The sequence below is a fragment of the Mesocricetus auratus genome, unplaced genomic scaffold (genome assembly GCF_017639785.1).
Source record: "Mesocricetus auratus isolate SY011 unplaced genomic scaffold, BCM_Maur_2.0 Super-Scaffold_100025, whole genome shotgun sequence".
Taxonomy (NCBI): Eukaryota; Metazoa; Chordata; class Mammalia; order Rodentia; family Cricetidae; genus Mesocricetus; species Mesocricetus auratus.
The window spans coordinates 4,878,116-4,995,499 of NW_024429206.1; the positions used below are offsets into that span (position 1 = coordinate 4,878,116).

The 117,384-nt window shown below is 51.3% G+C and overlaps 1 protein-coding gene and 1 long non-coding RNA gene across 6 annotated transcripts; one reads left to right on the top strand and one right to left on the bottom strand.

Annotated features, from left to right (window-relative positions):
* The first annotated feature begins 33,561 nt into the window (after positions 1–33,561).
* Wscd2 (WSC domain containing 2) lies at positions 33,562–115,292 on the top strand. Of its 5 annotated transcripts, XM_040731257.1 has the most exons (10): positions 33,579–34,042; positions 49,402–49,529; positions 76,932–77,854; positions 86,048–86,162; positions 88,276–88,460; positions 96,748–96,869; positions 98,340–98,514; positions 101,730–101,894; positions 104,366–104,566; positions 113,429–115,292. In XM_040731257.1, exons 3-10 carry the CDS (start codon positions 77,455–77,457, stop codon positions 113,779–113,781), a joined length of 1,716 nt encoding a protein of 571 aa, XP_040587191.1. In that variant the 5' UTR covers positions 33,579–34,042; positions 49,402–49,529; positions 76,932–77,454; the 3' UTR covers positions 113,782–115,292. The 5 variants fall into 5 exon arrangements, with proteins under 5 accessions (XP_012975245.1, XP_040587191.1, XP_005078981.1 ...); XM_013119791.3 differs by lacking the exon at positions 49,402–49,529 and having other exon boundaries at positions 33,562–34,042; positions 113,343–113,572; XM_005078924.4 differs by lacking the exon at positions 49,402–49,529.
* On the bottom strand, positions 71,853–72,600 carry LOC121133948. The gene is made up of 2 exons (XR_005870956.1): positions 72,122–72,600; positions 71,853–71,946 (listed from the first exon to the last, which is right to left on the bottom strand). It is a non-coding gene; the product is annotated as an uncharacterized LOC121133948 (long non-coding RNA).
* Positions 115,293–117,384: the final 2,092 nt, after the last annotated feature.

A 117,384-nucleotide genomic window follows, 5' to 3' on the forward strand; every position in this document is an offset into this window, starting at 1 on the left:
GACAACACAGAGACTTGTTCAATGATGTAAAGAAAACTTTAAGCAGGCCCCAAAAAGGTTCAAGAAAAACTTCCTATGAAAAGCTCCCACAAGAGAAGCTTCTGCTCTCTCCTCTACCCTGGCTGGTTCTGCTCTGACACCAGAGGTGGATGTGTGTGGGTTTGAAGGTGCGGTTAGTCTTTGGACAAGGTCGAGGTCAGGGCAGTTTCCGTGGGAAGGCCTTTTCCAGGAACTTATTGCCCCGGACATTGTATCGTTTTTAGTAAACATGTTTTTACTAAACATTGTCTTACAGCTGCCTACTCCCAGGCAGAAGGGGAAGTGGGTCTCTGCTCAAGGTCTGGTGTTCCCACACATTCTCTTGCTTGTAGACATTTGGATTGTTTCCCCTACAAGTCTTTTTGTCTGAATGTGGTTTTATTTCTCTTGGGCAAATACTTCACAGACTTGCTGGGTAGATAGTCAGAATATCTGTGCTTCGTTAGAAGCCAGCAAAGAGATTCCTCAAATGTCTGTGCCATTGTGCTTGTGTCTTCAAGCCTCTTTTGTTCTGCTAAATAAAGACAATTTACAGAGGCCCCTGAGTGCCACTAGTGACTCAACCCTGACTGTTGTCCCCCTTGCTCGGCTCTTGGATTGGCTTCAGGTGTCTAACATCAAATCCAAGTCTCTAGTGAAACAGCCCAATGATTGCACACAGCTGTGTGTACCCTGTCTTTTTCAGATAGCTTCTGGGCTGTCTTTAACACCTAACTTGCAGTAGCAGCTACATAAAGAGTACATGGGCTTGGGTTTGCATCATTTTTTATTGTTCTCTTCCCTAAAGATTTTGAATTTGTGCTGGGGTGGATCTGAGGATTCAGAACCTATGAAGGAAGCCTGGCTCACTTCCTCTCCCAAGAGATTTGGGCCAGAGGAGGATGCTGATGGTGAGGAGGAGGGTTCAGTCCCAAGGGTGCTCTTGACAGGGACCATCCTCTGGGAGCTGACCTCCTCACAGGCTCCTGGGAACTCTTCCTCCCTGCTCTGAGAGGCCATTCAAGTAATCATCATTCTTGCTCACCTAAAGACCTGAGAGGGCTGAAGACCAAGGCCCCCATAAAATGCCCCTGTCCCCGCTTTGCAGTCCCAGGCTGGCTCATCCTCCTCCCTGCCCAGGCCAACTTGGCAGGGACGGATGTTCTAAATGGATTCTGTGCCTGCTCCTGCTGATGCTGCGATCTTCAGGATGCTGTAATTAAGATTCGGTCCACAGCCCAGATGGAAGCAACCGATTCCTGGGGACTGGACTGCGGCTGTGTGCGGCAAGGCTCAGCTTTGGAGCCCTGTGTGTGAGTCCAGAAGCCTGTGAAGGAGGAGGCTATGTGGGATTTGCAGGCTAGCAGAACTTCCCCTCCCCCTGCCTTCACAGAAGGCCCAGATTTTCACACACACACAGATCCTGGTTCTTCATCCTGCCCCATCTGAGTGACCTTTGACATGTCACCACCCCCATGAACCTCAGTTCTCTCATCTTAAAAGTGGGCTGGTTATGCATATTTGTGACATGATAACTGAGTCCACAGTTGCTCCCCCATGATTCCTAGACTCCCATTTTCCACTCCAACCTTGAATTAGATCATAGGCATTGCAGTAAAGACATTTCCCAGCCCTCCCCCATGCTGAAGATGTGTGTGTGATGGCACCTGGCCAGAGGAGGGTCAGACATGTACCCAGCAATTGCCTGGAAAGATGGCTTGCCTCTGTACCCATCACATCTACCTTGGTTTCCAAAGTAGCAATCCAGGTGGAGTTGGCCTTTAAGAGGCGGGGCCTCAGGGGAGGTCCTTAGGTCATGGCTCAGGGAGGAGGGAGGATACTGTTTGGTGATGCCTGATGTCTCTCACAGACTCCCGTGGGTGATGTGGTACCATCCACCCTCAGCCACACCACTCACAAGGTCAAACCCATGTGCTCATCTTTATCTGACCTTGGACTTCTAACTTAGAGAACAGTGAGTTAATTGAACCTCTTTTTAACATAAACTAAGCTGCCTTGGGTATTTCATTATAGCGGTGGAAACCTGACAGACCATAAAAGGAAAGAGCAGCTTTGCATCCCTTCCCCCTCCTGCTGCTGGGGATGTAGCAGCAGTGCAGGAGCTCCAGCAGCTCTAAGGGACTGTGAGGAGAAAGCCACGCGCTGTGGATGGTGGCAGCTCCTGGTCTCCAAAGCTCCTGACACACTGTCCTTGTTCCGTGTGCTCAGTGCTACCTGCTGTTGGGAGGATCGAGTCTATTCCAGCAATGACTAGAGTGGTCTGCCCGGCTCGTCTCTCCCTGTAGGCATTGATTATGTTAGAGGCAAGAAGGAGATGCTGAGCTGGGCTGTCTGTCTATCTCCTTCTGGTCTCCTTGATGGCAGGACTGAAGGAAATCCTGAAAAGCCTGACAAAGCTATGAGGTGTCCCCCAGAGGCTCTTGGTCCAGGGCTTTGTCCCCTGAGAAGTTAGCCCCGACATCCTGTAGGGATGGCTCCCCCCACCTTTCATCTCCATCCTAGTTTGGAGCCACAGTCTGGACGCCTTGGATTCTACTTTGTCACCTGCACAGACAGCGCATGCCAATGATCTGCCCAGACGGCCCTTTCTGACTTCTTTTATCCAGGAATTAAGGGGCAGCTGGAAGACAAGGAGCCTGCTGGCCAGCTCTGGCTCCTTCAGAAGAAGAGAATTGCTTTCTGTGCCCTGAGGTGCCACCAGCACAGGTGATGATGACAACAGTCTCACCATGGACTGGCTCTGCCTGGCCTTAGCAGACAGCACTCATTGGATCCTGGTGTGAGGGTCCATTTCAAGGTGTGTAAACGGTCTATGCAAAGGTCATACCCTGCTCAGGACCATAGGCGGCTCAGTCTCTCCTCCTCACAGACATCTGCATCCTCACCTTTCCCTCTGGAGCCCTGTGCCACACGCAGCACTTGGAGTGGGTACCAATGGCTACATCATCATTGCCCTAGGAAGCAAGCTCCTCTGCCACTGGCTCAGAAGCCCTGGCTTCTTATTCTTCAACCAGCATTTTCTGTCTGAACAGAAAAGCCCCACTGTTCCCTCTGAGTCTAAAAGTACTCCTCATCGTTCTAGAAGAGCAGTTGTTACACAAAAATTCTGAAAACAAGCCTCCACCTCGCCACAAGTGTGCAAAGAGCCATCCCTTGAGCTAGCCAGGCTGAGGGTGCTGCAGACACAGTGGGCTGACACTCCAGTTGCAGTGGCACCCAGTGAACTCCCCACTCATGCCTGTCTGGATCTTTTCTGTGTGCTAAGTCATATTACCCACCCACCCCCTCCCAGGGTTTGATATGTCAGAAGCAAACAATGTAGGGTTGGGACAACCCAAGTTAGGACTCTCCAGGGACCAGTCCCAAGCAAGCCACCTCACCTCTCCATGACAAACACTGTCCTCACCTGTACAGCAGCAGCATGGTGCTTGAGGGAAGGGGACAGAAAAGATGCAGAAGCCCTGCATGGTGCCTGTCTGCAGGAGTGCCTGAACGGTCCCGATCCTTCCTCTAGGGCCCCTTTATTCTCAAGCATAACCAAACCTGGCCTGAAGTCTTAGATTTTGTACCTGGGGTACTGAAGCTTGGGGTACCCCTGCTCCTTGCCTGTAATTTCTTCTGCAAATACCCTCTACATGTCATTCATTCATTCCCTCATTTGGGCATCCCTGTTAATACTTCATCTTGCTCCCCATTGGACTCGACAGAGTTTATATTCCTGTTCGCTCTTGGGGAATGTCTAGTGCGGTGGTTGTGTGTTTCCCTCCCAAGCTGGGCTGGGGGTCTTCACCTGGCCCATCTGTCCCCCGCTGTGACTTGACCTGCAAGCTGCCTGCCAGGACTACCGCTTAGCCTCCTTGCATTGCCTCCCCTGAGCTTTCAGCATCTTTGTGTTTGGGGACAGACACCCAGAGGGCCAGCCTGCTGCAGCACAGACAGCATGACAGTGTGCCTCAGACAGGAAGACCACTCCTCGAGTGGATAACCACAGGACACATCATCTTGGCCCTCCACTGTGGCCGCCCCAGGCTGTCCCCGGCTGCCTTCTCATCCAAGCTCTGAAATCATACAAAAGTTAACTCACATCTCCTGATCCACCTAGACTGGGTGACCCCTGTGTCAGCACACACCAAACCTTCTAGAGGTTCAACAGTTAGGTGGACCGATGACCCCACCACAGAAGTGCTATGCCAGCTCAGAGCCTCCTTGTCCTTATAATACAATGTGGGGGTTCAGGGGCAAAAAGAGTCTAAGTCTGGGTTCTAATCCCAGATCTTCCCTGCAGTTCTGTCATTGGAAACAAGCCCCTGCTTTCCCATCTCTATGATGAGTCCCAGGACCAAGGCCATGCATGTCAGAGGAAATAAGGAGACCATGACTGGACCCATGAACACCTCACTGCCAATACAAGCCTTTTTTCTTACTAATGTGTCAGTGAATATCGATGGTGGTTACCATAGCAACAGCCCAACACTAACAACTGCCGATGTCTGTTCATCACAGAGTGATGGTGGTGGTATGGTTGGTTGGTTGGTTGACTGGCTGACTTTTGAATTGATTGCTTTTATTTTTGTTTCTGTTCTTTGGTGTCCCATGCTTAGGAGAAATTAATGTATCGGGGTTCATAAAAAGGGATCAGAGTCACTGTATCCCCTTTAAGGGCGTGGCCCTGATGACCTCACTGCCTTCTACCAGTCTCCTCCTCCTTATGAATCCACACCTCCCAGTAGCAACATCATCTGGGTACCAAACCTTTCAACAAAGCAGTCTTTGGAGGCTTTTGACGTTCTAAACCATTGCAGGAAAATACAACCATTGCATTCTCCTTCTAATCTAAACAGCCCCATGTAGAAGGGAACCTAGTGCACATGCTGACTATGGTCAAATTATGCAGTCTTTTCAACCGCAAGTCAGACATTCATTTAAACTCAAGTAAAGAAGGGGCTTTATGGCCCTGTGTGTTATGTTAAACCATCTGAAACTGTCATTGCATCAAGTTCCATCTGCTACATTTGTTTCAACTTTGTAACTGACAAGTCCAAAGTCCTAGCTTCAGGCATGGATGGATCCAAGTGTTCAGATAATGTTGGAAACCTGTTTCTCCACATACTCCAGCTCTCCTTTAGTCTGTGGGTCTCTGCCTCAGATACTGTCTTTGTATAGGCTGGGGCAAGGATGACCTCCGTCTGTTCTTTTGTTTGTTTGTTTGGTTTTTTTTTGTTGTTTTTGTTTTTTTTGTTTTTTGAGACAGGGCTTCTCTGTATTGTTTTGGAGGCTATCGGTCCAGCCCAGCCTCGAACTCACAGAGATCCGCCTGCCTCTGCCTCCCGAGTGCTGGGATTAAAGGCGTGCGCCACCACCGCCCAGCTCCTCCGTCTGTTCTTAAGCACTGTAGGTTAGGGCAGGAAACAGAAGATGTTCTCCCAACCATCCCAGAGGGAGAGCTGAGAAGAGCTGTTCATTTTGAGACAGGGTCTGACCATGTGACTGGATCAACCTGGTGCTTTCCGTATAGCCTAGGCTGACACTCCTAGCTGTCTTATCCTACACTAGGAATACGTCCGGTTTTTATTGTCTGAGATCAGCTGTACACCATTCTGTAAGCCAAACATGGCTCAGCACTCTGACTGGCAGTTTCCACATGGCATACCACACCCCCAATCTCAGCCAAGGGACTAGAGCAAGCCCTCCCTGGTGAGTTGGGTAGAGACTAAGGGATTTCCCAGAACCCTCAGAGCAAAACTGCCAAGACCCCTTCTCTTGCTGTGGGCAACAGCGGGGTCCCCCTCTAGAGATTTCAAGGAGCTGTCACTTTCTTGTCTTTAGTCTGCTTGTATTTTGCCTTCCTACATTCTCTAAATTTCTAGAATAAACATGGATTGCTGGCAATGTTTTTAAATTATTAAAAGGAAACCCAAGGGTACTGAGGATAGGATTTGGACACAGATGCGCCCTGGCTTTAATCCAGGTTGCTAATGGCTTTCTGTGTCATCCCTTCCAGGTACAGTTTGCGCTTTAACCACAGTCAAAACACTGCGACTCTGAGGATCGTGTGATGATGGGATTCGAGGCTCCGAGCAATCCCTCGAGGTCCTGGCCTGTTGTGTGCCTCCTCGGGGCACTTGCTGTGAAATCGGACTCCCATGAGCCTCTCTCTGGATTAAAACAACAACCTCTAAAAGTGCACCCGAAGGCCAAGCTCTCACCTGGGAAATGGGGGCCCCATCTGTCTCCTTCAGAACTGCAGCGAGGTTCATGAGACCTTGCAGAGGTAAGCTCGGTCCTTAAAAGACCACACCACAGCTTTCCCACAGGGTCTCTGTCTTAGTCACCTTTCTATTGCTGTGGAGAGACACCGCAAGCATCCCACAGCACCATCCATGGAGGAGGGGAACTGTCAGAGCCACAGCAGGAGGGGAACCGCAGCGTGCACGCACTGGTCCACAAGGGAGGCTTCGTGCACACGTTAAACCTTTGCATTGCACACGCTCTGGACACTTTCCCTGCCAGGAATTTATTCTGAGAGAAAAGTCAATCAAATATGGCACACACACAGTGCTCAGCCCAAGGTCACTTGTGAAAATTTGAAAATAACCTAAATGTGTAACCAAGGAGATGATGGCACAAACTACACAGCAGTCCTCAGAAGAGTCTCGCCGCTATTCAAATGAGCAGAAAATGCCTTTGTAGTCAGAAAGATGGGGGGGGGGATCTTGATTTGAAAAGTGGAGCAGGGCCCGATGGGAGGCTTCTTGGCTTATTCTAGCCCCACCCTTTTGCCTTCAGGGTGTTTCTTCCTACTCAAGTTCCCAGAATCCCTAGTGGCTCCGAGCCCAACTGGAAACCCATGTCCTGTGCTAGGAACTCTCTCCTGTTGCCTGGTAGCAAAGAGAGCCCTGCTGGAGGCTGGCATCCCTCCCTTGGCTTCTTGCTTTCTGAGGGCTTGATCTGTCTCATCTACTTGAGTGAGTAGGGGCATGATGGGAGCCTGCTGACTTCTCTGAGAGATGGTTTTCCTCCAGGTACTGCAGCCTGTTTCCACACCAAAGAAGGTTCTCTTCAGCCCACATCTTTGACTGGAGGCAATTGTCACCCCAGGAGTGGTTTCCAGTTCTGGAAGCTGGGAGAGAAGTGTCCAGGTGCATTGCTCCAGTGAAATTCTTACATTCAGATTGGGGCGTCTCCTCCCAGGCCACACCTTGACCCCCAACATTCCACTATGCACCAGGGAACACTCCAAATGACCCCAGGGACCCAAAAGGACATCATGGTATCGCCAAAGGCCTTGTCTAAACTGGATGTGTCCAGGTTCTTCATGCTGTTATCAAAGAATTGGAAAGAAAACAGCAAAGAGCCTCTATTGCTTTAAGGATACAGTAAAGGAGGCTGGAGAGATGACTCCACCATTCAAAGCACCAACTACTCTTGCACAGAACTCTGGTTTGGTTCTGAGCACCCACATCAGGCAGCTCTAACCACTTGTAAATACAGCTCCAGGGGATCTGATGCCCTCTTCTGGACTCCAAAAGTAATGCTCTCTCCCTCTCCCCCTCCCTCTTCTTCTCCCTCTCCCTCTCCCTATCCCTCTCCCCTCTCTCTCCTTCCCCCTCTCCCTCCCTCTCCCCTTCCCCCTCCCTCTTCCCCTCTCCCCCTCTCACACACATATATACACACACATGCATGGAGGGAGGGAGGGGAGGGAGGAAGAGAGAGAGTGCTAGGTGATGTAGTGTAGTTCTCTGTTATGATTGACAGGCGTGGGGTAGATAGACCTTTCTTTATTATGAATGACTTTTCCCATGATTCCTGTGACTCTAATCATAGTCATACTCAAGTATGCCTAGGCACAAAGTCACTAATAAGATGTTTTCCCTCAAAGTTCATTTAGAGGACACAGTCTATCTTACTAAAAACTAGTCCAGGCTGGGTAAACCCATTGCCTGTAGTTCCCAGATATGTTCCAGGATGTATTTAGCCACACAAAGGAGCATGATCAAGGGTTGCTAAGGGAAGAGTGACTTACTGCATTGTTAGAAGGAGACTGGGTGCTACTGGAGGAAAGAGGGGTGTCTGTCTGATAAACTACCCTATGTTCGCCTGCCTCGTTGGGAACAGGAGAAGGTCTATCTATGGGCCAACATCTTGTGTGCCTTCCAGAACATTCAGCAATCTCTGTGGCCATGCGATCTCATCACCCCTATCTTGTGGGCGGTGAAACAAGTCCAGAGATGCTGTTGGTTTGAGCTGACCCAGCATGCAAAGATGAAGTCTGAAGTTGGAGCTGGTCAGTCACTAACCACATTCCAAAGATGCAAGAAGGAAGGAGTGTACAGGCCCCTGGGAAGGAAACCAGGCAGGCGGCTGGGGAAGCTCCCCACTGGGTGGCTGGTGGCTGAGGCTGGGCATGCAGGCTGATGGCGATGCAGGAATCAGACCTTTAAGAAACCAAGGATGGATCTGGAGAGTTGGAGAACCCATCTGACGCTTCCAGTTCCAGCCCGTAGACCTAGGAATCCAGTGCTCTGAAGGGACAAGGTCCCGGTCTACAGTTATTTACAGTATTTATAAGCTGAACTGCACCATTAAAAAATATTTTTCTGGTTTCTGGTTGTTTAGGGGTTTGAATTTCAGCCTGTGACTGAGGTCCAGGAATGACATGTTTACAGAGGCAGTAACGATGAGGATTGCAGAAGTAAAACATAGCACAAATCACTCCTAGCTACAAGGGCAGTGAGAAATTTTAACTCATTCTAAGCCTCTGTATCCAGGGGCCTTGGAGAAGAAAGGTGGACGATATCTGGAGGGAGAATGGCCCAGGACTTGAGATGTCTGGCAGAGAAGGAGCAGAGATAGCAACTAAGGAGCTCTAAGGACCATGGGAACACTAGAGGGACCCCCCAGGAAGCCTGGTAACCACTGAGGCCCTCAGCGAAACCACATGTTTCTGCCTTGTGGTAAGAACATTTACAGATCTGTCTTTTGAGCTGAGAATGTGGCTTAGGGGACAAAGTGCTTGCCCAGCATGCACCAGGCTGGGGGTTCCATCACCAGCACTGAAAAAAGGGGAAGGGACAGCTCCCTTCTTGTTGTATTGAAAGAGACAAAACATTATTATCAGTTAGAATCGCCTAGCTGAACAGTAGGTGATGGGCATCCAAGTTACAGATTCTGCCCTTTGCTGCAATATGTGTATATATGTGTATATGACTATGTGCATATATGTGTATATATGTATTCATGTGTGTATGCATGTGTGTGTGCATTTGGACATATGTGTGTATGTATTTGCATCCATCATATGCACACACGCATGTACATGTACACATGAGGCTTTTTTGATGACTAAGAAAAAACTCTATATTCTGACTTTCCTTGTATCCTGGGTGGAAACCTACAGGAGAGATTCCAGGTTTGCTCTAGAATGCAAAACCCCTACAGACTGGTGGTCACCAACCGGCTTCAGTCCTCTCTCACCCCTAGGCTGTTAGCCTGATACCGAGGCTGTGCTGGGTGACCCTGACGCCGTGGCTTCCAGGTCTCTAACATCAGGACCACTGAAGACATTTTTCCAGGAGTAAGAGATAAAGTGTAGGGTTCTAGCTAGAGGCCAGCATGGATATTCACCTGGGGTCTAAGGCAAGGCAGAGCCATGCTTCTCCCTCTTCCCCTTCCCTCTTCTCTCGTCTCCTTCCTTCGTTGAGCCCCTTTTCCAGCTTGCAGTACTGTTTATCTCAGCCACCACGTGTAGATGTTGCTTGCCTGGGTCATCAGCTCTTCCCCGTGAGTGTCTCTTCATGTAGCTGGGAGCTGAAAGCCAGGCATAGCCGGACCTCACAATACCGGCTGCCCTGAGCCTGGCTACAGAAGAAGCCTCTGGACTCACCTTGCCTAGGCAACCCTTGGCCTTCAGTGACTTCCTTCCTTAGCCTCCCACCTTCCACAACCAGCTGCTACACAGCCTCCATCCTTGCTCCTCTAGTGGCTGCAGAACGTGGCACCAAGCCACTCACTTGCATAACTGGCCCCTATTCCTGGACGTTAAGCAGTTGTTAGAATCTTGGCTTTGTATGTAAAGGTTTCCTTTCTAGCCAGCTCAGATGAGAGCATGCAACAGAGGTGTGGCAGTGGTGTGAGGATTTCTCCAATCGTCATCCTGTCCCTTTTCCTCCATGTCATAGCTGTTGACAGTCAGAACCCTGCCTCATATGCCTACCCCACTGTGCTAGACAGTTTAATGTCAACGTGACACAAGCTAGAGTCATCTGAGAGGAGGGAGCCTCAATTGAGAAAATGCCTCCATAAGATCCAGCTGTAGAACATTTTCTTAATTAGTGATTGATTGGGCAGGGCCCAGTCCATTGTGGGTGGGGCCATCCCTGGGCTGCTGGTCCTGGGTTCTATAAGAAAGCAGCCTGAGCAAGCCATGGAGAACAAATCAGTAAGCAGCTCCCCTCCATGGCCTCTGCATCAGCTCCTGCCTCCAGGTTCCTGCCCTGCTTGAGTTCCTGTCCTGACTTCCTTCAATAATGAACAGTGATATGGAAGTGTAAGCCAAATCAACCCTTTTCTCCCCAACTCGCTCTTTGGTCGTGGAGTTTCATTATAGCAACAGGAACCCTAACTAGGACATCACCCCTTTGTCCCAGCTCCATCTGTGCTGACTTAGAAACTCTTACCAAAGCACCATCTTGACCGCTTGACTACAGCCTTCTCTCGGCTCCTTTACCTCTGGGTCCTCAAGGCCTGGCACAGCAGAGCCCTGGTGATGTTCAGAAGGAGGGGCTAAAGTTGAGGGCTGCCTCTTACCCTGACCACCCACATTTACAGAACCTGGGGTGGCTTCTGGTCTCTGGTGTTGGAACACATTTATGCCACATTATTTATTAACCTGAACTTTGCAAATTATAACACACACACCCTAGGATTTGGCCACAAGCAGCAGCTCTGGCTGAAGCTATCCTGGTCCCAAATAAATATGCAGAGGAACAAAAAGCCTCATGAATCTTTTAAAGAGGTCATCCGAGTCTAGGAAAATGCTGGCTCTGAGAGAACTTCTGGCAGACCAGTGACCATCAGCCTTTACTGTCTTGAAGTTCTGTTGCTCCATTTGCCGTCCAGGATGAACTCAGACTCCCCCCCCCCCCACCCTAATTAGTCTCCCCCTCCTGCCCAGGATTATACCCATGTGTGGGTGTTCACCCTGCACCTCCCGCTGCAGCAGAGGGAGTGCAGCACCCAGCCGTAGCCATGGTTGAAGCCTGAAGCTCTGGGTGCTGTCCTATGCCTGCACACATCCAGGATGACATGGTGGCTGTTGGGCTCATAACTCAGAGGTGCACTTGGCCCCTAGAAAGAATCTCCACTGTGATAGATCCCTGAGCTTATCTGAGAGCTAGGCGCCTTGTAAGGTCTTGCAGAGAAATCCTGCACGCTACAGGCCAATTAGACAGCCAAGGATTTTCATTTTGAGTTTTCCTTCCCACCACCCAGGCACTCTGCAGAGCCACAACCATGCCAAGGCTGGCTTAGCACTTGATGTCATTTTATTGTCCCCGTGAGCCTGTAAAATGCAGGTGCTGTTGCAGTCGTAACACCAGAGGCTGAAGTTTGGAGAAAAGGACTCTGTACAAAGTCATACCTCAATGGTGAAGATGAGCTCTGTCTGTGTTCTGTGTCTCTGAACCCAGAGCCCCGGCTTTGATATGCATGTGTCAAGTCAAGAACGCCCCTCCCACACCTGCTCCAGACACCTCCGAACAAAGATTCCTAGAATTTTCGTAACTATGTTAAAGGAGTAAAATCCTGGATAGGATCATTGAACCATCCATCCATCTCTGATTCCTCCAGACAGAGGTCAGCAAGCCATGATCCAGATCCTCCAGGCCGTAAATAAAGCTTTACTGGAACATGGTTAGCCACACCCACTGTTTATGTATCCCAAGTTCTGTCTGCAAGTGAAAGACAAAGACCCTCACTTCATCACAAAGGCCCTGAGACTCAGAGTAAGCGAGGCAGTGCGTCCCATGACCTTACAAAGCCAGGTGTCAGCCTGGAATGACAGACATGCTGACTGGGCAGTTAAAACATCTTAAGGGGCCCCTCCTCCATTCCTCTGGCTGACACAGTGCTCTCCACTCTACAGTTTTCACACAGATTGTCTACCCCATGTCCGCCTGCATGCTGGACTGGAAGTAATATGAAAATGAACAAGGCATAGTCTCCAGGATTGGGAACTTAAGGGTTTATGGGAAAGTCAGAAAGTGAGGCAGGCTGTTATAGGAAACAAAGAACTTAGCACACACAAGTAATCCCAGTTTGGGAGGCTCAGGCAGGAGGATTACCTTGAGTTTACACAGCATGACCTCATCACAATAAGCAAAAGAAAGAGAGAAAGAAAAAAAGAGAGAGGGAGGGAGGGAGGGAGGGAAAGAGGGAGGGAAAAAGGAAGGAAGGAAGGAAGGAAGGAAGGAAGGAAGGAAGGAAGGAAGGAAAAAAGAGGTGGGGAGATGGGAAAAGGAAAAACACATAGAAAAGAGAGGCAGGAAAAGAAAGGGGGAGGAATAGACGCTCAGAGGGAGTTCCAGGCTGCTGAAGAGTTTCAAGAGCCAAGCGGCTCTAGTGATTCTCTGCCAAGGGGCATTTTAGAAGAGGCACCAACGTTCCAGCCTGGCCCTGATGGCAGAGCAGCAGTCTGAAGAGCTCTTATTCCTTGATCATTCTCACTGGATGGTCCCCGGTATAGGGGAGAGGTGAGCTTTGAAAACCATTCATACCCAGCTCTGCAGCTGGTTGGTTATAGAGGACCCACCCTAGGCTGCCTTCATGCCCCAAAGGTTAGCCCATCATCCCAGCCCCTACGCTACAGATAGAGAAACTGAGGCCCCTTTGCCACCACATGTCTCCAGCCACAGAGGGTCTCAGTGGTGGGGAAGCTGCCATGGTGATGTCGTCCATAGGAGTCCGTGCTGACAGCCCCTAGCATCAGGCCCATGGAGGTTGAGGCAGCCACACACCACCTTCCTCAGCACAGCTCCAAGGAGAAAGGAATTAACCGCACATCCCCCATGCTGGCAGTGCCCAGAAGTCATAGTGAACAGTAACCGGAGCCGCCCCTTTCCGTAGGTTTGGGCTGATGTTTCTGTCTGCCCCTCTGCCTAAACACACTGACAGCTTGCTCTGAGCATCTGCCATTATTATTAATAAATAAGGGTTCTAGGGTTCATCTCCAACCAAGAGCATTCTTTTATCGCATCAGCTCCAGGTACTAACAACAAAATTAAGTCACTCTAACCCAAGGGAGCTGGCCACCTGAACCCTGACCCAAAACTTTCCAAAGAGTTTGAATCATGTATTAATTTGTCCCAGCTCCACCATGGTTTACGGCTGCATTAGATCACTAAAGTCGGTGGAGTTGAGCCCTGGAGAAGGAATGGAGGGAGAGCCAACCCCCTCACCAGATGCTGACCGTCTTCAGAGAGTGGCCCAGGGGCCCCCAGTGTCCTAGATTCAAAGCTGAAAACAGCAGAGGTGCCTCTGGGCAGGACATTCCACGCACCTCCTTCAATGCATATCTTTCCCAAGTCTGCATGGCGTCCCATCAGCCACTGCCTTGCGGATGGCTGACTCAGCAATACTGCTTCCCTTGCCAGTGACTGGCTGAGAGTGAGCATGTGACCCAGTTCAGCTCTTTTGAGAGACTAGGTCCATGGGGCTGGGCCTGTACAAAAGCCCACACCCAGGGCTTGGGAGAAGGCTTGGTGAGTAGCAGCACATTATGCTCTCAAAGTAGGCCAGGTACACGTCCCAGCAACCATGCAGGGAAACCCACAGCTGCCAGTGACTCCAACACACGCGCGCACACACACACACACACACACACACACACACACACACACACACACACACACACACACACACACACACATGTATTCATGATTTAAAACCCTAGGAAGGAGGGACAGGCCTCTCCCTGCTTGGAGCTACAAGTGAATAAGATCCCATTGTGGGGAATCACATGGCCAGAAGGTGTGGGTAATGAGACAGACGGAGTGCAGCCTGTCAGGACGGAACCTGGCTTGTGCTGCGCCGGAAGGCTGCTCTGGTACAAGCTTCCTGCCTCGGGTGGCACGGCTTCTTTGACTTGAGCTCACAGCATCACGCTCAGGTCAGCTCTGTCACCGGAGACAGAGCGGCGGGCAGCCTACCCGGGTGATCACACAACGGAGTCCATTTGGCTTCTGTCATGACCCCAAGATTCTCTCCCGTTCCCTCCCCCAAAATGGACACGTAGCTGAGCCTTAAGAGTGAATATCCTGACAGTCATAGGCTTTGAGCAGCCATGACACACTGTACAGAATACTGAAGGAGCAGAGACCCAGTCCCTGCAGAAAGAAGGGAGGGAGGTGGTGACAGAACAAGGTGACAGGTGACAGGGATCATACAGGATGCCCGTCTTACCTCGGGACAGGGCGTCTGCACTTCCTGCCGTGAGGGGGGACCTATCTTGTCCCAGTCACCTTGTGCTATGTGAGTCACTGACAAGCACACACTTTGCCTGGTCCTCAGGAAGTGCTCCATGGAGGACTCTAGGAGTTCCTATCGACGATGAAAACCAGACAGCGTGGAGTCACACTGCAGGAGGGCTGACGCCAGTCACCACGAGCTGTGTGGCCTCCCCAGCCAGTTCCTGCCCTCCGTGGGCTATCCAGCCGTCCCTTCTGTGGAGTCAGGGGAGACCCTGTGATGAGATGTGAGGAAAGAGTGCTGCAACCCTCTGTCCCCAACTTCAGCCACCATGGTGCTTTGCTTCCCTAACATCTTCTTTGAAGAGGTTCCTGTTACGGAAAAGGAGGACAGGGAGGAGAAGAGGATGAGGAGGGGCAAGATGGGAGAGGAGGAGGAGGAGAAAGAGAGAAATGGGAAGGTGGAGGTAGGAGGACGAAGGGGAGCCGGGCAGGAGTTAAAAAGAGAAGGGGAAGATGGAGAGGAAAGGGATGGGGGTAGGAAGAAGAGGGGAAGGGGGGGGAAGGAGAAGGTTCAAAGAGGAGGGGTGGGGTAGACAGCGTCAGTTCAGAAGCCCCAGAGAAGGCTTTCGGTTATTCCCAGACTAAGGGCATTATCGTGGGAGCCCATCCCTTGTCTCTGAGGCAGGCGGACAACGTCCCACCAAACAGGAGCAGAAGCTTCACTCTGACCCTGGCCAGCAGGGGGCGCTGTAACCCCTTTCATTCTAATGACTTGTGACGAGGGGGCAAGTATTTCACTGGTAGCTTAATTCACTTTCCTAAGCCAGGAGAGAATTTGAGCATTTTTCCTTTGTTCCTTGACCACATGGGTTTCATCCACAAATTCCAATCTTCCCCTGTTTTCTCTTTCTTCCTTTTTGTTTTTTTCCCATGTTTTACTTTCTTGTACATGTGTGAGGTCTCTAACAGTGCAGCTATTATCCTAATGAAGCAAAGTAGTATGGATTCTTTTACTTTTAATTGAGAGAGCATCTCACGATGTAGTCCAAGCTGGGCTTGAACTTACAGAAATCCTCTTGCCTCAGCCTCCGAGAGTGCTGGGATTTCAGTTATGAGCTGCCATGCTATATTACAGTGTGGAGATATATATATATATATATATATATATATATATACATACATACACACATATATATATATATATTTAATCTTTCACCAGCTTTTGCTCTCTTTCTAATCTCATGATAAGGGCATGGACTGTACTGTCCAGAGAGGATTAAGCAGGTTAATGGGGAATTCCTGGTGTGTCATCGGATAGTTCTTTCTGTTACTGACAAGCTTTGGGTGTGGGATGTGGTTATTTGAATGCGTGTGCATCATTGGCGTTAGTTACAACCGTAAGAGCAGGCAAGCTGGTCTGAAAGAATTCCTGGTGAAGAGGCACTCAGCCTGGCCGCCGTGTGTCCTGTGCAATGGGCAGCTCACCTGTGTGACTGAGCGATGCTGGGCTCTGCGGCTCTGCAGCAGTGGAAGGTGCATCGAGGCCAAGGCCAGTGGGGATTCTCACTGGATGAGAGAAACCACGGTACCTGTGAGTCATCTCTGCTGGACAGTCCTCCTGGGGACGCCCCTTCCAGCAGAACCAGACCCCACCAAGCATGAGCTAGCATCAGGGTGTCTGGATGCCGGAATACACCAGCGTGAACCTGCACCAAGCTGTGTCTGTTACTCATTGCTATGAAGCTGCTGTGCAATGCACATCTCGAGGGACATCGAATGTAAGCGGTGAGTGACAGTGCGACTGTGTGGTCGGCCACTCCTCTTCGCTGATCTCAGATGAGCTTTTTAAACCTCTGGGCTCAACCAGTAAGCTGTGGGCTCTTCTCCACCCACCTGTCATCCTTGAACAAACACACTGGGCATGGTCTCATGGTGTGTACGAAGGCACCGGCACCATTTGAGCCTCTTCTTCCTAAAATCTCAGAGGCCAGCTCCAACCACACGGGGAAAAATAGGGCAGTTCACCTTTTGGGAACTGGATTTGCAGTCACCTAGGAGACACTGAGTGTGTCCCTGAGGATGTTTCCAGAGAGGAGGGAAGACCCACCCTAAATGTGGGCGTTACCATTCTCAGCTCTTGGGTCTCCAGCTAAATAAAAACATGATGAACTGAGTGAGCACTGGCAGTCACCCTTTCCTGTTTCCTAACTGCAGACACGCCGTGACCCACCAACTCAAGTTCCTGCCACCATGCCTACCTGCCATGGCAGACTGTACCCTCAGACTGTGAGTCCAGTTCAACCTTTACTTCCTGAAGATGCTTGTCAGGTGTATATAACAGCAACAGAGAAAGTAACTAATACACAGGGGAGGGAATATAGTCCCAAAGCCAAGGACAAGGGCCATAGACAGAAAAGTTACTGGGGTCTCTGCTACTGCAATTCAGCACACAGCTGTGAGCAAATGGGCTACAGAAATGGGCCTGGATTTTCTTTCTCAGCCTGGTCCCTCTGCCCTTTTGCTCCAAATAATCACATAAAGACATATTAATTATAAAACTGTTAGCCAATGGCTAGAGCTTCTTACTGGCTAGCTCTGTCTTAATTATTAACCCATTTCTATTAATCTATATATTTCCACGTGATCTTGACTTACTGGAGAATGGTCCAGACCAACAGATTCCTTTGTTGTCTACATGGTATCTCTCTCTGCCTACCTTTCCCAGAGTTCTCTTTGTCTCCTAGCCCTACCTATCTTCCTGCCTCTATTGGCCAAACTGTTTTATTCATAAACCAATAAGAGAAACATGTATACAGAAGGATATCCCCCATAATACTACTAAGGGTTTTTGTTTTGTTCTGCTTTCATTATTATTGACTGATTGGTTGGTTGGTTGGTTGATTGACTGACTGACTGATTTCTATATAAGTGTTCTGTCTGCATGTATACCTACATGCCAGAAGAGGACACTAGATCTCATTATAGATGGTTGTGAGCCACCATGTGGTTGCTGGGAATCAAACTCAGGACCTCTGAAGAGCAGCCAGTGCTCTTAGCTGCTGAGCCATCTCTCCAGCCCTGCTGCTGAGTTTCCATGTAGGACTCCCGCCCGAGCCCCAACCCCAGGCCACACCACAGCCATTCTGCTTTCTCTCAGCTCCTTGCCAAGGGCCAGAAATCTCTGCAGCGTTGTCCTCCGGCTGCCAGTGACCTTCCTGTCTCCCTCAAGAAGACCTCACTAGATTCTTCCAGTGAGCTGCTTAGTAGTCAGTGTTAGCCACACAGATGATGGTGACACAGCTCTGTCACCCCTCCCAGGGGGACTCCATGGCCAGTGTGATCGGCTGGGCCCTGCTGTGTCCAGGATCGCTATTCTCACTGTGAGCTCCAGCATAGCGTGGGCTGTTTCTATGCCAAGGCAGACAGTGACGAGTTCATCAGTGTTCATTAGGAAATAGGGAAACTCCCTGTGGATTCTTTCTAAAGGTCTGAGGGCTCAGGATCCCACATGGGACCCACACTGTCTGTACTTGGAGGGAGTACCTTACCTGGTGCTGATGAAAGGGAGATGCCCAAGAAAGGGTGTGGTTGAGTTAAAGGTCCCGGAGCCTATGAACACAGACTCTGTGAAGTCTCGTTACCTGTGCAGGACAGTCTTGCCCAGAAACAACAGGACGTATGTGCATTGACCACCAGCTTCTTTGGCATGGGTCCTTCAGAAATGAAGAAGCCACCAACCTTGGATAGAAACTCCCCAGCTCCAAGTCATTAGGCAAGTGACTGTGCCTCTCTGAGGCTTGATCAGCTTATCTGTAATGTAGATTCGGTGGCCAATATTGCTCATCAACATGACTGGATTAGAAATGCCCAGGGGTTCAGTAATCCTACTTCTGGGTGAGATTGTGTGCTTTTTCCAGAGACGTAAGATTGACAGTCGGACCCAGGTGATGGACCCATGACTCCACAGGGCCATAGGCTGCCCTGTCAGGAGGTGGGACTGGAGGTATTTTATCTCCGTCCTCTTCTTACACAGCCCCCTCCTACCCACCAAGAAGTGGGGCACAGGCTCTCCCAGGCTCTCCTCGTTCCTGCTGCCATGTTCTGCCCAAGTGCCTGGGGCCAAGCACCCCTCTGGAACTGGAAGGCATGAGCTGAAACCAGTCCTTTTCCCGTTAAGTTCTTTGTGTAAGCTGCTCTGTCAGAGCCACAAAGAGGAATTAACGAATGCAGGGGCCCAGCAGCCCAGCTGTGGGGAAGAGCTGCACGTTCACACACAGGAAGTGGGACTCAGGATCCAGTCTCCCACAAGCAGCAGCGCCTGCCCCCATCCTTTCAGATGCACAGAGTGGGGCTCTCTGGACAGTTTGGAGGGAAAGCTGTAGCCTTACTGGGTGTCTCCTTAAGTTGACTGAGGACAGTCAGGGCAAGCCAGGTTTCTGTATCCAAGACTGAAAGAAGAAGAAGGTCTGGCCCGCAGTTCTGAACTCTGCATTGTTGTCCCAGAGGTGACAAGAAAGGCTTTCTCTGCTGAGACTGATGGTAAGTGTGTGTGTGTGGGGGGGGGGTGCTTGTCAGAGCAGGCAGCTGTGGGAAGATGCTGGGAGAGAACTTCTGAGCTGCCTAGCGTGGGAACATTCCCTCACACCCCCAGGTCTCATGACCCCAGAGTCGTGTGTGACAGATGCAAAAAATGGCTGTAGTGTGCCGCCCCTCCCTGCTCGAATCCTCTCCCATCATGGCTCTCTCTGCCTCTCCTCCCACCAACAAATGGAACCCATTTCTCCAGAGTCCTTGGCACTGCTCTTGCCTTGTCACTCTATTTTTGGCCAATTGAAGATGGTGGAAGTGACTCTGACAGTCCCTCCCTCCAGCGGCTAGGGGACGGGAACACCAGTGCTTTGTCTGTCTTAACATTGGCCGGCCACAGAGAACTAGCCTAGGCTAACCTGGTAAAGGAGTCCAGCCAAGGCTGTCCTAGATCAGCTGATACACAGTCCATCCCAAAGCCAAAAAGAAAGAACCACCTCTGCGACCTCCAGCAATACCCAGACGCAGAAGGGGGTTCTACCTCGTACAGAAGAGTCGCCAGCCAACTCACAGATAGTGACTGAAAGGATTGAAGCTGCAGGTTTGGGGGTGGCTGTCATGCAGCAGTAGCTAACTGATACACTGTGTGTAACAAAAAGCTTGACCAACTACTTCATTACAAAGACTAAGGCCTTTACATCTCATCACCCCCCACCCCCAGCCCTCACCGAGACCTACAGAGGACATGGTTTTGGTTTTGTTTTTGGATTTTTTTTTTTTTTGGTTTTACGAGACAAGGTTTCTCTGTATTGTTTTGGAGGCTGTCGGTCCAGCCTGGCCTCGAACTCACAGAGATCCACCTGCCTCTGCCTCCCGAGTGCTGGGATTAAAGGCGTGCACCATCACAGCCCGGCCAGAGGACATGTTTGCTTGGTCAAGCTTATGCCAATTGTTCCAAGTAAGATGCATTCAGTGGAGAAGCCAGGATTGGAACTCAGGCCTTCCTGATACCAGAGCTGCTCCCTGAATCTGATTTACAGAGACCCATTCTAGAGTGAGGCCACCCTCTCCACCTGACCCCTGCTACTTTTGCCCCAGGCTATTCCCCTATCTTAGTTGACTCTAACCTCCTTCTTCAGAGCCCCAGGCCAGGAAATGACTCAGCAGACCCCATGAGATTAGAGGTGAGGAGTGTTTGTTACGAAGCTCTACTGTAGTCATTGCTGACTGAGACAAACACCCTTCTTGACTGTGCAGTTCTTTCCTGAATGTCCATCTCTGCAGTAATCTAGAAGGAGGTCCTGCTAAGTGCTCTGCTCAGGTGAATTCGTTGGTCCATCTTTACCTTGGCAGAACCTGGCACACAGCAAAGATGGAAACCAGGGATCTATTTCCCACTGAGTGTCCAGAGCCAGTGGTACTAACAGTAATGAGTTTCTAGGTACTCAGAATCAGGTGGGGTTTTTTCTCTTTTCTTGTTCATTTTCCAGTGTACAAAGTAATGGCTGCCTTATGAGATCTTCACACACACACACACACACACACACACACACACACACACACACACGTTGTTCTCCCTCCCGCGTGACTCCGTGTTAGTGGTCATTTCATAAGGACATCATTATTTTATTTATTATGAGGTGTGTGCGCGCACACCTGCACCATGGTTTGCATGTGGAGATCAGAAGACAACTTCCTGAAGTTGGTTTTCTCCTCCCATTAGCTGGTCAGCTGTGGCGCAAGCATCTTTACCCACTGAGCCATCTCGCCTGCCGGGGACATTGTTTGAGCCGTTGCCTCCTTCCAAGTATTGTCTCATGAGTTGAGGGTAAAGCTCAGACAGAAGCCCTGGCCTCAGGGGCTGGTCTCTCTAGGTAGGGGTAGCCAGCAAGCAGAACATGTGAGTGTGTAGCGCGGTACACTTGGCAGTAAGTATACTACAGAATGAATCAGGGAAGGGGCGTGGTGTTTGCTAGGGGGCAGTGAGGGAGGTCCAGCGGAGGGAACCCAGAGCACAAGGCTCCCTGTCTCTACCACCAAGACGGGTTAGCAGGGAGGGTTCAGAGCGGCTGCAACCTCAGTGGGTGTGGAGGCAGCTTGGTTATTCTTAGCAGTGTGTTAGATGAAGAAAAAGTCCTTTGGGCGGCCAGGGCTCCTGACAGCTCCTACAGACAGGGTCCAGACCACAGGGTCCCCTGCTGCCAAGTCTGGTTGGAAATTCTTTCCGCCTGAGGTGGTGGGGAATTTGAGGAATGTGGGGTGTGTCCTAGGGGCCCCTTCCCTGGAATTCCTGGGCACTCTTGCCAGGGTGGTGGTCAGGAGACTTGGGGGCCTGCTCAACCCCCAGGACCCCCAGGACTCCCAGGTCCCTCAGGCTGGCATCCTGAGGCCTGCTTGCATTTCTTTCCCCAAAGGAATGCTTGACTCCCTCCAGCTCTGAGAGTTGTTCAAATGGTCCTCAAAACCCAGCCTTGTTAGAAGATTCTAGAAGAACTGGACATAATTAATTCTAGGCCTTTGCCTAGAATTTCAGTTCTCGGGAAGGCAAACAGACTGACAGTTCAGGCTCGGGGGCTGGGGTCCTGCTTGGATGTGCCTCTAAAGAGCTGGGAAAGTTAACTCAGTTTCCCCAGCTGACCATAAGCCCCACACAGTGAGATCTCTGTTGACTGAATAAATCCATTTCTTAGGACAGACAGAAGACAGTGTTCAATAAACCGCAACCATGAGCCTTGCACAGTATTGGAGCCGAGAGAACCAGTTGACATCTTTCTGTGGGCCAGGCTCTTGAGGACATTACAGTGAAGCTGGGAGGATCCTACTTGATGTCTTCAATCTATCCATTATTACCCACCTGGCCAAGAACTCTGGCCTGTCACCTGTGGGATGGGAGACAGCACGGCCATCACTGCGTACAGCTATGCCTTGAAACAAACGTGAATGGTTGGGCTTGGTGCCTGGCGTGGGACACAGTTTTACGGTTGATTCACTGCTGTGCCTCAGGTCTGGGGCTGTTTACCTCAAAGGACTGATTCTAAGTACGCGTGGGTCCCCTCTGCAAAGGGGTTTCTGTTCCCAGAAGGGAAAAAGAAAGCTGAAATGGACCAGTTCACTGCACCTCCAGGGTCTAAGGTACCCATGCAGAGGAGGGGACCTGGTGCCTAAGATGTGTCCACCTCTCTGCCTGTTGGGAGGCTGAAATGGAGGGGGTGGGGCTACAGACACTGTCCATTGCTACACCGAGCTGTGGAAGGGAGCGTTTCCAGCCCCTGTGGATGAAGACAGAACAGTGTCGTTTGTAAACAATAGAAACTGGAAGATACATATCCAAGTGTGGGTGTCTCACGCCTGTGAGCTCTACACTTGGGAGGCAGAGGTAGGGTGATTGCTGTGAATTAGAGGCCAGCCTGGGTTATGCAGTGAGTTTCAAGCTAACTTGAGCTGCAGAGTGAGAATTTGTCTCAAAATAATCTTTAAAATGGGGCTGAAGAGATGGCTCAGTGGTTAAAAGCACTTCTTGCTCTTCTAGAAGACACAGGTTTGATTCCCAGCACCCACATGGAGACTCACACACATACACTCATGCACCCTTTCACACTCACAAACACTCACAAACTTACACACATGTGCACACACTCACACACTCTCACACACTCACACACAGACTTGCTCACACACTGACATACTCTCACACACGCACACACACACTGACACACGCACTGTGCCAAGAGGGCCGGACTCCCAGCTTCTGCATCTGCTTCAGACGAGTTGAGCACACACACCTTTGCATACACTTTCCTCATGAGGTTGGGGATTGTGGAACAAGATACTTAACTGTCATGGAAGGAAAAAAATAAGGAAGATAATTTGAAGGATTATTGAGTGCCAGAACCCAGAAAGATTGAACAGGATGTCTGAGAGGGTTTCAAGCAGAAAGGTCAAAATCTGCAATTTAAATGTGGATACAGGGCTCCTTTCCCTGGTTATGGTTCAGGTTCCAATTTGCTGACATGTGGTGTGAGACGAGGTATGTGTGTACGTTTGTATGTCTATATGTGTATATATGCGTGTATGTGTGTGTCTTTGTGTGTGTGTGTGTGCCTGTGTATGTGTGTGTGTGTGTGTGTCTGTGTATGTGTGTGTGTGTTTATCTATGCCTATGCTGTGTGTGTTTGGGTCTATTTGTGTGTCTGTATGTGTATGTCTGTGTATGTGTCTGTGTATGTCTATGTGTGTGGGTGTCTGTGTGTTTATCTGTGCATGTGTCTATGTGTGTGTGTGTACATCTGTGTGTGTATATGGAGGTCATCAAGCTCACTGCTGGCCCTCAGATTCTATCACCATTTTTGTTTTTCAGAGGGGGTCTCCCTGGGACCTGTGGCTATGAGTTAGGCAGTAGGCTGCCATTGAGCCCTAAGATTCTCCTATCTCCTGTTCCCCAGCATTGGAATTATAAACTCAGGGGACCACAACCAACTTCTTCACATGGGTGCTGGAGGTTCTCGTGTGAGCCATCTTCTCAACATGTATTTTGTTTTTATTTTATCATATTGTTTGAGACAGGGTCTCACCATGTAGCGATGGCTGGCCTGGATCATACTACATAAACATGTGTGCATGTATGTGCATGTGTGTGTGTGTGTGTGTGCTCAAATACAGTATGTACATATATAGGGCCTGAGATATACATGGGCTTTAACTGGCTTTAAAGTGATTTCCACGAGGGGCCAAGTTTCCCCTGGAAAAAGCAAGATCCAGTAAAAATACCCTGATGTTTTAAAGTCATGTGCTCTGTCTCTGTCAGTTTTTTGAGGTATTGTCAGCTATTAAAAGTGTGTAAATTAAAGTGTGCACCCTGGGGCTAGAGAGGTGGTTCAGCAGTTACAAGTGCTTACTACTTCCTCAGAGGACTAGGGTTCGGATCCCATGAATGCCTGCAAGTCCAGCTCCAGGTGTCACATATCAACCTCCTCTGTTTCTGTGGTGTGGGCTGGGGGGAGACTCAGTGTACACAAGGCCAGGATTCCATCTTTAGCCAAGAGGGTGACACAAGACAGTCATGACATTCAGGCCAGTCATAGCAATGAGCAAATGGCTCTATGGCAGTCTGGCCTAACACTTGGGCTGGGGAGATGGCCTGTAACACAAATGCAACAAGGACACGAATTCAGATCCCCAGAAGCTACATTAAAATAGATAAATGAAGCCAGTTATGGTGGCACACACCTATAATCCCAGCTGTGAGAAGGGCAGAGACAGGAGAATCCTTGGTGCCCTCAGGCCAATCAGCCTGGCAGGATCCCTGAGCCCCAGGTTCAGTGACAGGCCCTCCCTCAAAAACATAAGGCACATAAGGTGGAGAGTGGCTAAGGAAGAAGCCTGGTGTCAGTCTCTGGCTTCAAGTCACTCGTGCACGCAGACACACAGAGGAAAAGCTGAGCATCTAGCCCAGGAGCAGACACTTGCCTAACACATACAAAAGGAAGGAAGGGAGGGAGGGAGGGAGGAAGGAAGGTAGGGAAGAAAAGAAGAAAGGAAGGAAGAAAGAAAGCAGGCCCACCCAGCCAACTCGAAGCTCTGCACACAGTGGTTAACCACAGGCATCACACACGTGGAGTTATGCATTCCCAATAATGATGAACCTTTCTTCCCCTTAACCGCTCCCCTGTCTCTCTACCCAGCCTGGCCTGTCAGCTAGCTCTCTGCCTCCTTGAGTCATCCCTGTCATGATTCCTTTCCTTCATGATGTCCCGTGCCTAGCTGCCCTCACATAAGTCCTTCAGGTCCATCCATGTCAGCGCAGACCCATAGGGCTGCCTTCTTTCTAACAACTGAGCGATACTCCACTTCGAGTGTCTATCCCGTTTTCTTTATCTGCTCCCCGTCGGTGGGCACACTTAGGTTGAGTCTACACCTTGGTTCTCCTGACCGATGCTGTGATGACTGTGGAAGTGCAATATCCCTGCAAGAGGCTGATTGGATTTCCTGGAAGTGTGGTTGCCGGGCGCAGCTCTGTGTTCCATAACGGCTGTGTCATGCTTGTTCTCTCTGAGGTTCTCTGCTCTTCCAGTGCCTGATGCTTGCTTTTGATGGCACCATCCCAATGTGTGTGTGTGTGAGAGAGAGACAGAGACAGAGACAGAGAGACAGAGAGAGAGAGACTTCACTGTGGTATTTACTCTCACCCCCTACTGATTAATGGCCCCCACGCCTTCTCATACAAATTGGTTGTGTGAACATCTTTTTCAAAACTCCTCGCCTATTTCTAATTGAATGATTTGTTCTCTTGCTTCGGGTTTTAAAAGCCACTTAATTTTATTTTAAATAGCCGTGTGTGCCTAGTGGTTACTGTACCAGACAGCCCAGCTCCGGTCCAAGGGCTCCATGCTGGCAAAGGGTCATAAACATAGCTCCTAACGGTGTCTTTGTGGCTCAGCAGAGAGCCTGGTCCACACTGGGGCCTCAGTAAACATTTGGAGATGATACCGCAATGTGATATGATTGGAGGAGGACTTCAGCCACTGGAGAATTCTGTGGATAAACCACCAAATTCTACCCTGGCCTTGAACCTGCCGGACACCTGCCCATTGCCTCTTTTGGTCCAATTGCAGAAGGAGGGGAGACCATCATGAGCCCCTTGGGACCTTCAAACCTAGAGTCTGGGACCACCAGAAATGCACCTGCTTGCCACCAAGAGGAATTCCCCAACTGACACAACAATTTCAGGATGAGTGGCCCAATAGGGCCCGAGGGCATGGCTGTACACTCAGGGCTGGGAGTCTGGGGTTCACTACAGCCCGGCAGTCACTTTGTGTTGAGGTTATGCGATGACTGTTGAGATACTGGCAGGGAAGGAGATTCCGCTGAACATACTGGTTTCTTTTCATCTCCCGGGTTATCAGGAAGGTGGGACTGAAAAAAAATGGAAGCACCCCAATTCAGGGCAGCATCTGGAAGGGCAGGCTGAACAGGTGCATGTTGGGTAGGGAGGTGGAAGGAAGGCAAAGGGGTTCCAGGCAAATGCAAAGGCCAGGTGGTGACTGTGGTGGTAATGATAGAGTCTTGGGGGAGGGGCGTGGCAGAAGCAGAGTGGGAAGGAGACTTGAGGCCAGACACAGAAGTCCCTGTGTACCAGGGATGCATCTGGGCTCTCAGATATGGCGCCAAAAGGCGTCAGGGGGAGCTTCAACAGATACAAGATCTGGCCCCACCTATTTTCTTCAAAGATGGGGGACATCTTAAGCCATAGCAGAGTGCCAGTGTTGTACCCCCTCTCTGGTTTCAAGTTCTAGCCCTGTGACTGACATTAGGTAGGCATCCGAGCTTTCCCTGAGCTTCAGTTTTCCCATCTGGGAAGGGGGTGGGAACGTGTGCCTTGCCCAACAGTGGTAACATTGCAAGACAAAGTAGACATGATGGCTCCAATGGCTCCTGGTGGGTAGACATCAGACTTCCATGAAGCCAGAGCCCAGCAAATACTGCCTCTGTTAGCCAGCAGTGGTTCCCAAGTACATTTACAAGGAGGAGGGCTGACCAGTGAGAACAGGAGAGATGGCAGCAGCCCTGTAACTGGCCACACTGACTTGTCCAAATCCAAGGTAAAAACCCTGTAACCTGCAGCCCATCGTTCTCTTTCCTCCTAAGAGATTGGTGCATCCAAAGCTGGGTGTTGGTGGCGCACACCTTTAATCCCACACTTAGGAGGCAGAGGCAGGTGGATCTCTGTGAGTTCGAAGCCAGCCTGGTTTACAGAGCGAGTTCCAGGACAGCCTCCAAAACAATACAGAGAAACCCTGTCTTGAAAAACAGAGAGAGAGAGAGAGATTGGGGCATCCAAATTGGAAGATGCCAGAAGAGGAGGGCAGCCCGGTGTCTCTCTCTGGAAAGAATATGGACTTTGTTAAGGTGTCTCTGAGGTTGACCCACTAGCCTGGCCCATCAACCACAAGGACCTATGGAAAATTTCCATAAAGAATCAGGACATCCCAGGCCTGAGATCTTCACGTTCTATGGCTTTGGGGAAGTCACTTCACCCACAGGCCCTCCAGTGTCTGTCTCTATTAGCAAAGTGCAATTAAATCAACAGATACAAGGGTCACATGGTCACATGGCTATGGCTGAGGTTTGAGTTCCTAACAATGTGAAAATCTTCTGGAGAACACTAGCTGGGAAGAACAGTGGTGGACCCGTCTTCCAGCGCAGGCTGCCACAGGACGGCCCTTGAGGCTGGCCCTCTCTGCTTTCCGTAAGGGGTATTCAGATGCTTCACAGTGGTTATAACCTGTGTCATTTGCAGCAGACACGACTCTCCCATTTCTCTGTGGGCAAACTGAGTCCACAGTGCAAGACCACTCTCCTAAGACCGTATAGTGAAGCAGACTTGAGTCTAAAACTTGAACCCGGATCTGACATCTGAGCCCTCATTTGTAGCATTAAAATGTCCATCAATCCCACCACCTGGGATAGATGGACACCCTCAGGAAATGCCTGTCCACCAGCAGACGCAGGTTGGTCAGAGGCATCAGCTACCTGAGCATCTACTATAAGCCAGACTGCTCTGAGGACAAGACACCCCCTCCCTGGTGTAATTTAGAGGCCAGAGGGACAAACAACTAAGGAGGATAAGCAACAGGTGCCCAAGAGACGCTCCCCACACCCCCTCCCACCCAGCAAACTGAACAAGCTAACAACTCTGCTTACCCTCTGGAAACTGTCTGCTCTGGTGATGTGGGGGGCGGCTACTGTGAGCCACACCCCCTGACCCAAGACTCTGCCCACTGGGCAGTCTGCCCAGCGGCGGGGTCCGCCCCCTCCCTCCCTTCCTCCTCCCCTCCTTCCTTTGTTCCTTCTTCCCCCCCCTACATCACTCCTTTCCCCACCCCAGAATCTGACCAGATTGACAGTCTGAAGTCCCTCCTTGCTGTCTCTGGCTTCTTCCTTTAGCTTCCGCAGACACCTCCCGCAGATGGGCACAGGCCTGCTGAGGTCACACTCATAGTGGAACCTGAGAGGGAGGAGCCCGGATGGGAAATGGAAAAGTCCCTTCTGGAGGCAGAGGGCACAGTCGTGTGGAAGCCAGAACCAAATGGTGGGACTTCCTAAAGACCAGTCATTTGGGCACTGTGGGCCTCAGTTTCCCTCCTTGTTCTCCTAGGGCTGTGGAGTGTTAGGAGTAAATGAGAAGAAGCAAGCTCAGAGCTCTGAGCGGTGATCCCAGGTGTGCCCTTTGCCAGGGCATAAAGTGTCATTGCAGGGCGGGGCAGGGTGGGGCTGGTGGACCTTTGGGCCAAGCTAACCCTGTGTTCTGCGCTCTCACAGACTCCCATGACCCTCTTGCAGAAACCAGACCCTGGGTCTTGTTCTTCTTGCCCACAGTGTGGCCCTAGCCAAAAGGTCTCCCTTACAGATATTCTGGCTTTGCTGTGTGGTGTCAGGGTGGCCGGTGCCGTTATCTGGGTCATTTGATCCGGGGAATCTGCCAAATCAGATAATTTGGGTGGCCAGCCTGTCTCCCTGGATCACATGTCCCAGGCCCGGTCCTCGTCCCCACCTGCCCTGGTTCTCCAAACACAATCCCCCTCTCCGGTAGCTGGAAGCAAGCCTGCAGTGGGTGAGTTCAGGGCCAGTGCTGGGAGAGGGGGGGTCGTTTAGCCTGCCATGTGACCTCTCTGTCAATCGGACCATCCAGGGTGGTGATTAAGCCTCTGTAGCCAATAAAGGTTTAAATACCAGAACTTGCAAATTTAAATATTTTTTTAATTAATTCAGTAGAACAAGTCCAGGTCTTTCTCGAAAACCACACCTACAAAACCAGGAGTCACAGCCACCAAGTCCCTGCTTCACCCAGCAGTATTTGACAGCTTCCAACCCCTGCCCCCAACTCCTGAGCTTCTGAACTCCATAGAGAAATGGCAACAGGCCCGGCGGTGGTGGCGCCCACCTTTAATCCCAGCACTCGTTTGAGGCCAGCCTGGTCTACAGAGCTACACAGAGAAACCCTGTCCTGTCTTAAAAAAAAAGAAAGAAAGAAGGGAGGGAGGGAGGGAAGGAAGGAAGGAAGGAAGGAAGGAAGGAAGGAAGGAAGGAAGGAAGGAAGGAAGGAAGGAAGGAAGAGAAAAAGAAAGACCTGGGAACCATGGCGGGTCTGCCTCCTTTTGTTTGAAATTTTATCTGTGACGTTCATCTGTGTGCTCTCAACAGTTCATTCATTATCACAGTTGTACACTACTCCACCAAAGGAAGACAGTGCTGTGTGGCCATAGCGTTTCCTACTGCATCCATGTTTTAAGACATGACCATGTGTGTTAAACATAGGAATCCTTTTTCCCACTGCTAGACACCCGAGAAGCCGCCTTAGCGAGGGCTTACTTTGGCTCACAGGTTAGAAGGATGCTGTCCACCACTGTGGATAAGGCATGTCGGTAGGATCATGAGCCACAGGTTACAGAGCCAGGAAGCAAGGAGACCCGACAGGAAGTAAGGCCTCCAGACCCTCCAGACCCGTCTCCTTTAGTTCTGTCTCACCTGAAGGTCCCAGGCTAGCTGGGGACCGTGCGTCCAAACACGAGAGTGAGTGGGAGACATTTCATATCCAGTCTGTGTTAGTATCCGCTTTGGGGCCACTTAGAAATAGAAAAGATGGCTCTGGGGGTGGGATGTGGCTCAGTTGATGACACAGTGCTCACTGGGTGCTGCACTACAGGGACAAGGCTCTAGGTGTGATCCCCAGCAGCCTAGTGCGTTCTTGTAACTCCAGACCTCAAAAGCTGAAGGGTGGGGGGAGTCTAGAACTTCACGGATCACCTACATAGCTAGCTCTAGGCCAGCGTGGGACAACTGCAGCCAAAATAAAAGAGGGGCGTTTCATAATCTCTTTCACGATGGTTTCACTGTGCTCCAGACACCTGAAACCACCTAGAGTCAAGGCCAGGAGTCGTGAATCCTAGCACTGGGGAGGCTGACGCAGGAGGATCACAAGTTCAGGGCTAGCCTGGGCTACATAATGAGCCCTTGGGGTTTGTTTTGTTTTTGTTTTGTTTTGTTTTTGAGACAGGATTTCTCTGTGTTGCTTTGGAGGCTGTCCTGGAACTCGCTCTGTAAACCAGGCTGGCCTCAAACGCACAGAGATCTGCCTGCCTCTGTTTCCCGAGTGCCGACATAAAGTCGTGAGCCACCAACACCTGGCCATAATGAGACCTTGTAATAACAACAACAACAAATAATAATAATAATAATAATAATAATAATAATAATAATAATAAAATAAAGATGGCTCAGTGGATACCACACTTTCTGAGCCCCTGAGCCCACTTTCTAATCCCCAGAACTCACATAAACCCCAGCTCTGAGACTCCTGTCTGTAATGCCATTACTCCTACAAAGAGACGGGAGGAGGAGCCAGAATTCCCCAGCACACCTTGGCCAGCTAGCCCAGAGTACAGCCTAGCAAATGAGAGACCCTGTCTCAAACAAGGTGGGAGGTGAGGACTGGCTGAGGTTGTCCTCTGCCACACGAACCTGTGAGGACACACATGGCTCATGTGCCACACACACATCAGGCACATACAAAAAGATTTTTACATCTGAATAAACAAAAACAAAACATCCCTAACCAGTGCTCTGGGATATACCCCCCTGTTTGAATCTGCTGTTCCCCAGACTAGCCTCAAATTTTCCATCCTCCTGCCTCAGCCTCTGGGATGATATCACTGGGGTCACGGGTGCCCACTAAACCAACACTGCATTCTCTTTTTCATATGTAACAGTGACATGTGTGCCCCTTACTCCGCCCCTGCAACTAAATCTAAACAGAAACCTCTCCCTGGGAACCCTGAATGCGCTCACATTCCAGGGCCATTCTCTCACTTACCTGGGCTGTCAACTACCCCCCACCCCATGTCACACTGACCACAGGTCACAGTGTGCCTAATGCGTGCACAGTCAGCCAACTGGCAAGCGGTTCACAGACACCACTCAACCTGCACGCAGCCCTCCAGAGCTGAGGATTGTTATCTCTGTTTTTAAAACATGGAAGTCCAGAGAGGTTAATTAATTTCCCCAAGGCTGCCCAGCTGGCAGGTGGCAGGGTCTGAGCTTTGTCCTGGGTGTAGCTGACTCCATAGTCCTCTGTCACTAGGATAGTCTGAAGACAAGTTCTTTCCTTCCAATAGGACAATGCCATCAAAGGGAGTTACTCACTGCTGGACGTGGCCCTCTGCATTCTGGCACATTCTTTCCTTTTGCCTTGGCTACACCCAAAATTAGAGCAAATTCTATTTTTAGAGGCCTTGCTTCGAATGACAGTGACGCACGGGCTGGGACTCGTTCTATGAACGAAGCTCGGAGGTGTTGTCTGATCTTGCACTGAGAAACTCTCTGACATCACCTCTTGATCTTTCTGATCCGTTTCAGGCCGCTGTCTTGCTTGGGTCTTTACTCAAGTCTGAAGCAGCAAGCCCTGAGCTCTCGAAGAACCTGAGGGGAGGTTGGAGCTCCACTTAGGACCCCCATTCCCAGGTCACAGCAGGGACAAGCCTAGAGCACAGTTGGCCCTCAGCAATGGGGTTCAGAAGCCAGGCTCCACTCATTCCTGGGTGTGTGGTCTGTGAACTCCCGCAGCCACTGCTCACTCCGCATGTTGTCTCTTACCTGTGGAGACTAGCAATAGGGCTAGGCCCCCCACAGACACAAGTGCAGAGAGAACAAGAAGGGCATGAAAAGACCCATCAGCCTTAGGCAACTTTGTTGCCTTGCCAGGGCTATTGTCTGATGAAGCAACTGAGGCCAGAGAGGTTAAGGAACTTTACCCAAAGCATCCAGCCACTAACTCTGGAGTTAGAACCTGCCAGGGCTCATCTTCACTGTCTGCCTCACTGGACTTGGAGCCGGCTCGGATGCACACCTGGCTGTGTCTGTAAGGCTGCTTTCAGAGTGTTTTATCTGGGTGTCATAGCAACAGTCAGGGTTACTATTGCTGTGATGAGACACCTTGACCAAAAGCAACTTGGGGAGGAGAGGGTTTATTTGGCTTCCACTCCCGCATCACTGAGGGAAGTCAGGACAGGAACGCAAGCAGGGCAGGGACCTGGAGGCTGATGCTGATGTAGAGGCCATGGAGGGGTGCTGCTTACTGGCTTGCTCCCCATGGCTTGCTCAGGTTACTTTCTTATAGAATCCAGGGCCACCAGCCCAGGGATGGCCCCACCCACTATGGGCTGGGCCCTCCCCATCAATCACTGATTAAGAAAATGTCCTACAGGCTTGCCCACAGCCTGATCTTATGGAGGCATTTTCTCAATGGAGGTTCTCTCCTCTCTGATGACTCTAGCCTGTGCCAAGTTGACATAAAACTAGCCAGGTCACTTTGGGAGGGGAAACCTATCCTGAATGTTGTTGGTACCATTCCCCAGGCGGGAGTCCCAGACAGAAGTAAGAGAATAGCACACTGAGTACCTTCACTGGCCTCTGCTCCCTGACTGTGGGCTCTGTCACCCTGCTTCCTTGATGGACAGTGCCTTCGGTCCAGCAGCCAAAACAGACTCTTGCCTTTCAGATGCCTTAGTGGGGTGTTTTGTCAGAGCGACTAGATGTTAAGAATTAGCAAATGCCCAAGATGTTTGCATTCTAGGCAATAATGAGGGGGGAGGCTGTGAGGTTTCACATGGTGTTAATCCTGTAATCCTCACATTGCCAGTCTAATAGGTCTGAGCTGCTCCTGTCCAGGTGGGGAAACTGAGGCAACTTGGTCAGGGCCACACGGCCAGGAAACAGCTAAACACGGGCACTTGAACCCAGTTCTGTTTAGCTCCACAATTGGCATTTAAAAATGCAAAACCAGGTCTTGGGCTGGGGAGGAGGCCCCGTGGGTAAAGCACTTTCTGGGTAAGCATGAGGGCCTGAGATCAAATCTCCAGAACCATGTAAGCACTAGCTTACATCAGTAACCCTGCTAAGATACAAGGTTGAAGACGCAGTGGCCAAGTGGTAAGGCATCGGTCTTGGAAGAATCCCAGGAGAGGGTAGAAGCGAGGACTGACACCCAGGGTTATCCTCAGACCTCACACAGGCATCATGTCACACAAGTTTATACATCTGGGCCTGCGGAATGAATGAATGAATAAAATGCTTATTACACCCAAGCTCAGGACGCAGAGGCAAAAGCAGGCAGATCTCTATGAGTTCAAGGTCAGCCTGGTCTACATTATGAGTTCCAGGACAGCCAGGGCTACATAGAAAAACCCTGTCTCAAAAAAACCAAAGTAAGTAAATGAGTAAAATAAAATAAAAATATTTACACCTAGATTTTTCTAGTCACCCTTGGACCTAACCTGGAATCACGCTGCATCTGCAAACCGGGCTGTTGACATCCCAGGAGCCCCTGTGTTTCGATCTTTGATGACCCTGGGCCCCCTCAGAGACCTCAGCGGGTGTCATCCAGGAGCTGGGCCATCAGCCTAGGATCACACAAGCTCAGAGAGGGAGTTCGATAGCCCAGAGGCCACACAGGTAAAACTCCAGGCCGGTTAAAACAACACGCTGAACACCCATCAACAAAACTGCCCTTTGTTGGATTTCTTTAGCTGCCTGCCGGGCGGGCGCCGGGCCAGGGCTCTGAGCAGCAGCGGCCAGCGCGTACCATGCTCCCGCCAGGCCCCAGCCCTTCCCTGCTCCGTGCATTTGTCCGCAGCCCAGAAGCGGGGCTCAGCGCAATGCTCAACCTGGAGCCCAGGCCTGCGGCGGGCGCGGCGGGAGGCCGGGACGCAAGGAGTTAAGTGCGGGCGGCCGGGCCGGGCTGCGGGGAGGCGGCGGGAGCGGGAGCTCGGGCTGCAGACTGCTCCAGCAGGGCCGGGAGTGCGGGTGCCCGCACAGCCCCAGCCTCATGCCCCGGCCTCAGCCTAACTCAGCTCCAGCCCCGGCTCCGCCGCTCTTGTTCCGTGCTCCGTGTTCCGCGACCAGTGCTCTCTGCTCTGCGCTGCGCCTCACTGGGTACGGAGACATCGGCGCATCTCCAGGTAAGCAGTGGCCGCGGGTCCCCAGCGAGCCCCGCGCTGCGGAGAGGTGATGGAGGCTCCGGGGAGATGACAAACTTTCTCCGGCGGCGGACGCGCTTGGGGACATCCCTGGGCCGTGGGTCTGTTGGAACAGCGGGGGGCCTTAGATCAGACTCACGCAGCACTCCGCTGCCGGGCCAGCTCCCAGCCTGGGGAGAAGGAGCCAGCGCGGTACCTATGAGCCAGCCTTGGGGTGGCGCCCGCACTGGGGAACCAAGCGGTAGCCAGGGCCCCCCGCAGCGAGGGCTCTGGAAGCCCACTTTGCAGACTGGCTTCTGTGGGTCCTGAGGGGTGTGTGGAGAGAAAGCCACTTGTCCCTCTCCAAACCCGAGCAGGCCCAAGTACCCGCCCAGAAGCTCCTCGACTTCTGAGACCCCCAAGGGGCACACCCCATTCCTTGAGGATCCAGAAGGAGCTACTCCTTTAGAGAGAGAAAGAAAGGGGAAAAAACCAAACAAACAAAGATAGCTGCCATCACTCCTTAATGAGATGTTAAGAGGGGACCCGTGGCCGGGCTGCTGGCCACCTCCTTCCCAGCCCCTGACTGCCCAGTTCAGGTCCCTGAAGCTGTCCCAAACCAGATCACCGCTCTGAGTGTGGTCACACACCTTTCTCCCTAGGGAACACACACTTCCAAGAGGCCACCCCCTGTGTGCACATTCTGGACATCACTGTCCTCCGTTCCTGCCTGGGGCTGGGGTCACTGGCATACTGGTTGATCCTTGGCAGACTTGATGTCCCCTAGATACAGAGACTGGGTGCACTTCTGGCCAAGAGCTGTGTTTGGAAATGATCCCTTGGTGGTGGATCAGCCTCCTGCTGGGACTGGGTGCCTGTCTTTGTGGAATGGCATTGCCGGGAGTTCTTGGACAGCTCTTGAGGGGTTAGGTGAGATTTTAAGGATGTCCTGCCTTAGTTTAGGATTCTAATCTCAAGTTAGAAGCCACTTCCCCAGGCTGCCCAAATCCAGGCAAATCCTCCGGGGTGTCAGAGTCTGTGCCAGGGCTCTTCCGGGAGCCCCAGCCCTGATTCAGGAGGTAGCTTCAAACCTGCCTTTGACTTGCTGTGTGACTTAGGGCAAACTACCAGGCCTCTCTGAGCTCAGCTACCGTTTCCATAAGAATGAAGATATGCTACGTATCCTCAGAGATCCTCATTCGGGCCACTATGTGGCCCTCAGCAATGTGACAGGTGGGAATTTTTAAGATCTCAGGGTGTGTGTGTGTGTGTGTGTGTGTGTGTGTGGTAGAGGTTAGTATTTAGGAACCCAGGTCTCAAAGTAGATCTGAGTGGCCCCTGGCCACTCCTCCACTGTAAAGTAAGAGTTTATAGTTCCTACTTAGGAAGGTGCTGGGAGCACTGACTGGGATGATGCTGGGAGCACGCGTCACAGTCTGGCAGAGTAAGGGAGCAATGGGGATGCCCATTTGGAAGTCTCATGCGTGAATCCTGGGAACCATTCTCCCAGGGAGGCTTCCACAGAGCTCCAAGGATCCTTAGCTGGGGCCAGGGTCCTAGGTCTCTCCAATTGCAGGATACCTGCCCTCCCCACCCTTCTTGCTTCCTTTTAAAACCGCTGCTGGACCAGCTGCTCCCAGTGGGGAGCCCAGGGCAGTCTGGGAGGGCTGGATGCACCCAGCTGCTGCGTCGTCATGACAACAGGAGATGGAGGTAAGCTGTCTCCATGGCTTCAACTTTGCAGCTGTCTAGGGACCCAGGGCAGGGACATTCTGTCTGTTCCGGGTCAGGCATCCAGTCTGCCTCAGGGCTGGGCATGGCAGGCTGCTGTTCCTGGCAGGAACAACCAATGCTGGGAGAAACATGCTTTCTGGATTTGTGGTGGGGGTGGGGCAAAGTCAGAGACTGCAGGGAGAGGGGCAGTGGATGGTTTCATTCCTTTCTGACTGGCTGTAAAGCCTCCCAGGGGATGGCTTGGGTTCTTGCTGAGCCCGGGGAAGGAGGCGGGCAGTGTTTGTCTTGTGTGGACTGACAGTGGGCACAGATGGGCAGTTTATGTATGGATCTACTATGCACTGGTAGAGTTGGCACAGCTGACTTTCAGGACATTAAGGAATAAACAGTTGGCCCTCCTGGTGGACTGGGGTGCAGAGGGCATGTGTGTGCCGGAAGCCATGTGCAGTCACTGCAGCGTTTGCACATGTACTCATGAGTGCACCAACCATGTGTGTGTGCACGTGTCTGAATAGCCAGGCTGAACTTGACATCTAATGAGCATGTGTGTTCATGGATGTGCAGGCTGTGCCTGTGTGCCTCTGAGAGAACAGCCACCTGCACGTGTGCATGAGGAATGTGAGGTGAGTTCGTGCTGGGCAGCTGGGGACACACATATCTGTGTGGCTCTCAGTACATTTCAGACCTGTCTATCCATCCACACTGAGAGGTGCAGCTGACATGCCAGCTCAGCCTTCTCTGGGCATGTGTACATCCCTGCATTCCCATATCAGCAGGCCTCTGCATATGAATTTCGAAGCCTGTGAGTGTCATGTCTCTGCACATATGTGTGTTTCTATGGGTTTGTGCCTCTGTGTTGCCATGCACACTTGTGTGCGCACAGACATACACACAAGTGAGTGTATGTGTGGAACATTGCACGTTTAGTTGTATCATGCTGGTGCATGTGTGTTTCCTAGTGTGGGCATCTACAGTGTCCATTTGAGTGTGCCCGTGCCTAACTTTCACACACATCTCCTATGGGCGAGTGAACTGCTGGATGTATGTCCCCCGGTATCAGCTTGCAACATCTTGTATGTTACTGTAGTACATGCCTGTGTATGGCCATGTGGCTTCTACAGGTGCCTCACGTGTGTGGCTGGGTGGCTATGGAGGTGTGCACACGTGATGGGAACAGGGTGAACACGCAGCATCGGCCAGCCCGAGCTGCGGTACTTCCTTCGTGTGCTTTCAGCTGGGCACCCTGAGAACGCCAGTCTACCTGTGCCACCTCCAAGCTCATTGGGACGGTGTGTGTGGTCCCAGGCACTCCAGAGCACTGTGCATTCCCAGCCTACCTCACCGCCCACGCACACGCCCAAGTCTCTCTTGCCGGAAGCCCCACCCAGGACAGTTGCTGCACACACCCACAGATGCTGGGAGCACAGGTATGCATTCAGGCAGAATGTCTGAAAGCAGGTAGCTCTGATGTGCCGAGTGTCTCCACGGCGCTTCTAATTAGGAGCAACTTGTTTTCCTTAAATAAACAACTCAAGTGAGGGAAGAAATTGCCGGAGATTAATGGCTCCCCGGAGCAGGTCCAGATGTTTGGAAGGTGGGAACTGGGGTGATGCACGGGTTGGGTCTCTGGTCCCGGGGGCTGACAGGGCACCTGCTCAGGGTCCTCCTGGTACGGAGGTGGAGTGAAGGTGAGAGGCCAGTGAGGGGGGCACAAGCCCTTCCTTCCCCAGGCTTGCTGACGCAGGGCTGAGGGACACATGTGTTTCCGGCCCCTCCTCCTGTGTCCATAGCCTTGGCCCTGAGGCCTCATTTCACTGTTGTTTCACTCTAGAGGCAGGCAGGGTTTGCACTCTTGACCCATGGTTGGGTTCAGTCCTGTGACTGTCACTGCCCATTAGAAGAGGTGGGAGTGACAATGTGTGTGTGTGTGTGTGTGTGTGTGTGTGTGTGTGTGTGTGTGTGTGTGTGTGTGTGTGTGTGTGTGCCTGACTGACAGACAGGGCTCGTCTTGGGCTGCTGCTGCCTCCCAACCCTGGTGCTAGCCTCAGAGAGGAGCAGAGTTCAGCCTGGTCACAAACGGGTGAGCTAGGGAAGCCATGGGGGCCTGTTTAATATGCACCATCACTGTGGTCCTAGCTGAGGAACATGGTGGCCACTAAGTAGTTTGCCTTCCCGACTCTGTCCGACCCTGGTGTTCTACATAGAGCCACACAGTGTGCTGCTCATGGTGGCCACCCCAGGCCCACGAGCTCTCTGCTGGGCTCAAGCTGGGCTCAAGCACATGTCAGGTAGAGAGTGCGTACTTGACACTCATGTCACCTGTCACTCATGGGAGCCCTATGAGACAATCTCTATTACAGACTCAGAGAGGTCTGTTGAATTATCTGGGTCACACAGCCCAGAAAAAGGCCTTCCTGGGAATTCACAGAGGCCACCTGATGTCACAGAGTACATTTTAAATATGATATCATATTGCCTCCCCAGTGCCGGAAGGCAAGCCTGACATAATAGATATCAGAGCTCGTGAGACCTTTTCCAATGAGTTTGCCTGAAGGATACATCGATGGGAATGGGTCAACGCACAGAACAAGCCAGTGTCCGTGTGGATGTGGGGGAAATTCCCTAACCATCCATCATCAGTCAACGCATTCCCCTTCCCACCTACTAACCTATCCATCCATCCCTCCATGCATCTGTTGATGCAGCTGCCCATCTACCCATCCATCCATCCACCCATCTGTCTGCCTGTTTACCTGTCTGTCCATCCATAGACACATGTGCTCATCCAGCTACCCATCAATCTTTCACTCGTGTATTCATCCATCTATTTGGTGTCAGGATCTGCCAGTCCCAGTGTTTGCTGGGATTCCTCTGGGTGGCATGTTCTGTGCTGGTCACAGAAGCTCCAGTGGTGAGATTCCCAGCTCTGTCCTCAAGGAGCTCGCAGTCTGGAGAGGCAGAAGGGCCTAGGCTCTGGGGGCACCTGAGGTCCATGAGGCAGGACTTTTCAGCCCCTCACCCCTCCTGAGTGGAGCTCTGGTCCCACAACACTGGGAGTTTATGACGGAGATCATGTTCACCAAGCCCTCTGCAAGCTCCTGGCACACTTCATCTCACACTGAATGGCAGTCCTCCCCTCCCCTTTGTAGAGCAGACAGCCAAATGGCACAGAGAAAAACTGTCCTGGGAGGGTAACCCTTTGTCCTGCTCTGACTCAGTCTTCCTGGATCAGGACTTTCCATGCTAAGTCTGAAAAAGCCCCCTCACCTCAGGACACTCTCCTCAGCCCAGCCCCAGAGGAGGGGCCAGACTCTGCTCAAGCAGACCTAGAAGAACAGGGAACTGGTACATTGGGCTCATGACCTGTTTTTGTAAATAAAGTTTTATTAGCACGCAGATACATCCACTCATTTGCATGCCCTCTATGGAGGTTCTGAGCAGTGCCAGGCAGGGCTGGTAGTTGAGGCAGAGAGCATATGAGCTTCAAAGCCCATAATGTTTACTGTTTGGACCCTGCCAGAAAAAAATAATCACTGACACTCAAACGCCTCCAGGGCCCCAAGCTGTGGCCAGGGAGAGGAGATGAGGCTGGCATTAATGAACTTGGCTGGGTCACTGTGGATCAGGTACTGTGTGAGGTTCCTGCCCTGAAACTATGAGCTATGGGTTTATCAGTTACTGATGGGATCAGGCTTCTCAAGGCCACATGGACAGTGGGAGGCCGTGGCGTGTGCATGCGCGCGGGGGAGGGGGCAGGGTTGTTGATATAGAAATTACTTGGCCTGACTTGTGTCCCTATCACTGTCAGAAAAGCTGAAGACTGAGTGATCATGGGTGACCAGAAAGTACGCAGGGGCCCCAAGGACAGAAAAGAGCAGCAGCAAGGGCAGGGCTGGGGCCGGGCTGAGCACACCAGGCTCCTGCCTGGTGGGTTCATGAGAGGGGGCCTCAGCTGCAAGAGCTGTGCAATAAGACGTTCCAAGCCAGTGGGGTTCTGCAGCTGCCTCCCTGTGGCCTCCACGCTGCCAAAGTGGCCTCCGCGCCCCGTTCAGTGTAGCTTTTTGCAAGACAGCAACCTGGCTCTGTATTTCTGATGCGTGCCTTGAGGGACAAGTTAAAGTAATAATAATAATAATAATAATAATAATAATAATAATAATAAACAACGATAACAACAGCAGCAATAACAACTTTGCCAGCACCGTGTGGGAGCACAGCCTCCGTGTGCTGCTCCGTGTGGGAGCACAGCCTCCGTGTGCCAGCACCGTGTGGGAGCACAGCCTCGTGTGCTGCTCCGTGTCTGCTTACTTTCCTTGCCCACCATTTCTAATAAGCTTGGTGACCTGGTTCTCGAGGTGACCACAGCTAGAAGGAACCAATGAGGAGTGTGTGGGATGGTGGAGGAGGCACAGCTGGGCATGACAGCCGGCAGCCCTAGGACACGGGTGGGTGAGGACTCTGAAAAAAAAATAAGACACAGGAAAATGAGGCACAGGGCCAGAGAAGGCCTCAGGTGGGGAGCAATGAACCCTCCTCAGCAGCCATTTGTTCTGAGCTTGATATTACAGGACAGGGGTGGTGGCCCCGGTGGCAGCCCCAGACACAGTCACGCCCGGTTTAGCAGTCAGAGCAAAGGGCTAGGAATCTGCATGGATGGAGTTGCGCTACTGCGGGATTCTGACGCCTGGGAAGACATGTCATATGTGATGCTTTGCTGCCCACCACGTTAGCTCAGTGACATCTGCCTGCTTGTACCCAGAAGAGGAGGGGCTCACAGCCCAGCCTCAGGACACCAGCATCCTGGGGCATCAGACATAGCCAGGCTTGGATCTCAGCCCCAACAGAGCAACAAGCAGGTGGCTGTCCAGGCTTCGTGCCCTTCTCTGGACGCTGAGTGCACTTCAGGGCTGGGCCTGGGGCTCAGTGGTGAAGCTCTTGCCTAACACGTGCAAAAACCCTGGGTTCCGTCTCAATCGTGAAAAGAAACAGCGGGGAGGGGGAGGGGAGAGAGAAGAGGAAGGAAGAGAAGAGCATATTTACTGGCATAGCGATGCTGGCCTCTAATCCCACCTGCTCAGGAGACTAAGGCGGGAGAAATCGCTTCGAGTTCAAGGCCAGCCTGGGCTATAGAGAGCAACAGCAAATAAGCCACAGCTCAAGCCCTGCCGTGTTGTGACAAACGTGCAGGGAGCAATGCACCATGGGACAGAGGCAGGTGAGCCACTAGCCAGGGAGACCTTGAAGAAAGATGGCAATGTCTCCATGCATGTCCAGCAGCTCAGTGATGAGCACTCGGTGCCCACAGCCCCACCCAGCTCTGATCGATTTCAAGGCTGGAGACCGACTGCCAGGATTCACTATCAACAGGCTGGAGGTCCCGTCTCAGTCCTGCACAGAGGCCAGTGACCTGGACAAGGCGGGATTAACTGGGGGTGGCTAACACTGGAGGAACAGTAGCCCGTGGCATCTGCAGATGTTCTGCTCATTTCTCTTTCTAGTTTTTGTTCCTGGATACCTGAAGCAGGTCTGGAGCCTGCACACAGATACAGTCATCCCCACCCAGCTAGGAGTGAGAATGAAGTCCTCTCCAGAGTGAGGGAAAGGGGAGTGTGGAGCACACAGCCCTGCAGAGAGGGAAATGTAGCCTGTTGCACAGCCTGACCATCTCTCGCTAGCTGGCCAGTATCTGAACCCTGTAACTCAGTCCTGTCTCCTGTAAGTGGGGTGTGCCTTCTCCTGAGGCTGCAGGGACACTTAGTCAGTTCTCACAGAACCCCAGCACAGTGCTTGGTTCGGATCAAAAGCCCACGTAAAGTTTCCAGACGCTCAAACCAGACATAGTGGGTTTAAAATAGCAGAGATTCGTGCTGATCATGGAGAGTAGAAACTTAGGTAGCCAGGAAAAAGCTGTGGAGGACACCAGGCTCGGGGTGAGATGACAGCTCATCAACTGACCATGACCTGGGACCTGGTTCAGCCCGTTGCCATGTTACAGAGAGAGAGAGATAATGAGATGTACTTCTCCAAGTGCTCATCACCTCCACCTAGTGTCACAGCAGAGGCAAAGATGGGCCACACAGCCTAAGCTCAAACTCATTCATGAAGCGGAAGAGAACCTTTGACGACAATGACAGTCACTATGAACACCATGATCACATTCCACATCTTAGTTTCCCCATCTGTGAAATGGAGATGAGTTTGTGTTGCTAGGTAATCTCCCCTCTGGGTTGGAAGATGTCCAGCTCAGAGTGCAAGGGCAGGAGAGGGCAGCTTCCCAGCACCCAGCCCTGACTCTCTGGTGCCTGTGAGTGACTGTGACGAAGCTAGTTTCCTCTCTTGTGAAACAGAGATGATAGTGATCAAATCTGCCCAGACGGATGGGTGAGAGTTCAGTGTTGAGAGCAGATCTCCAGCTGTGCCCCTAGAGCTCAGGAAGTGTGCCCCTGTCACCAGGCCCTAATATTTCTGCCCATTCCCACAGCAGCAGAGGGTACAGAGGGCAGGAGAGGGAGGGACTAGGGACTCTTGGTTTGGGGTCTGCTCGTAGTCGCTGCCTCCAGAGGCTGAGAAGGACTTTGGTTTGTCCTGTGTGTCCCTGTCTTTCATGTCAGTTCTGCCTAACCCCTGGTTTAGGGACCTGGTTCAAGTCCAAGCAGTGGCTTCCTTCTGAATGCCCTGGGAGTAACCAACTGCCCGGCCAGCCCTCAGTACCCACCTGCAGGGTCTGCTCTTCAATGCACCTTGAGTTTGAACTTGAGGAGAGTAGGGGAAAAGGGACCTGAGGGCTTCCAGGTCTCGCAGAAGGGGCCGCTCAACCCTGCAATCCCAAAGCATGGGGACACTGGGACATGGAAATGCCTGTGGCCTTGCAGAGTTGATGATGGGACTGGCACCAGAGCCTGGGCCTTCCACAACCTGATCCGCAAGGGCTCCTCCAACTTTACACGAGCATGTTTTTCTTCCAACTTCGACATGAGCGTATGTTTTTCCTGGAGCTTTGCAGCAGTGACCTCAGGTGCACAGGCTTACGCAATACTGATTTAGTCTCGTGGCCTACAGGCAAAAGTTACAAACAAGTCAGGAGGCTGTCGCCCTTCTAGAGGCTCCAAAGCAGCGTCCACTTGCCCTGTCCACATGCCCTTCTTCTCTAGTATGTGGAAACCACCCACATCCCAAGTCTCACGGTTCCACTTCGTTTTCCGTCTTCATCTGAATTCCATGCCTCCTCCATGTGAGGATCCCTGTGAGGACAGTGCCCGCCTGTGTGACCTAAGCTAAGCTTGCTACCATGCTCCTCAGAGTCCAGTTTCAGAACCCCTGACACTGTGGACACTGGATGCATCAGTTCCACACGACGCCCCTGGGGACTCCTCATCTGCCTTCCGTTGTAACCAAGGAAGGTGCCCCCCCCCGGGTGGCCTCCTCGGGCACACGCTTGCTTACTGTGCACAGCGCATGTTAATTCTCCATTCTGTCTGCGACTGATGGTGAAGCAGGGAACGTGCCACTCCTGTGTCCTAGGGAAGGCTCTGAGCTCAGGGCCTACCCAGAAGCACCCAACAGGGCAGTGACTGAGTGACAACTGGCAGCTGCCAGCCTGGGCCCCTCTCCTTCAGGGCCTTTTCTGGATCCTGAGAACTCCACCATCCTGTCCTGTTCGGCCAAGACAGGGTGAGCAACTCCCCTACTGTGGGTGGTCCAGGCAGAGTCAGCACTCAAAGCAACTGGCTCACAGTATCTGTGGGTGACAGAAAGGCTAAGTCTGTGGGATTGTTGACAAGATCACACACGCACGTGCGTGTGTGCGCACATGCATACACACATACACATGTACACTGTCAAATACATGTATGCACTCATGATGAAATTTTTGACACAGCCAACAAGATACCATGGGTATGCATTCAACATCCCCGAAACACTCTGAGACTCCACGATGATGACACCTTACTTGGTTTTGTCAGTGGTTACTATTGGCTTTTCTGTAGCTTCTCTGAGAGGGGCCCAAGGCCTCATGCCTGCTGGTCAGGTGGCCTGCCTCCCAGCCACACTCCAGCCCCCTGGGTATCCATCACAAACAAACTCTAGAGACCAAGGGATGGCCGGAAGGCCAAGGGCCCAGAGGCAGAGCTGGCACTCCAACCTCATCCACCCTGTGTTGTGTTCTAACGCGATAAAATCTCACACAAACCTACAGGGAAAAGCATCTCCAGGAGGTCTGCAGTGGGGACCAGGGGCTTGGGCAGAGCCCATGGAGAGCCCACAAATCTGTGTTGCGGCGTGCCAGGCCCTGTAGAGACCTGGAAGGAAAAACAAGACTGAGCCTTTCGTATTATTGTAACTTAAAAGGAGTCTGGGAACGCACACTCCAAGGCGGAAAGTGTGCTCAGCTGGGAGTATGTGATGGGGCGGCCGGCTTTACAGAGAGACGGGAGGTGGGGAAACCGAGGCTGGTGGCCAGGGAGTGGAAGCAGATGTGCAAAGGCCCCGAGGTCCCCGTGACTGGCCCACAGACGCAGGCTATAGAGCTGTGAGTTGGGGGTCAGCTGATACCCCAGCAGAGTCCTCAGGGGCCCTTGGGGAAGAATGGGGGCTCTGCTCTTTGTCATCTGGCAGAGGGACAGATCCTGGAGGGTTTGATTAAAGGGGATGAGATGAGCTCCTGATACTGGCCAGAGCAGCCATAAGCAAGCTTAGCTGCCCTGCGTGAGGGGAGACCACAGAGATCCCCCAGGGTGCCAGGGTACAGTGGCGGCTTCTGCTCATGCTGTGGCCTTGGCCTTGGGGTGGGGGCAGAAGGAGAAAGAGTCCAAGCAGCTTCCTAAGCTACTGTCAGTCCCCTGAGCACCTGCCCGCCATCATCCCCTTGCCAGCCGGTGGCCTGTGTGCTGTTTTAACTTCTATTAACGAGATTTTCTTTTTATGAAAGGAGAGCCCCACCCTCCCAAAAGGCAACCCCCAGCTGTGTTTTGATGGAATTAAAAACAGCAGTGGGGGAAGTGCCACTGAGAGCTTTGATTCTTCATGGAAACGGATTCAAATAATAACCACGAATCTCATTTCCCAGCAGCCCCCTTTCCGCCCACCCTCGCACAGCGCAAGGCCCACTGTTCCCTGAACACACACAGATCTTAAGGGCACCATGCCTCTGCTCCCGGAGGCAGGGGACAGCCCCCCCAGAAGCTACAGGTTTCTAACCTAGCTGCCTCTGAGGGAAGTGGGGGAGAACAGGATCTGCTCTGCAAGTCAGCTCCCAGCTGGGTGGTAGCCTACCTCAGCCCCTCCCGTGCAGTATGGAAATAACTGCAGTGTTCACCAGCGATGCACTTTTGGGGTCCTAAGAGATACAAATCTCAACTTCAATATTAGTGCATTCTTTGACTCTCAGGCAGAAAGGGAACTGTGTCAGCTCAGGCTTGGCTGGATCCAGGAGCTTGAGAGCACCGCCCCCTCACCCCCACCCCCCCAGTCCCCCACCCCCCACCCCCCACCCCCACCCCCATCGGCTTCCTCAGCTCTCACAGTTCACTTGTCCTTTGGCTCGTGTTTTCTTTGATGGACTTTCTTCTCAGCCCAGCTCTTCCTTCTGGCTCTGAGTCCCGTCAGCATACCCGTAACCACATCACTGAACCACTTTTAGTAATTCTCAAATTACAGCCAAATTCTTGATCACCAAATCCCTAGGGGACTGAGCGGGGAGGGGGGTGGGGGATTGGTGGCAGGGGATCACCAGTACGGGAGTCACCCTCTGTGGTTTCCTAAGCCACAGGCACTGGCAGATGGGGAGAGTCAAGGCCTCCTCAGCACTGGTCATATTGAAGTGACAGGCAGGCAAGCTGAGAGCTTTACAGATAAAAGGAGGCCCGGCACACACAGGCTTCCCCTGCCTCGGGCATAAGGCAGCTTCAGGCGCAGGGCCTGTCACTGGCAGGGTGTCACACAGGCCAGACAGGCAGGCTCTCAGCAAGGACTCAAGAGCAGGGAGAAGAGCTCTCAATCTGGGAGCTCAGCCTGGACTTCACAGTTACCCCATGGCGCCCTGGACTAGTCCTGCCCCTCCACTGTCTGCGTACTATTACATTGTGTGTGTGTGCACGTGTGTGTGCATTAACATGAGTGTGTGTGCATGTGTGTGCACAAGTGTATGTGTGCACACATATGTGCACCCTGGTGCTGAACACTGGCCTCCACATTAGGAAGTCGGCTGCACCTCCTCTTGCTAAGAAGGATCTTGCCAGTGTGGTGACAGGGAGCCCCCCCACCCGTGCTGTGAAGGGCCCCAGAATCTCCACACTTTCTGAGAGCAGAATCAGACAGTGGTTTCAGACACCTTTGGAAGCAGCCAGCGTCCACTCAGCCGAGAAGAAGCAGTTTGTTTTGCTGTCTGAGATTATTAATGCTCTCCCTGATTTCCCAGGATAAAACAGCAGAGACCAAGAAGGACGTTGGGCTGCCAAGTGCCCAGGAAAGGGAGGACTCCCTCCTGCTCCACTTCAAGCTACATGCCCAGTGGGGTCTCGGGTCTCTCCCCACAGCATGGGGGTGCCAGAAAATAGTAGGTACTCAATAAAACAGGTCCTTGCACAGTCCCAGGAGCCTGAGAGAAAAACGTCAGGCCCTTCCTAGCCACCCCCCATGTGTGTCTCTTGTCCTTTCTCCCCCACCTTTTACCTCTCCCCCTCTCCCCTCCCCTCCTCTACCCCTTCTCCTTCTGGCTCTTGCTCTCCCTCTGCCCCCCCCCCCAGGCCCTGAAGTCAGAATTAGCACTTGCAGAACTAACTCCAGCCCCCTGAACAGAGAGGCCCTCCCTCTTGTGAGGAGACCCGTGTCCACCTGTGCCCACTCTCTGTGCTGTGATTGCCAGAAACAATGTCAGAATTTATTGACTAACAAATCTGCAAGGTTTAGTGTCTCGATGATCACAATTTGTCATGTAATCTGCCTGGCTTGGTGGGCTGGCCTGAGCCAATGCAGGCTCTTTCATTGCAATCTTAATCACTAATATTAGCTCTTACCGCACAAGGTAAATGTGTGTGTGCATGTGTACATATATGAATGCATGTGTGTGTGTGTGTGAATGTGTGTGTGTGTGCATGCATCTGTGAACACATGTGTGGTGTGTATGTATGTATATGTATGCTCATATGTCTACATGTATGTGTGAATGCATGTGGGTATATTGTATGGGCTTGTGTGTGTGAACACGTGTGGTGTGTATGTGTGCACATATATGTGTGTGAATGCATGTATGGGAAGGGATGCAAGTTGCAGAGGCTGCTGCAGAGGTTGCAAGGCTCAGAAAGCTGAGGGAATCTGTACAGCTGAGATAATGAGCCAAGGGAGCTACACAACCATGAAGTAAAAAGTCAAGTGTCACTGGAAACAGTGGGACGGGTCCAGGTCCTGATGGACAGACAGGTGGATGGACGGGCAGACGGCAGCCTGCATCAACATTGAGGGACCGAGCTGGGGAGTCCTGGGCCCTTGCCACACACAGCAAGCATCAGGTGACAGATTCCCGTGAGCCATGCCATCACAGGGACAGGCATCCATCACTTTATGGGGTCCAGGTGAGGGACTGACACCTTTTGCTTGGTGCCCTATAAGTTCTGGGTCCTGTTTCCCTGGTAAGATTTTAACACACCCAAGTGTCCCCACAGCCTCAGCTTTCCCCAATAAACTGAGAGGCAGCCCCCTTGCTACCCCCAGGAACAAGTCATTTATCAGCTTTGTTGGCTGGGTGGAGACTGACAGATGTGTGGTTTCTGGCTCTACCCAGGGGCTGGAGTCATCCTCCTCCCTCAGAATGGAGTCAAACCTGCTTGTAAAACGGAGTCTCCTAGGCCGCAGGCAGCCTGGGAGACTGTTAGACAATATGGGCTGAATGGGAGTAGGTACAACCTGACGTTAGCATTGTCATCTCTACTCTCCCAGGTACAGCCTGCTGCTAGCATTGTCATCTCCACTCTCCCGACCGTTTGCTGAGCTTTCTAACTCAGGCTGCCCTGCCCCAGGACCCTTACACATGCTTTGACATCATGGGCTTTCATTTTGCCCAGTTAGCTGTGGTTCCCCCTTCCAGGGTGAAGGGCTCCTTCCAGGCAGTCCCGGGCCCTCCCTGGATCTGGTCATACCTCCTTGGAGATGTCAGTACCTTAGGGTTCATGTTCATGAGAGCAGTGACTGACTTGTGACCTGGGTCACCTCTCCGGACTGTCTGCCCAGTTCTAAGAACTGGCTGCCACTGTGTGCAGTTGCTTCCAGGCTCACACTGGTGCACATAGCTCAATAGAATGGAAGTTGACAGATAAAGCTGAATGGAGGCCTCAGGACACCCACGTGCTGGGGAGTGTGAATCCGAGCGCCTGTGTGAGCAAATGGCAGCATTGACTAACTCAACTCAGTCATCTCTACTCTACTGTATCAAGATACACAGTGGACAGGGATGGAATCCTCACCCGTAATGACAACGACAGTGGAACAGACACCAGTTAAACATCTACGACCCCAGAATGCAAAGGAACACAGGACTTGAACTAACCAGGGAATAGTATGCAGTCGCAACAAAGGGCAGACTCCAGCTACACACCACAATCAGATGCCTTGTGCTAAAACAATACCAGCCAGAAAAAGCCCAGTTAGCAAAAAGCACACACTGCAAAATTCTGAGTGTAAAAAGCTCAGAATGGAAGTTAAACTACAGTCCTGGGGATGCGTGTGTGCTCAGGTGGAAAGACTATCAATCAAAGAGTCAGGAAGGGTGGACATTCACTGGGAAGAAGAGGAATTGGGCTGGGTATAGAAGGGTGTTACTTGGCAACACTGTCCAAGCTGGGCTGGTGCCTGCACGGATGTGTGTTCACAATGCTTGGCAGGTTGTCCATGCCGGTTTTCTGCTGCATGTGAATTTAGGTAGCGTTTCCCATAGAGATGCCCCCGTATTCCCAGATAATTCTCTCTGGGTCCAGGCACAGACCCTTGACTCCTGGTTGCTGTGCTGCTGGGGGTGGGGGAGAGGGGTTGTATTTTCTGAAAAGGTCTCAATAGGTAGTCTGTTTTGGCCTTGGTCTAGCTATTCTCCTGCCTCAACCTCCCCAGAGCTGGAGTGACAGAGGTATAGACACAGATGCCACACCCAGTTCTGTGCCCTGTTCCAGACCAAGTCATTGTCTGTTGTAGAAAAGTCCCAAGGGTCTGCAACCTGCATGCTCTGTGAGCATCCTGCCTTGGCTCAAAAGCCACTAGTCAGCCCTCCTGCCTAGCCCAGTCCCTTTCCCAAAGTGTGATAAGGCTGGGGGGAGGGGCTGCCCCAGAAAGAAAGATTACAAGAGAAAGAGAAAAAAAATAAAACACAAAAACCTCCCTAGCTTTGGAGGACACCAACACGGGCAAGGAAATAAGTACCCCCGTGTGGTTCAGGTGACAGCCCCCTCACAGGCGGGGTGCAGAGAAAGTACTCCAGGGTGACATGGCAGAGGCCAGCCCAGAGTGAGGGACGCAAGCAAACAGATGCCATCCAAGCTCAGGGCAGGCAGTCAAATCTCTGCAGTCACTGCTCATCTGGGGACCCATTCCTTCTGACCAGGTGGGGGAGTGTAGTACCACACACCTATAATCTCTGTACTCAGGAAACCAAGGCAGGAAGATGCCATGAGTTCCATGCCAGCCTGGAACAGGAAGCAGTGCCAGAGTCCAGCCCTCAGTATCCTGGGAAGAAACAGAGCAGATGGCCAGCTCCATGGCATATGTGGCAGAGGTGGGTGAGCTGAGAACATCTGGAACACCCCCCCATGTACCCCATCATTTTACAATTGGGGAAACTGAGACCAAGAGAGAAGAGGATTCATCCAAGGTGCAAAGCCAATTGGGATCCAAGTCAGGTGCAGGTGTAGCTTGCCCCTGCCCATGCTGCCTCCTCCCTGAAGCCCTCCCAAGACACCTTGTATACCACAGAGCCACTAAAGCATTGACTGAGCACACAGTCTCAGCGGGTTGGCTCCCTGTAAGTGCTCTCCTCTCTCTCTCTCTCTCTCTCTCTCTCTCTCTCTCTCTCTCTCTCTCTCTCTCTCTCTCTCTCTCTCTCTCTCTCTCTCTGAGACCTTTTAGACAAGAAAAACTCCTCCACAGGGGAATGGCCAATTAATTGTTCTCTTTGGCGAGATAACACTCCTCTTTTTCGAGACTGTGTTTGCCTCCCCTGAGGTCCAACCAGTTCTTTCCAGCAAATCCCTGCCCTCTCTCCTCCCTCCCTCCCTCACCCGGGCCAAAGGAAAACCATGCTTGATAAGAGGGCCATGGATCCCTGGGCGACATCACTGCCCTCCTACGGGGCCTGTCTCGAGGCGGCAGGGCTGCTTCAGTTCCTCACAATGAGGGCATTTAGCACAGCTCTCCTCCCCTGGGACCGGGAAGGAAACTGAGGAAGAGGAGAAAGAAGAAACAGAAACCAGACCCAACAAGCCTCCCCTTTCAAGCAGGACAGGCTGGCAACCCAGACCCAGGCAGCTCCAGTTTCAGAGCATTTCAAGCAAATGTCCCCCGTGACTCGGTTTCCCCATGGGCAGCAGATAGGAACGTGGCCAAGAAATGGCAAAGTTGGAGCCCTGTCCGACTCCAGGCAAGGCTCCAGCCTGAGTGGGGCAGGGTGGAGAGGCAGGAGAACAAGAGCCTGGAGTGCTCCTGGCACAGGGACACCAGCACCCGAGTGCCAAGCTCCGCAGGCTCCAGCCAGGCTCCAGGAGTCAGCAGAAAGCCACCGCGTGGCCAGAGCCTGAAGCCTGGCAGCCACCAATGCTACAGAATGCGCCTGGACAGATCGTGTGCAGGACAGGCTAACAATCAAGAGTGGCATGCCCTGTGGCTGATGGAGTCTGCCCCAGGGCAAAGAGAACACCAAAGAATTCAGGCTCACCATGGAAACCCAACCAGGGGGACCTGAGTTTCCTTTGCCGGACAGGGAAAGGCTGCAACCCTGAATGGCCCTGGGAACAGCTGCGGTGTAAGACAGGAGCATCTGGTGGTGTAAGCTGAGGGGCACCGGCATCTGTGTAAAGGGGGCTCCTACAGACCTTGACAGTGTCACAGCCTGCACCACTTTCAAGCTTGCAGTGAGACCCCAGTAGTGAGTGCCTCTGACAAGCGACTTACTTCCCACACCTCAGTTTCCCCCTACTGTAAAGGGAATCTATGTCAGTGCTCACCCCGGGGGATAACCCTGAGGGGCAGAAACCAGTGCACAGCAACACTCCCAGAGCAGAACTGACTCCACTACGGTTCAAGAGAAGCAAGAGAGGGGGGTGTTCTACGTCTGTGTTGAAAAGCTCAGTCTCTGAATGGATCAGCAAGGCATTCAGGTGGAAAGCCTGAGCTATGCCCTGGGTGGCTGCAGCCCACCGGTCCCTGGGCACCTCTAGCTGAGCATTCCAGGAGAAACTGAGGCAGCAATGGCTCTGCCCCTTCATGCTCTTGATCTTGCACAAGTGACTGAGTGTTAATGTGGTCTCCATGGGTCACCCTGGGGAAGACAGCAGGGCAGAGGACAAGAAAGAGTCCAGGGAGACTGGCCACAGTTGGGTCTGAGAAAGTGTGAGTTTCCCTCTCGGTAGCATTCACGTATTCTGATTTAAAACTTGGGAGGGTCCTGAACGGTGGAGACACCTTTTTGACTTCTTCAACTGCTCAGCAGACTCTGCTAAGGCTCATTCTTTTCCAGGCCTCAGTTTCCCCATTTGCATGATGAGGGCAGCTCTAGCATCCTCACTAGCACAGGTGCGATATAGCTTATTAGTGTGTCAGTCACAGGGTGCCGGGTCCTGCCTGGGGTGGTGATAACAGCCTTGGAAGAGAGTCAACATGCACGGTACACCTCACCCCAAACCACACAGAGATCCTGGCTCTTAGGAGGAAACTGGTTGTGTGTGTGTGTGTGTGTGTGTGTGTGTGTGTGTGTGTGTGTGTGTTTTATTCAACACTGTAGCCACATGCCAACTTTATAGCAAGGATTCAGTTATGATCTGCTTGTTGAATGACTGATGACTGACCAAAGAAAGGGCAGTCTGATTCCCATGACAGTCTAAGAGATCGATGTTCAGCAATAGCTCCAGCTCTCTTCATACTGGATATCCCAGAAGACTTTAGTGAACATGCTGGTTCTGTGAGCCCGACAGAACTGGATTTGAATCTCAGCCCTACCCATTTTTGAGCTGTGTGATCTTGAGTGGGTTACCTCACCTCTCTGAGCCTCCGTTTTCTTACTGCACAATGGAGATTTTTTTAAAAAACTGAATAGGAGTGTGTGATTTTTGCCTTAAAGAGTTGAGGTATGCAAAGTCCAGGGTCTGATATGAAGCTGCACAGACATTCATAGTTAGAGGCACTTTTACTGTTGATACCGGCCCACCACCCCCGTTGGCTGAAAAGGCCATTCTGGAGGTGTGAGGAGCTATCAGGGACGCCTGTATGAAGTGCTCTCCACACACATGCTCCATTCTGTCCCAAGAGAATTTCTGTAGCAGCTCTACTGCTCAGATGCCCTGCGTTCAAAGTGTTTTCCCCAATGCTTGCCAGAACTAAAAATTTCATGTGAGCAAAAAATAGTCTTTTTTAATTTGGTTTTGTGTCGTGTGGTAGAGTCAGATGGGAGAAAATGAAGCCAGGCATGTTGGTTTGTCACAGAGAGGAGGGGGCTGGGAAGTCGGGGTGATACCTCCCCCTCCCACACTTCTTAACCACAGGCCACTGCGAAGCAGCCCCTCTGAGGGGTCCCCTGCGTGACAGCAAAGGCCCAGCCTGGCCAAAGGTGTCAGTCCAGCAGCTGGGAAGCGGGTATCCAGCCAAGAACAGCTGCCAGTGATTCTGTGGAAGCCTGGGAAATCAGGGATTCGGTCCCATCCTCAATCTGGTAACTGCCCTGTGAGCTGAACCCTGTGCTTTCAGGAATGGCGAGTGTGGCAGGATTTAAAAAGAGGAACCTTTTGAAGAATGGGTTGGAATCTGGCCCAGTCTCTGTATGAGGGAGCCAGCATTCCGAAGAATAGGGTTAGGCAGGCTGAGGGATTGCCCAGAAGCAGACGGGCGTGGTTGTGCTCGGTGTGTGGAATCCATCTCAACCTCCAGATGCAGCTGTCCCAGAGACCCCAGATTTCCTGAACCCACTTGAGTCAAACCTAACATGGAATCCCCACAAAATGCTAGGCACTCCATTCTCCCCCCTACAGGCACCGAGAGGCATCCATAGGGACATACCTGTCCTCGGGGTACTCAGCAGCCCCCCCTTTTCCATTGCAGCACAACTCCCATCTCTGCTGTCTCTACACCAAGCTTGGGACAGGGGACCTTTTGCATAGCTGGTGTTTGGTGGGGGCACCAAGTATCTGATGTCCCTTCAGGCACTGTAGGGTTTGTTTGAAAACCCATGCCTCCTCCTTGTCTCTCCCACCCCGACCCCCTTACATCTGACCTCATCCTAGGGATACCACGCCCCAGAAGCCCACCATAGAGTTCTGAGCAGGGTTAACAAAAGGAGAAGAGGTAGATGTCCTGGTCGTTTTGTGTCAATATGACACAAACTGGGGTCATCTGGGAAGAGACACATCAATAAGAGAAACGCCCCCATCAGATTGGCTCTGTAGGGAAGTCTGTGGGCATATCATTGACTGATGATTGACAGCTAATGGAGGAGAGTCCAGCCCATTGTGGGTGGGGCCATCCCTGGGCTGGTGGTCCTGGGTGCTATCAGGAAGCAGGCTGAGCAAGCCATGGGGAGCAAGCTGGTATGCAACTCCTGTCCATGGCCTCTGTGCCAGCTCCTGCCTCCAGGCTCCCGCCCTGTCTGAGTTCCTGTCCTTCCCTTGATGATGGAGTATGATTGTGATTTGGGACACTAAGCCAAACAAGCCCTTTGGCCCCCAACTTGCTTTTGGTCGTGGTGTTTATCACAGCGATAGACTGAGTGAAGCCACATGGTGGACAGCTCCCTTCTGTTCACTGTGGGTATTTGCTTTCTGATGCTGGGCTGGACTTGAGTTAGGGGGAGGTTTTGAGCAGGAGGCGGAGCTCCTGCTGGCCTCTAGGTCCTGCCATCATCCTATCACAATATTCCTGTTACTCAGGTCCGTGGCTTGGCCGAGGGCTCCCTCTTCTCGTACAGTCTGCAATGGTGACAACTGTTTAGTGACTCTCCGCTGGGATACCATGCAGAACTAACTCTGCTGGCCAGGCTCTATGCCTCTGTTATTCATTCTCTGAGATTTCTCCCGCCTACATGGTGTATCGTTTCTGAATTTTAGACAGTCAATTAACTGGGTATATGACTATAATGTCCTCAGTCCAAAAACAGACACAGGAGGATTGAAAGTTTGAGGCCAGACTGGGCTACCTAGCAATACACTATCTCAAAAAGATTTTTAAAAATTAAAGTAAATTTAGTTTCTAAGATTTAAAAGCTGAGCCATGTCATGAACAAATCCAGAGGCGTGGCCCAGAGGACCCTGGGGTGGGACTATCCGCCCCCAACCCCCCAGGTAGGGTGGTGGCTCTCCCTCTTTCTGCCTATCTGAGATTTGTCCACGTTCCCAGCAGGCTTCTTTTGAAGGTCATTCATGTTCCTACCCAAATGTCAGAAAGTCTGGCCACCTGCCTGACATCATGAGGAGTAACAGATACAGGGACATGGTAGGAATGAGTACCCTGGAATTCGGGGGTGGCGCAACTGAGACCAATCAACCACATAGGCATGGGGCTGTCCTGGGCTCCCTGGTTGTGCTCTGGCTTCCTAGGGGCGTGCCCCACAAAACCCTCCAGAGGCTGCCTGCTGCACTCTGGGTCAATAATTTATGCTAACACTGCAACTCACCCCACTGACCCCCTCCCTGGAGTGAGGCAGAGAACCAGACACCCAGAGATTAAATTGCAGGACTTAGGGAGTTAGTGCCACAGGGGAGTGAGTGGAAGGTTCAGGTTCAGAGTACAAAGGTGGTGGCTGTTCTACTGCCTCTCAGTCACTGGACACAGGTATTTTCTCTCTCTTGTTCAGCAACCCACACAGTCACCGAATATCTATGAGCCAAGTGTTGGAGCCACCAGAAGGAAGGAGACTGGAGCCACCCTGCCTGTGGGGCGTCAGGAGTCATTCCTTCCTTGTGTTTTTTGTGTCTTAGATGCCTGGGCTCTTACCCACAAGCTGCCCTGGCCCAGCTGCCTCTGCTTGCTGCCGGGATCCGCTGCACCAGGCTGCAGCCATTGCCCTCTCGGCTGTTTCTGGGGCAGATGGAGCCCTTCTGATTGGGTGTGGTCCTCGCCCTTGCACCGTCCATGGTGCTTTGCCCACTGAGCTCCTCCGATGGGTCGGTCCCCCGAGAACTTTTACACTTGCTCCTCCATGTCCCTGGCTCTGTGCTGAGAGCCTGGGTCATATTAGCTCATTTGGTCTTCACACCCCTGTTGAGGAAAAACACCTATCTGTCTCCATTCTATAGGTGGGTATGGCTAAGCTCAAACTGCCCAGACCTGTGCAGCCCCATGGGGGGGCTACCTGTTATAGGTCTCTGTGTTCCCAGCCCACAGAGGAGGAAGCACTCAGCAAACACTAAGTCACAAGACTGCCCTTCTCAGATCATGTGAGCAGGAGGGGTTGGTCCTGCACAGGGAGGTCTCCATCTCCAGGCCTGGAGGGCCCCTGGAGCATCTTTGCCAGGAAGGCAGCTGTGGGAGCAGGGCTGTTGATGGTGCTGGCTTTTCTCCCTGGTGACATTTTCCAGCATAAAATTGCTCAGGGCTAGAAACCCAGTCCCCGAGGGCTGGGCGTCACTGGGCGTGTTACTGGCAGGAAGTCCTCCTGGGCTCAGATAAAGGCATTTGCCTAGGCAGGCACAGCTGTGTGAGAGCTGAGCCCCTTCCTTACAGCTTCACCATTAACATAGGAGTTTGGCTGGTCTGGGTTACACGCTTGGCCTTTGGAGGCTTTCGTTTGGGGGCCTCTGAGTGTGAGCTGCTTCTGGGACCCAAAATGAAAGTGAGTCATGATGGTGTGCATTGTGGAGGTGGGAGCAGGTCGCTGGGCTGGGCTGGCTCCAGGACAGCAGACCCCAGTGGCTAGATGGACAGAGATACTGCTGAATCCCTGCCCTCCGGGGTTATGTATGGCATGATATAAGACATACATGCGGTGCACAATGACTGACATGTAGCATGATATGACAGGTGTGATGTGCTTTGACTGGTGTCGCATGGCACAGTGTGATGTGACACGAATGTGATAAATGATTTGGTCTATCATACAAGGGAGTTCTAACAGTCCTCGGCTTATGATGGGGCCACATCCCAATTAACCTGGGCATGCGCCAAAATCACGGCCGTGGCAACACTTTGAATGCCTAGCTTAACAGGACACCCCAGCTCAGATGCATCCTCCTGTGTAGCCTGCGGGTCCCCTCTCAGCATCATGGGGCATGCTGGAGTTACATCTCGCTGCCACTACCCAATAGCAGGCGAGAAGCCTGTACCACATAGCCACATCAAGGATGCATGGTTTCTGTGGAATACATGTAGGTCCTGTCACACCTTCTTAAATCTGCACATTGCAAGTCAAACCACCAGGGAGCCACAGCCCGCCATGGGCTACTGTCTGATTCTTCCCGTCACGGTGTACAGTAGCAGCTGGTTTCTCTGGTGCAGACTGGGAGACCTGGGAGATGGCTTAGAGGCCATCCGTAGGAGAATCCGGGATGTTCCTCAGCTCAGCCTCAGCAGCTGTGTGGCCTCAGCAGCACGTCCCTTCTCTGAGCTTCATTTTCCCCATTCATAAAGTGGGAAGAGTAACTCGGGAAGGCGGGGACTGTGCATACGGGGGCAGGCGGTTAGATGGAGCGAAGAATCAAGAAGCCTGACAGCGGGCCTTGGTGCAATGGTGATGCACTCTGTGTCTGCTGCTTTGGATGAGGTCTCCCCCTCCCTGACCCTCAGTTTATTCACCTGCTAAACAGCTCAAATGCCAACCCGCTTTCCAGGGCCACCATAAAGAAAATGTCACAGTGCATTTAGGGCTTGTGACAGCTTGGATCTGTAGTGTTCCTGTCCCTGAAAACTTACAAGCTCCAAGACTGAAGGAACACAGGACAAGGCATAAGGGCCAGAGTTTGGGAGATGTGCACTAAAGTGTGTCTCTTGGGCATGATAGAGACTTTTGCTCACAAACTCACTGCAGTTGTAGTTTCTGCAGAATACCTGCCTGTGTGGACATTTCATCATGGATGGGAGGTGCCATAAGGCCTGTCTTAGAGTTTCCATTTACTGGGACAAAACACCATGACCAAAAATCAAGTTGGGGAGGAAAGGGTTTATTTGGCTCACATTTCCACATCGTAGTCCATCGTTAGAGGAAGTCAAGACAGGAACTCAAGCAGGGCAGGAACCTGGAGGCAGAAACTGATGCAGAGGCCGTAGAGGATGCTGCTCACTGACTTGCTCCTCATGGCTTGCTCAGCCTGCTTTCTTATAGAACCCAGAACTCCAAGTCCAGAGATGACCCCACCCACAGTGGGGCTGGGCCCTCCCCAATGATCACTAATTGAGAAAATCTGGATCTCATGGAGACATATCCTCAACTGAGTCTCCTTCCTCTCTGAAGACTCTAGCTCATGTCACGTTGACACAAAACCAGCCCAGTACACAAGATCCCACCCCTTCCTGGGGGACTATTGATATTTCACGGTTACTGGGGGAGAAGTGTGGTCATTGGTAAGTTTCCTGACTCTGGTAAAATGACCTCTACCCATACCTATGTCACCCAAAAAGAAGGCACAGGAAATGGGATAGACATGTTGGGGGGAAAGGGTCCATGGGAGAAGGGGTGGGATGAGAGGGAATGGGGCATGGGAATGACTAAGGTTATTATATACATATATGAAACGTCAATTAAAAATTAATTTAAGATGATGGGCAAACAGACCCAGGAGACCAGCATGCATAGATGAGGGCAGGCATGAGGGGAGAGGAAAGGCTACCAGTTTTATGATAACACTTGCAAAGTCAGGTCAAGCCTGGCACAGACCCTGCCTCCTGCCTCAGAGGGAACCAACCCCACTGACAGAGCTCAGCGATAATAGATTGTTTGTGGTGGTCTGTTGTCAGCCATAGCGAACAGGCACAGTTTGGGCCTTAACATGGAGCCTGGGATAGAGTGAGGGAGAAAGGGACAGTCTTCCTGCCACACCGACTCTATCATCTCTGTGTTGGACCCTTCATTGGTGAGTTGATGAGACGATAGTTTGGGGTTCTGCTGGGCATGGGATGGGGGTACAGCTTCCCCAGATGAAAGCCGTGAGCACACCACCTTCACACTTCCTCCCACGGTTGCCTATTTCTCTTTCCACTGATTTTCATTTTTTAACCAAACAGATTATTTATTTGAGAGTTAACTTGCCTGAAAATATGAAGCCAATACGCCTTTCCCTAAAGAGGCCAATCATCATATATATTCAAAGGCAGCAGAGTGCATCGGCTCCAGCACACTTTGTGGGTTGGGGCTCTGAGCCTGAGGCTGGGGGGTGTTAAAGATCTGTAGGCAATAAGTTATGGCTCTCCTAATTAATGGAGGAGATGCAAAGGGAATAGTTCCCTTGCTTTGTGAACGGAGGTTTATTCACACTGGGATCAGCCCTGACATGGTGACGTCTGTACCTTTCTATTGCCCTCTTGAAATGTTTGGCTCTGTGCAGGGTCTGTACTGGAATGCTTGCCTAGCATTCATCTCTAGATTTACCTCTCTGAACCTTGACCCCATGTTCATACAACAGGGTCTTCCTGGCACCTGCCTCAAAGACATCCAAGGAGTGGCTCTGCCTTGACATACTTGCGAGACGCCGTCTCTCATGAGTCTGGTGTCAGGGGTGGATGCAGGAGGGGGGTTGGACTCTTGAGCAGGCAGTGTAGCTGTGGTCCTGTCTGTAAAGGCTCTTCTTGGGGGAGCCTCGGCCAAAGCCATTCCCAGGAGTGTTTACTGCCCTTGAGATCCTGCCAAGGTTAGATGCAAGACCGGTGCTGGTGACATTCACACACCTTGTAACCTGCTTGCAGACAGGGCTGTTAAACCTGTGGTAACTGGTAAAACATGATGGCCAGGTAGGTAAAAGCCAAGAAGAGTTGCTGTAATAGTCCTCCCTTGAGGAAACCACAAGTTGACATAATGCCCTGCAGAGCTGGTGTCACCTCTTGGGTGTGTGACCATCCTAAATCTTTGTCTCAGAAGGCTCAGAATCAGTCCTCAAACTCCATTCACTCCCATGTCCTGGGTGCTACCCACAACCCAGACCCAGAGTGCTGAGAAGCCTGGGAGGCCTTCTCCAGCACCCCTCACTCAGGCAGGATTCTATGTACTGAAAGCAGTCTGAGAACAGCTTTCTGAAAAGCAAATCATTTATTTTGACTCATAGACACCAAAATCTACCCAGATCTTGCTTCAGTTGTGACTTGATCCAGGCTCAAATGAAGTTCATCAAGTCTCAGTCTCTCACATTGCATCCCTACTTCTCCTAGGTTCTGGCTGCCTGTGGGGAGCCCAGGTGCCTAAATCCACAAGAAGTTGGGCCCCCCCCCCAGTCTCCCAGCCCAAGTCTCTAATGGCCATGGTGGGCAGGGGGATGGGCCGTGCTGATTGGCTCAGGCCAGGCAGGGCTCTTTCCCTTGACCCAAGTGTAAAGTCAAGTCTGCTTCAACTCCACTGCCTGGAGATGTTGGGAAGTGAAGAGGGGCAAGGGATGTTGGGCAGGGGCTCCAATCTGAGGTTCTTGCAAAAACCCTGCAAAACACACACACATACACACACACACACACACACACACACTCCCATACAGACATACCGAACACAGAAACATACATACACCACACACACGGATATACTCACACTCACCCACAATGCATCATGCACACTCACATATACAGACACACACACACACACACACACACACACACACACACACACACAGAGAGAGAGAGAGAGAGAGAGAGAGACTCCTCATCCCCAGTGCCGTGTTGCCCTGAAAATAACAAGATAGAAGTCAGAGTGATGAATGGGGCAGTGTTCTGTGCTAATTTCACCAGGAAGCTGTAACTATTTTTGGGTTCTGGCAGAGCCCTGGTTCAGCTCAACTGGTTACAGTGTGCCAGGCTCCTGAGGTAAAGGAATCAGGGATGAGGGATGAGCAGAGGGATGAGGGACATGGACCTGGAGGCAGCTGAGAATTCACTCCATGCTACTGAGCTAGAGACCAATGACATGAAAGTCCCCTTCATAGTCACACCTCTGCATGGGTTCCCACTCAGTCTTGTCCTGCTCCATGCCTGCCAGATGTCTCTGAGCATCTCTCAGGTCCCAGCATCCCATGCTGGCCAGGAACTCCCTCTATGTGATTCCACATCCTCAGACTCAGGACCCATCTGCCTTTCCCATGGGCTCCTTGAGCAACTCTGAACCTCTCCTTCCTTGTCTATCCAATGGGATAACAGGACTAGAATCCATCTTGGGTGGTCTGTGTCAGATAATCATGTAATTGATTGACATGGGGCTGTGCTCAGCACAGAAAGAAACCCAGGCAGCTTAACAAACAGCGAGGCCAGACATCACTGTGTGGGAAAGATGGGCTGCCGGCGTGATGGTGAATGCCAGTAATCCCTAAGCCTGGGAGGATGAGGCAAGAGGATTGCTGGATTACAGAGTAAAACCCCCGTATCAAAAGAAATAACAACAACAAAGACTTGGGGCTAGGGTTTGACTCACTCTATCCTTCAGCTCAGTGCCCAGCCTATGCCTGCCCTGCAGCTTCATACTAGTTGAATAAGGCAACACCAGCTCCACACGCGCTAGTGTCCCCAGAGCTGCTGGGCATAGACCCGAACAATCTAGTTGTCCATGGGTCTCAGCAGAAAGGTCAAGTTTAGTAGACCAGTGTGAACTGGGAGGGAGCAGCTCCCTGGAATGTTGATTCCAGTGTCACTCAGATTACTCCCTTCTGTGAAAGCCAGTTCTCCCAGCCCAAAACATTGGGGTGCAGGTAGATCACACACACACACACACACACACACACACACACACACACACACACACCTCTGCTCATGAACTGTTGCTGGCTCCTGTTGTTGGCTTAAGGAGCTTTATCATGTAAAGGAACAGGACTGAGGGGCTGAGGCTGTCATGGAGAGGGAAGACAGGACAGGAAGCCAGAGAGCACACCTGCGGCTCTGCCCAGCTCTTAATGCTTCACAGACAATGGCACTTGCTATTGGGATGGCTAGGGTGCCACAAACAAGATGCCTCTGTGGGGGCCCATTCCACACTCAAGAGAGGTTAGAAACTTCTCCAAAGGGAGGCCAAGAAGCTAAGGACACACCACCCCTGTGACGGGAAGGGAAAACTTAGCTTCACAGAGCTTGTGGGACAGCGTGTTTCCTCGTACCCAGGGTATTCTCTGCGCTGTGTACCAACTGTCCTTTTCCATCCGATGAAAACACGCTGGGTGGAGGTGTGAGGGTGTCTGTGTGACTTCTACACAAGAACCCCCTTTCTACCTGGCCTCCATTCCATGTGTGTCAGTGGTTGGGTCAGACACAATGTTTTACTTAGTGCTGACAAGCAGCCCTGTGTTCACGACACACAGGGAGGCAGAAGATGATGGAGATGACAAGGACATTAGACAGGATGAGGGGTGATGTAAACGTCAGCATCAGTGTTGACAATGACAAGGACAGTGATGGTATATTAACCATGATAATGGTGACAGTTGACAATGGCTATGATGGCATAGACAACATGGTGATGGTGTCGACGGTGACAATAATATTGACAGTGAAAACAATGGTAGTAGTGATTATGTTGACATTGATGATGGTGTTGGCAATGACTATGATGATGTAGATAATGATGGTGTTGACAGTGGTGATGATAGTGACTGTTGACGGTGATTATGGTGGCATTGACAATAATGGTGATTGTGTTGACAGAGGTGATGATGTTGCCAGTGATGACAGTGACAGTGATGATGATGGTGACAATGACTAGAATGGTGTTTACACTGATGGTGATGTTGACAGTGACACTGATGATGATGTCAACAGTGACGGTGACAGTGATGGTCAATGAGGATGACACATGATGAGATGATGGTGATGCTGACAATGAAAATGATGTTGACAGTGGTGACAATGATGATAGTGGTGATGACATCAATAATGGTGATGATGATAATGGCAACTATGGTGGCAGTTGTGATCATGTCAACAATGATGATGGTGGTGGTTGACAGTGGTGACAGTACAAAGATGCTGACAGTGGTGGGGAGAAAAAACTACTGCCCCTAATTGCTCTAAATGTTTTGAACAAGGTCTGTGGTCACTGAATCCATCACTTGCTACTTGCAAGATATTGGATGAGTAGTTTTGCTTCCCAGAGCCTCAGTGTCCCTGTCTATGAAATGGAAATAAAACAGCAGCTCTGGGCTGCACATTTTGTGAGCGTCTGACTGTGCAGGTGTTCAGGAAGACACACTGGCTCTTACAGACTCTGTGTTGATATTCCTGTTCACCCATGAAAAGGGAGCCTTCATGATTTCATGCCCAGGAGACCAGTCCCAAGCTGGGCATAGCTAAGCTGTACCTCACCACCATAGTGTCTCTAGAGAGCTGTTCCTGACCCACAGGACTCTCTGAACCAAGGCTGGGCTCACAGCTTCACACAAGCCCAGAAGGTTTAGTCAGCCCAGCCCAGCCCTCAGCCAGGGCAGCTGGAACCACCACAGGGAGACCAGGTAAAGGATGGGTGGTGGGGATTTGTGCTGGATGTCACCCAGGTCCTGTGCTAGTCTGGCAGCAGACACAAGTAGAAGCCAATGGTTAGTACACAAGTAGAAGCCAATGGTTAGTACACAAGTAGAAGCCAATGGTTAGTACCCACAGTGCTTCTAGACTTCTCCCACTCCGCAGAAGCATCCATGTCTCACGAAGCAGAGAGAGATGGATGCTGGTACTCAGTTGGCTTTCTTCTTTTTATGTGTCCCAGGACCCCACAGGGTGGTTCCACTGTGGCACAGGCCTCCCCCCATCATCAAACACAATCAGATTGATGCCCAGTTGGCTTCATCCAAGGGATTCAGATCCTGCCCACTCACAACCGAGATTAACCATCATGCACAGCTGCTTGCATGTGCATCCTGGCATCCAGTCCAGCTGATGGCTGTCCTAGGGTGGAGGGGGCACTGAAACCGAGCTGAGCTCACAGGAGCCTTCATGGTGAGAGTCATGAGTGATTCATAATGGGACACCCCCATGGGAAAGACGAGACTCTGGGCCCTCCTGACTAGGAGTGGGAGAGGCTCCACAAAGGCATCGGGCAAGCAGCTTGCTGAACATCCTACAAGCAAGGTGTAGGACATGCCAACCCCTCCCTCTCAATGCCTGTGCGTGCACACACCACGCATAAGCACACCAGCTCTTGTTCCCTCTATATAGAAGCCCAGGGTCCCTAAACTTCCACTAAGAGCTCACCTGGGCTGCCCCACTCCAGCAGCCTTCTCCCCTCAGCTGCTTCCAGCTGGATAATCAGGCTGCCCCAGGCTTCATAGGATCCTGGCTGCTGAGGCGAACGGTAAAAACAAAACCCTGTGCAAATGTGTTTTCATGTAAACACGGCAGGGGGTAGAGGCTGCCTGCCGAGAAAACAGCTCAGTGACTGGTGCCTTTCGCAGCAAAATAACCCTGAGCATTGCAGCTCTGGGAGAAGGGAAGGTAGGAGCTGGGGTCACATGGGAATCCAGGTGCTCCCTGAAGCATCCCAGCCCTCCAGATGAGGCTCTCAGGGGCCCAGATAAGTGAGAAGGCAGATGTTAACCCTGCTTCCTTAGGGAGGCAGCTGGCCAAGTGGGAAACACTCACTGTGGCTTGTTATTGCATTAGGGTTTTTATCAAGTATAATTTGCCTTACAGTAACATCCACCTGGTTTAGTTTGCATTTCTGTGAGCTTTGGCAAATTCCCGTAACTCAGCACACTGAGCCAGAATCAAGAAACACAAGAGTTCAGTCCCCTCTGACACTCCACACATTGGCAATCCCCAAACCTCACCTTTTCCAGAAATGTCACAGAAACGGGACCCTACAGCCCTCAGACTCCAGTTTCTTTCGTTTTGGGTCATGTTAGCCTGTATGACTCACCAGGGTTGGCAGCTGCTCTGTGTAGCCACAGTTTCTTCAAGGGCTGAGTTGTGCTCCCCTGAGGCGTGGACTCACCACCTTGCCTGTGGTGAGGGGGCCGGGGGGGGGGGGTTCTTACTGCTCTCTGTGTCTGAACTCGGGTTTTGCTGTAAGCATGGCTATCCCTTCTGTCAGGTTAGCAACCACGGAGGGAGATAGATACAGTAAGTGAGCATGTCTGACATCGTAAGGAGAAAGCTTGCTGTGTTCCAGAGGACCTCTGTTTCCTTCTTTGTCTCCGCCATCATGATTGGGAGACCCACCCACCCCACAGCCTCCCCTCACTGACTTTACTGTGTGTTTCAGCCACCCTAGTGTTCTCTCATCGTGACTCTAATTAAAAAGCTGACTGCTGCATCCTGCCACCCTGGCATTACTCAGGGAGCCTGCTGAGGACAGTAGTCAAGGGCACGTGCCCTGCAGCAGCTGGGCTCCATCTCAGCCCCAGTCCTGGGTGGTCTCAGGCTTTGACCGCATGCCTCATGTCAAACGGCTCCCGTGGGGATGTACTGCTGGGCACGCAGTGTGGGATCTGCAGTGGCCTCTCTCTCTCTCTCTCTCTCTCTCTCTCTCTCTCTCTCTCTCTCTCTCTCTCTCTCTCTCTCTCTCTCTCTCTCTCTCTGTGGCATCCCAGAGGCTTGAGAGCCCCCATTCTGCACCTCCCTGAAGAGTCTACAGGAACTTCATTGGGTTGATTCAAAAGACTAAGTTAGAGCCAGGTGAGGTGACACACCCTGTGACCCCTGAACTTGGAGGCCTAGGCTGCAGGATGAAGAGTTCAAGGCCAACTCCAGTTATATAGAGAGACTCTGTCTCAAAATAAATAAATAAATAAAAGGAAGGAAGGAAATCACTAAGTAAGCTCACAAATGGAACCCAGCACTTAACTGAGACATCCTCCTCTGACAGGGGGTTTAGGGATCACCTTGCTGGGTAGGCTTCTGCTTGGGGACTAGAACTGACACCAGGCTTCCTTCAGGAGATGGTATGTTCACACAGCCCACCAGGATTCCCTAGAGATGTGGCTTCAGGAGTGGAGCCCATGCCCCCAGACCCAAGGGGGAGACTTACCTCTGAAGTGTCATTCCTATGGAAATGGGGAGACGGGGTGCTAGGTGACAGAGAAGGTTACATACATGCACACACATACACCTCATACAATACACACACACACACTCACTCATACAACACACACATCGTATGCACACACATAAAACATACACACACAACATATACAGAACACACACCCCCCACATATGCCACACACACAATACACATCATGTGCACACACACAACACATACACAACACATCATATGCACACACTTACACACAACACATACACAACACACACATCATATGCACACACACACAACATGTACACAACATACACACAAAGGCCCAGGCTGAAGTCTTGGCTCTGCACTGATAAGCTGCATGACCTTGAACAAGTCCCTTGACCTTTGGGAGCCTCAGTTTCTCATGCATGAGATGGGGGCAGTACCTGCATTACAGATACATCTGAGTGTTGGAAGTTGTGTGTTTTGAGGCTCTGAAAGCTGAACCATGGTGAGACTAAACCAACACCCACCCTAAGTCTGAAACTACAAAGCCACCAGCTTCCTGGAGCCAGAGGTCGCACCCTCTTGAGTTCTGGGTACACAACCTGATGGGCAGCAGGCCCTCAGTCAGTGCTGAGAGTGCAAGCCAGGGCATGCTATTACTGACCCAGAGTCGGGCAGGAAGGATGTGGGTCTCTGAGTGGACCAAAAACTCCCCAGAAGTGAACCAGGTATTTGGTCCGTGAAACAATACATGATGAACCCTCCCTGCTGGTAAATCCTCCAGTTCAGGCTGGTACCCTAGGCAAACTTTGACCCGCTTGCAAGACTGGTACTGAAGGATGTCTGTTGACTGAATGAACCAGAGAGCTGTTGTGTGACTATTGGAGGGGAACAGTGGGTAAGAACAGGAAAAAAAAAATATATATATATAGTAGGTTTTTGTTGTTTGCTAAGAAGGACCTAGAAGAGGAGAGAAGCCAGTCTTCCTGGTCAAGGCCACACAGCCATAGAATGACCTTGAAGTGGGGACAGAAAGAGAAAGGTAGAGGAGGCTACAGCTTGAGGTCCTGCCTGCCCTGAACAGAACCTCCAGCCGCCCTTAGCACCATTTGTGGGCAGCTGGTATTTCGCAGGAGGCGGTGTGAGTTGACAATACCCATTCCTTCTTGTAATAAGCATTACAAGAAGCAGAAACAGGGAGCCGAACCCAGGCAAGGCTTTTCTGGGTGTGAGCCAGGTGACTGCAGGTCATGGGCAAGCCTATAGATGTATGTCTGAGACCACTTCCTTTGTAGACAGGAAGTAACTCAAAGATGCAAGCAGCTTCTGCAGCCGGAAATCAGTTCTGCCCACTAGCCTTGGCCCATTGGTCTTCCCTTCCATTGGCCCAGCCCTGCAGGGCAGACTCCCCGTCCAGTGCTCCTGGAAGGGACCTTTAGTGCCACCACCAAAGACCGAGAGGCACTTCCCTGTCCCCAGGTGCCTCCCGCACACTCCGGTTCTCCCTATTCCCTCACCCCCTGGGATGTAACAGACATCTCCCCTTCACCGGGTAGATTTATTCTTGGGGGTGTGTGGGTGGTGAGCGTTTATGTGGGGGGATGTTTTTCTAAATTTAAATTTAAAATGTGTTCAGCAGCGGCCTATTAATGCTGGGACTGGAAATGGATTTTTTTTTTAATTCAAATAAACTGAGAGATAAGTAGAAGTCACCTCCAGCTTTCACTTCTAACCCACCCCACCTCTCTCTGTGCCCACAGGCTATCTGGCCATGGGCTATGTCAAGCTTGGAAAATGGAGGCTCGGAGAGACAAGAGTTCTTGCTGCTGTCTTGCCTTTCTGCTGTCTAGGCTACTTCCTGCATAGTACTCAAGTACCCGCCACCTTAATGTGCCTGGCCCCTGCTAAGCATTTTGCACCCGTTCTCGGACACAGGCCGCGCAGCAGACGTGACACTAACTCTCTCAATGACCAGGCTGGTGGGGTGGGACCAGTATTCTCATTCCATATTACACACATGAGACCCTGCAGCCCTAATTCCTTAAACAACCCCCATGTTCTTTGTGCTGCCGAATGTCAGAGCCAAGATTCAAACTCCGTTCTAACTGGCAGCAAAGCTCACACTCAACCCTGAAGACCCGACTTTGATCCCCAGAACCCACATGATGGAAGAGGAGGACCGACTCCCTCGAGGTGTCCTTGGACCTCCACATCTGTGTGCGCTGTGACACATACATATACACTAAGTAAATAAATTATACCAAACCATTTTTTGAAGAACCGCTCTCACACAGTTCCCCTCCCTGTGATTTTCAAAGCACAACTTGGTGTGGAAAAGAAAAACACACCCACAAATTCACTCCTAACCCAGGCGAGCTGGTGAGGTTCCCTTCTGTCCAGCTGCATCTCAACCCTCAGGGAGGCTCCTGCTCCCTGTGGCTTCTTGTGGTGTTCTGTAATTGCTGAGCAATTTGGAGATGGCTGGAAATATATAATTCATGGGTGTGTCTTTCTCCCCAGTCCCTGGAAGGCACTGAGGTGTGACCGTCTCCCGGGGAGCTTTGCCCTCCACACACAAGGAGCCAGAATCTGAAAGTCCCAATCAGAGAGCCTACTGCCAGTCGGTAGACCCTGGTCACCTTAGTACAAGGTCCCACAAATAGGGACCCTAGCATCGAACCCCAAGATAGAGTCAGTGATCGCAGGCTGCATAAAACCCGAGGTGAAATCTGAGCTACAAGCTGTGTGCATTGAACCCAGGCTGGTTCTCCAGGTCAGGTCACTGTGCCTGGGGAGCGAAACAATGCTGCTTGGTGCCGGCCAGGGTGTGGATGACACCCTCTGGTGCTCAGAACAGCTCAGGTCTGCACCAGCTGCCTCAGAAGAGCAGGAACCTGGCCTGGGGGCTTCAGGCTGCAGCTGGCGTTTTGCTTTCAGCTCCCAAGAGCAATCTAGTTTGAGGCTTCCAGCACAAACCAGGTTTCTGGGGCAAATGGCAGCAGCCGCGGCTCCTCGTATGTGAAATGGGGTTTAGGACCCCCTGTCTGTGCTGGCAATGAGGAGGTGACAATCCAGTTTAGAGTGGTGTAGTTCTGTGCTGGGTTGGGTGAAGGGCAGGCATGGAGTGTACCATGTGTCTAAGGTGATTGACAGAGGAGCCCTTGGATGTTCTCTTTCTGCCTGGGGTTGTCATGGGGAGGGGGGAGATGCTGAAGGAGACACCTTTCCCCTAGGAATCCCAGAGCCCTTCCAGCCACTGAAGGTTATGATGAAGATGTCCACGGGCCTCTATACCTTCTGGGAAGTCCTCATTCCCTTCATGGGCTCTTAATGCATGACGGAGAAAGGCCCCGAGTCTGAGGCACCACGCTCCTCCCTCAGACTGGAGGCCCCGGGTCAGCACTGGGCAGAAGGTTCTGGAGAAGGGCAAACCTGGGTGTGAGAGGCAGCTTGCTGCTTACTGGCTCCGCCTCCATCAAGTAGACTAGCGTTGTCATCTATCAAGGGAGCATAAAACCACCATGGAGACCCCTGAGAGGCCATGATTGGAGAGATGAAGGTCCAAACTGCAGAAGAGCTGCTGTGGGCACGGTTTGCTATACTTCCTTCCTGGGGGTGCAAGGCTTAAGGCCAACAAGAGGCCTTAGAGGACATACTGTGTGACCACAGATGCCCTCCCCTCCCCCTCCTGGCCTCAGTTTCCCCCACTGACCTGGGGAATCAGGGCCCTCTCTCTAGTGCAGGTGGGCTGGGATTTTGTCCCTGAGTCTTGCTCTGAGCTGGTGCTGCTGAGGAAGAGAACCTGGCCTTGAGGAGCTACTGGGGGATCAGAAATGCCTTTCCCGGTACACACTCCCTGGTGGGGACACAAGACTGGTCCAGAATGATCCTGAGTGGAAAATTCCTCTCCGGGGAAGGGTTTCTAATGGAAGTAGCCACTGTTCCCAAATTAGAGTCTAACGGGGTGTGGCAACAAGTGGCACTTTGCTGGTGGTTGTGGCTAGAAGGAGCTGACCAAGAGCTGTGTTTTCACAGGGTGGCAGTTTCTGGAGTTAGCTTGGGACTGGCCTGGCTATGTGACTGTGGGTCACTCTGTTAGGTTCTCTGAGTCCTCCAACCATCCTGCCCATCCTAGCTGGAACCTAAGAGTACCCTGCCCTCTGGGACAGCGATGACAAGAGATGACATCATTGAACACTTGTCCTGTCCCAGCCTGTGTCAGCCATCTCAAAGGAAGGGACAGAGGTTGTTTAGTTCTTGATTCCCTAAGCCTTGGGTTCCCCTTCTGTTAGAGAACGCCACTTTGCTGAGTGATCCAGCTCCGTGTTCCTTACTCCAGAGAAGCTGCCGCTAACTAGAGGGTGGTGTGATCTCTGCAAGCAAAGTGATGTTCCTCGATGGCCCTTAGACCCCTCTTCAGAGTATCCCGGCCAGCTGTCTTTACTGACATGGGTCAATGGAGGTATTCTTCAAAAGGCCACACTGAATGTCCCAGGCTTTGTGGTCACAGATCTGAGCCCTACCAAGAAGGGAATATGCATCCTGGCTCCATGCAGGGCAGCTAAGGCTTGGCATAATCCTGCCCCTGAAGGGACCTTAGACCTTTCTCCTCCACCCTGTGTGGCCTACCTTAGGAAGCATGGGCAGAGTTGTCCACAAGTTCGGGGACAGTTTGAGGTGCAGCCCCTGCAGAAGGGACCCACACTTGTTCGAGTATCCACTCAGTACTTGCTGTATGCTGTCTGCCTGCTGGGGACCTTCTCTGGAGGTCTCAGCCTACAGACCTCCCCAAGGGTCCTTCTGAGCCCATGTGGCTTTCCCCAGGGCACTGGAAGCACACTTGAGCACAGGGACACTCAGACTCCAGCAAGCAGAGCTGACTCCATCCTTCCCTTCCTGCTGTCTCTGGCCTCCAGGTCCCCTCCTTTCCCTTTCTCCCTGCTCTGCCACCCCCCATGGGTCTGTCCCCTGGATAAACATTCTGCCCATGAACAGAACCATCCATTATTCCCCTGACAATTAGCAGCCTATTAAGGATGTCTATGCAAATGAGGACTAATTGACCCGAGACACAGCAGCGCCTACAGGGGAGCGATGACTCCAGATGGCTTAATGATAGGGCCCAGGGCCCTGCTTTATAAGTCTCTCTCTTGGGGAAGAGAATGATCTGGGCCGCAGAAGGCAGCCAGCTGCCTGGTAGAGAGGACCACAGATGGGGACGGGGCCTCAGCCGGGTCACCAGAACCACCGGACAGGATACAGCTTCCTGCCTTGTTCTCCCCATTCCTCCCTTCCTTCGGCTTCCCTTACTTTCCCAGCACAGAGTTGGCAAGCATGTGACCACCCTTTCCTGGAAACAAACACATAAGCCATCACAAACACCTTTTACTGCAGCTAAGATAATGGTGTGTGTTACAGGACACAAGGTGATGTTTCAGTCCGTGTGTGAGATGTGTGATGAGATGATTGGAGGGGCCAGCCCATCTATCTCTTGGGACATGTGTCACTTCCTTGTGTTAGAACATTGGAACCTGCTCTCCTAGCTATTTGAAATGTGTAGTGAATTACTGCCAACCATGGTTAGCTTAATGGGCAGATGATCCGATTTGCTGAAGCAGTAGTTAGCCGGAAGGCACAGTACCCGCTGCCCATGCTGTCAGCACCAGTGGGGTTCAGACCCCCGTACCCCCTGCCCACACTGTCAACACCAGTGGGGCTCAAGCCTGTGGCCCTCTGCATATGCTACCTTCACAGGCTCAGAGGCCACTCTGAATGTCACAGGCTTCATGGCTATGCTCAGTGTTGTATGTTCTATGGTTCTGGACATAGCGTGACATGTAGGTGCCATTACAGTATCAACAGTATCGGCAGGATTGAGTCATTGCCCCAGAAATCCTGAGCTGCACCAGCTCATTCCCCTCTGCCCCAAGCTGCAGGCAACACCCTTCCTATTGCTGTCTTTTCCAGAATAGCTCATGTTGGAATTGTTCGGTGTGCGTTCTTCTCTGATTGGCTCCTTCGCTGGATAGCATAGGGCACTTACACCTCATCATTGCTAGACAGCACTTTTGTCTGGAGGTGCATCGGATTTTGGCTCCTGTGGGCCAGTCCTGAGGATCACAGTGTCAGGTAGTTAGCACGCTGGGAGGCCCCACGGACTCTGAGCCGTAGCGGGGAGAAACAATTATCCCCTAATGATGTCATGTACTTCTCTGTCCCAGAAGGCCCTCCTGCAGTAGGGATGCTTGCAGATGCAAGGCTTCTACCCCGTGGCACCCTAACTCAGAAAAGTGAGACTTCTTGTTTTCCCTTTCTACCTTTCGGCTACTGGCCAAGAGCCCCGGCCTTCGTTCCTGGACATGCTGGGCTTTCTCTTTCTCTGAAGCTGTACCCACCTCTCTTCTGCTATGTGATGTCTGTGCTCCATTACTGGGCCTGCTGGCTCTCTTGGGCCCTAACTTAACAGGATGGGGCTCTCTCTCCCTTCCTCTTTCCCATCCCCTCCTCCAGGCAGCTGCCAAAATTGACAGCTTGCCTCCCCTGCTGCTTTTCTCTCAGACACTACTACAACTGTCCTTGGGCTTCCTTTTGAGTCTGTTTTAAAATTATTTCATTAGCAAGACTAAGAATCCGAGAGGGCCTGGTTTCCCTGGTAACACATGGCCCAGGGACTCCCTAGTTTCCCCAGTAACGGTGGTTGGATCAGATGGAGGAGAATGTTAGATTTAGGCTGCTGCCTCAGTTTCCCTGGTTTCTAAAGCAACTGTGAAACAGAAACTGGCGAAGGGAAACTTATTTATTTGAAGTTTTGGGTAAACGATGAAGAAAATCAAGATTCTCAGTTTCTCTGCACTTCTATCTCAGTGTTACACGGTTCCTAGGAAAGACGGGAGAAAGCTGAGCGTGATGGGGCACACCTGTAATCCAGCACCCAGGAAAGGAAGCAGGAAGATCAGGGGTCCAATGCATTGAAGGGGGTGGGGGGAGCATGAGAGCCCGCCCTCAGTGAGAGCCAACCCCAGCCCCATGCACTCTCTCTGTGACTGACTCACCTTCCAGAGAGAGAAATGCAGCCCAGGGAGATTTAGACACTGTAACTGCCAAAGGGGGACGTTGGTGTGGTGCGGTAGGGCGATTGGAGATGAAGGAGGGCAGGGCTTGCTGGAGGCAATGCAGGGCCTGTGGACGCACAGTCTGTGAGCTTGGGAGCCTCCAAGGCTGTGGAGAGAGAGGAATACTCGGGGCCTGTTTGTGAGGCCTTTGACAGCACCTGGAATAAAGTAGGTGATCAGCCCGTGAAGGCTAGCTAATTTTCCTGTCTGCTTTGGAGGGGGATTTCTGTCTGTGTGAGGGAGGAAGAGGGAATGAGAGTGGGGGAGGACTGGCAGTTCCAGGAGGCGGAAATATTTAGGTTCCTCTGAGGACGGGGTGCTGTGACTCAGACTGGCTTCTCTACCTAGACTCACCCAGTGACAAATAACACTGCTCCCTCAGAGACCCAAATTCACACACACACATACACACCACACACACAACATACACACACATATACACACATACACACACATCACAAACACACACACACCACACACACATACACCACACATGCCGCACACACAGCTATTACCTGAGCACATCAGCCTTTCATACGAAGCCCTGGGGTGAACAGCAGTCCCTTCTTGTCTTCACCCCCCAACACCCACGGCTGTTCCTGGGGTCTACTGTACATCCGGCACAGGGGCAAAGGCGTGGTGTGTGGGGCTCAGACTCCAGGGTGCTCTCCCTCCTAGTGCTGGCAAGAGGGTGTGGGTAGGAAGGTCACATTTGCACCTTCCTGCTGAAGGTGGGGTGGCACAGCCCCTGCTCTCTGTCCCTCTTCCTTCGGTCCCCTGCCCTCACCATGCCTGTCTCTTTCTGCCTCCTGCCAGCTGCTAATGAGCTCAATGTCCCCAAACGCCCACTTGGCAACCACTTAGAGGAAAGATGTGTGGTAATATAAAGGACACCGAGGGAACAACCAAGGAGCCAGCCTTAGAAACAGCATGTCCCTCACTGATGTGGGAAATGGCTTCCCTGTTGCTCACATGAGCCTGGGGAAGGCGGATGAGTGGGGCAGCCTTCAGCATTTCCATTGCCTTCCTACGGTTTCATTCAGTCCTCCAACAGTGTGAGCAGGGGATGGAGAGTTGGGTAACCCACGGCTGGTGCAAACGGCTTCTCTCCAGTCAGTATGAATCCAGGTGGTCAGCGGTCCAGGGCCCACACTAAAGATCCATGATCCACAGAGCTGAGCGGTACCTCAAAGTACCAGGGTGACTCCTGACTCCCTCTCTCCATGACACGGGAGTGTGAAGTTTGTGGGCTCCCACAAGGCCCTGGCTTCAAGATGGCATTCCTAAAGTGTGCCGTGAGCTCAGGACACAGCTTGGCTGAGGCAGGCAGCCCTGGGTTCAGTTACCTCACCATCAGTCCTTAAACCAGGTGTGTGGCGCACACCTACAGCCCCGGCACTTGAGAGGGGAAGGCAGGAAGATCGGGAGTTCAAGGTCATGTTTGGCTGCATGGTGAGTTTGGGGCAATCTGGGTTACATGGAGACACTGCCTCAAAAATTTTAAAAAGAAATTAAAAGGCTAAAATGTATTGATCATGAAACCTCAGTGAGTTCTGTGCTGTCAGCAGGGCTGTGGCACTCAGGATCCTTGAGGTCTGGCTCTGTCTGTTTTTCTGCCTCCTGGCTTGGCTCTTCCTCAGCTGTGTAGAAGGCTGCTCCTGGGGAAGCACTCTTTGATCTCTCTCCCCACAAAGCCCCACGGCTACAGCTTCCCAGAGTCCAGAGTCAGCGGGGTCCCCAGATCTCTGACATTTTAAGCCCAAATCTAATACCTCAGTGCAAGGGCTTTCTCTGCCCATGTGCTTGGACTCCTCATGCCAAAGCAAGAGGCTGTTCCTGAAGTCCTAGGGTCCTCATAGCCCATCTTCCATTTACCAGCCGTGTGTCTCAGAATGAGTTAATTAACCTCTCTGATACTCAGTTCTCAGCTCCATAAGATGACACAGAACTTAAGGAAATCGTCGTGAGAATTAAATCGGAGTGTATGAGTGTGAATGTAAGCGTGCATGTGTGCATTATTTGAGTGTGCATGTGGGTGTGTGTGCGTGCATGTCTGTGCTTGTATGTGAGTGTGCATGTGAGTGTGTGTGCATGTCTGTGCTTGTATGTGAGTGTGCATGTGAGTGTGTGTGCATGTCTGTGCTTGTATGTGAGTGTGCATGTGTGTGAGAGTGCATTGTGTGTGAATATGTATATGAGTGTGCATGTATGTGCATGTGTGAGTGTGCATGTGTGGAGTGGCACATATAAACGCTTATTGAACACGGTTAATATCATGTTCTGTATCATGAGATACTTATCCTTCCTCTGTGGAATTGCTTGTTTTCTTCCTTGACTGATTAAATTTTTCCTGAAAACAGGGAAATAATAAATTATTTATTCTTGTATTCTTATCACAAACAGACAGGATGAACATATTTTAAATGTTTGAAATCACATTTATTTAGTGTGTGTGTGTTTGTGTGTGTGCTTGTGTGTGCATAAGTGTAGGATCATGACACAGCATGCATGTGGAGGTCAGTGGACAGCTTTCAGGAGTCCATCCTCTCTTTCCATCATGTGGGTTCCTGGGGATTGAACTTGAGTTGTCAGGTTTGGTGGCAATCGCCGTTACCCATTGAGCCATCTCCCGGGCCTGTTTTATGTGAATGGAAGAAGAGGAAGAGCTGGCTGAGTGGATGGAAGGATGGAAGGATGGAAGGATGGGTGCAGGGATGAAAGGGTGGGTGGGCTGAAGGAAGATAACAGACTGACAGATGAATGCAAAGATGGATGGGTGGGTGGATAAATTAACGGGTGGGTAGATGGTTGAGGGTGATGGATGGACAGACGGATGAATGTTTGGTGCCACAAGTGCGTGGATTTTTGCATTTTGCATGCCTAGGAGGTGGTCGGTGCAGTAAGTGCTGAGTTTCTGAATGAGTGGGGTGGCAGATGCCACCAGAAACCTCAGTGAAATACTGTGTGACCTGAGGAGCTATCCCAGAACCTCACTCCCACTGGTGAGGGATGGTTGTATCCCCCTCGCAATGGCTGAGAGCATACTGTCACCCCCTGCTGGTGTTAATATGAAATAGCACTCCCCAGCACTTCCTCTGTGTCCTGTTTTTCCTTTGTCAGGAATGAGGTTCTCAATTTTGTGTGCCCATGATCACTTTCTTGGGCCACCTGTGACAACAGAGATGATAGTTAGAAAGTCAGAAATTTTCACCAGCTCCCAGAGCTCATCATACCCTCCTAGGAGAAGCCCTGGCCAGCGGAAGTCACTGCAGTAGCTGGCCCTTGCTATGTGGCTATCTCTGAATTTCCAGTCAGTGTCCAGAATATGTGGGAAGAGACAGAGTCCAAAAGGTTACAAGCTGTGGTTTAGCCAAGCAAGACGGCACTTACCTGTAATCCCAGCACTTGGGAGGTAGAAGCAGAAAGAATAAGGAGTTCAGGGCTAGCCCCAGCTACAGAGCAAGTTTGAGTCTAGCCTGGGCTACATGAGACCCTGTCTAAAACAAACAAGCAAAAAAAAGGCATGGTTTCAAATTTCAATGCTACCCCACTCATCCTTGAAGCCCCCACTTCCCTCGCCTGGAAGAGAGGAGGGAAAAGATGAGACAATCTACGAAGGACACTCGGCAGGGCTGGCCTCCTGGAGGCCCCCTCAGGCAGAGGACAGCCTATAGGTCTGATTTCTGCTTTAGAGCTCAGGCCCTCGAGAGGTGTGCTTATCTCTGCATCTCAGCTGTAGCTGGGACACAGTTGGTCTCCTTAAATCTTCATTGGGGGAGCAATAGGAATGAGTTTGGGCTCAGAAAGTCTCTGAGGTTTTCTTTGAACTTCAGGGAACCCATGAATCCATGCTTGTTTGACAAATATATACAAAGCTTGTTTAGAAAGGGAGGGCCTGCCCTGTTGGCAGCTTCTACAGACAGATTCAACCAGCCATGGGTAGGAAGCAAGTAAGAGGGGGTTATCTAGGGCTGGAGAGATGGCTCCGGTTGGCAAAGAATTGGCCACATAAACATAGGGACCTGAATTCAGAGCCTCGGCACTGGAAGGGGCAGGGGCAGAGATAGGAAGATACTGGGAGCACATTTGGCCAGGTGGTGGAGGTAGGTGTTGACAGATTAGCTTTCAGTATTGAAAAAAAAAACCCTGTCTCAAAACACAAGGGGGGATGGGATCTCACTGGAGGAGCTACTCAACATCAACCTCTCCACACACACAAACACTACACACTCATAACACACACACACAGGGCCCATACTGAATGTAGAGAAGATCCCGCCTTTGCCCTTATGTTAAGAACTCTATAACAACTCTTGAGCACTGACATTTGAGTTAGGTGTTCTAGGACGTGTGAGATGATTTGAAACCCACAACATAGTGTAACAGAGCCTATGCAAACCCCACCTTTGTGCCCAAGATGCTTGATCCTCTCTGGGACTAACACATTGTAGATTCTGAGGGGGCAGATGCATACAAGTAATGCATAAGAACTTGTGGTTGACCTAGGTCAAGATTGTCTCCAGGCTTCAATTCCCATTAAGATTGAAGCACCCCACTTCCCATGTGTCAGAGAGTAGAGCAAGACTCTGGAACTCTGGAGCCCATGCAGCCATCTCTCAAGGTGCTTCCTTCTGTTGTAGCTGACTTCCGGCCTTCTTGGGTCTCTGCACAGCCCCTTGAGGTTGCCAGAACCTCTTTACACTCCGGGTTTTGGGGGCCCCTCATGCCCATGTCCACTGCTGTTTTGCAGGAGGTAACCTGGTATCCTGAAGCTTGAGCCGATGGAGACCTTCCAGCACGAGTGCCCAGAAGGTGGCACACAGCTCGGTTGCTCATTGGAGCTGGAGGAGAGGCCAGCGTCAACGCCCACGGGGAACTAACCAGGTTCATCAGCCCAAAGGGGGCTGAGAAGGGGCCAGAGTGACTGCAGCTGCTGGACTCCCTCCCACATCCTTGTCACCAGAGTTCTTTAGCCACGCTCTGGGGTGGGATGTGGGGAAAGGAGCCAGCATCTTGTATGACCCCTTTCTTGGCCCCAGGCAGCTCGGCTTGACCTTTGGGCTCCAGAACCTCTGCCCTCATTTCCTCTGACCTCAGCTCAGCCTGGTCTTGCTTTCTGGCTAGTGTCTCCTCTGCGAGGGATTTGGGTACCACCCCCTTGGAATTGCATCCCTAAAGTGTCCCGGGAAGCCACGCCCTCCAAGCCCCTTCCCAGTCGTCAAGCCCAGCCATCCAACCCAGCCAGCCCTGAGCCTGTCCGGAATGATCCGGCTATGGCCAAGCTCTGGTTCAAGTTCCAGCGGTGTTTCCGGTATTTCCGCAGGAAGCCGGTGCGCTTCTTTACCCTCCTGGCTCTCTACCTGACCGCTGGGAGCTTAGTCTTCTTGCACTCGGGCTTTGTGGGCCAGCCCGCTGTGCCCCAGAGCCAGGCCAGCCCTGCAGCGGGGAGCCCGGCAGAAGGAGCCGAGCTGCCTTTCCTGGGTGACTTGCACCTGGGACGAAGCTTCCGAGACACGGGGGAGGCCTCCAGCATCGCACGCAGGTACGGACCCTCATTCAAGAGCAAGGAGACCAGCGAGAGAGCCAAGCTGGGCGACTACGGAGGAGCCTGGAGCCGAGCCCTCAAGGGGAGAGTTGTCCGGGAGAAGGAGAAGGAAAAGGAAGAGGAGAGAGGTAAGAGCCTGGAGGGACTGAAGGGAGAGGGAAAATATAGGATACAGAACACAAACGCAGAAATAACAGCCAGCAACTGGTTAAGGAGCTCAAGACACACGTAGGTAAATCGGCACTACCATGCGTAATGAGCCGGTCACTAGCCCCTCAAGGCAAGTTCCATCCGAGCCCTATGCTTGCCTAAGTTTAGAATCCCTGTTCCCTTTATCACTGTTGTCCTGGGATCTGCGGCGAGTGCTTAGCACACGTGCAGAGTCATCACCAGGGTACCCTGCCTGTTTTAAAGACAGGGAGACTGCTGGGCAGGGTGGTAAATACCTTCATCTCTGCCCTGGGGAGGCTGAGGAGGGAGGAGTCGGAGGCCAGCCTGGGTTATATACTGAGACTCTGTCTCAAAAGGAAAAAAGGGGCAGCAGGAGCTCAGGACTGATGCCAGCAGCTACGTAGCAAAGTGAAGCCTGTGGCCATGCCAGAGTCCTCCATCTGCTGGGCTCTGTCCTGGGGATGGAGCTCCCGCCACTAACACTGCCCTGGGTAAATTCCGTTACCTTGTTGCATTTCCTCAGCCTTTTACAGCCAAAAGGATTTTGGTTACTGGTACATTTCACAGGCTTGGACAGAGTGCAGATGAGTTTGTGCCTGTTTAACAGATGTGGAAGGCTGGGGGTGTAGCTCAGTTAATAGAGCGTTTCCCCCAACATGTACCATCCCCAGGGGGTCTATCCACAGGCAGGGTAGTGCACACCTGTAATACCAGCACTAGGGAAGCAGGAGACTTGGGCATTCAAGGTATCTCTTAGCTACATAGAGAATTGGAGGCCAGACTAGGCTAGAGACCCTGTCTCACGAACAAATGTGACTGGAGAGAGGGCCTGGTTTCCATTCCCAGCACCCATGCTGGGTGCCTCACACCTACCTACACCTCCAGCTCCTCTGGCACGGAGCCACCACCTCACATACTAAGAACACATAAATTTAAAACAAACAAGAGCCAGATGTGGACACCGAGGTTTGAAAGGTAAAGATGCCGGCTCAGGGATGCACAGCTTCTTTTAGTATAACCTGGATTCTAAGCACCATCTGCCCAGATCCTTGGCTTTCTCTGAAGGTATTCCCACTCCACTGGCAGCTACCATAGGAATCCCCCACTCCACCGGCAGATACCGTGTAAGCAGCAGGCTAGGGAAACCTGCCATAGCCACAGCTCTTGAGATTAATATGGGAGGATGCACAGGACCCAGTGAGGATGTGGAGAGAGGATTGGTACCACAATCCTTTGTGTGCCACTTTAGAAAGCCCTTCTCTATGCCTGGAAGGCACGGCATTCGCAAAGGGACCCATCCTAAGCACAGGTGCCCCAGCCCCAGTCCCAGCCTGAACCTGGCTCTGGAGTTCTCTGGGAGACTCTAGTGAGAGAGCCCAGAGCTCACGGAGTGGTGAGGAGACAGAATAGACTGAGGGGGGAGGGAGCTTGGCCTAGGATTCCAACCCCACCTTAGGCACCTGTGTGGCCTGGGCAATGGCTTGACCTTCCAAGCCTCAGTTTCCATGCCTGTCACATGGACCTAACAATGGCTCCCTTCCAGGCAGTCCTGAGAATCCAGTGGGACATGGGTCAGGCTAGGGCAACACAGCCAGGACAGAACTGGACATTAGCAATCAATGTTCAGAAAGTGCCCCTGGGATCTACTCTGGGAGCAGCCATGTCTTAGCATGGCAAGACATGAGAGACTTGTCTGTTAGGGAAATTGCTCCTCTTTCCATATTCTCCATTCGAGCTCTGCCTCGGGCCACTCCCAACACCACCCGATGCTTTGAAAGCCCCCATGTCTCGACAGTCAGCTCATCCTCGCCAGTCTACTCTTTAAGCTCTCAGGTTTCCTCCCACACTCTACCCCATTGTCCTTCTTGCTGTTCATTGAGCACCATGCTCTCTTTGCCGCAGGATCTCTGCCCTTTCAGCCTATAGACTCTGCCTACATGTCTGCATAGCTCCCTTCCTGGTAGTCGCCACTCAGCCCCTACCCCCCACAGCCGCTTCCCAGAGTGTCCTAACCATTTCTACTCCATGCCTGGTCACAGTCACACTCCCTAGCTTTACTCTGCTGTCAGGTGCATCACCATCCAATGGTGTTTTGCTTGTACAACTTGGTCTTTGCATTCTGCTCCCAAGTCCAGTCTTGGCCTGCTGAACCAGTCAGCACCTGGGACAGCGCCAGGTGTGCAGCTGTGGCTCCTGACTGCACCCAGTGACCCAGTGAGTTACCAAATGGGCAAAGGGATGTGTGGCTCTCCCTTTGCCAGGGAACCTCTGAGTTCCAGCTTTTTTCACCTCTGGAATGCTGTCCCTTCTGCTTGGTGTGATGCAGAAGCTCCTGTGACAGTGGATCTGTGTGATGATGTCCCTGTGGGTTGTGTTAGTGAAATGCAGTCAGTTCTCCATGGCTGAGGGTTCATACCACAAACAAAAAACACCCAAGGAAAATGCATTTGTAAGGAATATATGCAGAATTCTCCCCATGCATTCCCAGTGCTCACACTGCCTCAGAGCCTAAAGTCATTTAGAAATAACTACAGAGCACATGAGGGAGTTCATCCATGTGTTGGGTCACAAGGGATGCTGGAACCCCACCACTGTGGGTTACCGAGAGACCAACAGATGGCCGCTATGACTGTAGCTATGCCATTTATTGAGCACCTGAGCCATGCTCAATGGTGTTTCCTGCTCATGGCTTAGAACGGGGCGATCTATGTGCATGCCTGACACACCCTCTGGTTTGTGACGGCATATCACTTAGTAGCTGCCCTGTGGACTGGACAGTGTTGTGTTGATTCATTGCTTTATTTATCTAGCACCAGTCCATGAATTAGAGGTCATTTTGGTCAATTTTGCACACGGTAAGACTGATTTCAGAGAGCCATGGCTTCCCCTAGTTACAGGTTGTTTGCAGGATAACTGAAGTTTGAAACAATGTCGATTGACTTCCAAAGCATTCGCGCCTTCTTCTGAATGCTGGGCACAGCCCAGCACATTGAGCTTATACATATTTTATGAAATGCAAAGAGAGAAGGAAAGGGTTTAGAAAGGTAGCCCTAAGCTCTGGGCTCTCGGCAGGCGGTGTCATTAGGAAAACACAGATGAAGCCCATCTCTTGATGGATTTATTTGGAGTTCAGCACCTTAGATCTGCACCACCAAAATTGAAATGCTTCTCAGCCTAACACTGAAGCCTTGTTCCCTCCCAAGCTGTCAGGGTCCTGCTGGATGTGGGCATGCAGAACAACTGTTCAGGAATAGCAGGGAAGCCTGCTCCCCTTCTCCTCTGGTGGAAGACACAGACAGTGTCAACCCAAGTTCCTGGGATTATGCATCACTTCATGTAGAAATTATTGAGTCCCATTTTACAGAGGATCAGAGAAGTTAGACTACTTTCCCAATGTCACACAGCAGCTAAAAGGTAGAACAGACTGCATCCCAATTCTCTGAATCCAAAGCCTTTATTGCTAACCATAGAATGACAGTATCTCTTCTTTTCTTTTCTTTTCTTTTCTTTTTTGAAACAGAATTTCTCTGTGTAGCAGCTTAGCTGTTCCGGAAATTGCTCTGTAATCCAAGCTGGCTTCAAACTCACAGAGATCTGCCTGCCTCTGCCTCCCGAGTGCTAGAATTAAAGACGTGCACCACCACCCCCAGCCAGCTCTTCCTTAAGCTGTATAACCCAGCTGGGGGCCCCATTAGTAAACTGCATACAAGCATGAGAACCCAAAGTTCATGGAAGAAAAGCTGGGCTTGCAGTGCACACTTGCAATTCCAGCACTGGGATCCCTGGAACTCACTGGCTAGCCTACTACTAGGTGAGTTCCTGGCCAGTGAAGGACCCTGCCTCAAAAAGCAAGGTGGATGACACCTGATGAGTAACACCTGAAGCTAGCTACAATGTGCACATGCATATGGCAGTGTTCACCCCTACACATGTGCACACATACACACACACACACACATACACACACGTGCGCGCGTAACATGGGGTTCTTTGTCCCGGCTGGTTCCACTGCCCTTCTCAGCCCAAAATAAGCACCCGGATACTATAGTAATTATAACGCTGTTAGCTGGTGACTAGGGTTTCTTATTGGCTAGCTCTGTCTTAATTATTAACCTATAACTACTAATCTATATATTTCCATGTGGTCTTGGCTTACCAGAGAATGCCTGACCTGTAACTGCATCTCTGCAGAGAAGATCGATTTCTTGTTTGTCCCTGCTTATATCCTGTTTCTGCCCGGCAACGTCACTTCCTACCTGTCTGTACGGACCTCCAGACCTCTATGGCTAGCTAGTGGCAAGCTCCATTCTTGGGACCCCCAGGCAGGCTTTAGTTGTACAAGAAAGATATCACCACCCACATACATGAATGTTCACCCTACACACAAATATACACACATGTGCACATATCTCTGAACATACACACAGTCAAGCAGTATGTATTGTTTATGTAACTACATATGCACATATCTCCACTCATTTATTCCATTCACAGGTGCCACACACCCTGTCCAGTGTCCTCTTGTCATCAGCTCTGTTGGTTTGGGACCACCCCCCTCCAATTGACCTCCTTACCTAATTCAGGGGCAGTGTGACCATCTGTCACAAGGCAATATTCTGAGGTGTTGGGCTTGAAAATCTGGTGCCTCTCTTCTTGGGCAGGGGCTGTGTGTAAGACACAGGTCACCTCAAGGTACTCCAGGCAGAATTTCTGATCCCACTTGTCAAGTGGGGAAATGATGTCCTCTGGGAGCCCAACTCTGTGGCTAGGCGCCACAAATCCAGATCTGGCTGACTCTGGCACAGCAGGATACCTCCGAAGCCTGTTCCTAACAGTACAGAAAAAAAGTGTGCCAACCTGCGTGTGCTCAGCCACCCTCTTAGCAGATGGCCTGCATCAGAGAGAGGAGAATCCCATGAAAAGATTAATGAGAGCAGAAGAGAAAGTGTGAAGAGAGAAGAGAGTTCAGTGTGACGGGGGGGGGGTCCTCACCTGCTGGAATCTGGGCTGGATTCTACCAGCCAGGCCCTTCAGGTATCTCAAGGGTCTCTGGAGATTCTGATGGATTGTGTGGACTTTGCCTTTAGTCCCCTTCATGTGGTCTGTGACCCTGTTTCACATGTCTGAAATCCCCTGCCTCTGGGGAATGCTGCCACCATGGCAGAATTTGAACACAAGCCCCAGGAAAGGCTGAGGAGGGTTCTGGAGTTGTCAGTCACAAGTTATGAGCTCAGACTTAGTAGTGCTGTGATGTTCCAGAGATTAGGACCATATAGGCTGGGGAGAGAAGCCACAGGATCCTGCCCAGTAGAGGCAAGAAAGTAATTCAATTGTGTATCCTGACACTGACTGGGTAATGGTATGTGGCAGGCCTGTGTTCAAAGCACAGAGGACCTGGTGTCTCCCTTCTGTTGACAGATAAGGAAACAGGCATTCGAGTGTTCCCCTTCAACAGATACGGGACATCTCAGTTTAATGCTAGTCTGGGGAGGGCCGGGTAGAGTCAATAGTCCAGATAGACCTCTCCCTGGGTTCCCAAAGCCCTGGGTTCCATCCCCTGCACCATAATGAGCATACCCTTTCAAACTAAAAGTCCTGATCTGGGGGAGGAGGACATGTGCTCCAACCCTGACTGTCTGGCCCTCTACCTGGTGTATGAGGGTGGGGAAATCTCCGGGATCCAGCCTCAGGGCAGTAGACCAGAAGTGGCAGCTTTGGAGGAGACAAGCCTGGGCTGGGCTTTGGTGTGAGACCTTCCTTGTGGGTGGCTTCAGCAAGTTAATGAGCTTCAGCATCAGGGTTCTGGGAGTGTCTGTATGTCCTGCCATGCCACTGGGCAGAATGATCTGACACCTGGGCTTCAACACTTAATTCTCTCCTTCCTCATTCTCTCTCCTTCCTCCCCACCCCCATTGCTCCCCTCCCTGCATTACCCTCTCCCAGCCCCCATTGTCCTCCCCCTCCATTTATCGTCCCCCTGCACAGACTGAACTTGGTATCAGCCGTTGTCATCTCTAGTCTTACTCAATGCCAGTGTCATGAGCCAGGGAAGGCAGGTGCAGCACTGCTGGCTTTAATCTGTAGGAATTCAGGGCGTGGGCCCCATGCCATCTTGAGGCTGGTGGGTGGGCAGTGCTACCGACCCTAATTGGGTCAGGGAACCCCTGTAGGGAGGCAGGAGATACCAATCTGTCTGCAATTCCAGCACTCAGGAGGCAGAGGCAAGAGAGTGTTAGTGTCCTGATGATGGACTTCTCTGTCTATAAAATGGATCCCAGAGGGGTTGGAGAGATGGCTCAGCAATTAAGAGCATATAATGCCCTTGCATAGGGCATGAGTATCGGTCCCAGCACCTGCACCAGGCAGCTCACAACCTCCTGTAACTCCAGGGCATTCAAACCCTCCTCTGGCTATGCAGGCATCTGCGCACGCCCCCCCCACACACACACTTTTTTAAAAAATGGGTTCCCAAGAAGCTTGTGAAATTTGAATTTCAAAAAGCCAAGAAGTCTGAGAGCGTGGCTCCAAGGAAGAGTTCTGGCCAAGTATGTGTGAGGCCCAGGGTTTTACCTGAAACAGAAATAAACAAGCGAAGGCCCATAATGAAACCTGTGGGCATCCCTGCCCTGTGCCCACAGTGCCCTATCAGCCGAGATCCTGTCTGAGATGGGAGACGTTTAGGATGTCCAGAAAGAACAAAGGCAGGACCCTCCGGAGTTGTCACTAGTGATGGGCTCGGGGGACGGGGGCCCTGGGGCAGCAGCACTCCCTTTGAAGCTAGACTGTCCTCAGCAGAGCCCATCACTCTGTGCTTTGAAGGAGGTCCAAGGTGCCAGGATGGAGACTGGTGTGTTCAGCAGAGCTGGCAACAATCTCATGTGGTGGAGGACTGTCCTCCTGCTAGCCCTGCCCCCATACAAGGACAGGCAGAGGATCCCTTCCCGTTTAATGTGGGCAGCCTCCTAGGCAGAGAGATCTCAAATGGCATTGAGGTTTTCCTGGTCACTCCCTGGACCCCGGCTGGGCCCTTCTTTCCCAAGGGAGGGGGCAGGAAAAGCCAGTGTGGGTCCTGTAGACCTGCATGCGAATTTTCATCCAGCTCTGAGCTCTGAGTCTCTGCTCTCCAGGCCTCCATCAGGACGAGAGGACACTAGGTCTTTCCAGTGTGCAGGCACATCCCAACCATCCAGAAGAGGGATCTGGAGCCAGGCTGTGCGTGTCCAACTCTAGCTTCCTCTATACCCTGAGCAGATGACAACCTCTCTGGACCACAGAATAGAGATAATGTTCTCAGAGCCTTGGTGAGGATTCAGTAAGTTGTGCGTATAAAGCACTTACTGTAGCCTGTACCCAGGTGTTGGGAAAAGCGAGAAGAGGTTTTGCACAAACTGTAAAGTGCTGTCTTTGCGTGTGAGTTCCTGGTTGACATAAAGAAAGGTGATGTGTTCACAGTGTTAACAACTGGGTGGTTCTCGGATATCGTTTGAAGTGACTCTGGGATGGAAGTGTTCACCCAAGACCTCCAGTTATAAACTGTAAAGTGTTGTACTCTGACCAGTGAGTAGCTGGTTTCTTTGCACCTAGCACATGCAGGACAATACAATAGGACCATTCATGAGTCGTTCCGCTCCAGCTGACTGATTGGTGGCTTCATTCCCCAGGACAAGGAAACAAGGCCTTGGGGAGGTCAACCCACCTAAGCTCCATAGACCAGAGCTTGGAAGTAACAGAGTGAAGTGAGACCTGAGCCTTGAACCATCCAAGTGCAGTGAGATGCTGGAGGCAGCCAGTGGAAGCAGGGGAGGGTTCCAGAACTTCCATGCCACTGAAACAGGCCTTATCCCAGGTGAAGTGAGGTTCCTTCTGGGCTAGAGGTGTGGCCCCAGGAACCAGTGTCACCAGTGAACTTGTTTGTGGCTCAGGGAGGGCAGTCCCTCCTGTGCCCTGCCGTCTTCAGGGTCTGTATCCTCACCCGTTAGTACCCACTGCCCTGATCAACCACAGACCAGCATTTCCCTTCTCTCGTTTGTGCCCTGAGGAGGAAATCAGGTATTACATACACACTTGGCAAAGCCACACAGGCCGGGCACACAGTAGCCGCCTCCTGCAGCCCCTCTGGTTTCATCCACACTCTTCCTCTTCCCCCACAGCCAAGTACATCGGCTGCTACCTGGACGACACCCAGAGCCGGGCCCTTCGAGGTGTGTCCTTTTTCGACTACAAAAAGATGACAGTCTTCCGTTGCCAGGACAACTGTGCTGAACGGTAGTGACCCCTACCCCGCCACCTCTCCCAAGTCCCCAGATATGTCCCTTCTAGCCCTTTTCACCCAGGGTTCCTTCCATGGTGTCCTTTGCCTTGCTGTGGAGAAAATGTCAGAGCACAGTGAACAAGGAACTATAGAAACTAGAAACAAAGGATTGTAATTATGATTGATGTGTGTGTGTGCATGTGTGTTTGTGTATGTGCATGTGTGTGCACATAGGCATGTGTGTACACACTTCTATAAATGCATATATACATGCTTGTGCACATGTATGTACATACATGCACACATACATGTGTATGCACAAAGATATATATATATATATATATATATATATATATATATATATATATGAATGTGGTCTGTGGGAGTATGACTGCAACTGTGTGGAATGTGCTGAGGAGCAGGCTTGTAAGGTATGGAATGCATGGCCAGCTGGTTACCTTGGTGAGCACAGTTCTGACACTTGGCCGTCTCTAAGAAACGGTGTTTGTGTCATCTCAAGTCTTTTCAATCTTCTTGCCTCGGGCTCTGGAGTCACTGGGATTGCAGGCCTGTGCTATCATGCCTGGTTTTAAACTCCACCACTTTAAGAGAGCAGTTTGCAAACACCTTGTGAACTTCCAGCTCTCCCAAGTCAGGGGATCAGCTGGCATATAAGCCCCTTCCCCAGCTGGCATATAAGCCCTCTCTAGAACAATGCCCTCCTCCTTAGACTTCATCCCTTCTGGCTCTGAGTTACAGGCTGTCTCTGAAATAAGAGACAGCCTATGATGTTGATTCTGTCAGTGGGCTCCACTATAGGAGAGGGGCCCAGGGGATGTCTGAGAAGCAGGCTCAGAGGGACAGGGACATGGAGGCGAGTGAGGTTCCACGATGCTCAGTCATGCCAGCTGGTCTTGCCTCTCAGAAAGAGCAGGTGGACAGGCTAATGCCACCAAGTCACCGGGGCATGTGCAGGCACAAATCCGGGCGGTTCTGCCCTTCTGCTCAGTGCTGAATAGGGTTCCAGGAGACAGTCCTTGTCACCGACAGCTCCTCTGGGGACATGTTTTTGCAGGCTGCCCTCTGAGGAGCCCCATGCCTCTGGAGACTGTCTCTGGGAGCACAGTGGTCAGGGGGCTGGCAGGACTCCCCCTTCCTCCTTCCCCGAATCCTCAGCCACAGCCTCCTTCCATGTGTTTAGACTGGTATCCACTGACTGTCCTTTTTAGGGAAGAATTCCACAGCTAGGAAAAAAACCAGCATAACCTCAGAGCTCCTGGAATTTTGTTTTGCTTTGTTTTCAGGGAAGAAATTCTTTTCTTGGCTGGGTATGTGAGCCTGGTTTTATAATTTGGCAAAGGGATAGAAGTGCCCTGCCTCCTCCCCTTGCCCAGAGCTCTTCAGGGGACCTGGCAATGAGGTGTCTCCTTGGGTGATGTTTCCTAGAAGGCAGAGGTTGGGTTCTGTAGTGGTGAGAGAGGACCAGGGGAGGGGCAAGGTGGTGATGTGTGTGTGTGTGAGTGTGTGTGTGTGTGTGTGCGCGCGCGCATACGCACATAGTGAATGTGTATGTGTGAATATGTGTATGAATGTGTGATTGAGTTTGTATGAGCATCTGTGAATGTATGAATATGAGTGTGTTTAAGCGACTGTGTGTGTGAAAGTACATGTGTGTGTGTACAGAGTGAACGTGTGTGCTATACATGAGTGTGAGTGTTAATATGGACATGGGGAGTAGTGTGGGGATACAACTCATCAGGCAGCAAGGAGGGCTGGTGGGTGTCCTCAGAATGTTTTCCGTGTTCCCAGAGGTCTCTCCCCACCCCACCCCCAGTGCCTCGGGACCTCTGACTCCCCACCTCTGTGACCCCCAGCAGGTTGTCCTGCCCTTTGGAGTAGTTCTGACCTATGTGTTTCTCCTCCAAGCTCCCTGCCCCCCAACCCCTTGGTCCCCTTTCTGAAGTCTCCTGTGCTCTCACTCCTGGGCCTCCAGGCCTCCTGGAGACTCTGTCTATCTCCTGTACCCCAAAGTCTCCCAGGTCCTGTGGCCTGGGGTTTCTCCCACTCAGTCTCCTTTCCCCTGGGTCTCACTGTCAGCTGTCCCTGCCTGACACCAGCCTCCCCCAGGGGCTACCTGTATGCTGGGCTGGAGTTCGGTGCCGAGTGCTACTGTGGCCACAAGATCCAGGCGGCCAACGTGAGCGAAGCCGAGTGTGACATGGACTGCAAGGGAGAGCGAGGCAGCGTGTGTGGTGGTGTCAACCGCCTCTCTGTCTACCGACTACAGCTGGCCCAGGAGTCTGCCCGCAGGTGTACGTGAGTTCGCCCCACCCCTCTGCTGTGGCACACTAGCCCTCCACCGCCCACTCCCCCAGGGGCCCTGATGGTCTCACCCCCAGTGTCTGCCCTGCACCTTCTATGAGGTCCCATCACCCCAAAGTCACCATAGGCTTCACCTCCCATCCCAGCCTTCACGCCAGTCACTCACCATTCCTGTGTCCCTGTTCTCCTCTGCCCCCAAGTCTGAACCTGAACTTGGCCTGTCTCTTTTGAGACAATTGTCCTGACAATGTAGTAGCCAAGACTGTAAGAGCACGCAGCCTTTGTCCTTGTCTAAGCACTTTGTGTGGACTAGCTCATGTCTCCACAGTGACCTCAGAAATAGGCACAAGGAAAGCCTGACCTATGGGGAGGCTGGTGGGGGATGATGTCAAGTCTAGGACAGCCTGGGTACAGAGGAAGTTTGAGGCCAGCCTGGACAACATAGTGAGAACCAGTCTCAAAACAAGTCTAAGGGGTGGGAGGGTGTTAGGGCTGTAGCTCAGTGGTAGAGCATTTGCCTGTCATGCACAAGTCCCTGGGTTCAATCCCCAGGACAAGAAAATAAAACAGAAGAAGGAAAGAAGGAGGGAGGGAGGGAGGGAGGGAGGGAGGGAGGGAGGGAAAGCGAGCATGAGGTACTGCTTTTACTTGCCTCCATCTGAGGCCAGAAACCCATCTCAGTGTCCCAGCTCTGAGCAGGGGGGAGGCTTTCTCCAGCTCAGCAGACTTCTGAGAGCCCCCCCCAGCTTGCTAGCGTTCCCAGCTTGAGTCTTGCTGGAAAACCCTGCAGTTTGCAAACCAAGGAGAGAAGGTAGTAGGAGAGGCAGGAGACATCTCTGCCTCGGCCATTGCCCCTCTGCCCCTTCCTGAGCAGGGAGTGTTGGGTTTCGGTTATTAGCTGTTTGTCAAGAGTCTGCTGGTAACCAGGTGCTAAGCTCAGGTCAGCCCTGATGTATCATGTCTCCTCTCCACAGCCTTTCCCAGGAGTTGCCGCTGGCAACCATCACTGTCTACAGCAAGGGAATGGAGGGTTAATGCATTGAAGTAATTTTGCCAAGGCCCACACAGGCAGGGGGGGAAACCCGCAAGGGCTTCATCTCAGTCAGGGTTTCTATTGCTATGATAAATGCCATGACAAAAAAAAGTGAGTTGGGGAGGAAAGGGTTAATTACACTCCCACTTCCACGTCACAGTCCATCATCCAGAAACGTCAGGACTGTTCTCAAGACAGGAACTGAAGCAGAAGCCATGGCTTACTGACTTGGTCCTCATGGCTTGATCAACATCTTCTTACAGCACCCAGAATCATCAGCCCAGGGTGAGGCCCCTCCCACATCAGCTATCAGTCAACAAAAGTGCAACACAGGCTTGCTCGCAGGCCAATGTGGTGGGGACATTTTCTCAACTCAAGTTTCACCTGTGACAATTGGACCTAAAAGTAGCCAGCCACAGGCTTCTGGGGCTCTTCAGCCAGGCTCCATGTCAGCATGCCTGATATCCCTGGAGACCTTGTTAAACTGAATAATTCTTGTACGAGTTACTTTTCCCTTGCTGTGGTAAAACACTATGACCGAGGCAGGATATAGAAGGAAGGGTTTATTTGGGTTTGTGGTTCCGGGAAGAGAAGAGCCATCATGACACGGAGCCAGGATCAGAAGACTGAGTGATCACACCTCAGTCACAAGCATGAAGCAGGGAGCAAGCAGGAGGCTTTGACTTCTCAAAGTCCAGGGCTGGGTGTGGTAGTTCACATCTTTAATCCCAGCACTGGGGAGGCAGAGGCAGGCAGATCTCTGAGTTCAGCTGGTGAGTTCCAGAACAGCCAGGACTTCAGACTGAGACCCTATCTCAAGAAATAAGCAAACAAACACCAACAAAAATGCTCTCAAAGTCCACCCCCAGTGACACACTTCCTCAAGCATGGCTGTACCTCCCCAGAGCCTCCCCACACAGCACCACCTGGGCAGCCAAGTGTTAGATGACTGAGATGATGGAGAAGTTTTTTCAAACTACTGTGACTTTGTCTGGTTTTGGTTTTGGCTTTTACAGTGCCAGGGGATGGAACCCGGAATCTCAAACATGCTTAGGTAACTGCTCTCTACACCCCCTACCTTCAGCCTTAAACTCAGTCTGTAGCCTAGGCAGTCTTGAACTGGTGAAGCCACTGTCTCAGCCTCAGATACCTCAGCTAGGATGATAGGTCTAAGCTACTAGGCCCAGCTGGGTTCTACATCCCTAAGGTACCCATAGGCTATTCCAGTCTGTTAACCCATAGCCCCATCCTTGGTACAGAAAGGCAAAAATGCACAGATATGTCCAGTTGTCTGTGGAGACAGGGTGTCTTCTCTGTGGCTATCTCTTTAACAATCCATCACTTGATACTATCTATAGGGCTTGAGAACCTGAACTTTGGTGGCCTCATGCAAGTTCTGCCCTGCAGCTACCAGGGTTGAGCATGCCTCTGGTTTACAAATGTACTGGGTGTGCCATCCACCTCAGTCACCTCAGTTCATGTCTGAAGACCCAGCGGTCAAAGCACAGAGGTGAGAAATCTTAACTGAAGAAAACCTGTGCAGTGGACTTGGGTCTGACCATTGGTGCAACAAGGTTCTAAGTGGCAGATCCCCCAATCTCACAATTGATTTCATATACTCTGATACCAAGTCATTAAAATGGCGACACATTGACATCTGGAGATGGCCTCAAAGTGTTGTGGTCCCTTAGAGAGGCTGCTGCCACTTGCAGATGCACCTGGGATGGGTGGAAAAGATTTAGGTTGTGGTCTTGCTAACTAGATAATCTGGGACATCCCGCCCCCCAGTCTCTAGTGTGACAATTAAACCAAATGCTTCTCAATTGGATGAGATGTATAACACACAGAGATGGTGAGCATCTTCTGTGAAGTGGTCCTTGCACATGTAGGGAGGACTAGCTGGCAGGGATGTGTCCTCCCCACTCAGCCTGCCCATCTCTGTGATAGTAAAAGTGGCCTGTGTGGGGCACCATACTGCCTGAGAAAAGCATCTTTGTGTTGTGTCGTGTCCAAAGAGAGATGTGGCCATTTCTCTGTATCCTCTGGCCACCAAAGTGTGGTATTCAAGGTGTGAAGCCTTCCACTGGAGAACTAAAGGAAAGCCCGTGCCTCAAGGCTGCTTTCCTTGAGACTAGAATGGAAGGGTTGTAGGTAAGAAGACAGGCGGTTGACCAGATGTCCAGCCGGATGCCTACTAGGCTCCCACTCAGCAGCCAGCAAAATGGCATATGGAGAAGCTGAAGCAGGGCACTGTGCACTTTTATGTAGATGCAGTGTGGGAGGTGTAGCCTCTCTTCCAAGGAAGCCACAATCCTGGGGTGACAGTTGGATGCCAATTGGGTTGGTTCAGCCATGGGATTAAGCACAGCAGACTGCAGAGGCTGCCTGAAAGAACCAAAGGGACACTAGTGCAATACTCTTCTCAAGAGAGTCTAGATTAGCCAGAAGCCAGTGTTCAGCCAGGAGCCACAATCCAGATTCAGTGAGTGTCCTCTTGGAATAATCTTCCTCATCTGTCTCCATCACATACTTGTAGAAACTGATGCATAGACAGCAGAAATAGCTCAATGGAAGACACTCTCGAAGGGAGCACAATTGGTGGGGGGCCTCAAACAATGGGTATAACTTTCTCTGGTAGAGAAGGAAAAAGCACCAAGATTCGAAACACACTGTCAAGGAACCTGGGAAAAATCTAGGCAAAGAGAACTAGACCTGAGACGGTCTGGATGTACATCAGGAGGTGTGACAGGCACATCTTTCTGATGTCACGGTGCCTTCTGTGGACTGATAATGACTGGAAACAGGTTTCTGACTCCCCTTTGGAGAATCACTTCTACAAGGACTCAGTTTCGACTAACTCCTTCCTCCCCTGACCCCTGACCCCTGACACATTTCCTATCTCCTGGCTCTAAAATTCATGACATCTCTGCTGCCTTTGCCCTGACTCCAAAGCACCTTTGACTCCCATACCTGGGATCTGCTTTAGCCACAAACAACTCAGAAAGGTGTGTCGTCCAGGTCACTGGCTCATGGCCAACTTAGCATGGGTGATACAGGTGAAGAAGTGAGTGACCTTTTCAGGAAATGGAGAGGGCAGAAACAAGACTCTATTTGAAGAGTCTCTTGAGAAAACATACAGAAGGCTTCGAGTCAGAAGATCCTAAGGGAGCATTTAATTCCTGAGCACCACACAGGTGGGCCTGTGAGGGGGTCGCTTGTTCCTGAAGCAAACAGTGAAGACATTCAGAGGTGGTCAGGACCCATCTCTGCAGGTGCCCGCCGTTCTGCCTTAACACAGACCCTGGGACACACAGATTCATTTTTGGTGCAAAAGAACTAAGAAATGATCTACTTTCTTGGTGAGACTGCATTTGTCACACCAGTTTGCTAAGTGTGCCATCTAGTTAGCTTTCTCCCCAAGGGACAGACCAGCTGGTGATTGGAGAACATTATGATTTTATAGTAGGTCACAAGAGAATGTGCCTGCCTGGAAGATGCTTGCAGGATTTTGGGTGAAAATCCTGAGAGCTGGGATGTGCTTCCAGGAGTTCCCAGGGTGCCTTGTGTGGCTGTCCATGGTGCTGACTGCCCTCTGGTGCGATTCAGGTCCTGTGACTGCCACACAGCTTTCCCTGGGCTCAGTCAGCCCTTTCCTCTCTCCTTGTCTCCCTCTCGCCTCTCCTTCTCCACCCAACTCTGGTTCCTACTCTCACCTTTGCCCTCTCTCCTACCTCGATGAGACGTTATGAAATTCGCAGTAACACTGAAGAATCCAGCGACTCCCTAGTAGCTTTGGGTAGTGCATTCCGTCCATGATTGATCGTCAGCTCTGGAGATTCCCATCTTCAAGGGTTGGAAGGAGAACTCTGTGAGGTTTGCGCTTTCTGCTCACTATGTTTCCTCCCTGCCACTCCTGCCTCCGGCTTGTCCAGGAAACTTGTGTCTCTTTGGATGGACCTTGACAGCCACTTCTCTGCCAGACTCAAACATATGGTACTGGAAACTCTGAGACTCACGGGAGACTTTGCTGGTCATAACAGGTGGGCTCGGCTGGAGCTTCTCTATGCAAAATTCTCAAAGGGAATCGGGCAGGCAGACATAGGGAGTGACGTGGATTTTCCACCCCAGTTTTTCTTTGTTACACTGACTCTGACCAGCCTACAGATCCATTCTGAGTCTCGAAGCATTGTCTATAAATTAGGGACAATTGGGGCCACAAAGTGAGAGTCTAGACAGCATCAGCATGGTGCGCATTGCTCCTAACAGATTCCCCAACTTTGCTCTGAGAACTTCCCGGTTCAAGCTACTTGGATTCCAACACCTACAGGACCTTCTGGTGATGTATAAAAATAGCTGTCTTGAACCCCCATTGGACAGGAAGGTTCTTTGTGTAATTCAGTGTCTCTCTGACTATGGGTAGCTCATTGGCTGAGACCAGCTTCCAGCTAGTAGCATCCCTAGCCAGCATCTTCAATGCAGTGGAACTTGGCCTAATTACCCAGGGGGTGGTGGCCTCTTTCTGACCAAGAAGGAGTCCTCCATGTCTGCCTCTGTGCTGGCACCCGGTGACATTCACCTCATTTTTTTTGTGACATGCCAGAACAATGAAGTGGCAAGACTTCAGAGACTCTTGCACCTGCCCCCAGCAAAGAATGTCAATGTGCCATTGCTCCTCTCAACTCTTTCTAGTAAAAAGTTCAAGCTACTGAGGTCATGCTTGTCCCTGATAGACTGCCAACAAGGGCTGACATTGTCAAAATGTGGGGCACAGGCTTCTGCAGCCGCCTCAGGAGCCTGAGAAGAATTCTGGGAAATAAGCGTGGCTGGCATGGGGTCTCTGGAGCCCCGCCCTAGCACTGGGCATAGCTCATGTGGAAAAGCAGACGTGGGAAACGCACCATTGGTGTGCAAAAAGACTGGGACAAAAGCCAGCTCTGCTCCCCGATGACTGTGGGACCTGGAGACAGGGTCCTGCTAAGTCCTGGGCTGTCTGTAGAGCAAGCTAATGGAACTGATAACATCACAGTCCATTGTGAAGACAAATGAGACGCTGCCTGAAATATGCCTGACACCATGGTGCACACGGGAAGCCGCCATTACAATCACCATGGCTGCTCTTTGGCAAGGGCTGTGGTGGAACGTGACTAGGAGGTGTCACTCGATCTGTGGCCAGTGAAAGGGTGTGACCCTGGTCTCTGGAAGGGATACTTCCTTAAGAGTTCTTACAGTATTTTTAGATACCAGGCGACTGGAGGCTGGTGCCACGGTGCCTCTGCTGGAGTAGCAAGACTGGAAGCAGCCAGTGGAGTCTTTTATGGATCCAGCCACTTATGAAGGCTTCCCCTTGGCTCTCAGGAACTCTCCAGAACATGGCACTAGATAAGCTTCAGAGGTGACCTGCCCAAGGAACAGAAAGCTGGAGTATTTATTCCCTGACTCTTACCCATGTCCAGCTGAGAGTGGCTCCTGGAGAAGTTACCCTGTCTGGTCACTCTCATCCTGTCCCCGGATGGGCATGCATATCAAAAGACACTGACAGTAGCTACTGCTTAGTCCCAAGCCCCTATACGCAGATGAGGAAAACTGAGGCGCAGTGAAAGGTGAATATGCCCATATAAATCCACTAGCCCAGATAAGTCAAGTGACTGCATCCGGACCATCTGGGTGATCCCCTTTGCACTGAACTCCAGAGATTTTTTTCCCAACATGAAAACATCATCTTAGTCCTATGGAAATCCAAATATTTATTATGTCACAGAGAAGCCAAAGGGAGCGGCTAACTACCAGTTTTATTTTCAAATCTAAAAGACGCTAGGCAGACAGCATTGTGACCCATACAAAAGATGGGAAAAGAAAGGCAGTGGGAAGACCCAGGTCCCAACCACCTTTAGGATGCTTAGTATCCAGTTGACCATGTTGTAGTGGACAGCCACTTAAAGACAGAAGTGGCCTCCATTGGGCTCTCTGGACTCCTGAGAGTCAGCTGGATGTTTTCTTGCTGACTTAGAACCTTCTTCCACAGGGCTCTGTAGTCTTCCCCAGGAGCTCAACAGGAACATCCTATATCCAGGAGACTGGCTGACTCTCAGCCTGCTGCCCTCTGTGCCTGTTCCTGCAGCTGCTGTCTCTGTCCCTTTGAGACTCTGCAGTCCTCGCCTTATCTGAAATCACAGCTTCCTGTTCAACCCTCCTGCCTGGGCTCCAGACATGAGCAGCTGCTTACAGGACAAAGTAGACTCCTTTCAGCAGCACTGAGCTACAAAGTTCTCACTCTCTCCCTGTCCTTTGCAGTCTGGACTCCTGATGTCCAGGCTGGGATTCCATATCTCTGTCTCCTTGTTTTCAGTCTTCAGGGCAGCAGGCAAGGAGGCAGACCTGGCTGCTCAAAGGACTGTTGGGAAATGCTGGGGCCCCAGTGTATTCTGTGGGTCAGCCCAGCATGGCAGATTAACTTAGGTTCAGCCTTGTCCTGAGCTAGGCGGAGGGAGCCCTGCCATTGCTAACTGGTAGGCAATCCAGAGAAAACCCTGCATGCCATATGTCTGTTCCTTGAATGGGGCAGTCCCATTTTGAGGCACAGAGATGCCAAGAAAGAGAAGGGTGGCCCACAGAGTACCCATCCCAGTCACCTGTTGGCACAAATGTCAAGGCAGAGGCACATCCCCCGCAATACTGACTTCCTTCGCTGGGAACAGGCCCATTCTTTCCCTCTCTGCTTTGGCTTGCTGTGCAACCTCAGGAGGATCTGCCTTCTCTGGGCAGTCTTCTAGATCTTCCTTCCAGAAGGGGATTTACTGGAGGGACTTACAGAGGCTATGTAGTCTGAGTTGTCCAACAATTGCTGTCTTCTAGCAGAAAGGCTAAGGGTATGTTAACTGTTCAGTTCATAAGACTTGGTGCCAGCAGTCCCAGTCCAGCTTGTGACCTCCAGGTTTTCAGTCAACATTGGGATCCTGAAGAAACTGGTTCCAATAACAGCAAGGAAATGCCTCAGTGACAGGATAGGTGACCTTGCCGTGAGAGTGAGGCAAGCAGGCAAAAGGCAAAGGCTTCCTTCTTCCGTGTCCTTTCATGGGGGCTGCCCCCAAAGGTGTGGTTCAGATTTAGGGTGGATCTTCCCACCTCACGTGATCCAATCAGGAAAATACCTCGCAAGCTTGCCCAGCTACTCAGGCTTTATTGGTTCCAGACACTGTCCGAAGATTAGCCATCCCTAGGTCTGACAGCTCTGTCTACTTCTTCAGATGGAAGTGCGGTGTTCAGGGGCTGCTTCCGCCGACCCAACAACCTCTCCCTGGCCTTGCCTGTGACAGCCGCCATGCCAAACATGTCGGTGGACAAGTGCGTGGACCTCTGCACAGAGAAGGTAAGCTGGGGCTGTTTGCAGCACTCAGGGTGCAGGGACAGAGTGGCGTGAAGCCTAAGGAACAGGGTGTGGGGCTGGAGAAGTAGCAGTCACTCGGAGTGGATGGGGTCACCGATCGTGACCTGTGACAAAGCAGAGGAATGCGTTAGTTCATGGATTCAAGGCAGGGGAGCCACACAGGGTGACAGGAGTTGCCTGCCTGTGTCTAACAGTGAGGGAGTGTGAGATTGAGGATGCCTGAGGAAGCATAGTAAACACTCCTAGTTAGGTAATGTCATCAGCGGTGGCCCAGTGGGACCCAGGTGCATGCTACCTTTCTCTCTGCTGCTAAGCAGTTCCTATCAAATATCTTAGAAAGAAGCAAGAACTGTGGGAGCGGAGCTCACTGGATGTGATGTGTGGTTTTCACTCCTGAGTCTTCCTGGACCTATGACCAGAGGGAAAACTGGGCTGTGTTTGGTTTAGGAGCCAATCAGAAAGAGATAAATTGGCAAGCAGGGAGCAAAGGAGACAACCCAAGGCTTCTTTGGGTGTGCACACTTACATCCTTTTGGCTTAAAAGCACAGATTTGGGCCAACAAGATGCATCAAGGGTAAAGGCTTGCCACCAAGAATGAAGACCCGAGTTTGCTTCCCAAGACTCACATGGTGGAAGGAGAGACCTGGTTTCTCCACACGCTCACAGGACATGCACACAGACACACAGTCAATTGATAATTTATAGCACAGATTTAGACACAATCCCAAGATGTGGATTGTGTGGCACTGTCACACAAAAGACACGTGCAAGCTCGAAAGAGGCATGCCCCCTTGAGTCTCTCACAGGCTCCAGGGGAAAGTGTCAATACAGTGCTGACCCTCAACAAATCCCTTTTGCCAGAAAAGATGGCACCGACCCCAGGTTCACTCTCAGCAAGGGAAAGGAGCCAGGCAGAATTTACTACCAACACTAGCCATTCAGTGTCCCAGGGGCTGAGGCCCAGCACGCCCTGCATATACCTGGGTCCTAGGACACTCTAGGGTCTTTTTGAGCTGGCAAGGCTCTGCAGATGCCCTGCACATCCTCAGCTGTAGGTGACTTCTAATTCCTAGCTTGGTACTAATGCTGTGTAAGGTGTTGCTATGGTGACCACCGAGTGAAAGGAAAGGGTCCAGGTGTTCAATGCCTAGATAGTACTTTTCTGGAATGTCTTTACCTCATTGTGGAGCCAACAGATGGAGAGGGCTGGTGCATTGTATGGGTCTCCTCCCTTTGCTGCGTGGGAAAGTGTGGGAGTCCACTTCCCCACTGATCTTCCTGGTTATGGATACGGAGTTTATCCTTATTCCAAAGGAGTCAGATAAACAGTTAATCAGCACAAATACTGGAATGGAGGCAATCTGCCAGGGGGAATAGCTGCTGATGTCTGGGAAGGAGGATGGTTGGGCTGGACAAGGACCAGGTGACTCTTCCTCTCCTCTCATGCCTAGGAGTACCCCCTGGCAGCTCTCGCTGGCACCGCCTGCCACTGTGGGTTCCCCACTACCCGATTCCCCCTTCATGACCGGGAGGATGAGCAACTGTGTGCGCAGAAGTGCAGTGCTGAAGAGTTTGAGAGCTGCGGGACCCCCAGCTACTTCATCGTGTACCAGACGCAGGTCCAAGGTAAGCCAGGCTGTCCTTCCCAGATGTGCCCTAGCCAGACAGTTCCCTAAAGCCTGCAGTGAGGAAAGAGAATCGGTGAGAGGGCAGAGGGCTGGGCTGGTAAAGTTGCCTAGGCTTAGGCCTCCCAGGTGCAAGATAGAGGAAGTGTCTGAGGGGAGGTTCTAATGACCCTGTGTCTGTCCTCACCACTGGGGGCCCTTGGTGGCTCTTTATTGATGATGATGGTGATGACAGTCATGACGCAGTGTTGATATTGGTGATGACAGTCATGATGCAGTGATGATGATGATGATGACAGTCATGATGCAGTGTTGATGATGATGGTGATGACAGTCATGATGCAGTGTTGATGATGATGATGACAGTCATGATGCAGTGTTGATGATGATGATGACAGTCATGATGCAGTGTTGATGGTGATGGTTATGTGATATATTGATGGTAATGGTGTGGGTCATGATGGTGATAATGACTACATTTATGCTTGTTAGTTTCTGTCAACTTGACACAACCCTAGGTATGTCTGGGAAGAGGGGATCTCAGCTGAGGAATTCTCATCATCAGATTATATATAGGCAAGTCTGTGGGATGTTCCTTTTCTTATTAACTGGGGTGAGAGGCTCTAGCCCACTGTGGGTGGTACCACACCTGGGCAGATGACCATGGATTGTATAGGAAAGCCAACTGAGCAAGCCATGGAAAGCTAGTCATTAAATAGCTTTCCTCCATGGTTCCTGCCACTTCCCCTGTTTGAGTGCCTGCCTTAACTTCCCTCGGTGATCGGCTCTACTGGAACTTGAAAGCCAAATAAACCTTTCTTTGGTCAGTGTTTTATCACAGCAACAGAGAGGCAAACTAGGATAATGATAATAATGGCTGTAATACTGATGGTGGTGGTGATGGTAGTGACAGTGGTAGTAAATGATGGTGGAATGATGGTGATATTGGTAATGAAGGTGATGGTGGTGATGATCATGATGTGGTGTTGATTATGGTGCTGATGATAGTGATGAGGGCGATAAGGGTGCTGATGATAAAAATGGTGATGAGGTGGCATAATGAATTTGAGTCTTACTCCACACCAGGCTCAGTGCTAAGACCTTCCATCTCCTCGGCTATCCTGTTGGGTGGGAATCCTGATTATTCCTACTTCCCTGGGAAAGTGAAGCTCAGACTAGCTAAGGGGCTTACCTGCAGACAGACTATAAACCTTTATTCTTAGCTGGGGCATCTCAAAGAGAAGTTGGTGTGAGGTGAGGTACTCATGCCGGAACAGAGCCTAAGGAAATTCCGGGACTTTACACCAGCATGGATGCACTAATCATCCACTGTTCACCAGCCTCGGGCCAAGCCTCGTCTCATTCTGTGATGTAAAGACCTCAATTAGCTAGTGAACAGGGCTGTGCCCATTTTACAGATGGTAGAAGGTTAAGGAACTGGCCACAATCCTACATATAAAGCATGTGCCTTCAGAGATGACGCCAAAGACCATGCTAGAATCCTCAGCTCACAATGGGAAGACCATTACCAACCCCTCTGGAGTCTGAAGAGCAAACGGCACACCTCTGGGTAGACTACATCCAAGCAACAGTGCATAGGTGGACAGGCTGGACACTGCATGGCCGCCTGCGCTCTAGCGTGCCAGCACCCTAGAGGGAAGTGGCAGATGCCTGTTCGTGATCTGCATAAAAATCCTGTCCAAGTGACTGGCGACCCCTAGCAGGCAATCCTACTTGATCTGATGTTGAGTACGAGAACCTGGTGAGCAAGCTCTGCTTGTTTACAAGCCGCTGAGAAGGGATGTGTGTGCTGGTTTCTGGGATGCATCGGGCCCTGGCCTGGAGGACAGCGTCTTACATAGATTACTTGCACTGTGACTGTGAGTGGCTTTCCTGAGTCCCTGCTGGATACATCTCTGTGGTCATTCCCAGCTCCCCATCCCCAGACTGCCCAAACCACTCCAGCAGACCCTACACCCTAACAAGAGTTGTGCATCATAGATTCCGTAAACTGCCCAAACCTTGGTCCACTGTGGTTTTTCTTTGTTAAGCACTGCTGCACGAAAAGTCCTGATGTTCCCGGTGGGAGCTAAACAAGGAGCAGCTGTGTGTTGAGCAATGTAGCTGATCTTTACCATGCTGAGCCCTCCAGGGGTCAGACGGCGTGCTTGCTGTGGTGGCCACTCTACAAATGGGCGACTAAACACAGAAAGGTTGAGCAGTATGGTCGGAGCCACACAGGTAGAACAGGGCAGAGTTGGGATTCAGAGCCAGGCCATCGGGATCCCGGACTTCACTCCTGGCCTCGGCTTCCCACCTGACCTGCCGACACTTCACTCTGAGTCACCGGTTTGTTTCTATTCCCAAAGCCAGGAGAGTGTGGTCCAAAGAGGTAAAGCCCAGTGTAAAAGCTAGAGAGTTGGGTCTGATGATTCCAGGGCCTGAAAAACGCAGCCTGTAGCTCCCTCCTGACTTGGTTTATGGAGTTTCAGAACCAAATAGACAAAATAGATTTTAACACCAAGAAAAACGACCATTATCACAGAGCTGGCCTGTGACCTCCCAGGAAGGTTTTCGTGGAGAATTCTATATGGGGGAAATGAAGGAGTGGGTTCTATGTTCCATTTCCATGGTCAAGCTTTTATTATGAAAAAAATGTGTCAAACTTCAGGGAAGCGAAATATTGTACAGACAGAGGCTCCCACTTTCCCCTTGAGCTTTTTTACTGAGTTACACATCTCTCCACCCCTTGTCCCCAGGGCCATTCTGATGAAGTGTGGTCCCCAATCTGAGTCATTAATTACAATGCAACATTTGATTGGGACTTCTTAAAAGTCTCATTTCCATAGAGAGAGAGGCACCTTTTAAGTGGAGTGGTCCATGATCACTTGACAACCCTTGACCCTCTAGGACCAAAAGAAACCAGAGAACCTTTTGGCTTGGTAGCAGCTGCAGTGGGTGGGGCGGGGTCTCCTGTAGGTGGGACTCTTCGTCTCATCAAGTTGAGAGTCAGTTGAGCCACTGCAATAACTCACTGTGAGAGACTTGCTGTGCTGGGGGTCAGCTGAGAATGGAGAAGAGGTTTGTCCTCCTGCCGGACGTCTGTCTGTCCTCACTATACGATCAGTACATCAGTGTCCCTCTTCTTCCATATGTGACGTTGTCTCCAGGGACACTGTGCTGACCCCTGACCCCTGTCTGTCTGTCCTCCTGCAGACAATCGCTGCATGGACCGAAGGTTCCTCCCAGCCAAGTCTAAGAAGCTCATCGCGCTCGCCAGCTTCCCCGGTGCCGGCAACACATGGGCTCGCCATCTCATCGAGCTGGCTACTGGCTTTTACACGGGCAGCTACTACTTCGATGGCTCTCTGTACAACAAAGGTGAGGGGTGGAGGGCGAGGGGGATATCCTGCACCCCAAAGCATGCCTGGGCTAATTGTCCTCCCTTTTACATTTGCTGCACACATCCGGTGTGTTCTGCAGCTCTGAGCCCATGTCTTGGAACAATTTTCTGGTGGCTCCTTAGAGCCTGAGGGCCACATACCTGAGGGTCATATGTTCCCCAAATACGTAGGTAACTGGTGACTCTGAAAAGGTAATATTTAAATATGCCGTATTTGTGTAATGGTGTACTGGGTGCTTAGAAAAGAGGGGTGCAGAAGGGGGGCCTCTGGTGGTGGAATTCAGCAATTCCCTGTGACTTACTGACGAGTGAACAACATTCCCCCGGAAACTGTCTTCCCAAAGCTCCTTTCTAGTCATAAAATTCTTCTGGAATATGTTCTGCTAAATGGAACCACCCCACCCCACCCCACCCTGTCTATGGACCAAATCCCCAGGGGACAAAAATTTAGACTCTAGAGTAAGTATTTCTAGACAATCGTGGCGCATCTTGTCGGTGTTTATTTTTAATCTCCACAAATATGGAGCTAGTTTGATGCCATGGTGACATCAGAGACAGCATCTCAGGTCTCCCAAGAAGGGGGTGACTTTCCACACTGTCGCTGCTGATGACATCATGAGGCCTTGTTTGGGGGATTGGGACGTTTTCGTTACCGTTTTGTTGGTTTTGGTTTCTGGAGATAGGGTCCACAGTACAGCCAGGATGTCTTCACGGCATCTGGAGGCAATGCCAATCCGCCTGCCACACCTCCCGAGCGTGGGGGCTGCCACTACTGATGCCGTCTTTCCGAGGACCTGTTTTCTCCTCTGAGAGTCATTTCGGTTCTTGAATGCCACCCGTTGCTGGGCCTGTGGTAAAATGGATTTCAGTGAAGATAAAATGGAGCCACAGGTGGGAAGCCCTCATCCGGGCTGCACAAAGTCCCACCAATGGGGCGTGTGGCATGGGATTCATAGCTGGGGTTGTGTGCCGTGAACTTCCCGTACTCTCTCCAATGTCCCACACCCTCATTCCTCAGTGCCCTCAGGACACTGTGCCTCGGAGAACCTCATAAACTGTTGATAAAGATCTGCCCACAGGGGCTGGAGAGATGGATCAGTGGTTAAGGTCACTGACTGATTGAACTCAGAGGTCCTGAGTTCAATTCCCAGCAACCACATGGTGGCTCACAGCCATCTATAATGAGATCTGGTGCCCTCTTCTGGCATGCAGGCTTACATACAGACAAAACACTGTATACATAATAATAAATAAATCTTTAAAAATTTCTGGTCGCAGATATGAGCCAGCCCAAATTTGCAAGATTGGTCTAATCCCAGGGCTTGGCCCCAGGGTGAAGCAGAATTGAGGAAAGGGCATTCCATTACTGCCTCTTCTGCCCAGAGGCTCTGTGAGGGTGGCCACAGCTCTCTGGTGACATGCCATCCCTGACCTCCATCCACCGCAAAAGCTATACATAAGTCTTTATACATGTGGGTCACGCAGGAAGACACCGCACCCCATGGCCTGGCAAAGTCCCATGACCTCTCAGCCCAGGATTTGCTGTGGCTTATGTTAATTTCTGTGACAAATCTGTTTTGGCTCATCCAGTCCATCATTACAGGGGGTGGGGAGCAGCTGTGTCCCCGGGGAGAAATCCTCTACCGCGCTGGTGGATTAGAAGGGCTACCCCGGCCACCTTAGCCCCTTTAACCGGAGTCCTGCTCTGTGTCTCGCCAGTTTCCCATAAAGGCTGTGTGAAGAAGAGGCAGATGAGAAACTGAGGCCGGGATGGGACTCAGTGTTGTGGACACTCACTGTCCTAGAAACAGCATGAAGGCCACCCTTGACCTTCAAGATTTCCCCAGTGCCCCAACCCTCAGAGCGGGGGAGTCCTGCGGGGGGAGGGGGACAGACACCAGGTTTGGTGCCTCTGACTGTATCATGTGACTCCCTGACCCTCTCTAGCTCCGTGTCCTCACCCACCCATCCTAGGATGTTCACTCTCACTCCCTGCCCGCCACCCCGCCCCCCGACTTTGGTACCTGCGGCCCCTGCCATTTCTGGTCTTCAGCAAGCCGTTTCCTCCTTGACCCTCAGTTCTCGGATTCAGCACCCCTACCCAGGCCTTCCCACATGTCACAGCTCATGAACTGGCCTGGGCCATGTCTGTCCCTCAGAGGGTAGAGGTGTAGCCAGGTCCCTCCCCGGCCTGCTCTTGTTCTACTGCACTGACAGCAGCTGTGACCTTCAGTCCCTGTGGCGTCGTTTCACTCTCAGAAGCCGTAAGGCTCTGCTCGGCTTCTATCTTGATGTCCGGTAACTCGGGTGCTCAGAATACACACAGGAAGGAATGCGTGAATCAAGAGAGTGAGGAATCCTGAGGTGGTGCACAAGGGGGTGGCGCATGCTTCCTGCCTCCCCGGGCCCCCCCTCCGGCTTCTCACTTCTCACCTGGGCTTGGGGGCAGGGTTCAAAGGTGAGCGAGACCACTGGCGAAGTGGGCGGACCATCTGCATCAAGACCCACGAGAGTGGCCAGAAGGAGATCGAGGCCTTCGACGCAGCTATCCTGCTCATCCGCAACCCCTACAAGGCCCTCATGGCCGAGTTCAACCGCAAGTATGGAGGCCACATAGGCTTCGCTGCCCATGCCCACTGGAAAGGCAAAGGTACAGGAGGGAGAGCCTGGGGCGGTGTGGGGTGCAGGGCGGGCTAGCATGGGGTGACAACAGGAGGGCCTAGAGCAGTGTGGGGTGGCCAGCATGGGGTGACAGGAGACAGGGCCCCAGATGGTTTGGGGTGCAGGGTGACCAACAGGAATCTCTTCAGAGGGACGCAGAGCTTGTGCAAGGCTGCATCTCTGGGTGGCTGAGGCACCACAGGGCCACACCCAGTAATGGGGCCACTAGCCCTTACACTTTCATGAACAGCTCTAATATTCTGGATTAGAGGATGGGATCACAGTGGGTTGCAAGAGGCTGGAAGGCACACTTTCTCTACTCAGCAGCTATGCTTCTCATCATGGTGACAGCAACACTGCTGGTGGCATCCAGATGGCCACAAGTTTGTGGGTTCTCTTTTGGGTGCCACATGGCCTGTGTCCAGGCCCTGTGTGGTGGTGAGACCCCTTCAGTGGTGTGACCATTATCAGTGAATCCATGCAACAGCTCCAACCCACAAGGTTCAGAGGGCTTGGTGACCTGCAGGTATCACCCCGCTGGGCAGCAAGCATGACCCAAGGCGAAGTGGGTTTGACAGCTCTTCCTGGGCTACAGATATGTGAGAGGCCTGTGCCAGTAAGCAGGGCCAGACTGGAACACAGATGCGGCTTCTGCACTGAAAACCCTGGTTCTCCCTTTACTAATAGGGAAACTGAGGCCCAGAGAGGTAAAAACCACCAAGGTCACTGGATACCCAGTGGCCAAGCCAGCCAGCTCTCCTCTTCCCAGGCCTTCTGAGGTCTGAGAGAAGTGGGGTGTGGGGAGTATGGCCACCACCTCATCGCTGAGCCACCCCTGTGTCGTCAAACCCTCCAGGAACTGGGGAGAAAGTGGTTCCTGGGGCAGGACAAATGGAGCTTGGTTAGCATCCCAAGTGCTGCTGAGCTGGGATTCTAACCCAGGCATTGATTCACACACACACACACACACACACACACACACACACACACACACACACACACACACACACACACACACACTGCTCAGCCTCCACATCCAGAGACACTCACTCCCCCAGCAACCACCTCATGGCCTGTTTCCTTTTTAAAGACACCTGGGCCCTCAGAGTCAATGCTGAGTCAGGGCAGGCTGAACCAACAGAGGGCGCACATGGGGATTTGGTCCAGGTTCATCTCCTACTGGAGCCAGATTGGCTCCATCAGCTCCTCCCAGGTCAAGAGTTTAGGAGGAGACAGCTCCCCTGAGAACAGAGTCCTCACTCTCCACCCTACCCACCCACCCAGTCCTCTCCTTTGACACCCTAGGTACCAGGACAACTGGGGGACTCAGTAATGCCAGTTACCAGGCTCCGCCCCAGACCTGCCCAACCAGAAACCTTGCATTTTCACCAGCGTTGGTGGACCTTCCTGTTATACACTCTAACTTATTGTCACTGCCTTAAACCGGCACAAGTGTCACCTGGGATATTTCAGAGTCTGTGTCCAGCCAGATTTCTCAGGGTCTCCGATGCTCACACTAGTTTTGAGGGCTGCTCTGGGACACCCTTGATGTACAGGGGGAGGGGAACCTGGGAGGGGAGGCCCCACAGCCGCTGAGTCCAGTCACAGTGGCTCTGCTCCCCTCCTGATTAGACTGAGATAAGTCTCCCCACCCCCCAACTTTGGTTCCATAACATTAATTTTACAACCCCTCTGGAGCTGGACCGAGGCAAAATTTTATGTGATATGATTACACAAGGTGAATTGTCCTGGATCTGTTTAATGAAACAGATCCTGTGTTTAATGATTCCATGGGGAACTGGCACCGAGAAACCATTAATCAGGGCCTGGTTCCTCCTGACAAGAAGAAGCAGGAGACCTCCATGCTGTGTGCAGCCAGGCATACCTCTATGGCCTTGGCTCCCTGGGGTGCCTTTGTTCTGGATTTGTGGGTGCTGATCAATTACCAGGAGCCCTGAGCTAGGGGAGGGCTTCTGTTTCCATTTCTATTCATCTTCGCAATGGAGTCCTTAAGGAGCTTTGAGAGGTGTGTGGGCAAACATCTGATATGGAGGAGCTCAGAACAGCTCAGGGTACTGCTAAGCTTTGGGAGGGAAACGTGGGCCGGCAGGATGGGGTGCATGGGGCATCACACACATCAGCAAGGCAGCATTTAGTCTTCTGCACCTGGTACCTCGTCGGGATCTTTGCAAAGCTTATTATCCTAAGAGGTCAGGGATGCCACTGAAGAAGAGCAAACAGCACCTCCAAGGTCACCCAGTGCAGTGGAGAAGAGCAGGGTTTCCAGCCCCAGCCACACCTGGCTGGAAAGTCATCCATGGACAGCCCCTGTGTCTCAGCCAGCAGCCAGAGGTAAAGGACACAGCAGGTAGAAATAGAAGCCGCTCCCTCAGAATGAGAGGTACAGGTGGTGGAATCGGAAGACACACCAGGCAAGTGTCTTCAAGATGGTCACACAAGGTCACCCCTGGAGTCTAGACTTGTGTGGCGCTGGATGACAAGGGCCAGCCTCACCTGGGTTTCTCCTGGGACAATAGTAGCGGTCCTGAGTCACTAAGGATGCTGAGGGGTAGCTCAGAAATGGGGAGAGACTGACAAAGGAGCCCCTGAGCCTGCTTAAGGTTTCATCCAGATACATCTGGTCCTAGCCCATTATAACAGTGCGGGCCCAATTAGTCAGCTGCCTTGTGAATAATCTATTTTAAGAATAAAAAATAACCTGTCGCCAGCATAAATATTTCTCAAGTAACCATGGGGTTCCAAGAGGGGACCAGGAGAGAGGCATCTCAGGACAGCTCCGATGAGTTCTGCGTGTTCTGTCAAGAAAAGCAGCCTTTTATCACGGTGCAATTTAGCAGTTGGAATTTCAATTTAGATCAGCCGCGGTTCCCCCTATCTCCTGCTGGGTACCAGGCTGTGGGAGGAATCGGGGGCGAGGCTGCTGGTGTCTGGAGAGGATCTGGGCCAGAGTGAGGCAGGCTGGGTTGGATGGCGTTTCCCAGCTGTGTGACCTTGACCAAGTCATTTCACCCGTCTGAGTCGTGGGCTCCTTCCTGGTGACAAGGTGCGGAACAGTCTTTTCCTTTTGGAGTATCAAGGAGAACTAAGTGAGACAGTAGGAATCTGTCACCCAGAGAAGGGTTAGAATGTGGGAGGATTTTAAGGTCCCCAGCCTAACTTGAGAGACTCACTGGTCTGTGGCGCACTGCATGTTCTGGAATGGGTACCGTGCCATCAAACATTGCCCCTTCAGTACCTCCTTGGGATTCTCCAGATGAGCTGGGGCTGATGCTGTTCCTATCATTCCAGTGTCCAGTGCCCACCTTGGCCGGTCTCCTGGCTTCCCTCCCACCTGAGCCTCGGCAGCTCTCCTTGAGATTTGCTTGTTGTACAACTACCCCAGGAGTGTTCTGTGTAACCTACCTCTCAAGTCAGGCAACCCCAAAGGCACCCTCCCAGTCGGGTGACTTTCTATCGCATGGCCAGATGCTGATGAGCCCCCCCAGAGAGACAGTTCGTGACGGTTTGAACAGAGTAGAGAGACCACATGAACAAGGTTAACGATCCTGTTTAAACCACCCCCACAGGCTCAGACAGCGGTGTAGACATGCGTAAGCAGGGTGACCACATAGCAATGACTCACTGTGTGGTCAGGAGGAATAATTGGGCCTGCAGAGCCCACAGGAGGCCCCTGCCTGAGCCGAGGGAGCCAATTGAAGGACTTCTTGAGCCACAGCAAGGACAACAGTAGCCATGCTTATCGGACAACTGCAGGGCTCAGGCCAGCGTGCTGAGAGTCTGTCCCCACCCCTGGCGTACACACACATACCCGTCATCCCCAGGGCCCAGGTCAGCAAGTTGACAGTCCATCCCCACCCCTCAGCCCACCCCATGCTCTGGCCACACTCTGTACACAGCCCACCACTGCCTGTGATCATGCTGCCATTGCATACAACACCTTGGTAACAAAGGACCCACACAGTGCAGCCAGGGTCTCCCATGCTCTGTCACTCATTCTGTATGACCTTGAACAATCACTTGCCCACTCTCTGCCTCAGTCTCCTCTTCTGATAAATGATGACCACGATGACACAGAGTTTCAAGGATAGAGTGGAGCCAACTCCTGCCTACATCCACATAGTGAGAACACAATTACAACCCAGCAGCACACCTTTATAATTACCATATTAATAGGAATTACAAACTATGGCATGAACATTACATAAATTATATGTAATATGAATCTATTATATAAAGCCAGGTGTGGTGGTTCACACAGAGAAATACTGTCCTCAGAAAACAAAACAACAAAAACATCTCTTATATAAAGTTTATATAATTTGCAGAGTGTAGTGTCTTGGAGGGAGTAGGCAGTCCCTGGACACAAAATGGAATCTTTCCTGTGATGTCTTTTTCTTTCAGTTGATGAAATCATATAGTTGTCTTTTTTGGTTTGGTTTGGTTTGGTTTTTCCAGATAGGGTTTCTCTGTGTAACTTTGGAGCCTGTCCTGGAACTCACTCTGTAGACCAGGTTGGCCTTGAATTCAGAGATCCACCTGCCTCTGCCTCCCAAGTACTGGGATTAATGGCATGCACCACCACACCCAGCTTAGAAAACAATTTTTATGAGTACTCTATCTGCATGTATGACTTTTTGCCAGAAGAGGGCACCAGATCTCATTGTAGATGGATGTGAGCCACCATGTGGTTGCTAGGAATTGAACTCAGGACCTCTGGAAGAGCAAGTGCTCTTAACAGCTGAGCCATCGCATCAGCCCCGAAAACAATTTTAATGAGGTAATTTTAAAAGAAAGTTCAGGAGGCTATAATATAAAACATTGAAAATGTGGTATCTTACCTATCCAAACATTATAAATACAGGTAAAGTATATTAACAGTTCTTGTTCACTTAAGCAAATTTAAATTATCTGTTAAAGAGTTAGGTCACTATATCAAGTAACTTGAAGTGTTTTTCTTTTATGTGTGTGTGGTTTTTGTTGTAATTGTTGGAAAAGCATTTCTTTTTATCATAGTCTTTACCAGACACCAAAAGTATAAGGCATACAGAGTCAGACAGAGATTGGCACTCATGACTTTATTATTCTTTTTAATTAGAAACAGAGTTGAATAATTCTGGTGATTTTTTAAACTATGGTGTAACACATTAAGATGATCTGTAAACTCAAAGATGTCTATGCAAACCTCAAAGTAAGTTTTTAAAATGACAACTAAAAAAACATACATTTAGGGTTTTCTCTTACATTGGCCTTGCCAAGATGTGGATATTGAAACCCTGATTGTTCATTCACTTCTAAAGAGTCACAGGTGCTCAAAAATATCCTTTAGCCCAGTAGAGGTGGTGAGCGCCTTGAATCCCAGCCCTCAGGAGGCAGAGGCAGGCAGATCTCTGTGAGTTCGAGGCCAGCCTGGTCTACAGAGTGAGTTCCAGGACAGTGACACAGAAAACCCCTGTCTCGAAAAGCAAACAAAAACGTTCGTGAAATGTTGGTGTGCACATAAACACTCACTTGTAAACAAGAAATACCTAAAGCACAGATATGAGTGAGCCTGTTAATCTATGGGAAAGAGTTCAGTGTGGCAGCGGTGGTAATAGTCCTTGGGAAAACATGCTAGAGTCGGAGCAATGGTTACTTTATACCCTCAAGGGACAGGGGACCTGTTGTAAACCAGAAGGGGATAAGGATCATCAGGAGATGGCATCTTCATCAGAATTGTATCTTGCTCTTAAACGCAGATTCATTTCATTTTTTCCATCTAAAAACTCATGTTAGTTGTCCCAAAGAAAGACTGGGGACCATTAAAAGAGCCGAGTGTAAGGGGGAACTCACAAAAAGGAGATTTGGTCAATGTAGCCACACGGGGAAGGGGGACAAAATCATCCAGCAACCCCCTCATCTTTGTCTTCAGGGACCTGAAGTGAGATCAGAGTTTAGAAGGCAGGGTTATGCAACACTGATCAGTCCTGGTCGAGGTGGAATCATCGCCCGGGCTTCAGTCTTGTCCTCTAAGGTAGTTGAGCTAGAACCGTTTAAAATCTCTTTCAGGGAGACAAGGTCCCCCTCCAGCTGGCTGCCTTCCCTCTCCCAGCATGAGATTCCTGGGGGAACTCCTATATCCTGAGGGTCCATCGCTTCAACAGTCTGATAGTCGAACTGAGACACACACGTGTCTCTTGGCAATACCTTCATGTCTGTCAGGGGATCAGTTTTTAGGATGATGTTCCCCAGATAAGCCACGAGCTACTACATCTGACCCAGGAGCAGAGCTGGCTGGATCTGGGAAATGCCTCCTGTTGGTGTCAGTGGTGCTCAGACATCTAAAGAGTTTCTTGTTAGATAAAAGGGACGCAGAACCCTGTATGTAGGACGGTCAGCAGGTCAGGAGAGCGAACAGGGAAACTCCCCAAGATGCTTGAAGATGTCGGCATAAATCCCCAGGAATGCTGGAGAGGGGACATGGACAGATTTGTTCGGTTATCTTTAATAGCCTGAGGGGTTCCCCTAAACTAAGGCCAAGCTGATATATGGGGGTTTTAAAGCTGGAAGGAATTTTAGAGCTGGCTGATACTCTTTAATGTAAGTGTGAGAGTTAAAGGAAAACAAGCTGCTTTTTTTAAAAAAGGGTAACCAGGAGGCAGCAAAGAAGCAGGCCAGAGAGGACAGAGAAAAGAGGAGGGGGGAGAGGAAGAGTGATCTTAGAACTTACCTTTATTCTGTCATAAACCTCCCAAAATTTTTCATTAAGTTTTTATCTTACCACCTAATTTAACCCACGTGGCTTTAAGAGCTCTGTTGTAAATCACCAATTTGATCAGTCTGGGGAGAAGATCATTTTACATCTTAGTTGAAGCCTGCTTGTGTTTTTTTGTTTTTGTTTTTGTTTTTTTTGTTGTTGTTGTTTTTTTTTTTGCCTAGGACTTTATTGCCCCACTACTTTGGAGGTGGTAACTGTCTGGGTTATCTTTAGTTTTTTTCCAAACACTTGCAAGTTAGTTAGCAATTATCACTCCCAGAGCCAGATGGCCGTTTACCTCCAGGCAGTTCCTCCTGTTTGGAAACCTTGCCCGTGCTTGTATATATTTTTTCTCTTTCTTTTTCCTGTTCTCCTGAAAACTCCCCTCTGTGCTAGCTAGGGGATACGTGGTGGGGTTTGGTCAGTTCTATACGCTGCTTTTGGCATCGCCTTTTTCCATCTTCTCTTGCTGGGTCTTTGGTTTTCCTTACATGTTTGCACAAACACGAGGGAGCTCAAGACACTGGGTGAACAAACCCACACAAGTGTCTTCCCAGATGGAGGAGACGATGAAGCATCTTCTGACCCCAGAATGGGGCATGTCAGGCCATTGCACAGTGAGGCATCCCCCCCTGACACCGCCACACTTTGGGGTGGTTTGGGGTGGGAGGGAACAAGTACCTCTTGTTTTCAGCATCTTTATCGTCAGATGATCATAAAATTCCTAAGCTAAAGGTTTGACAAGGTCACAGGAGAAGCAGAAGAAAAAAAAAAAAAAGAAAAGCAGAATTAAGCATTTGGGGAGCGGCAAGAAGCAAAGGTCAGATGTCAGGAAGCAAAGGTCAAGTGCTAGTAAGTAAAAAAGTTTCAAAGACAAGGAAAACCAAGACAAAGCAGAACCCAAAATGCCTTCAAAGTCCCTGAAACAAACAAAATACTGAAAACAAGTGAAATAACAGAATCTTTAGAGTTCTAGATGCAAAGCAAGCAAACCAAACCAAATGGTACAACAAAGTGCTTTCAAACAAACTGATAACCCTAAAACAAATACTTTGAAAGCAGAAGGAAAGATTCCTATCAAAGGACTTCTGTTAGCCAGCTCAGGATAGACAAATAGACTCTCCACAAATCCAAGGGACTTTCTGAGCCCTGGCAAAGGCTCACCAACGATCCCCCTGAGGAAATAACACCAGATGGCGGCATTCAGTGAACCCATGCAGGTACCTGGCATCCATTCAAGCCATTCCTCCCTCAAAAAATGAAAGTTTTTAGAAGCCCACACGCGTCATTATATCTGTCCACACACACACACACACACACACACACACACAGAGAGAGAGAGAGAGAGAGAGAGAGAGAGAGAGAGAGAGAGAGAGAGAGAGAGAGAGAGAGAGATAATTTACTTGGGAACCCTTTTGAGTGACCATGGCCAGGAAACACAGGTTTAGGTTACTTCAGATTCCATGTTCCAATGTAGGTGCAGTTTCATGAACTTTTTGTAGTTTTACAAGACAAATAATGTCATAAACCAAGGCAAATTTAAAATGCATTAGCAGGTACATCAGAGAGACAGGTACAGCAAGATGGGGGGAGCTTTTCTATAGTCCTAAGAAGCTGGGAGAAGTCTTAGCATTTGGATGGATGGAAGCTAGTGATCTACTAAGTTAATAGATTCCAAAGGCTTTCTATCCACTAGTCAGGGGATGTTAGTTCTGACACAGAGGCAGGCAAGGAATGGGGGTTTCAAAGGGCTAGAACTAGCCCAGGGTAAGGTAATTTGCCCCTGGACATGCAACATCCCAACCTCTCCATGGTATAGCTTCTCTCCAAGAGTTCTGGTTCCCAAGATCAAATCTGGAGCCTCCAGCATTCTAAGCAAGCAAGCGTCTACTTCCCAGCCCTTCCTGTATAATGCTGCATCTCTTATGTCCATACCTTCAAGTATTGGTAGTATATATTTATATGCTGTGTTTTTTTGTTTGTTTGTTTGTTTGTTTGTTTTTGTATATAGGGTTGTGCCTGGATTGATCCGAGCACCAGTCAGGTATGTGTTATCTGCCCATCTGGTGCTGTGCTGACCCCCTGCTATCTCCACAGAGTGGCCTGAGTTCGTGAGGAACTATGCTCCGTGGTGGGCCACGCACACACTGGACTGGCTCAAGTTTGGCAAGACGGTACTGGTGGTGCACTTCGAGGATCTAAAGCAGGACCTCTTTGCACAGCTGGGCCGGATGGTCAGCCTGCTGGGCGTGGCGGTCAGGGAAGACCGGCTACTGTGTGTGGAGAGCCAGAAGGATGGCAACTTCAAGCGCTCGGGGCTCCGCAAGCTGGAGTACGACCCGTACACGGCTGAGATGCGCAGGACCATCGCCACCTACATCAGGATGGTGGACTCGGCGCTGCGCAGTCGCAACCTTACCGGGGTGCCCGATGCCTACGGCCCAAGATGATGGATGGCCAGGGAGGGATCCAGCATCCCCCGTGGCTCCAAAGAGCTGGCTTCCCTCTGGCATGATGACAACCCCAGGCTTCTGCCTGTTTTCAGAGAGGCTCCTCCAAGGCTTGGGGAGGAGACATCCAGGCACCTTCCCCTGGCTGCCTGGTTTGGGGAGTCCCTGTGCCTGCTGTTGAGGGGAAAGGAGAGACATTTACCATGGAGATGGCAGTGGTTGTACGGTTCTGGATATGACAGCTGATGGACATTTATACACAGTGACCCTGCAGCTGACTGTGTGGGCCCCTGTATCTTCCCCTGAGCAAGCACTGGCTTTCTGATCTCTCTCAGGCCACTGCTGTGTGACAGACAGATGGCTGGGACCTGTCTCTGTGGCCTTAGGAGTGTGACTTCTGAGGTGGTGCCTTGGCACCACCGTGGAAGCTGCCCCCAGGCTAAACCACATGTGAGATCCAAGCTGGGTGCTGTTCTGTCTCTAGGGCTGGAATTCTGTCCTTTCTACCCATGCGGTGTCTTGGGGTGGGGGTGACTTTGGGTTTCTTGATCCTTCTTCCAAAGTCCCTTAGGTACCAAAAACCAACCCAACAGGTTGGCCTTGTGCCACATACGGAGCCCCAATGACTCATCTTTTTAGGGTGGGGTCCAGCATGTCTATCTTACACTGCCCTCCTGAGCCCTTAACCAGGGAGTCCTTTACTACCCAGGGGAGGGAACGAAAAGTGCTCCAACTCAGAAGGAGCCACACTCAAAATCCCCCTACCTGCCAAGACATCAGCCCCCTTCCCTTGCCCAACAGAGCCAGTTCCCCCGGGAACTCCTTAGAAACGGGATAATGAATGGCTCTCCATCGCACCACTGTTCTCTCGAGGCTGAGACACCAAACCAAAGGATTTCTGACTTGAGTCACCGATCATGTTTTCAGAAGCTTGCATCCAGGGTCCCATCTTCCCACCTTGGATCCCTGTGGCTTCCCCTCCAGCCTACCATTCCCATCGCATAGACACAAAAGCCATAGTCACAACCCCCTCGCTCTTCTGTCCAGAGCAGCCCCCGCAACCTTGGTGGGAGGGCCAGGCAAACAAACACTCGTTCCCACCTAGCCAAGGAACCCTGGAGAAGGTTCATGAAAAGAGATTCTATTTTTTTAAGAGGAATATGACCAAGACATTCTGCCCCTTGGACACTGGCTGCGCAAAAAGAAGGGCCAGAAACTGTACCTGATTCCCTTCTCCGATGCCCTCATCCGGAGGGTGCGGACCACCCCAGGGCTCAGCCAGGGGGCTCTGAATGTATTTTGTATGGTGTTTCTTCCCCCCAGGCTGATTTCTAGTTTTCTTTCACTGGGTAGTAGATGATCGGGTCTCCCCTCCTGTGAGGAGGTCAGTTCTCTCTGGGTCCAGAACCCGGGCCGGTTCCTTGCTCGTGGCCACCTCTGGTCACGAACTTCCAGTCCCAAGATTCCTCAGGTCAACACTATCATTAAAAAGAGTTTTGTTGCTAATTCTACCAAGTGGCCCTGTTGTAGATGGTGAGTTATCAAAGGGGGTGTTTTCTTGGTGTGTGTCTCACACACACACACACACACACACACACACACACACACACACAGAGAGAGAGAGAGAGAGAGAGAGAGAGAGAGAGAGAGAGAGAGAGAGAGAGAGAGAGAGAGAGAGAGAGAAAGAGAGAGAGAGAGAGAGAGAGAGGAGAATGTCCAGGGGAGGACTACTGAGGTATGGAATTCTCTGGGTTTATGCACAGATGTGGAAGAGGGCATCCATGGGAGGTATTTCTTCTGTGTATGTGAGTGACAGAGACCCCGTGTGACTAGGGAAGCCAGTGACAATGTAGAGACACAGGGAAGTCTCTCTGACACCCAGGGGTCCTGTGGTTGCCCTTGTGGTTTCCAAACCTCTACCCTGGCTTCTCACACACCAGACTGCAGCTCTGTGGGGAAAGCTGTGGCCGGAGACTTTCCCAGCCAGAGGGAGAAAGGGCTTCAGTGTTGCTTTGTTGGTAGTGAGGGGGAGGGGCAGCTGAGAAAGGCAGGGAAAAGGCAGGGAGGGGACTCACCCCATCAGAGTCCTGGGCCACCAACACAGGAGCAAGAAGGACTCCAATGGTAACGTCATTGGGGGAGGGAACGCTGCCCATGAAAATCATCCTGGTCACTGAATTCATCAGGGTCAGGGGTGACTCAGATCTCAGTCTTCAACCAACTGACCTGTCACAGATTCACTCAGTCATAGACTCTTGAATTTAGGCCACCCAGTCCTAGACCTTTGAACCTGGGTCACCCAATCCTAGATTTTTGAACCTGAGTCAACCAAGCCTAGACCCTTGAACCTGGGTTGCCCAAACTGAGACCCTTGAACCTGGGTCACCCAAACTGAGACCTTGAACATAGGTCACCCAAACTGACACCCTTGAACCTAGGTCACCCAATCCTAGACCCTTGAACCTGGGTCACCCTATCTTAGACCCTTGAACCTGGGTCACAGCTAAGTTCTGATACAGCTTATATGATCATATTCATACGCCAATCCATGATCAGTCTTAGACTAGCCCTAATCCTTATCCTAAGTCCACAATGACTGAGTCCCAAGACTGGTCTTATGCATACTGAGCCCTGATCCTAGCTATTTGGCCACCCTAACCATGTTCCCAGGCCGATTCCTGGCCTACTCCAAAATATGTCATTGATGTCTCTTGACGGTCCTTAATCTGTGTCCTGACTGACTAGGTGCTGACTAAACCAGTCATGGCTTGGGAGGAGTCTTTATCTCAGACATGTGGGCCCTGATGTGTTATTTACATCAAGGCTTGACTAGTCCTGTCGGCCTAGTCCTGAACCAGTATGTTGGCTTGCTTTGAACCCATCTATGTCCCTGAGGTCACCTCCACACACCCACTCCCAGTGAGGGAGCCATGTGGCATCTAGCTGGCCAGGATTCTTGTCTCAGGCTCACAAGGAATCTGCTGCATCCATCTCCTGCTCCTCCCTGATGCTCCAGGCCATGGCCAGGGGTGAAGCTAGGCTGAAGCACCTATCACAGCCCATGGCTGCCCTTCCTGTGGCCATTTGTAGTCAAATCATTTCAGACGTAGGAGGAACTGAAGCAGCATTCTTTTGACCACTCACTCACACATACTTTGTAAGTATGTATGGTCAGCATGAAAGACCCTTCACCCTCTTTTGGAGTCTAAAAAAAAGGGTTTAAAAAGTCCCCATCCCTTCAGAATTCACATCTTACCAAGGACCCAGCAGACATCTCAGGAATCAGAAAGCATTTGGGGAAAAGGATAGTAAGGCCCCTGGTGACCCCTGTGAGCTGTAGACACTGCTTAATTTCAGAGCCAAGGCTCTCACTGTGGAAAGCAACATGAAAAATAGCTGTGGGCCCCAGTGATCCCAGTGTGGGAGGGCAGGGAGCCTCCAAGCTGGATCCTGCTGTCTTCCCATAGTAGCTCCCAGACGCAAGTAGAATAAGGTTGATTATTGGAATCAATTCCAGGTTCTCCCAGGCGCCCCGGAGGCGGCTGGCCACATCCAGTGTGGAAGGGAAGAGGAGAGGCAAGGGGATGAGGGAAGTCCCCCAAA

What these genes read in the sequence shown, in the direction of transcription:
- Wscd2 (XM_040731257.1), top strand. Translation starts at nt 77,455, where the DNA reads ATGGCCAAGCTCTGGTTCAAGTTCCAGCGGTGTTTCCGGTATTTCCGC. An exon ending in CAGGACAACTGTGCTGAACG is followed by an intron (nt 86,163 to 88,275) that starts GTAGTGACCCCT and finishes AGCCTCCCCCAG; the next exon opens with GGGCTACCTGTATGCTGGGC. An exon ending in TGCCCACTGGAAAGGCAAAG is followed by an intron (nt 104,567 to 113,428) that starts GTACAGGAGGGA and finishes CTATCTCCACAG; the next exon opens with AGTGGCCTGAGTTCGTGAGG.